Genomic DNA, 144179 nt, shown 5'->3' with positions numbered 1-144179 from the left:
TAATATTAAGAAGGAACTTACCAAAAAAACAATCTCACATAGGATAATTTTGGTAAAATATGCAATACAAATAATCCCTTAGCAAAAGACAAGCAACACCTGGTGTTTATCAGTACTAACATATGAAATTAGACACAATTTCCTGTTGGGATTCCTTGCTTGTAATGAGATTAGATGCTGTCTTTTTAGAGTCTTTGTGTTTTATGTTTAGAGTAAGTGAACCTCCTTATTGAGAGGGAGGGCCTTCTATGGAAATATCCCAACTGTAAAGGGAAAGGGGAAAGAAAACTAGAGAAGAACATAGATCCTTGTGAAGCTATAGATGCATTTCTAATAGGTAGGCAGTCTGAAAAATGAATCTGCCTTCATTTACCTATTGATGTAACCTTTTAAAATTAAGGTATCTGAAAAAGATTTAGGCTTTATGATATAAGAATATAATATTGAATAATTTAACAGGGAAAACTGTGTTTTAGAATAAAATAATAACGATCAAAGATTGCTAATATTTCTACAAACTTTAAATCTTGCTAGAATATGCTTGTTTAGCACAACAATTAAAGGTTAAGTTGAAGCTGGACAAACTTCATGGAACTAAAAATCAATTTGATTTCTATCATCTACTTTCCGCAATGTTGTATAACAGCTACCCCTGTCAGAGCATATTTTGTTGCACGAGGTAGAAGCACGGGCTTTTAGCAATGATCTGGGAAGAAGGGAATTGATAAAGAAAAGCAGTAGAAGCAACCGCTGAATAGGAAATGAAATATAAATAATGGTAGCAAAGCAACAGAGCAACTATGCAGGGTGTCTGTGGACTAGTGCTTTCATAATACACAGTGCAGGGACTCATGAGATTCAGCTTCGCAAGTCATTAGGCTTCATTAAATCTATTTCCTTGATAAAGTGATGCCACAGTGAGGTTTATAAAGCAAGGGCCCTTAAAGGGAAAAAGGAAGAATCTCGTTGGCATAAAAAGCAGGGATCTTCAGGAGAAAAAATAGGAAAGCTGAGGTGGCAAGCCAGTCTTGTCTCTCTCCAATTTTCTAACGAGATAAACACAATCCTGTGATTTTATAACTCCCACCAAAAAGTTTTGATGAAATGTCATCCAGATGGGGATAATTCCCATTCCCAAGAAATATTATCTTACGTGGCTGACTGGCCATTTTTAGTCAGCAGAATGAATGGATCATGAACTAGGAAAATTGAGTTACTTTAGAGGGATACTCAGCTCTCTTTATTGAATGCTTGTATTCAAAAGCTTCTCTGTTATTGAGCTTTAAAGACACACACTATGATATCTGTCAATGCTACTGTGCTAGAACCAAAGCAAGTTAACTGTGCCTGCCCCCAACATATGCCATTTGCTACCCTTGGTGTAGTTTTGCTATATAGATTTGTGAACAAAGTGTTTGACCAACTTGCCTTTTGAAACCCAATCAGTTTGCCTGTAAAGAAGCAGCCAATCTAGTTTTTTCATTTGTTTCTCTATTTTATATGCTGTTTTTAAACATCTCAGTGTGGTTCTAGCCATCAACGAGGTCTGTGATTGGCCCACCTACAATTTTCCTTATTCCATTTATTTATTATGCATTTACTATATGCTGGGGAGTGTTCTATGTATTTTACAAATATTTATTCATTTAATCCTTACAAGGATCTCGAGGTAAGTTCTGTCATTATCCCCATTTTACAGATGGAGAAACTAAAGTACTGAGAGGTTAAGTAACTTACTCAAGGTGATACAACTAGAAAGTGATGAAGTCAGGAGCTGAACTCAGGACATCTAGTTCTAGAATCTAAACCTAACCACCATGTCCAGTGCCCTTTTCTTGTCTTTTCTTTACACTCATTTCTTTACACTCTCTTCCACCATTACACTTGATTGAGATGTTCTGCTTTTTGCTGTCATTAGTTTATTATTCAGCTAGAGCAATTTCATTAGCATATTGGTGCTTGGCTTCTGGTTAGACTGGGCAAGTGGAGGTAAGATGGTGTGAGATTCCAGTGAGACAGGTGCACATTAAACTGTAAGTCCTCTAAGTGCCATGATTATCATGTAGTCATTGCAGCAGGTTTTCTACCATAGATTTTTCTTCAGTGTGGAGTCAGAGACCTGGTGCCATCACTTACTAAATTCTGTGGGCTTGTGCTAATTGCTTACCTCTTCATTTCACAGAATCCTCATCTACAAAATGGAAAGTAATCATGGTACCTACATTATAAGGTTGCCATGGAGATTAAAGGGGGAAATACACATAAACTGCTTAGTATGTCCCTGGCCCATGATGATTGCTAAGTGAACATTAGCTAAGATTGTGATTATTTTGATTGCTATGTCAATTTTAAGCATGGTTTATCATATAAGACCCGAACTTCAGAGAATAGATTGGGTTTATTTTTCAGCTAAGGCCACTCTCAGGCCAAATTCTCTGGGAAAAGTTGGCATCTGATGGTTATTGAGAAGGAAAGTAGAAGTTATATAGTCTTGGGAAAAAGAAAGCTCTGTTTCTATATTCTAATTGTGAAATGTCTCACTCTCCAACATGCTGATTTGGGGGAGTAAGAAATAGTACTTGAAATTGGCATGCCAAATGAGTCTCAAAAGGGCCTGACACATAGTAGGTACTCAACAAATGTTACTTTTTTCTCACCTTATATAACCCACACTCCTTGCTTGTCACTCTTATTTTTCACATGCTCAAATCTTGGATCTAGTCAGGCTACAGTCGTTGTATTACTTTTCTCTGTGCCTTCATTCACCTTATTATTTCTACATTGAATATCCTCAATTGTCTTTCCGTGCTTCCAAGTCCTACACATACTCCAAGCATCAAGTCAAGTATGAAGTGTTTTTGAGTCACAGGAGCTTACTTATAGGTAAAGAGAAACTGAGAGCAGGAACTATGTGTGAAAGAACTGAATGTATGTCCTTCCAGAGACCCCAAGGTCAACTGTCCTTTCGGAAAGAACAATGATAAGATATCAACAGTAAACCCAGAAGAACTTAGGGCAAAATGACTGAAAAGTCAGTTACATCCTCCTCCTGCAGATGCTTGACTGTGGTTTTTTACAATGTTCTTCAGGTTTTGGAATTGGTGCCAGGGAAGATAGGGGAGGGAGCCTGGATGGCAGAGTCACTGGATTAGAAAGCATTTATCTGGCGTCATCCAGAATAAATTCACTGTAAGGGATCAGGCTGCAGGTCCACAGTCAAAAATCCATTCTGGAAATAATACTCTTGCTCATAAGAATTTTGAAGACTGTGAAACTGTGAAATTTCAAGCCTATTACTAATCAAAAATACTCTTTAGATATAAAAATTATCTGCAACCTTGGAAATAAGGCAAAAGGATGACTGTATATTCTTTCAGTGACATATGGGAGCTCTTCCTAACAGGCCCATCCAAGGATTACTCAATTTTAGAGGGAAATGTACCTTCACTTGATTTACTATTTACTCTTTGTTTTTCTTTTCGAGAGACAGGGTCTCACTTTGTTGCCCAGGCTGGAGCGCAGAGATGTGATAATGGCTCACTGCAGCCTTGATCTTCTCTCAAGTGATCCTCCCACCTCAGCCTCCCTAGTAGCTGGGACTACAAGAATGTGCCACCATGCCTAACAATTTTTTAAAATATTCTGTAGACATGAAGTCTTGCTATGTTGCCTAGGCTGGTCTCCAACTCCTGTTCTCAAACGATCCTCCTGCATTGGCCTCCAAAAGTGCTGGGATTACAGACATGAGCCACTGCACCCAGACTAATTTACTATTACTCCTGATTAAGACCCAGACTCTGAGAGGTTATATAACTTGAAACTTTTTAAAATCTGGTTGAGATGTAAATAATTTCTCTCTAGTAAAATTAATAGCCCCAAAAGATATTGTTGTTGCTCTGTAGGATGTTAGCTACTTTTGCATCTAATTAAGTAATCTTTTTTTGTTCTTCCCTGTATTAGGAATTCATAATTAGTAATCTTATTCCTGCATTCCCTCTTTCAGTGCCTGTGTATACTTGGTCTCTCAAATTCTGCTTTGAACCAGATTTACTACCCTGTTATTATCTGATTAGTGAGGTAAATAAATCAAGATGTGCTCACTTTATATTCGCATGAGAGTAATGTCTTCAATGTTTAAAGTATCATGCTTTGATAAACCCTGGTCTGAAGGTTAGACTCTTTTCAGAGAAGTATTAATGCCTCTGAGAAAGAATTTTAAAAATAAAACTCCGTATGAAAGTTTTTCTTCTTCTAGCAAATTTGAAACAGTCAGATGAGAGGTAAACAGCCAGAACACTTAGTTGCTAATGATAGACAGTGAGTCGCAGACAGCACTGTTCTGAATGTCGTGAATGTGATTATCAGAAAAAAGTATTAGGAGTAAGGTAGTGCATAAGAAAGAGCTGAGCTCAATAATTTGCCAGGTGAGTGTTTGGCTTATTTGAAAAAAAAAAACTGGATTCATTTAACTTTAAAGTCTGTGTCAGTTTTGAATTTAAGATAAACTACCTGACAGTTCTTCCTACCTAACAGAAACCCATAAAAATGGATTGGGATGATGAAAATGTTCTAGCTCTTTTATTCTTTAGGTTGAACATGTAATTTTCAACAATTCTCTTGGTTCTTTTCATTGTTTGCTGTGTATCCATGAGTATGTGTAAAGGTTAAAAAACTTACTTGGAGATACTATTAACTTTTGTTCTGAGATACTTGACAGGTTTTGGTTGTGTTTTTCCTCATAAACTTCTGGAAGAGACATTGGTACTCCCATAATGGAGATGTGTTGGGGTTTGGGGACTAGAGGCAGTGTAATGTGGTGGTAAAAAGCTCAGGCTCATCAGGTAAATTGTCTGGTTCAAATATAGGGCCTACTACTTTCTAGATACATGCCAATTATTTAACCTCTCTAAGCTTTAGTTTCTTCTCCTGTTAAATGAAGATAATAATAGAACTTCTCAGAGTCCTTCTGGGGTGCTTAGCCTAGTGACTGGCAAATGGAAAGCATTCAATAAAAGAGTACTATTATTATTTATTGGGTAAGGAAGATGTGAATGTGCAAAATTTTCCCATTTTGTATATGGCTCACTTTTTGGGCGTCTCTTTAACCATTTCTCCTCTTTCTTCCCCTTACCCATTAGGGCCAAACTGAAAAATCAATAGGATTTTAGTATCCATTTATGTTTACCTAATAACATTGTTGCCCTATCTTATTTGAGAGCAAAACAAAACAAATATCAGAAAAATTAAAAATCTCATATTTCTGAAGGAAAGAATATATTGTTACATTCTTTCCCATAAGTCTATCACTAGTTTTTTCTTTGTGGACAACAATGTCCTCTTCCCAAATCCCATATGATTGTTTGACTTTTCCTGAAACTTCTAGCCCAGTTGTAGAGAGTAGATCACTACTCTCTCTTCATTCCTACAGTGGCAGTCTAGGAGTAACTTAATGCTGTAACTTTACATGAGAAGAAAGAAACATCCACATCAGTCACGATTTAAGCTGCGTTCCCAGCCCTGGTTTTATCAAGTATGACAGCCTAATTATAAGGCTTCCTACACAAATTATGTAGGCAACCAAGATCTTCTTGTCCTGATGTGGGTTTCTTGTGTTGTAATGTAGTCCTTTTCTGGCATGTTCATAGAACGTGTTTATTTGAGACTAGTCCTTCAAGAGACTCTGAATAATTTCATCCCCAAATTTCCTAACGTTGTCTGAGATAATCTACTTATATGACAACGCCAGGGGCCACGGATGGCATTTGAAGGAGGAATTCTAAAGGTATCAGAAGAAGTGTTGGTCCTTAATGCAAATATTAATCATTGTAAGGTGCACAACTGGACAGGGGCATTCAGGGTTGACAAGAATTCATAAGAGAAGTCCTAGCTGGTGGAGGTAAGAATTTTTGTTAACTGCCAGCCCATCGTGAGCCAGCAGCATAATTCAGCTGAGGATGTCGGAAGAGACAATAGATGGGGCTATAATTTTATGTTTTCCCTACCATAAAGTGCAAGTTGAAGCTTAGTAGTCATTTACGTGGGCTGTTGTATAAAATTGTCTGGCGTCAAAATGGAGGAGATTAAGGTAAAATGATCCTTGAGGTCCCTTAAAACTGTAAAATTGGATGCTGCTATGTTTCTTTCTCTAATTTTTAAAATAATAAAGTATAATTTATCTTTAATAAAATGTACAGATATTAAATGTAATATTTGATGAGGTCTGACAAAGGTATACACCTGTGTAATCCCTCCTCAGTCAATATATAGAACATTTTCATCACCCCATAAAGTTCCTTGTGACCTTCTACCATCAAGATCCCCTCCCCATAGGTAATCGATTCCTATTAACAGACTTTGTGTAAATGAAACTATAATAGTACAATGATACATTGCTTAACAACGGGGATGCATTGTGAGAAATGCATCATTAGGCAACTTTGTCATTGTGTGAACATCATAGGGTGTACTTACACAAACCTGGGTGGTATATCCTCCTACACATCTAGACTGGATGATATAGCCTATTGCTCCTAGGCTACAAACCTGTATAGCATGTTACTGTACTGACTACTATAGGCAATTGTAGCACAGTGATAAATATGTGTGCATCTAAGCATATCTAAACATTGAAAAGGTGCAGTAACAATAAGGTATTATGATTTTTATTTATTATTTATCATTTAGTTTTATTTTTATTTTTTAAAGACAGGATTTCACCATATTGGTCAGGCTGGTCTCAAACTCCTGACCTCAGGTGATCTGCCCGCCTCCGCCTCCCAAAGTGCTGGGATTACAGGCGTAAGCCACCATGCCAGGCCAAGGTATTATGATTTTATGGGACCACTGTCATATATGCAGTCTGTCATTGACCAAAATGTCATTATGTGGTACATGACTATATGTACTCATTTATATGTGGCTTCTTTCACTTAACATAATGTTTGTGAGATTCATTCATGTTGTTAAATGTACCATGGTTCATTCTGTTTTATTGCTGAGTTGTATTCCATTGTATGGGTATACCAAAATTTGTTTACCCATTCTCCTGTTGATAAACATTTGGGTTTTGGGCTATTGTGAATAAAACAGAATAAATATTCTTGTACAAATCTTTAGGTAGACCTATTTTTTTTTCCTCTTGAATAAATACCTGGGAGTGGAGTTTCTGGGTCATAAGATAGATGGATTTAACTTTATAAGGAACTGCAAAGTTACTGACCAAATTTTTCAAAAGTAATTGTATTATTTTACATTCCACCAGCCGTGTATGAGAGTCCAGGCATCCTATATCCTGGCCACTCTGGTTTCCTTGTCATCATGTGCATCCATTTTCTCTGAGTGTGTTCCTGAAGAAACCAGAGAGATGACCACTGTTACTAGCAAAAGTTCACTTGAAAAGTTACCCTAAACTAGACCAAATTAAAATAAAGAGCTTCTGCTCAGCAAAGGAAACTCAACAGCGTAAACAGACAAACTACAGAATGGAGGAATATTCACAAACTACACATCCAACAAAGATCTAATATCTAGAGTCTATAAGAAACTTAAAACAATTGAGCAAGTGAAATACAAATAACTTCATTTAAAAATGGGCAAGAAGACATGAACAGATACTTCTCAAAAGAAGACATGCAAGCGTCCAACAAATATATGAAAAAATGCTCTGCATCATCAGAGAAATACAAATCAAAACCACCATGAGATACCACCTCACACTAGTCAGAATGGCTATTATAAAAAAGTCAAAAACCAACAGAATGCCTATACACTATTGATGGGAAAGTAAATTAGTTCAGCTACTGTAAAAAGCAGTTTGGAGATTTCTCAAAGAACTTGCAAAATAACTACCATTCATCACAGAAACCCTATTACTGGTACATATAAATGAAAAAAAATTATTCCACCTAAAAGACACATGCACTAGCATCTTCATCACACCACTATTCACAATAGCAAAGCCATGGAATCAAGTAGGTGCCCATCAGTGGTGGATTGGATAAAGAAAATGTGGTTTATTTACACCATAGAATACTACGCAGCCATAAAAAGAATAGGGTCATGTCCTTTGCAGGAACAGGGATGCAACTGGAGGCCATTATCTTAAGTGAATTAACAATAGGTACACATGGACATAAAGACAGGAGCAATAAAAACTGGGGACTACTAGAGAGGAAAGGCAGGGAGAGGAGCAGGGGCTGAAAAACTAACTGGTGGGTATTATGCTCAGTACCTGGGTGACAGGATAATTCATATCCCAAACCTCAGCATCACATAATATACCCAGTAACAAACCTGCACATGTACCCCCAAATCTAAAATAAAAGTTGAAAAAAAGTTACCCTAAGTGATAGGATGACCGGAAAACAGCATGCATCAATCACATTGGAGGTGACTTTTGAGTAAGGTTTAGCTATTAATCATCTTAAGGTAAATTAAAGCTTCAGTGTGATTTATGACTAACCATGTGGGGAGAAACATGTGTATGCTAATTTATCATTTCCTCATAGTGTCTTAGAATGTCCTGAAAGCTGTAGTTGCTAGTGTTTTTATAAGAAGTACTTTGGAAGTTTGTTCTGGCGATGGGAAGATAGGAGGAAAGTGGCAAATTACTTGTTCATCAATTTGAGGTACTTTTGGAAAAAGAATCCCTGGCAAACTGGGAGTCTGTGTTAAGGGCTTCTTGGGGCTCAGGAAATATTCCCTAATAAATGGTACTTTGACATATGGAACTACAAAAGCAGCCTCCAGATCTCTCTGCTCTCTGATACCCACTTCCCCATGCCCCCATCTCAATCCTCTCTCTCAAAGCATAAGATGAAGCTGTTCTCAGAAGTTCTGTTATCTACCTGGACCTGACTGCCAAAGACAAACACAATTACCCCAATGTCCTCCCTGAAATTTCATTAACCAGAGAACTTTAAAGTCAAATCACAGAGGAAGAGATTGAAAATTAAACACCACACCTGAAGGCCAGACAAACTTTGTCTCAAACTATCGACTGTTCTCAGGTCCCATTCAATTTCCAAAGATAATTATTTACTAGCCATTATCTGAGCAATGGATCCATTTATTCTCCCTAATAATTATTTACTACCCCTCAAAATAACCATATTCCCTCCATCTCTCCTTCCCCCATAACAAAGGGTATATAAGCACCTGGACTTCATTGAGTTATTGGGTAGTCATTCTCTTGCAATTGTCTCGTGCTTATACACATTAATACATTTGTATGTCCTTTTCTCCTATTCATCTGTCTATTGTCAGTTCATTTTCAGTGATCCTTTAGAGTTCAGAGGAGAACCTTTCCCTTGGCCTACACAGCTTTAGGAATGAAAAAGCAGGGTTGGACAAAATATCATGGATCTAGCATATATGAAAGAAAATGTTGTGCAAGGTGACTGAAGAGGTATTGTGATTGAAGAGGTATTTTGCATGCTAGATTAATAATTTGCATTATTTATTAAATAATTATTATATGCTAGGCACTGGACTCAGTATTTTCATATATTGATTCATATGATCCTTGCAACAACCCTATAAAATAGGCAATATTAATTTCCCAATATTATGGAAGAGGAAAATGAAGTTAACCCACGGACACAACTATTATACGGTGCAGCTAGGATTTGAACCCAGCAGTCCATGATCAAGCTACACTTTGTTAAGAAAGTTAAGCTAAATGATCATGTGAAAAAAAGCAGTTTTGTGTGTCTTTCTATATGGGTGTTATAGGGTGACCAGCAAGTCTTTAAGCACAAAAAACAATTTCAGTAGGATAAAATTCTGTGGGAGAAGTGGAGTGAAATATGAGATTGATGACGAGAAGAAGCGTAAAATTCCTTTCTATATATTTAAGAAAATGAATGATGATAAGTATCTAAATGGTATTTAGATTCTATTGGACACATTTAAATGAGTGATGTGTCTATTTTATTTGTAAACATCCATATTTATACTGCATTGGTAATTCTATTCTTTATAATTATTAAGTTTATGATGAAAATCTTGAGATGTCGACTTAAAAATGGGTAAAGAGGTTACGTGGGTTTTCTTTTTTCTTTTTCTTTTTTTTGAGACGGAGTTTCACTCTTGTTACCCAGGCTGGAGTGCAATGGCATGATCTCGGCTCACCGCAACCTCCGCCTCCTGGGTTCAAGCAATTCTCCTGCCTCAGCCTCCCAAGTAGCTGGGACTACAGGTGTGCACCACCACGCCCAGCTAATTTTTTTGTATTTTTAGTAGAGATGGGGTTTCACCATGTTGACCAGTATGGTCTCGATCTCTTGACCTCGTGATCCACCCGCCTCGGCCTCCCAAAGTGCTGGGATTATAGGCGTGAGCCACCGTGCCCGGCCTCTACATGGGTTTTCAAACTTCTGTTAAGTGATACAGCAGTTAAATTCTGAAGACTGAGACTTTTGAAGAGCAGAGATCCTGACTTAGTTACCTTTCAATCCTTGCACTTGGCACAGTACCCAGAATCTACAAAGCTCTCAATCCACGTTTGGAGAATGAAGATGCAAAGAAAACAATATATTGTGAAAGGCTATGCACAAAAGTCCCAGAGCCACAGAAAAGACTTCATGCATCATCAGTGTCAATAAGCAGAACCTTCTAGTCTTTCAGCCTTATTTCCTCTGCTCAGAAAATAGAATTCTAAAATAGTTATCTTATACCAACAAGCAAATACTTTTAGCAATGATGACTATTGTGATCATAGTATTTTATAGCTTAGAAACTCTTTTGTGGACATTAGCTCATTATGGTCCTGGGTAGAAAGTGCAGCCGTCCCTTTCTTTCAGTTCCCATTGTCTATAAACTTTCATCAGGTTGATTTGTTTGCCTCAGACAAGCAGGTACATCTTGCAATGCTACATAGCTTGTGCAAGGACTGACAATTTTGTCAAGAAAGTAAAAGCAAGGGAGGGGAGGCGAGAAGGGGACTTCTCAACTTGAGTATTCTTTAGTTTCAAGACTATTATGAGATGCCTGAAGCATGGGATCATCAATTTCTGTCTACACAGGAGATAAGTGAAAATTCCCTGTGGTTCATCCATCCATCCATTCAATAAACATAAACACCCACACACCCACTTTGTGCAAGTTCTTAGGAGGTAAAGAGGTAAATAATGCTCACAAGGACACTTTCTCCTGCCTCAGACGCCCTAGAAGCTGGGATTACAGGTGTGTGCCACCACACCTGGCTAATTTTTTGTGTGTTTTTAGTAGACAAGAGGTTTCGCCATGTTGGCCAGGCTGGTCTCAGAATCCTGATCTCAAGTGATCCCCCTGCCTTAACCTCCCAAAGTGCTGGGATTTCAGGCGTGAGCCACCACACCCAGCCTAAGGCAAATACTTTAATGGGAAAATACTTATTTCAAAAAGCTGTCAAGCAGAATTATTATTTCCCATATAACTTAATATTTTCTGTAGTAGAGGTGAATGCCAACCTTCCCTCTATCCACTGAAGGTTTTCTGGAATAAACTAACAATAGACAGGCTAATAGGAGAAAAAGGCATACAAAATTTAATAATGTGTGGAAGCGTGGATGTCCCACAAATATGAAACTCAAAGAAGGCCCAGATTGTTGAGGCTTAAATACCCTCTTCATAACAGAGAGGGGAAATGAGGGATGTATGTAATTTTGAGGGACAGTAAATGATTTTTAGGGAAATGGAAAGCCATCTGACCATTATAGAAGCCTGGTACATGATAGTGATGCAGAGTTGGCAGTCAGATAAAAGCAATGCTGGGTGCAGATTCTTGACATATTACTGGTAGCCTTATCATGCTCTGAAACTGCAAAGAAAACGAGGATGAACTGTGTAATCAGAATTAGTTCAAGTACCCTAGAACAATAATGGTAATGATGTCAGCTACTGGTTATAAGGCTTCACAGTACATTCCTTTTTTGATTAGTACATTTTAACCTTTTAGTTCATCAGAGTAAGTCACTGAAAGATTGTGGGAAGTAGTGAAGCCTAATGCATAGTTAGTATATAAGTTAGAAATTCAGCTGCAAGTAACAAAACTCAACTTACCTCCTAAATGCTAGGCAAAATATGAAGCTCTCTTTTCAAATATGATTTCTTGTCTTCACAGCAACCTTGCAAGATAGGTTTTTTAAATAAGTCCATTTTTTTTAGGTAATAAAGCTGAAGCCCAGAGTAGTTAAGTAACTTAGCTCAAGGACACAACCTTAAAAGAATAGCCTTTCCTGACATTTTTGAAATCAGTAAACATTATGGCATTACTTGAGATTTATAAAATGTGTAAATCAATTCATAAAACTCAAGATCAATTTTCATGTGACCCGATGAAAAACACAGATAGCCATGTTCCTAAGTGGAAAAGAGGTCCAGGGACAGGGTTACCATTTAGTCAGGGAGTATCCATGGGTTGTACATTTTGTACTTGTTACAAATGGATAGATACTTGGAGGTAAGCATTACTTAGAGGGAGAGGGGATTGGATACAGGGACAAGTGTGTTCCCTGTGGTACATACTGTAGGTTGTCTCAACAGTCCCTTCCAACAGCCTTCAACCCTCCTTTTGCTAAAAAGGCTATAATCATCAAAACCTTATTTTTTCTTTCTTTCTTTCTTTCTCTTTCTTTTTCTTTTTTTTTTTTTTTGAGACAGAGTCTAGCATCTAGCTCTGTCGCCCAGGCTGGAGTGCAGTGGTGTAATTTTGGCTCACGGCAACCTCTGCCTCCTGGGTTCAAGCGATTCTCCTGCCTCTGCCTCCTGAGTAACTGGGATTACAGGCGCCTGCCACCACACCCAGCTAATTTTTTTGTATTTTTAATAGAGATGGGGATTCACTGCGTTAGCCAGGATGGTCTCGAACTCCTGATCTTGTGAGCCACCCACCTTGGCCTCCCAAAGTGCTAGGATTACAAGCATGAGCCACCATGCCTGGCCCAAAACCTTATTTTCTAATGAGATACAAATGGACATCTATTGAGGGTGGTTCTGGGAAAGATTTGCTTTCTGAATACAAGGGGAGACTGTGTCAGCTATCATGGCCCCCTGACCTTTTATTCTATCTTGAATGTAGACTTGACATATGAAGCTCCACTAGCCATCTTACAACCATGAAGACAAAAGCCAGTGCACTAAAAATCATGGATCAAAAGAAGAGAAACAACTGAGTCTTTTGATAATATTACCAGCCCAAAATTGTCTGCCTTTGAATTTCTAATCATGTGAGAAAAATAAATTCCTATTTGTTCCAGCAGCTGTAAGTAGAGTTTCACATTATTTACTGTTGAATACATTCTCAATTGACATCACCTCCATGGTATAAACCTCACCCCACACCCCATAATGTTTTACTATAATAGCCTGATAAGCCCAAGGCAAAAATAGTGTACCTGTCAGAAAAGTGATAGAGAGTAAAGCCTTGTGATGCACGAAATCAACTTTGTAAATAGTGAAACATAAGTCATGCTTGCAAATTGTGAAACACAAGTTTCTATTTTTCTATAGCAGTGTAAAATAATAAATGTATAGGAACAGATGGAGAAAAAAAAGTGAAAAACAACCTGTAGATCAGACTATTGTTCAGCACGTATTCATTCCTTCCTACTCCACCTCCCAAAAACTTCATGGGGGAATATACCTACCTTCCCCACTGATGTTAGGCTTGGCCATATGACTTGCTTTGGACAATGGGATGTGGGCAGAAATGAGAGAGTACCAGTTCTGAGTCTAGGTTTTTAGAGATATAATGTGTTTCTTCCCTATGGCATTTCTGCTAGCACCATGACAAGAGCACACCTAACATAAGCTGCTGGTCTAAGGAGGATGAGAGCTGTGTGGAGCAAAGTTGAACTAAACCCACACATTGGAGCTAGGCCCAGCCAAGATCAGCCAAACTCTAGCTAACCCCAGGATACTACATGAGGGAGAAATACATGTTACTGTACAGCACTAGGTTTTGAAGTGGTATGTTATGCAACGTTAGTGTGTCAAATAGCTAACTGATACAGAGCCCTGACAGCATAATCTCATTGAGAGAGGTACCATAATAGCAGAAAATAGTCCTGTGCAACAACACTATTCACACTAAAACCCTGACCCAAATTAATAAAATTATTCTGTCCTGATTACCAGATTGGTTTTTAATCCCTATAGGCTTTGAAGATGGTTCTTGATATAGGAAAGAGTCAACATAGTTTTTGACTTTTGAGAGAACTTGGAAAAGATGTTGTAAATAGGCATAGGAGGAGGATTGGTGTCCTAACTTTACCAATAAAAACAGAGAAAATCCTAAGGAGTTCTCAGCCACCGTCTCAGAAGAGATTTTGGACAAGAAACACAGAATCATAACAATAAGGACTTAGTATGACCCTGAAATGTCATAACTTTCTCATATTTGCTATTTTCTACCTATTTCTCCATATGAGTAGTAGCAAAATCTTTGAAGCCAGCATAAAAGTGTTTGACCTTATTGTGAGGGGAAAATGAAAAAGAGGTGCAAGAAAGATGGCTCTCACTCCATAGCTAGTCTTGTGGAGAATTACCAAGACATTGTAATAAGAGTAGATGAAGGAAAAGTTAGCTGAGGCCCTGAGAATTGAAGAATGAGGTATTAGGCAAAAGGAAGAAATAAAGGATATACAAGTTGGAAAGGAAGATGTCAAATTGTCCTGGTTGCAGATGACATGATCTTATAGATAGAAAAACCTAAAGACTCCACCAAAAAACTCTTAGAACTGATTTTTTAAAAATCCAGTAAAGTTGAAGGACACAAAATCAGCAAAAATCAGCAGTGTTTCTGTATACTGACAAACTAGTTGAAAAAGAAATCAAGAAAGCAATCTGTGTTTCAAAAGCATTTTTGGTACATAGTATGTGTATATATTTATTGGGTACATGAGATATTTTATATGTAATAATTACATCATGGAAAATGGGGTATCCATCCCCTCAAGTATTTATTCTTTGTGTTACAAACAATCCAGTTATATTTTTAGTTATTTTAAAATGTACAATTAAATTATTATTGATGACAGTCCCCCTGTTGTGCTATCAACTCTAGGTCTTACTCATTCTTTCTATTTTTTTTGTACCCATTAACTAGCCCCACCTCCTTCCCCCTCCCTGGTACCCTTCTCAGCCTCTGGTAACCATCCTTCTATTCTCTATCTCCATGAGGTCAATTGTTTTGATTTTTAGATCCCACAAATAAGTGATAACATGTAATGTTTGTCTTTCTGTGCCTGGCTTATTTCACTGAACATAATAATCTCCAGTTCCATCTATGTTATTGCAAATGACAGAATCTCATTCTTTTCTATGGCTTAATATTATTCCATTGTGTATAAGTACCAAAATTTCTTTATCCATTCATCTGTTGATGGACACTTAGGTTGCTTCCAAATCTTGGCTGTTGTGAACAGTGCTGCAGCAAACGTGGGAGTGTGGCTATCTCTTTAATATGCTGACTTCCTTTCTTTTGGGTATATACCCAGCAGTGGGATTGCTGGGCCATATGGTAGATCTATTTTTAGTTCCTTGAGGAACCTCCAAACTGTTCTTCCTAGTGGTTGTACTAAATTACATTCCCACCAACAGTGTGCAAGTGTTCCCTTTTATCCACAGCCTTGCCAGCATTTGTTATTGACTGTCTTTTAGATATAAGCCATTTTAACTGGGGTGAGATATTGTAGATTTGATTTGTATTTCTTTGATGATCAATGATGTTGAGCACCTTTCCATATACCTGTTTCCCATTTGTCTGTCTTCTTTTGAGAACTGTCTATTCAAATGTTTTGCTCATTTTTGGATGGGATTATTAGATTTTTTCCTATAGAGTTGTTTGAGCTCCTTATTTATTCTAGTTATTAATCCCTTGTCAGATGGGTAGTTTGCAAATATTTTCTCCCATTTTGTGGGTTGTCTCTTGACTTGGTGGGTTCCTTTGCTGTGAAGAAGTTTTCTAATTTGATGCTATCCCATTTGTCCATTTTTGCTTTGATTTCTTGCGCTTGTGGGTTATTACTCAAGAAATTTTTGCCCAGACAAATGTCTTGGAGAGTTTTCCCAATTTTTGTAGTAGTTGCATAGTTTGAGGTCTCAGATTTAACTTTTTAATCCATATTGATTTGATTTTTATATATGGTGAGAGATAAGGATCAAGTTTCATTCTTCTGTATGTAGACATCCAGTTTTCCCAGTACCATTCACTGAAGAAACTTTTTTCCTCAGTGTATGTTCTTGGCATTTTTGTCAAAAATGAGTTCATTGTAGGTGTGTAGATTTGCTTCCAGGTTCTCTATTGTTTCATTGGTCTATGTGTCTCTTTTTTCCAGTACCATGCTATTTTGGTTACTGTAGCTCTGTAGTATAATTTGAGGTCAGATAATGTGATTCCTCCAGTTTTGTTCTTTTCACTTAGGATAGCTTTGGCTATTCTAAAATTATGTGAGTCCACATATATTTTAGGATTTTTAAAAAAATTTCTCTGAAGAATGACATTGGCATTTTGACAGAGAATGCATTGAATCTGGTATATTGTTTTGAATAGTATGGACATTTTGACAATATTGATTATTCCAATCTATGAACATGAAATATCCTTCCATTTTCTGGTTTCCTCTTTAATTTCTTTCATCAGTGTTTTATAGTTTTTATTATAGAGATATTTCACTTCTTTGGTTAAGTTAATTTTTAGGTATTTATTTATTTATTTATTTATTCTATGGCTATTGTCCTTCCCACTCGTTCCTCCCTTTTCCATAGGCAAAAGTCCTCTCTCCATGGCTACCACCAGCAGCCCACAGGGAGTTCTTTCAGGCCACTACTGATGTTCACTTAAGGGCTCTTCAGTCAGCTTGTGGTGAATACGGCCCTGGAAGTTACCCTTCAACGCAGTGGGCTCCCCTCTGGCCCAGGGCATGTCTAGAAATGCTGTCCAAGAGCCTAGGCCTAGACTCAGGGGCCTCAACTGCATTCTTGGTGCTCTACTCCACTGTGGCCAAGCTGGTACCTGAAGCCAACATGTCTCAGGGTCTCTCAGACAAGGCCTATGGCATACTACTTGGGCAGTACTGTTGGTTATTCATGCTCTTTAGTCAGCAGGTCATGAATACTGCCAGGACTGAGTACTTCCTTTCAAGGTAGCATGTTCCCTTTTAGCCCAGGGTATGTGTAGAAATGTCATCCATGAACTAGGACCTGGGATGGGGGCCTCATGAATCTGCCTGGTGCCCTATACTACTGTGACTAAGCTGGTATCCAGGATACAAGACAAAGTCCCCTTTAATCTTCTCTCTCCTCTCCTCAAGAAGAAGAAAGAAGTCACTTTCATTGCTGCAAGCTGTGCTGCCTAGAGTTGGGTGAGGGGTGCACAAGCACTCCTGCAGTGAAAGCAATCTGTCTTGTGTCTGGGAACCCTACAGGCTTCCTTGTTCCCCTGTATCTTTGAATAGAAGCACTGAATTGTAGAACAGCAAACTTAAGCTCACATGGAGTCCAGTATTTTTTGTTTGTTTGGGCAACTGAATCAGATTTTTAGGAATTCAGATGATAGGATAACGACTTTTGTCTATGTTCCATTTCTTTGCTTTTTCGGTATGATTATGCCACCATTCATTTTTTATGATATGGTATGTCATCCATCACTTTTAAAACAGTTTTTCAAGGTAACATTGACATATAATAAACTGTACATATTTAAAGTGCACAAGTTGATAGGTTTTGACATATGTATACATCTATGAAGTCATCACCATAATTAAGATAATGATTAATGAACATATCCATCACCGTCAAAGAGCTTTTCTCATACTTACCTATAATGACTCCCTCCTGCCCCTTTCTACCCCCATTCCTAGGCAACCATTGATTTGCTTTCTGATACTACAGATTGGTTTCCATTTTCTAGAATTTGTGTCCCTCAAATCATAAAGTATGCATGCACTCTTTTTGTCTGGCCTCTTTCACTCAGCATAATTATTTTGATATTCACAGATCTTCTATGTAGCAACAGTTCATTCGTATTTATCGCTGAGTAGTATTTCATCATATGAATATACCATGATTTGTTTATCCATTAATTTGCTCATCATTCTTTAATGGTTTGAGAAAATTGTTTTGTAGGCAAGGAAATTATAGCAGCAAGGAAATTCTATCCCTCAAATTTATTCCTATGTGAGAGGGCCAGTTTCTGCACCATTTTAGGAAGCATCAATGGACAAATAATCTGGCAATTTCCATGGTTATATAAACTATGATTATTTTAAAATTTTAAACAAGGGCTAATGTTGTAATGACCTATAAAAACATTCTAAATGGAACCCAATTTATTAATAAATAAAATCCAACATTTACAAAGATAAAACATGCATTTATCCATTAAATTAAGTGTTTATCACTGCATGTTCTCACTCATAAGTGGGTGTGCAACAATGAGAACACATGGACACAGGGAGGGGAACATTACACACTGAGGCCTGTCGGGGGGGGTGGGGGACTAAGGGAGGGATAGCAGGGAGTGGGGGGATAGGGGAGGGATAGCATTAGGAGAAATACCTAATGTAGATGACGGGGCGATGGATGGATGCAGCAAACCACCATGGCACGTGTATACCTATGTAACAAACCTGCATGTTCTGCATATGTACCCCAGAACTTAAAGTATAATTTAAAAAATAATAACAAAAATAAATTAAGTGTTTATTTGCTTAATTCCATGATTTTAGGAATTAGGGATGCCCCATGCTTAGACAATCAAAGGAAGCTTTCTGTTTCTTCCTAACAAAAACTCTAGCTTTATCTTTTGACCTGCTTCTGTCTTCCTTCTGTTAGCTATGCTATTATCCATAGTATTCTGCCTTTAAGATTTTTTTAATCAGAAAAGTAACAAGGAATGTCTCTCTGATTTAAAAAAATTGGATAGACAAATGTTTTCTTTGCTCAAAATTAGTATTTGTTCTAAGTTATATTAGTTATCTATTGCTATATAACAAATTACCCCAAAACTTAGAGGCTTAAAAATTAATAAACTATAGCAAACAGTAAGCAATTTTGGCACATCAGGAATTCAAGAGTGACTTGATGGGTGATTCTGGCTTTGGGCCTCTGATGAAGTTTTAGTCAAGATGTCATCCAGGGCTATAGTCATCTCATAGCTTGACAGGAGCTGGAAAATCCACATCCAACATGGATCTCATGAGGCTCTTGCCGTGTGAACCTCTCCACAGGGCTTGTGAGTGTCCTCATGATATGGCAGCTAGTTTCCTCTTAGAGCAAGTAATCTAAAAGATCAATGATCTTATTGAAACCCTTATGCAGAATTATACATAATGAGGGAAATCTAACATGGCCGACTCTATCTTGCTTCTAACCTCACAAGCTAAATTGTTTTGCTTATTCTAGCACAGAAACCAAGATAATTATAAGAATAATTTAGTATATAGTTAAACATTGAGGCAAGGGAAATTGACCCCCCTCTTTGTCCAGAGCTTGAAGCCTCATTGATAGAGTTTGGATCTGTGTCCCTGCTCAAATCCATGTTGAATTGTAATCCCCAATGTTGGAGGTAGGACCTTGTGGGAGGTAAGTGGATAATGGGGGTGGATCCCTTATGAATGGTGTAGCACCATCCTCTTGGTGGTGTTCTCATGATAATGAGTGGGTTCTCACAAGATGTTTTTGTTTAAAAGTGTGTGGCAGCTCCTCTCTCTTTCTCTCTTGTTTCTGCTTTCACCATGTGGCATACAAACTCACCCTTGGCCTTGAGCCATGATTGTAAGCTTCCAGAGGCCTCCTCAGAAGCAGATGCTGCTATGCTTCTTGTACAGCCTTTAGAACCATGAGCCAATTAAACCACTTTTTAAAATAAATTGCCCCCCAGTCTCAGGTATTTCTTTTTTTTTTTTTTTGTAGAGATGGGGTTTCACCATGTTGGCCAGCCTGGTCTCGAACTCCTGACCTCAGGTGATCTGCCCTCCTCAACCTCCAAAAGTGCTGGGATGACAGGCGTGAGCCACCATGCCCTGCCTCAGGTATTTCTTTGCAGCAATGCAAGAATGGCCTAACACATGCATTCATAAGGTAAGGTTAAAATAATAGTAGAGGCTTAAACTTTGCTAAAGAATAGAGATAGTTAACAATGACCTGCCATCATTTGGCATGTTTCCCAGAGTTACATAACCAGCAGTTGCAAGATTTGTGACTTACTCAACTACTCCTATAGATAACATCACTATTGTGAAACCTAAAGAACTGGTCTTTGAGGTATTTTTCAGACTTAGCATTTCAGTACACCAAGAGACACCACTTCGTCCTGAACTTTCACTCCTGGGAACTGACTGAGGTTTTTTTTTTGTTTTTTTTTTATACAGTCTAGCACAAGTCCGCAGACCACCCTTGGGAACCACAGGCATAAACTAATTTTTCTTAATTAAATTTTTATTTAGGGCCGATGCTGGGAGAGGGGCGCCATGTCTCTGCCGCTTATCAGCCCTGGTAATTGAGAGCAAAGCTCTTTTCACAGCGGCCAGAGGAACTGACCTCCCATCCTTTGAGTTCCATGAATGCTAATCTGTTTGCTTCTAAATGAGAAAGGTTCCACTGAAGTTCTCCAAGAGGAATGTCCCCTTGGGCAACCAGCCAGACCTTCTGCCCAAGCCTCACCAAACCAGCACAGAGCCTGGCATTTGATAGAGTCTCATTAGTAGTTGCTGAATCCCACTGAAAAGTCATCAGGCAGCCCTCTCCCTCACGGTGGAACTCCTCCCATATTTCCCCAGCCTCCTCCCCTACAGGAATCCCTTCTTTTTTTTTTTTTTTTTTTGAAAGAAAGAAAGAAAAAAAATGAAGAGGAAGAAAAAGGAAGAGAAAGAGAGAGAGAGAATGAATGGGAGTATTGCTTTCTTGCCCAGGCTAGAATGCAGTTTAGTAATGGGTATTGAAAACCTCTTTTATACCAATAATTATACTTGACGTAGACAGGAAGGAATAAGGGAAGAAAATAACAAACAAGCAGCCAACCAATATTTCATTTAAACCTATGAAATGCTATGCGATTACTGAGGAGTGATTTACTTCCAATTATGTAGTCACTTTTGGAATAGGTGTGAGGTGGTAATGTATGTTTTGTGTATTTGAAGTGGAGAGTTCTATTAATGTTTATTAAGTTTACTTGTTCCGGGTCTGAGTTCAAGTCCTGGATGTCCTTGTTAATTTTCTGTCTCGTTGATCTATAAAATCGTTAGCTCTTCTCGTTACATTGATCCTTTTGCCATTATGTAATGTCCTTCTTTGCCTCTTTTGCTCTTTGTTGCTTTAAAGTCTACTTTATCAGAGGCGAGAATTGCAATCTCCTGCTTTTTGTTTATTTGTTTATTTTTACTCTCTGTTTGGATGGTAAATCTTCCTCCTTCTCTTTGTTTTGAGTCTTTGTGTATCGTAGCATGTGAGATGGGTCTGGATGCAGCATACCGATGGGTTTTGGCTTTTTATCCAATTAGAATATATATAAGTTTAATACTGGCATTTGATGCTAGCTGGCTGTTTTGCCCATTAGTTAGTGTAAATTTTTCATTGTGTTAATGCTCTTTTCTTTTTGATATATTTTTGGAAAGGCTGATATTGGTTGTTCCTTTATATGTGTAGTGCTTCTTTCAGAAGCTCTTGTAAAGCAGGCCTGGTGGTGGTGAAGTCTCTAAGTACTTGTTTGTTCGCAAAAGATTTAATTTTTCCTTCAATTATAAAGCTTAGTTTGGCTGGATATGAAATTCTGGGTTGAAAGTTCTTTTCTTTAAGGGTATTAAATATTGGTCCCCACTCTTTTCTGGCTTGTAGGGTTTCTGCTGAGAGATCTGCTGTAAGTCTGATAGGTTTCCCTTTATGGGTAACCTGACCTTTCTCTCTGGCTGCCCTTAGTATTTTCTCCTTCACTTCAACCCTAATAAATCTGGCAATTATGTGCCTTGGGGTTGGTCTTCTTGAAGAATATCTTTGTGGTGTTCTCTGTATTACCTGGAGTTGAATATTACCCTGCCTTGCCAGGTTGGGAAAGTTTTCCTGAATGATACCCTGAAGAGTATTTTCCAACTTGGATTCCTTCTCTTCATCACATTCAGGTACACCTATCAAACGTAAATTAGGTCTTTTCACATAGTCCCATATTTCCTGGAGACTTTGCTCATTCCTTTTCATCCTTTTTTCTCCAATCTTGTCTTCTTGTTTCATTTCACTGAGCTGGTTCTCGACTTCTGATATCCTCTTCTACTTGATCAATTCGACTGTTTAAACTTGTGCATGCTTTGCGAAGTTCTCGTGTTGTGTTTTTCAGCTCCATCAATTCACTTATATTCTTCTCTAAATTGTCCATTCTCGTTAACATTTCGTCAAACCTTTTTTCAAGGTTCTTAGTTTCTTTGCATTGGGTTAGAACAAGTTCTTTTAATTCACAGAAGTTTCTTATCACCCACGTTTTGAAACCTGCTTCTGTTATTGGAACACCCGTGTAATCTATTAAGCCTTGCTCCGTTACTGATGAGGAATTGCGATCCCCTGTGGAGGGAGAGGCATTCTGATTTTGAGTATTCTCTGCCTTTTTACACTGGTTTCTTCCCTTCATTATATATTTATCCGTCTGTCATCTTTGTAATACCGACTTTCTAACTAGATCTCTGAGCAGACGTCCAACTTGTTGATTCCCAGCGCCGAAATCTGAGCAAACCACTGCGCCGGCCAAAACAGCGGTGTTAAGATTGATGGTGCTTTTCTGCCCGGGAATCTCCGGACTCTGCACCAAGAACTGGCACGCTAAGGCGCCAGCAAAACTGCTGCGCCGGCCACAAGAGTCACCCTGGTGACACGTGGGGCTCCTCTGCTGGGAATCTCCTGGTCCGTGAGCAACAAATATTCGTCTGAAAGTGTGGCGTCCTCTCGTTCTCTGCACTTTCACTGGGAACTATGAGCCCGAGCTGCTAGTGATCAGCCATCTTGGATCTCTCTCCCCGACTGAGTTTTATGAAGACAATTTTAGATGCCCCTGTGATTTCATCCCCAACCAATCAATTGTTCTAGTGCCCCAGCCCCCTGCCCACCAAAACACACTTAAAAACCCTGTCTCTGAATTCTCAGGGAGACAAGTTTGAGAAATTTCTCCCTGTTCTCCTTACTTGATCAGTTCTGTGATTATTAAGCTCTTTGCTGCAACACTTGCTATTCATATTGTTTTTGGTGGTGGTGGCATATCAGTCAAGATGACCCCATCAGGTTGTGGCATTATGACCTAGCTTGAAGAAAATTATGCTGTGTCAATTCCACAATATTCTATTGGTTACATAAAGGCATGAATACCAGAGAGCAGGATCATTGAGTGCTATCTTGGAGGATAGCTACCAAATTTTCTATTACGCATTTTCAACACAGTCTCTCTTGGACTGCTCTGAGAATCTTTTAGAATATGAATTAATAATTTAAACTAGTGGTTCTCCACTGCCAAGCCCCTGCCCCAGAAACACTTGGCAATATCTGGAGACATTTATGGCTGTCCCAAACAAGGGGAAGGGGTGCTACTGGTACATTTATGCATCTAATGGGTAGAAGCTAGGAATGATGATAAACATCCTAAAATACACAAGACAGTCCCCCCAACAACAAAGAATATGCAGCCAAAATATCAACAGTGACAAGGCTAAGAAACCCTGCATTAAACTGTTACAATCTACTAGAAGGCTACAGTTTTCCCTTACAAATCCTTCAATATATCATATACATGCTGCTTTTCATTTTTAGTCAAGTGTAATCAGATTAGGCAAAATTGAGTTATTACAGTGCAAGATCAAATTGCAGGTCCACGACCAAAACGGAGTGGGCATGAGAAATGAGTTGGGCCAATAAATACACACACACACACACACACACACACACACACACACACGCGAACACACACAAACCCCTTTCCCCAGAAGAGCTGTATGTGTGTTGGGGGAGGGCTTCCCTTTTGTGTGTTATACTTGCTGAATTTGCAAAAGGAGCATCACATTATGCTGTTTTATTAAGAACTCCTTAGTAAAGTAACTAGAAACAGCATTACCTGGGTGACACTGTGAATTCTACAAAAATCAACCTGGGATTTTAAAGACAAGCAGAAAAATGAGAAAGTGAATTCTATTAAGTTTTTGTTGAAAACGTATAGTTCATAGAGCTTTCCTTTAACCCTTGAAAAGTCTTCTTTGCATCTGTAGTTTATTTGAGCACTCAGAAGGGGTTAATAAATCTGTAACACAGTAGCTGGTTCTGCCAGTGACTGGTCTCCTCCTTCCTCAAAAGTGCTTAGAAGCTGAGGAGGAGTAACCACTTTTAAGCAGGCTACCAGATTTGGGGACAGCCTCAGGCCTCCTTGTGCTCTCTAACAATTAGGTAGATAAAAAAGATCAGCCTGAACTCTAATCATCCTTGAACAAACCATGCAGAACTGAACTGAATTGGCTTCTGGGCAATGTTCAGAGCCACTGGGACAATGGACAAAAGCTGGATTGGACCATACCTCCTGAGTATCTCTAGGCTAGGACATGAGTAATAATTGTTAAAAAAAAGAAAAAATGTAAATGTGTCTTTGCATTGTAAGTTCTGCTAGTTGAAGAATATATATACCTATATTCTTAATCTTGTTTTAGAAAATAAGACTGCAAGGCGTGTTGGCTCACAACTGTAATCCCAACACTTTGGGAGGCTGAGGCAGGTAGATCACTTGAGGTTAGGGATTCGTTACCAGCCTGGACAACATGGCAAAACCCTACCTCTACTGAAAATACAAAAATCAGCCTAACGTGGTGGCACATGCCTGTAATCCCAGCTACTTGGGAGGCTGAGGCATGAGATCTGCTTGAACCTGGGAGGCAGAAGTTGCAGTGAGCTGAGATTGCGCCACTGCACTCCAGCCTGGGTAACAGAGTGAGACTCTGTCTCAAAAAATAAATAAATAAAGACTTAAGAAATAACTATAAAATGTTTTTCTCTCTTCCGAATAGGAAACCATGTGAAGTGCTTGGAGGAGAGGAATAAAATAATTCCTGGAGATTAGCATACCCAAAGGTAGGGGGATCCATTATCTCATCCCCCAGTGTAGCATCTGCTTGGGCAGCAGATAAGAGATACACAAAGAGAAATAAGAGAGAAAGAGGCAGACCAGAGAGGGAGAGAGAGAGAGAAAGAGAGAGAGAAGAGAGAGAGAAATGTTACTTTCTATGGAAACAGGATCTTTGCAGATATGATTGAGTTAAGAATCTTAAAAGTCTCATTGGGCTGAAATCATGGTGTCAGCAGGGCCAGACTCTGTCTGGAGACTCTCTGGGGGCTACCTGCTTCCTTAGCTTGTGGCCTTATCACTCCAATAACTGCCTCAGTGGTCACACTGCCTTCTTTGCTTGTCTGTCAAATCTTCCTCTATCTCTTTCTTATAAGGATACATATGATTGCATTTAGTGCCCACCTTGATAACTCTGGATAATCTCCCCATCTCAAGATCCTTAGCTTAATCACATCTGAAAAGATCCTATTTCCATATAGGGTAACAACATTTTCAGGTTCCAGGGATTAGAACATAATATATTTGGGGTGGGGGAGACATTTTCCAGCCTAATATATCTTGCCCTGCCTCCCTCTAGTCCTTCCAGGGTTTAACCACACACCTTGTTTATTTGCACACACACACACACACACACACACACACACACACACACACACACTCTTTCCCCAGCCCATTTTCTTTCTCAGTAAAGTTTGATGACCCAAAATCTGTAACAACTTAAAACTTACTAGTCTGAAGAGCTAACCTCCAGCAGGAGAGGGCTATGTTTGCATTCCACTAGTGGTGGTGCTAGTGATGAAGTAGAGTTTTGTAGATCTTTCTCATGGAGCAAAGACAAGGAAGAAAAACAAAGGAGAATGTTAATTTTCCATATTGAAAGAAGTTGAATACTGTTATTTTTCTATGTGAAAAAATCATATGATATAGTCAAGAAGCTGTTATAAAAATGAGTATAGAGATATCTTGCCAGAGAGATGGCTAATCATTATTGATTCTCAAAGGTAAACCTTGGTTGGATACTTTTGGCTTGAATTCTATAAGCCTAAAATATAAATGATTCCCAAAAATCTAGAAGATGCTGACCTTCCTTTCCCTCACACCTGACTGTCTAGGAGACCTGCTTGTTTTAATTCAATAAAGACATAAGGGGCTCACTCTGAAGCTTTTACTTTGAAAGATAGAAATTAAATGCATACTGTTTATCCGAGGGTCAACCTCTGCATATTTTATATGGCTCTTCAGCTTTGGTTAAAAGATTTTCTGCTACCTAGTGGGTGTCATTAAATACAGACCTAATGTATCCAGCTAGAGGAACAATACTTCCTAAAATCAGTGTGCTTTAGGGTTATAAAAAAAAGATTTTTTAAAAATTCAACTACTTATACATAAGGAAGAATTTAAGCTAGAAGAGATCTGAAGTTAAATAGTAAACTTGTTCAGTATACAGATAAAGAAACTGAGGTCCAGAAAGATAACAAGATGTATCAGTTAGCTATTGCTGTGTAACAAACAACCAGCAGCTTACAATAAGCATGTATTTAGCTAATGCATCTCTGAACTAGCTGAGTTTTGGCTGATCTAGGCTTCTGTGGATAGAGCAGTTCTGTGGTTTGCTGCCCATGACTCTCATCTTCCTTGAACTAGTGGGCCAACTAGAGTAGATTTTTCTTATGGTGATGATGGAAGCACAAGAGGGCAAGTGGACATGCACAAGGCCTTTTAAAGCCTACACTTGGGACTGAAGTAATTTCTGCTCATATGTCATTGGCTAAGATATATCACATGGCCAAAGCCAAAGTTAAGGGGCAGCAAAATACTCTCTGCCTACAATGAGGCCCTGCCAAGGGTGTTGATTTGGGGTGGGGTGATGAATTAGAGGTAATCAGTCATCCACCCAAAATTTGCCTAAGGTCAAAAAGCCATTGGCCCAATTAGGACACCTGAATTCAGGGCTCCTAACTCCCAAATCCACAGCTTTCCCCATTAACCCCACAGGCACTCAGTTGAGCAAACAATAGATATATTTAAAATTTCTCTTTGGAAAATGTAATTTATCAAGATGACACAACACTGCACAACTGATTGCATTTATATTATCTGGATTTACTATTTTCTGTCCATGTAATTATTAAGAGTCATTCATAGATTTCTATAGTGATCTGCAAAGGGTTATGAAACTTTGATGCATGTCAAACTTGTTACTGTTTTCATTCATTGTCAACCTAAGTTTCTCCAGCCTGTGAGTACTAAAATAGCCATATTAAAAAGAAAAGTCCAGATTTCACTGATTTTGCAAAATCCCTTTCTGGCAGCTTGTAGGAATCCTTCCCATTGTCTTCTTCTTGAATCCCTCAAGGATATTTGCTACTTGGTGCTGCTGATCATAACAGCCGGCACCTCTGGGAGAGTGCTGATGTTCCAGGTACTCTAGAACTGAACCCTCAAGTCACCAAAGTTACATTATGTTCCCTGCAGCCTTCCTTCACTGTCTTTAGCAGAGATTTAGTACAATGCTGCTTGTGACATGTGTATTCAGTATTTCTCACTAAAATGGGTTCCTCAGATTTTCTTTTTTCTTTTCTTTCTTTCTTTTTTTTTTTTTTTTGAGACAGAGTCTCGCTCTGTTGTCCAGGCTGGAGTGCAGTGATAGATATGGAGAGATACAGACAGTAGATGCTTTACTAGTAGAGTAACCTCTGCCTCTCAGGCTCACTGCAATCTCTGCCCCTTGGGTCCAAGCAGTTGTTCTACCTCAGCTTCCTGAGTAGCGGGGATTACAGGCACCCACCACCATGCCTGGCTAGTTTTTGAATTTTTAGTAGAGATGGGGTTTCACCATGTTGGCCAGGCTGGTCTCAAACTCCTGACCTCAGATGATCCACCTGCCTCAGCCTCCCAAAGTGCTGGAATTACAGGCATGAACCACTGCACTGGCCATGGGTTCCTCAGATTTTCTTATTATCCCATCTCTCCAGAAAGTTCAGACATTAAGCCAGAGGCCTATATTCAAAAGACTATTTTTGACTCTTGCCCAGGTGCTAGAGCAAACTTCCTCTTCCTCCAGCCAAGGATGCTTATGCAAATCAGTTTATAGATATAAATTCACTAGAGATATTTGAATCAAAGTTTACACCCAAAATAAGACCTTATCAATATATTTTTTTTGAAGAATGAACTCTTAGATTAACATTAAAAATATTGTTACCCAACACATATACACCATGGAATACTATGCAGCCGTAAAAAACGATGAGTTTGTGTCCTTTGTAGGGACATGGATGAACCTGGAAACCATCATTCTCAGCAAACTGACACAACAACAGAAAATCAAACACCGTATGTTCTCACTCATAGGCGGGTGTTGAACAATGAGAACACATGGACATAGGGAGGGGAGCATCACACACTGGGGTCTGTGTGTGGGGGGAACTAAGGGTGGGTTGGGGGGGTGGGGAATTGGGGAGGCATAACATGGAGAGAAATGCCAGATATAGGTGATGGGGATGGAAGCAGCAAACCACATTGCCATGTACGTACCTATGCAACAATTCTGCATGTTCTTTACATATACCCCAGAACCTAAAATGCAATAAAATATCTATCTATCTATCTATCTATCTATCTATCTATCTATCTATCTATCTAAAAGCAATTTAAAAAAATATTGTTGCCCAAAATGGAATTCAGCAAATAAGTGAGTCAATCATTCCCACAAAGAAAGAAAAATTAATGATGAATAGCTGATTTTCCTGACTTGCGCTGTAGTTCTTTTGGTTTTTCTTTTTTAGAAATTATTACTTGAGGATTTTTTAATGGTTTCTAAAGTGCAAACTTCTCAATTTCATGGGGCATAACCAAGTTGAATTGGAACATGGCAAATCCATTTAATTTTGCTGAGAATGTATTTAGAAACTGAATCTTCCGCTAAATGCTTCTGCCAAAAGCCATTTTTTTCTCTGTGCTGAAATACATTTTCAACATGGCTCTAAAGATGTGGATGAAATGGGGATCCCAATTTCAGCTTTTCTTTTCAGTTTATATATCTATACCTTATTTACTCTTGGATAGAAAAAGAAAATGGAAGAACCACTTTAGTAAATGCTTTCCTCATTAGGTAGCACATCATAATGAGGGATCTAGCTTAGTCCCTCTCAAACATTTTAAGCCAAACAAGCATTTCAAATGACCTTCCTGAAACTCACCTGTCTTAATGCTATAATTTTATGCTGAACTCTTTCGAAACTTACTATCTTCTCTCTATATTTACCAACCAAAGAGATAAAATCCCAAGGTATGGCTATTTTATAAATATAAAATTATGTTACATTAAATAGGGCTTTTAAAACTATACCTGCCTCCCAGATATTCTGATTCACCCTTGTACAAAAGCACTGTCCCTAGTCATTTTTATAAGTGTTTTTCTTCTAGACTCTACTAGTAAAGCATCTACTGTCTGTATCTCCCCATATCTACTTGGGCCTTACCATTTTAGTGGACAGGATTAATTTCTAACTGCCAATATGTCATCTCTTTTCCTGAGGATTTTCTGTGGCCACTGAAGCCCTCTCTATCCAGGGACATGGAAGGCCAAAAGTACCAAGAAATTACCATCTTTCTAGGAACAGTTCTCAACCAGTGTCTGATGAGAGTTGACATATAAACACCCCCACTCCCTTCCCTCTCCAGTACCATAATTCTCAGGCATGTGTTTGTTTTATACTGACTCCAAGAGTTTCCCAGTGTGATTGAATTCTAGTTACTCACAGAGAAAATTTGCTTGATAATATAGCCTTGATTGGCCCCTTCCCTTCCCTAACATACTACCCTACTCACCTACCAGAACTTCCTAAATTATCTACCAAATAAATTATTTGCAGTCAATTCTGTGTCTCATGGTCACCTTCTTTAGAAATGAAACTAATTAACAGTATCAAGAAGACCATCATTCCCTGATACCAAGAAGTGGGCTGCTGCTGTAATAAATACCTAAAAATGTGGAAACAGTGTTAGAACTGGGGAATGGGTAGATGCTGGAAGAGTTTTGAGGTGCATGGTAGAAAGAGCCAACATTGCCATGAATGGATTTTGTGTTAGTCTGTTCTCACACTACTAATAAAGACATACGTGAGACTGGGTAATTTATAGAGAAAAAGAGGTTTAATGGACTCACAGTTCCACATGGCTGGGGAGGCCTCACAATCATGGCAGAAGATGAAGAAGGAGCAAAGGCACATCTTACACAGAGGCAGGCAAGAGAGCATGTGCAGGGGAACTGCCCTTTATAAAACCATCAGATCTCATGAGACTTATTCACTATCACAAGAACAGCACGTGAAAAACCTGCCTTCATGATTCAGTTACCTCCTACTGGGTCCCTCCCATGACATGTGGGAATTATAGGAACTATAATTCAAGATGAGATTTGGGTGGGGACACAGCCAAACCATATCATTGTGCCCCTGGCCCCTCCCAAATCTCATGTCCTCACATTTCAAAACCAATCATGCCTTCCCAACAGTCCCTCAAAGTCTTAACTCATTTCAGCATTAACTCAAAAGTCCACAGACCAAAGAATCATCTGAAACAAGGTAAGTCCCTCCTGCCTATGAGCCTGTAAAATCAAAAGCAAGTTAGTAACTTCCTAGATGCAGTGGGGGTACCGGCATTATTCCAAATGGGAGAAATTGGCCCAAATGAAGGGGCTACAGGCCCCATGCAAGTCTGAAATCCAGCGAGTAGTCAAATCTTAAGCTCGAAAATGATCTCCTTTGACTCCATGTCTCACATCCAGGTCACGTTGATGCAAGAGGTGGGTTCCCATGGTCTTGGGCAGCTCTACCCCTGTGGGTCTCTCCCACAGCAAGTGGAGATTATGGGAACTACAATTCAAGATGAGATCAGTGTTCAGTGGGGACTCTGTGTGGGGGCTCCAGCCTCACACTTCCCTTCCGCACTGCCCTAGCAGAGGATCTCTATGAGGGTTCCGCCCCTGCAGTAAACTTTGCCTGGACATTCAGGTGTTTTCATACATTTTCTGAAATCTAGGTGGAGCTTCCCAAACCTTAGTTCTTGACTTCTGTGCAACCACAGGCTCAACACCACATGGAAGCTGCCAAGGTTTGGGGCTTGTACCCTCTGAAACCACGGCCCAAGCTGTACTTTGACCCGTTTTAGCCATGGCTGGAATGATTGGAATGCAGAGCAAGCACCAAGTCCCTAGGCTGCACACAGCAGGGGGACCCTGGGCCTGGCCCATGAAACCATATTTTTCTCCTAGGCCTCCACCTGTGATGGTGGGGAGAGGAGGCTGAGGTGAAGGTCTCTGACATGCCCTGGAGACATTTTCCCCATTGTCTTGCTGATTAACATTTGGCTCCTCATTTCTTATGCAAATTTCTGCAGCTGACTTGAATTTCTCCCCAGAAAATGGATTTTTCTTTTCTACTGCATCATCAGGTTGCAAATATTTCAAACTTTTATACTCTGCTTCCTCTTGAACACTTTGCTACTTAGAAATTTCTTCTGCCAGATACCCTAAATCATCTCTCTCAAGTTCTAGGTCAGGGGCAAAATGCTGCCAGTCTCTTTGCAAAAGTATAGCAAGAATCACTTTTGCTGCAGTTTCCAAAAATTTCCTCATTTCTATCTGAGACCACCTAAGCCTGGACTTTTTGGTCAAAACTATTCAACAAGTCTTAGGAAGCTCCAAGCTTTCCCACATCTTTTTTTTGTTTTGTTTTGTTTTGTTTTTGAGCCCTCCAAACTGTTCCCACTTCTGCTGCTACCCAGTTCCAAAGTGGCTTCCACATTTTCAGGTTTCTTAATAGCAGTATTCCACTCTAGTAGTACCAATTTACTGTATTAGTTTGTTCTAACATTGCTAATAAAGACATACCTGAGACTGCGTAACTTATAAAGAAAAGGAGCTTTTATAGACTCACAATTCCACATGGCTGGGGAGGTCTCACAATCATGGCAGAAGGTGAAGGAGGAGCAAAGGCACATCTTACATGGTGGCAGGCAAGAATGTGTGTGCAGGGGATCTTCCCTTTATAAAATCATCAAATCTTGTGAGACATATTCACTATCAAGAATAGCAAGGGAAAACCCACCCCCAGGATGAGATTTTGGTGGCAACACAGCCAAACTACATCAAACTTTTAAGGATAATTCTGCTGAGGAATTAGGAAAGAAAAGAGGAGAGCTGTAGAGAGAGACTCAATCTTCTTAGAGAATACCTAAGTGGTTATAAATATAATATTGGTAGAAATATTGACATCAAAGGCTATTTTGATATGGTTTCAGATGGAAATACATACAGAGCATATTACTGGAAACTGCAGGAAAGGCAAACCTTGTTATAAAGTGGCAAACACTTTGGCTGAATTGTTTTCATGTTGTATTGTTTCGTAGAAGGTAGAACTTGTGAGCAATGAAACTGAATATGTGGCTGAGGCAATTTCCAAGCAAAGTGTTGAAGGAGTGGCCTGCCTTCTCTTGACTGCTTATAGTGAAAAATGAAAAGAGAGAAACAACTTAAAGACAGAATTATTAATGAAAAAGGAGGCAGATTTTAAAAATTTGGAAATGTCTCAGCCAATCCATATTAAAAGAAATGAAAAAACTTGTGCAGGAAAGAACATGAAGTGTGTGGCCGGATTTGACAAGAAGATTAGATCAGCTGTCTAAACAGAAGCTAGGAACTATTCATCAAGACAAGGGAACATCAGTCTGCCATCTAAATAGTAGCCATGACCTGTTATCCAAGATAATGGAAGAATAACCCTGAAGGCATTTCGGAGATCACTGGGGCTGTGCCTTCCATCACAGGCCCCGACTGCAAGAATGTGGGGTGGGGCAGAATTATTTCAAAGGTGTAGTTGCCACTGCTCATTGCTCCCTTTCATTGTGGGCTCTGTTCCCTGTGCTTTATTGCCACCTTCCTCAGCTGCCTTAGGTGTGACTTGAGTGGATGCAACATAGGAACAGGGCTTCCTGGAGTCTTGCAAGTCCAACTGATGCCCAGCAAAGCTGCAGAGGCAGGACCTCCAGCCCAGTGGATCTGGAAAGCAAAGCATTGAGGCAAAGAAGATTATTCTTAAGCTTTAAAGTTTTGGACTTGCTCAGGACATGTTATTCCATGCTTTTCGATTCCTCTCTTTTAGAATGGGAATGTCTGTCCTGTGCCTATCTCACCATTGTATTTCAGAAGCACATAACTTGTTTGATAACACAGGCTCACTGTTGAAGAGGAATTTACCTTAAATCTCATCCATATCTAATTTAGATTATATTTATGGTTTTTTGTTTTGTTTTGTTTTGTTTTGTTTTTATTGAGACAGAGTCTCACTCTGTAGCCCAGGCTGGAGTGCAGTGGTGTGATCTTTCACTGCAACCTCCACCTCCTGGGTTCAAGCAATTCTTGTTTCTCAGCCTCCCAAGCAGCTGGGATTAAAGGCGTGTGCCACCATGCCTGGCTAATTTTTGTATTTTTAGTAGAGATGGGGTTTTGCCATATTGGCCAGGCTAGACTCGAACTTCTGGCCACAAGTGATCCACCTGCCTCAGCTTTCCAAAGTGTTGGGATTACAGGCATGACCCACTACACCTAGCCTAGATTATATTTAGATGAGACTTTGGACTTAGGCTTTTGAGTTGATGCTGTAATGAGTTAATACTTTAGGGGCTACTAGAACGGAATGAATGCATTTTTGCATGTGAGAAGGGAATGAATTTTGAGAGGCCAGGAGCAGAATGTTATAGCCCGAATATTTGTGCCCCCAAATTTACATGTTGACATTTTAACCCCTAGCATGATAGTATTAGGAAATGGGGACTTTGTGGAGGTGATTAGGTCATGAGAGCAGAGCCTTTGTGAATGGGATTAGTGTCATTTTAAAAGAGACTCCAGAGAACTTGTTCACCCCTTCCACTACGTGAAATTACAATGAGAAGATGGTTATCTATGAATAAGAAAATGAGCTGTCACAAGATGCCAAATCTGTAGACACCTTGATCTTGAACTTTCCAGCCTCCAAAAGTATGGGACATAAATTTCTGTTGTGTATTTTGTATAGTAGCTAGTTTAAGGTATTTTGTATAGTAGCTTGAATATACTAGGACAGGTATTATAGCAATTCTTCAAGAATCTTCAGTGTCTAAAGTAAATTCTGTCTCTTCCATGCAAGCAGTTTTTCTTTCTCGCCCTTCAGATATAATTTCTCATGCCTGAGAACTCTGTAGATGTATTACACAACTCTTGGGGTGATTTAGCTCATGTCTCCTCTTATTTTCTGTTCTCCTTTAATGCATAGAAAGTTTCCCTATGGTAAAGACCATTTCTTATATATATTTACATGCACTGCACTGTTACTACCTTGAGTGGGTCAGTGGATTAGGTGGGTGAATGGAAGGATGGATTCATGGATGGATGAATAGCTGGATAATAAGTTGATGAATGGGTGGAAAATTGCATGGATGGAGAACAGATGAATAATAGATGAAGTACATGGATGAGTGAGTGGATGTATGAATAAATGTAATAGCAGTTTAAAAAGTCATTTTTCCATGATACTTTAGTTTCTTATAGGCATAAATTACCCAAGGGTCACATTCAATTAATAGTCACTTTACCGTTCCATGCCTTATTAGAACTTTAACATCCCTTCTCATATCATGAATTAGAACAAAATTTCTCCTACTCACTAATAGGATATATTTCTCCCAAATTTATTAATACACATAAACCTCCTTATCAAATAATTTGTTTTGTCTGTCCAAAAATGTATACTAATTATAGCTTTGTATTAGGGCGTTCTTGCATTGCCATAAAGAAATACCCGAGGCTGTGTGATTTATTAAAAAAAAAAAAAAAAAAAAAAAAAAGTTTAATTTGCTCATGGTTCTGCAGGATTTACAAGAAGCATGGTGCCAACATCTGCTCAGCTTCTGGGGAGGCTTCAGCAAGCTTACAATCATGGCAGAAGTCAAAGGCAGAGCAGGCACATCACATGGTGAAAGCAGGAGCAAGAGAGAGAGAGTGAGGTGCTACATTTTTAAAAAGCCAGATCTCATGAGAAGTCACTCACTATCTCAAGGACAGCATGAAGATAATGGTGCTAAACCATTAATGAGAAATCCATCTCCATGATCCAATTGCCTCCTACCAGGCCCCACCTCCAATACTGGGAATTAAAATTCAACATGAGATTTGGGCGGGGACACATATCCAAACTATATAAGGTATATAATTATTATTATATATATTTTATATATTTATTTAATATTTAGTCACATAAATACAGTGTGCTTATAGACAAAAAAAAAAACTTTCCCATAAAAAATGGAAAAAGCAAATTTTATACAAATGTGGCTCAAGAGACCACAATAGAGTTGACTGAATATCAAGTGCAATATTTGACAATGGTCTTGGGAAAAAGAGCTACTGTTTATTGACTATTTCTATGTGCCATTTAATTTTCACAACTACCTTGTGCGTTAGAGATTATTATTTCTACTTTATAAATAATAAGATGATATCATTTATAGATAAAGAAATATAAATACATAGAGATTGTGAATCTTAATCAAGGTCACACATGGGGAAACCAAGATTGACAGTTGCAGTATTGCTATCAATTCAACATAGTTCAGACTTACGCTTTTTCCTCCTTATCTTGGGATGGACACATGACCACCACCCAGGAAGAAGAACTAGGAAGTAATCACATTGTTCTTATACCAAAGCTTTAAACAGAGAAAAATTGGAGTAAGTGTGTCCCCACTTCCCAATCCACAGACTCTAATAATATCAACAGCTTGAAGCCGGGAGTCATAACTATCCCAGCTTTTCACTTTGCAAATCAGGGACTAGAAAGGAGAGGAGACTGAGGAGAGAGGAAAACAAAGGGAATGGAAGAGAAGAGGGCTGTGGGAAATCTCAGGATTAACTTTATTAAAGGTAAAACCAGAGTCTTTCTTTCTCACTCTTTCTCCTGCCAGGCCTGTTGACTATTAATCAGATTTAATTGCAAGTCATTCACTTTTTAAGAAGAAGTGTCTAAGAAAAGAATAGAGCATGGCCTACTGTTTTCAGGCACAGCATATTCCATAGCATTGTGCTTAGGAGATGGGTTGAGTTTGAATCCTAGCCCTATTCCTTTTTAGATATGTGACTTTTAACCTCTCTGAACCTCTAATGCCTCTTCTGTGAAATGGATGCAATTATACTACCTACTTCATTGTGTTGCTGTAAGGATCAAATAAATAATTCACATGTAGCTTTAAGCCAAGACCTGGCATTAATATTCAGTAGATGTCAATAGTGATGGTAATGATCATGACGGTGGTTGTGAGGCGATGGGACAATTTTGTCTGAAGAACTCTAGGAAGGCTTTGTAGAAGAGTGACATTTCAGCTTGGCATAAAACAATGAGAAGCTTGCCAGCTGAAGGAGAGAGTGAAGAATATTTAGGGCATTTCAAGCAGCATGTGAGAAAAAATTATAGGGCAGTAAAAGAGCCTACCTAAAAATAACAAGCACTTCTATGTGGCTGTATTCACTACGTTTTTGATTGTCTTAAGAATTTTCTTTTCTTTCTTTCTTTTTTTTTTTTTTCTTTTAAGACAGGCTCTCACTCTGTTGCCCAGGCTGGAGTACAGTGGCACAATCTCGGCTCACTGCAGCCTCTGCCTCCTGGGTTCAAGTGATTCTCCTGCCTCAGCCCCCTAACTAGCTGGGGCTACAGGCCTATGCCACCACACCCACTACTTTTTGTATTTTTAGTAGAGATGAGGTTTCACTATGTTGACCAGGCTGGTCTGGAACTCCTGACCTCAAGTGATCCGTTCACCTCAGCCTCCCAAGGTGCTGGGATTACAGGCACGAGCCATTAGAAATTCCTAAGACAATTCCTTATTGGTCACATATAATCATTCCTAATTGTCTTAGGAATTTCTTAAAGGAGAATGTTAACTTGAGAATGACCTTCATGAAGGAAGCTATTGAAAACACAAAAGTTTTATCTTAATACAGTTGCTCTTTAACTTACTATGGGTAACTTCCTGATAAACCCATCTTAAGTTGAAAATATCATTAAGTGAAAAATACGTTAAATACACCTAACTTACTGAACATCATAGCTTTAGTCTATCCTATCTTGAACGTGCTCGGAACACTGTCATTAGCCTATAGCTGGGAAAAATCATCTAACACAAAGCCTATTTTATAACAAAGTGTCGAATAGCTCATGTAATTTACTGAATATCATGCTGAAAGTTAAAAAGAGAACGGTTGTATAGGTACTGGAAGTGTGGTTTCTATTGAATGCATATTGCTTTTGCAGCATCGTAAAGTAAAACAGTTGTTAAGTGGAACCATCTTAAGTTGGGGATCGTCTGTACTGAGAGACCTTACATACAAGAAAGACGAGAGACGAGCAAAGACATTGTTCAAATGGTAGGCCTCTAAATTTGATTATTTTCCTCCACCTTCAATGTTAGAAGTACACTGATAATCAAATTTTATTCCTGTGCCAGGTAGGTCTTCCCTGGAAAGCAGAAACTGATTAGAATTAGGTAAGAAAGAAGTGTGTTATACAGGTGATGCTTGTGAAAGATAAAAGGGTTATGGAGCAGATTTGGCTAGGGAGAGCCTTGGACAACGAAGCAGCTCTAACAAAGTCTCCACCAACCCAATGGGAAGCTCTGTGGCAACGATTGCCCATTAGAAGAGTCTCCCATTGGGCAGAAATGACCAGGTCATAGGGCTCCTGCCATGCTGAGTCTTTGGCTAAGGGCTGCCTTGGAAGAGCATGGCTTCAGCTACAAAGTTCAGGTGGATTTTAAAGGCACGGACTATCTGGAGGTTCTTAGCAAACTGTACTCTTTTCTGCTAACATGTTTTCTTTGATGGGAGATCTGAGTGGTACATCTCTCTGTGGATGCCATAGTTCCTCTGATGAAATGGCTCCTGAGAGAGCATTATGGATTTGGGGTGGAAGGAGAGAAATATGTAAACTATCAAGAGACCTGGTTTCTGACCATCACTCAACATTAGTTTACTGTAACAGTCTCTTTCTCTCTGTTTAGTGGCTTGAAACAACAATAATTTATTTAGCTTCCAATTCTGTGAGTCAGAAATTTGAGTTGGACTTAGGTGGTGGTTCTCAGTGAGCCTCAGTTGGACCCATTCATGCATCTATAGTTAGTGATTGGCACAGCTGAGGGATGTTTCGTGTTTATAAACTCAGATGTGATCGTTTGCCATTACTTCTTGTGGCCTCTCATTCTCCAGCAGGCTAGCCTGTGTTCATCCACAAGGTTGTGGCAAAATTAAGCATGCTACGATTCTTGAAACCTAGGTTATAGCTGGCACAAGGCTATTTCTAGCACATTTTGCTGGGGAAAAATGTCATAAAGGGCAGAATACATAGAGAGTCTCTGCATTTTAATGGGAAGAGCTTCAAGGTCTTATTTCAAGGAAATATGGATGCAGTGATGAAGAGTATGTGTACATTTTCACAATTTGTCATACTCTATAAGAGAAGTGTTAAAATTAGGTTTATGTGAAGATAAATAAGGCAAGGTCTTTGCACTCCAGAAGCTCTATAATATGATTGAAAGATGGCGCATGTCGTAGAAACTGGGATGACAAAAATTCAGCAAGAATGTAGATAAAAATATATTGTACTGTGACAGTCTCTTAATCTCTCTGCATCTCCGTTTTCTCAGCTATGAAAGATTGGGGGATCTATTTGAAATCTAAAAAATATCTGATTTCAGATAGCAAAAATTCGGAAATTGCATGGAACTAGAATGGTATTAAGAGCATGAAATCTGTGCCAGATTGTCTGAGTTTGAAACTAGGCTTTAGCATTGACTAATTGTGTCATCTTGGGTGAATTATAAGACCTCACTAGAACTTGGTTTCCTCATTCTTAAAATGGGATTAATAATGATACCTTCCTAATAGGGTTCAAAATCTAAAGAGCTATAAAGCATTTATAATAGTGCCTGGCACATAGTGAATACTCAGCAAATGCTAATTCTAACTCCTGCCCTGCTACAAATACATGTTCTCACGTACAAATACTCTTGAATAGACCTGGATTTTGGAGTGAGAATTTAAGGGGTGAATGTACCCATAGGAGGTTTGGCAGTAGCTATTTCTAAGGAAAAACTTTAGTACTACTTTTCATGTGTCCTAGTTTCTGAGAAAGGATAAAAAGCATTTTTCTTCCAGAGTACAGTTTATGTTGCTTCTGGATTGCCTAGTAACAAAAGCCTCTCCTCATTCTCTTTCTGCTCCGATTGTTTTTACCTCAACACTTTAATTGAAAGTTAAAACAAAAATTGTTGAGTTTTGCCTCCCTGAAGTCACTGAATCTCAATCGAAGTGCTTCAGCAGCCTATAAACATCATAGCCTGCTGTAACCTATTCAGCTATTAACTTTCTATTTTAAAATAAATTTTTTGTGTGCTTGGCAACCAGGCTTTCTTTGCTATAGACATAAGGAAGCCTCACCCTTAAGTCAGCCTTACACCCTGGGGGGTCTGGTCAATCTCTTTTCAAATGCAGCATTTCCACACTTTTAGGCCTTTGATTAAGGAAAGAAAATGTGTGTTGGTAAGTGCTTTCAATGATACAAAACCCAAAGAGGAAGACTATTATCAATCATAATCATCAGAAGGAGAGTTTACAAGTAAAGGAAGAGGAGTGAACATTTTTGGATGACTATAGTGAAGTCTCTAATTCCAACATAACAAATTAGCTCTTCGTTTTGAAAGGTGGCACTTCACTGCTGGTGAAGGGATGTAGAACTGGGGTTAGAACAGGGAGTGGGGTGCACTAGAAGATGAAAAACAATTTATCAAGCTTTGCTGTAATCTTATGAGAAGTCTCTTTGCCATGGGATCAGAAATGGGGGCATTTTCATTATTGCTAAGAGTCACCTTGAAGCTTAGGAGTATTTTCAGTAAACCGTTGCATAATTTGCTTCATGTTTCCATGAGGATGTTTCATCTTGTTTATTGAAAGAGGAAGCACAGTTGAGGACCTGTCATCATTAGGAACCAGTGAGTTTCTGCTTTTCTCTATTCCACATCTTAAATTACTTTGGTATTAAAGAAATGTGACTGTAGACATGAGACAGGAACCGAGCATCCTGTTTATTTCCCTAGAGGCAAAAAAAACCTCCAAAAAACAAAAAACACAAGATACCATTGCCGAGAAAGAGATAGAAACCACAGCTGCTGGGCTCTCCCTACTGGCTTTTTTCCACCAGTCTTTTAGTTCCCTAATTCTTTATCCCTAGTTTCTACTTACTCTTGTTTCAGTGCACCTTTTTCTTCATTTTCCTGTTTGTTCATTTCACCTCCCAGGAGAACTCTGAGTCATAACTATCTCTCTGGTTCTCTCCCTTGTCCCCTGAGAGGTGGTGTGCTCTAGTGGCCAAGCACCCAATTACAGAAACATACTTCTAAATCATGTAACTGCAGGCAGGGTACTTGCCCTTTCTATGCCTCATTTTCTCATCTTTAAAAGGGGTCTAAATGGTCCTATATCATAGAGTGGTTGTAAGGATTCCATGAAAGAACACATGTAAAGCATCTGGAATCAATATTGGCTCTATTATATCCTCTGTCCTCATCCCTTTCCACACATCCTGTAATGCACATTATCTATCTGGGTATATATTTGGCTTCTGTGGGACACTAGCAGAATTTAAAATACACTAATATGCCCATGGGGAGGAATGAGGAAAGATGGGGGTGGTCAGTAAAAACGACAAATCAGTCTACTTCCCTATTGCATCGAAGAGTCATTTTCCTACACTGACAATCCACCAGCTACTCGGAAACCAATTCCATTCCAAGTCATGTGCATTTCATGGCACTTCAATCTTGGACCTCCAGGTTGATTGATGTGGAGGAGAGGAAATGTATATCTGAATGGCTGGAATGATACCACCACCCTTTGGGGAAAGAGCTTCACTTTATACCACCCAGCCAAGACCTCAAAGATATGTGAATAGTTACTTGGTTGGCATTATTAACCATGTTAATAATTAATTGCATTTACTAGACATTGTAAAAACTTTTTATAGTAGAGAATTTAAAACATACAAAAACAGACAGATGCATAACATGAGCACTCACATACTTTTTACCTGTCTTCAGCAAGTATCAGCTCAGGGCCAATCCTGTTTCATTTTTGTCCCTACCTACTTCTTTACTTGCCATATAATTTTGAAGCAAATCCTGGCTATCATGTCATTTTATCCATAAATATTTCAGCAAGTTTTTCTGAAACAGATCAGCAAACTCTGGCCTGTGGGCCAACCTCTTATTTTGCAAATAAAGTTTATTAGAACAAAGTCACACCCATTCATTTACCTACTGTCTATTGGCTGGGACAGGCACCCTATGGTCCACAAAGACTAAAATATTTACTATTTGGCCCCTTAAGAGAAAGCGTGCTCACCCATGCTTTAAAAGTTAGGGACTTTTAAAAACACAGCTACAATACCATTATCACACCTAAAAAAAATTGTGATAATTTACTACCACATCACTTAAAATTGTTTAGGACTTTACATCTTTTTAAATGCCTTCATATTTGTTATCTCATTTGAATCTTGCAACAATCTTTGTGACCTAAGAAGGAGAACCCTAGTGACATTTAAATCCCTTTTATATATGAAAAAATGGAAGCATAGAGTTTAAAAGTAACTTCATCAAAAGCAGGCAGCTAATAAGCAATTTGAATAGAATTCAGCCTCTGATACCTTATGGTGGGTCAAGCAGAAGCTTAAATTCTGCAGTATGTGAATGATAAATTCCCTGTGTATTTCTCAGCTGTTTCATTTCAAGAGTATTTGACTTGAAGAACCTGGTATGGGATATATATTTCAGACATGACTTGGAGTTAATTTAAGGTGAGCCTCCTTCAAGCAGTAAAAATAACAGGGTTTTTATATTGAGTGAGAGTTCCCATGGAACCACTCTGAGTTTGAAGTGCCATAGTGGCGCTTGGAGAAAAATCTACGGATAAGCCTGTTTTCTAGCATCTTCCTTAGAGAAGAACATGGGGTGTGTTATTTTACAGGTCAAAGACAAAAGGTGAAATGTAAGGTTTGGATTCATTTTAGTTACATGAGCACCAAGAGGCTGGGGGTGCATCTCGGCTATTTTATCCCATAAAACTGGCTGGAAACAAAATAAAAGCCAGACTTTCTCATGAAAAGCCTGATGGCATTTTTATTGGTTTGCCCGGGAGGTGATAATACACCTTTGAGAATAGAATCTAAGAGTGCATATAAAAGTGGAAAATAGTCACAGAAAGTCCAATCATACTTCAGAAACTGTAAGAATGTTAGTTTTCCTTTTTGGATGACCTGAAACCTACTATACAATCAAAGGTCTTTGCTGAAGCAGGTTCCAGATTCTATATACAAAAAAATGGAAGCATAGAGTTTAAAAGTAACTTCATCCAAGGCAGGCAGCCAATAAGCAATTTGAATAGAATTCAGCCTCTGATATCTTGTGGTGGGGCAAGCAGAAGCTTAAATTCTGCAGTATGTGAAATTCTGCTGAAGCAAGTTCCATTGTTTAAAAACAATGCTGGTTTCTGTTACAAAATAGCTTTCTTTCCATACATTGAAAACATTGTCCTAGTTAGGCAATTAACTCCTTGAGGGCAGGAACCATTGTTTGCTAATTTTTGTATTTCTGGGACCTAGAGATGGGGCTGGCAGGGAAAGAAACTTATGTAAATGGTGTTGAATGGCTACGAAATGTCAACATTATTACTTATTTAGGTGTGAGTGAAGTCATACTTTTAGCAATGAAAAGGAATCTATCACCCCAAATATAACTTTACAGTGGAGAAATTCTAGCAGATACCACCTTACTCAAGTGGTGAAGGTTAACTTCACCACTGATAAATCATATGGATAATCATTTACCCTGTAGTAGGATAAATAATGGCTCCCAAAGATATTCACCCCCTAGTCCCTGGAACTTGTGAATATGTTCCCTTATATGGCAAAAGGGACTTTGCAGACACAATTAAATTAAGGATCTGGAGATAGGGAGATTGTCCTGATTATCCAGGTGGGCCCATTATACCACAAGGGGCCTTGTAAGTGGGAGGCAGTGGGAGATTTGACTGCAGAAGAGAAGGCAATTTGACAACAGAAGCAGAGATTGGAGTGATGTGGCCACAAGCCAAAGAACGCTGGGAACCACCAGCAGCTGGAAGAAGCAAAGAGCAATTCTCCATAGGGCCTCCAGAAGGAGCCTGCCCTGCCAACACTCGGAATTTAGCCCTGTGAGGCTCATTTCTGACTTCTGGTCTCCAGAGTTGTAAGAGAATACATTTTTCTTGTTTTAAGTCACTAAGTTTCTGGTAATTTGTTACAGTAGCAACTAATACATACTCCCTGATAGGAAGTGATGAGAAGCTTGCCTTACCTCTTATGGTTTTTCTCCCCCAAATTTATATCCCTAGTCAAATCATGAAAATATGCCAGGTAAACCCCAATGGAGGGACAGTCTATAAGATACCTGACGAGTATTCTTCGAAAATGTCAAGGTAAGGAAAAACAGGAAAGCCTGAGAAACTGTCACAGCTAGGAGGAGCTAAGGAATCATGTTTGTTACATGCAATATAGTATCTTGAATTGGACTCTGGAACACAAAATGACAGTAATGGAAAGACTGGTTAAGTTTGAATAAAAGCTGTAGTTTAGATAACAGTATTATACCAATGCTAATTTCTTCATTTTGTAAGATTTTAATAATAGCGGAAGCTAGGTTGAGGGGTATACGGGAACTTTTTGTACCGTCTTTGTGACTTTTCCATAAACTGAAAGACATTTCAAAATCTAACAGTTAAAAAGCAATCCATGCCAGCAACATGTTTTCTTGTCAGACATCTGTTATTGGAGGTAGAAATAATACAGGAATGTATTTCAGGGAGTCTAGGACTGTGCTGATAGACCCCCCTCAGGGGAGAGGAAGAAAAGGCTGGAAATAGATGGACGAGATTAGAGAAACAGTACCACTCTCATTTGCCTTCCATACTCCTGGTCATGCTAATGCATCAAGTTATCCTGGGATATAGGCAAGGGGAAAATATTCCTGTACGTTATGAATGGAGAATTCATAGCACAGAACAGCTCAGTGACAAATAATGTTCATTGAATTTATTTTACTTGTCCAAGTTCACTGAGCAGATGCAGAAATGAAATATAAACTGTCTAATTTCCAGGTATATGGTGGCTGAACAAGAAAGTTCAGCTCATTTACAATATTTTAAAAATATATATTTTGGGCCGGGTGTGGTGGCTCATGCCTGTAATCCCAGCAATTTGGGAGGCTGAGGTGGGCGGATCACAAGTTCAGGAGTTCAAGACCAGACTGGCCAACATGGTGAAACCCCGTCTCTACTAAAAAATACAAAAATTAGCTGGGCATGGTGGCTCGTGACTGTAATCCCAGCTACTTGGGAGGCTGAGGTAGAAGAATTGCTTGAACCAGGACCCGGGAGGCAGAGGTTGCAATGAGCCTAGATCGCACCACTGTACTCCAGCCTGGGCTACAGAGCGAGACTCCATCTCAAAAAAACAAAAACGGAAACAAAAACATATTTTGATCCAGATAAGAAACTTTAGTGTTACTGAATGACAAATGAATTTCAGTCTGTACAACCTTTCTAGATTTGACCATACTTTCCTTCCCTCACACCCTGTATGACCACTCAAGGTTCAACTCAGGTTTATAGCACTTGCTTTTTCTGGTCTTCCTCTTCTGTTTTCTTTTGTCTTTGGGGTGGTTTTCTTTTCTTCCTCTTCTCCATCCATTCTACTTACCAGGTGTTATCTGTGGCTGCATAACAAATTACCATAAAACAATGGGTTAAAACAACAAACATTTTATTAACTCATGGTCTCCGTGGATCAGGAATTTAAGAGTGGCTTGGCTGGGTGATTCTGGCTCAGGGTCTCTCATTAAACTCCAGTCAGAGAGCCAGCTGAGGCTGCTGTTATGTGAAGGCTTGACTGGGGATGGATGATTTACTTCAAAAATGACTGACTCACATAGCTATGGACAGGAGGTTTCATGCAATATACTATATATACTATATAATATATATATACTATAGTATACAGTATATACTATATATAGTATATAATATATATATATATACTATAGTATACAGTATATATACTATATTGCATGAAACCTCCTGTCCATAGCTATAGTATATACTATAGTATATAGTATATAGGATATGTCCATGTGGATCTGTATACTATACTGTATATTATAGTATATAGCATATAGATCCACATGGATCTGTCTGTAGGGCCACTTGAGTATCCTCATGACATGGCTGCTGATTTCCTTTAGAGCAATTGATCCAAGGAGAGAGTGCAAAGAGGAAACTGCAATGCCCCTTATCATCTAGTCTTGGATGTTACACACTGTTCCTGCTGTCTCATTCTATTTGTTAGAAGCAAGTCACTAAGTAAAGCTCGCACTTAAAGGGTGGAGGTGGGGGTTAAATTAATCTACATCTCTTGAAGCAAAGAGTACTGAGAACTGGTGAATATATTTTAATCACCACGCCAGGTGTTCTAGCCTCAGATGTGTCTGAGAATTTTATCTTCCTCTTTAGGCTTTCTCTTGGCATCTACATTTACTTCTGCAGTTTCATGTGGCTCGAAATGAAACCTGATTCTTTTTTTTCTTCCAGAAGACTTCCCTCATCTTTCTTCTAAGTTTTCAAGCCCCATGAAAAGTCACAGAATGTTGAGAATAGAAAAGGGAACTTGAAATGATCCCAGCATTACAGGATCTGGATAGAGTCATCTGCCTCTTTTGTTCCTGCTGCAGTACTAAAATTTGACATCTCTGATTCTTCTCAAGCAAAGGTTGCTGCAGTCTTTTGAGCAGCTTCTCCATGGTGCTGTCACAAATCTAATATTGAAATCACACTTAGTCTTCACTGACTTATACCACATAATCTTCTTCTCAAAGCGTAACTTCACTTGATTCTCTGTGACTCTTTTATTTTACATTCAAACTATTTGGCATTCAGGGTTCTAGTTCTCAGCCAGTCCTTTTAATTATTTACTCCTATGCTTTCAGACTTCACCTCTCATTTTCCATTGGCTTTCTTACATTCCCTTGTGCATCTGGCAAACTCAATATGCCTAATGCCAAATTCAGCCTTTCCCTCCAGAGTGGCTTCCCTTTTGCCCTTGCACATAGCCAGTGGGAAGAGGCTTTGTCTCCACTCTCTGTGGTCCCATTGAATCTACCTGTCTTCCTAAATTCTACCAAGTCACTGTCCACCTCATATTAAAGCCCCACAGAAAATAAAATCTTTTGGAAAGACGAAAAATGTGACTCTATCGAAACAGAAATAGAAGTGACACTCCTGCCACAACACATAAGAAAATATGCTGAGTCATACTCCAATTCTACTCAGAAATCAGACTCCCTGAGGACAGAGCTTTTATATTATATTTGTTCCATGTCATGTTCATATGTCAAAGTGACACCCTGGCCTAACACATAAGATGCTGAGTCATACACCAGTTCTATTCATAAATTGGACTCCCTGAGGACAGAGATTTTATATTTGTTCTGTGTCATGTTCATATCTCAAAGGCATCTCATGCTCACCGGTAAATAAAAAGCTAAGCAAATGTCTGAATATGTTTGGTGCTCTGCCAGAAGGTGACATATAATGGTAGGGATGGAAAGAGTCATTATAGTTAATTAGTTGAAATGACATAGAAATTATCGAATTAGCTTTTTAAAGCATCCTTGATCCCAGAAAATATTACATGTCAAACCTCAACATACCTTTACTCCTAAAATACCATTAGAAGGCTCTGTAGTGCTGTGGAACACATAATGCTAACACCAGCTATGAGAAATCAATACCTATCAGCATCCCCTTAACTTATACTGGAAGAAGCACTAGCCACCCAATTAGATTTAAGGAGTGAGGCTGACTCAGCACACAGGGGTGTCTAAAGAAATAAAGGGAAACAACATCCAGAATCCTCTTTGTGAACCAAAAATACGCCCTCTAGACCAAACTTCTTAGCAAGAATACAAGATCCATCACAATCTCACCCAAACCTGTTTCTAGCTGCATTTCATGTTGTTCTTTTTCCATCCCTGGCTTCCAATGTGGGTGACCCTCTAGATTTACAGATGTCTCTTTGCTCAATGCCATGCTCTTTCCTTTATGCCTTGATCCTAGTCACATACAATTTTCTTCATTCAAAAGACACTGCCAACACTTAATCTTTAAAATCAGATAATATCTTTTCTGGAGAAAAGGTAGTTGCTTCACTCCAGAGAGGGGATGTGGTCTAAAGAGCTGTGAGAGTACATATCTTCACGCTATTTTTCTCTGCCTCTTGCTCAGTGCCTGGCAACTGGTAGATGTTTGATAAATTTCTTTCAAGTGAATAGAGGAGATGCTAATTCACTCGTATGAGTGCTTGCCTGTTGATCTGAGGTCAATCACTCTTCTGACCTTATTGGGCTTTTCCAAAGTAAGCCTTTCCCCCTCAATCTAATAATAATAATAATAGCTAATATTAATTGAGCACTTACTATGTGTCAAATACAATACAGTCTTAACATGAATCATTTCATCTAACTTCACAAGTTATCCTACTTTACAGATGAGGAGCCTGAAGCTTAAGACACTAAGTAACTTGCTGCGGTTATAAATGAGGGAGCCAAGATTGAAGCAGAGCCTGTGTACTGCATCATTAAGCTATACTGCTAGCAACTAATCAACACCACCGGGCTCATGGCTATTGGCTCATGACTGGTGATACTGATCTCCGCTGAGAAGCTCTTCCACCTCTAGCCATGCAGCATCAGTCTCCCTGCTGCTGGCAGAGAGGAGTGCTGAGCCTTTCTTTTTTTGTTTGTTTGTTTGTTTGTTGCAGAAAGGTGATTTTATTTAGGTAGAGAAAAGAGAAGGAAAAGGAGAAAAAGAGAAAGGAGGCTTTCATATTTATAGAGGAAGCATGGCAGCAGCCTTAGTGTTGGAACCTGCCACTGGAAATGTCCATAACAACACACTTGGGGGGCTTTCTTGGTGGGCCCTGGCATGGTAAGTGCAAGTTTTGTTATTCCTTATGGGTTCCGAAAAACAAGACCTTACGTGTTAGTGACTGGCTTCAGGTCATGTACCTGGAAGAGCTGACTTCACATAAGTCATAAAGATGCACTCTAATAACGTATTTAGAAGTCGTTGGCTAAAGTTCTAAGCCTGATTCTAAAAGTACTTCCTCAATGAAGCTTTTTTTTTTTAGCACTCCTTCGACTATAACTTTTTTTTTTTACCACCCACTCAATTCCTCAGTATTGTATCTATCACTCTTTTATAGTTCTTTACTTTCCACACAGGGCTTAAGAGGATATTTGCTATAAAACATGGCAAACATTCAATTTAAAATGCAAATAGCTGCATCAAAATGCCGATTCATAAAATTTTTAGATCAGATAAGAAAAGACCAATTTTTCTGGAAAAGACCATTGATCTTTAAGAGTTAGGAATATAGCTGTTTCCTAATTTAATTTCTCACTGGTAAATGGAATAGGAATAGTTTGGCAAATCTACAGGAAAGAGCATGTGTGCATTGTGCTTCTGCTTTTTCCAGATGTCAGTTGCTGAAGGTTTAAGGTGTGAGTCTGTGCATGTGTTTCTGAGGAGCGGTCCCTGTTCAAAGAGGCAGTGGGAAAAGTGAGTGGGGCAACTCACACATGGATGCCCTGTGCATCAGTGTGAGTTTAATTCAAAGACAGACCTCATTTGATAGCAATCTTAGTATGTCATTCTAATGAATTAGAAAAAAATGAGAAAATGGGATATGAATCCCCATCTGGATTCATGGGGATAGTATCAGAAAGATTTCCAGTGCCTTTGCAGAGTGCTAGCAACATTTACTTAATACCTTCCCTGGGTGCTATGTGCTTACATGAGAAGCCAAAGGTATCTGTTAAGCCACGTAGGAACTGCAATCGGCTGGATGATTCTCATTTGGAGAAAGCAGGCAAGTGGGCAGTGATTGAAGTGTCCAGCAGGGGGCTGGCATTCTCTGTCTATAAGTAACCCTGGTTCCTCTTCAGAGCCGCGGCTCAGTGGAGCTGCTGTTTGCTGGTGAAGCCCGTGACGTGCAAAGCACCCTGCCTATAGGATTTGAGGATTTCTCAGTGCAGTTTTTTCCTACCCACTTTAAACCTTCAGATTCTAAATATCAGGAAAGAAAGCAAATGCTGTGTGAAAATAGCAGGCCAAAAGTTCTTAGTAAAGTGCAGCCAGGGAGACTTAGACTAGAATGGGGGTAGAAAGAGCTGATGCAGAGTGGGTTTAATTCTAAGGTTTTTTTGTTGCTAAGTTTTTGTTGTGGTTAACTTATTGAATTTAGAGTTGTACTGCACTAGTCATGTGAGGGCCAGAGCAGCACCAGTGTCAAAATAGTGACAGACAGTTTTGAATATATAGTTAGCATATATGTACTCAGAGTATTTTTATTAAAGAAGACAAAGAGCCCAGCATAGATCTCATCTCCATCTTCACCTGGTTGCAAAATCAATAGTTAAGAAATAGCATCTAAGGGAACTTTTAGGTGGGGAAAAAAATCTAGAGATGGCTCTAAATGACTGTTTCCTTCTAAACTTGGAAGTGGACCATTTCATGCACTGCAACATCTCCAATCACAGTGCGGATCTCCCCGTGAACGACGACTGGTCCCAGCCGGGGATCCTCTATGTCATCCCTGCAGTTTATGGGGTTATCATTCTGATAGGCCTCGTTGGCAACATCACTTTGATCAAGATCTTCCTTACAGTCAAGTCCATGCGAAATGTTCCAAACCTGTTCATTTCCAGTCTGGCTTTGGGAGACCTGCTCCTCCTGGTAACGTGTGCTCCAGTGGATGCCAGCAGGTACCTGGCTGACAGATGGCTATTTGGCAGGATTGGCTGCAAACTGATCCCCTTTATACAGCTTACCTCTGTTGGGGTGTCTGTCTTCACACTCACAGCGCTCTCGGCAGACAGGTAAGTACCGGCTGAAAGTTACATGCTCTCCAAGGGTGGTAGATGCCTCGGTAAATGAACTACCATGTTGGGATAGGGAGCTGTTTGCACAAGGGGAAGTTTTACTCAAACTCGGATTCCCATCCAGGCAGATTTTGTTCTAGGGATGACTTCTTGAGTATAACATTGGTTTGAGAAAAAGAAGTCAGTGAATAATGGGGACAGAAGGAGACAAATGAGAAAAAAATACCTCTAAGCAGAAAACTGAGGTGGCTTTTCTGGAAACATATCTATTTAGCATTGCCTTTTCCTAACTTCTCCCTTCTTGCAAAATTAATTGACCAGTGAGAAAGACAATCATACCAAATAGAGTTTAAACCTCAGGCAAATATTTTTTAGAAGCAATTCAAAACCTTCAGAGAACAGGAAAGTTCCACCGCATTTCTTCAAAACATTCTTTCAGAAATAACCAAGAGGAGAAAATGAGCCTCATTTCTCTGAAATTCATTTTTCTCAGACAGTTTAACTTTTCCCACAGCTGATTTTGTATTTGACTCTCTGTGACAGAACAATCGTTTGCTGGTTTTTCTAAGTCTCTCTTAAATGAAATCAAGCATTATTTGAGTTTTTAAAATTTTCTGGAGAAAGCTCTATTCAAGGTTGACTTCTAATTTTAATATCTTTATTGACATACTTCCATATACCATGTTTTTGGAACTTATTGTGGGGAGGAAGAGGGAGTTCACTACAGTTTTTTATTCTGTGAAATATACATATTTGCAAACTGCATTTTTTGTGTGAGCACATTGCAAAAAAGCTTACATTTATCAGTCTTAAAACTTCATATTCATTCTTTGAATATTTATCAAGTGTCTAGCATGTAAAAAGCACTTGCCTGAATTGACAAGTCAAGAAATAGCTGCAGGTTGTTCACACAAATTACTGAACATACTTTATGTACTTCTGTTCTCTGGAAATTGGACATAGTAATGAATAGACTTTCAGACACAGCATAGACCATATGGTGAAACAAACAACCCAGAAAAACTGCTGCAATAAACCTGATTATAAGTGATTATATTCACTTATAATCAAGTGTATGTTATGTGTTAAAGATACAGAAGGATTTGAGAGCATTCCGGAAAAGACATAGACGCAGCTCTTGAAAGTTTATACTATGGAGAAAATGTCCCGCATTTTAATACATGTGGTGCTGGATTCTCATTTTATAAAGGAACAAACAGTTCTCAGGTGATCTGGCTTTGTTGAGTAATGGACAAATAAAGATAGTGTTATCGGTATTTGTAGACATGTGTTTATGCTTAGCTACCTGAAGCACACTGCCCAGCACACAACATTTTCAAAGACTGAAAAGTAATGGCCCAGGAGCAAGGTTTGCACATTGTACCGACTCGACAGAGTTTCTCCATTCCCTCCATTCCCCTTTGGCTTGCTCCTACCCTGCACATCTGCCGACCAGATACCAATGACCACAGACAATTTCATGTGTTGATTCAGGGCTGGCAAACTCTGGAGCTGGCAGAAGGGCTGTGGCTTGTTACCAATGGCCGAGGGCACTTCAGGATGAGGGTAATTTTCTTAATGGGAAGGAGAAATTTTGGTTTCCGGGTTCGGGAGTGCAGTGGTACAGATGGTGTTTACTCTCTTCTTGGGGAGAAAAACAGAAAGGAAAGTGAGGGCATGGAACGTAAAGAGGCAGCTGCAGGGAACTCTTCTCTGGAGTTTCAAAGCAGACCAAGTTCACCATCAGCAGAAAGGGAAAACTCTTTCAAAAGCCAGGTTGTACTCCTTCACAGCTCCAGTGTGTTCCCAGTAAGTTTATAGTTACTACCTGTCCTTGCCAAGTTCAGAAATTACTAGAAGCTCCCATATTGCTAACTTTTTGTGTTTTTCTAGGTCTTTAAAAAGCCGATGGATCACCTGAATCACAGATAGTGCATCTAACCAATTCCAGTAGAAAGATTAGGTATTGAGGTAGTTAAATGATTAAGACTGTACTTTTCTATCTATCTCATTTTTTAAAGCAATGGGATTCTTATATCTTATATCTCATGAGGTTGGAAGGGGGAATATAGATTCTATATTTTTTCTTCTCAGCAAGGTGTAATCTATATACACGTAAACTGAACAAGTAACAGCTGAATATATTTTTACACATGTCTGTAGAGCTGGATAACCAGATGGAGATGTAAAAGAGTTCCAGCATCCCCCAGAGTTTCTCTTATGCCCTTTCCTAGTTAATACCCCCATACAGAGGCAATCACTATTCTGATTTCAATCACCGTAGGTTATTTTTGCCAGTTCTTTAATCTCACATAAATGGAATTATATAGTAAGTACTCCTTTGTGTCTATCTTCTTATGCTTATCATTATCTCTGTGATATTCACCCATGTTGATAGGTGTAACAGTGGTTTGTTCTTTTTAATTGTGTGTGGTGTTCCATTGTATGAATATACTTTGGTTTATTTATTCATGCGAACACTGATGGAAACTGGGTTGTTTTGTTTGGGGATGATGATAACCTGCTCTGGACATTCTTATTCATGTCTTTGGGGGAATGTAAGTGTTTATTTCTCTTGGGTATATGTCTGTCAGTAAAATTGCTGGGTCATAGGGATCATATATTTACTAAATATTGTAAGTTTTCAAGGTGGTAGTCTGTATAGAGGTAGATTGGTGAAAGAGTGAATGAACCAGACCTTCCAAACCAGATGATCACCAGAATCACAGGGGAACTTTAAAAACACACAGATTCTTAGGCCCTTTCCTAAATCTACTGAATCCAGGGTCTGAGTCATGAGTGGGGCACCTATTGATAATCATCCATCCCTGCCCCCATACGTTGCCCAGCATTGCAGTCCTCATTCCAGCTTCCCTTCTGTAGTTCTCCCCTTCACTGAATGAACTTGAATCTTTGTCAATATGAAAAGAATATCAAGTTTCTAGAAAAGTTTATACTGGCATCACCAGCTCAAAGGGAGACTTCAAGACAGTTTCAGAAACCAGAATTCTGGGGATTTGCACAGCTGAGCAATTGCAAGTTTGCATTCAAGCACCTTCAATATTGATCCCCATCCTCCCTCTCCTCCCGTACTTTCTCTCCTTACACACACACTGATATCCTCATATACGGTGGTTGCACTGATGTGTTCCTGGCTCTGTTTCCTGTCTTATGCTGTGTCCCACCCACTCTCCAGAATGCTTTCTCCTTTCCTAAGTACAAGACTGTATTTCTCATCCCATGTGGCGTATGGGCTTGGAATGAGCATCAACAAACCTGCGTTTTAGACATTTTCCTGCCATTACTACCCATATAAGAAAGTGGGACTAAGTCACTTAACTTGCCGACCTTACTTTAATCATCTATAAAATGATGGAGTTAAGCTAGGCAATTTCTATGGTCCCTTCAAGTTCTAAAATCCTAGTTTTTTTTTTTTTTTTTTTTCTGTCTTCTTGCCTATCATTCAGAATCTGACTCAAGTCTCCTCCTTAAAACCCTAAGTTGGGCCATTCTAGCCCAAATTTCCTGACCCTCTTGAAATATGAGACTTATTATCTGAGACATGAATTATCTTGTGACACCTTTTATGTTGCTGTTTTGAAGTGTTTTGTTTGTTTCTTTATTTTAGCCTTCATATATTTATTGCTTTACATTTTTAGGTAGATTATTAAGAATGTTGAGGGCAGAGGTTTCTAATATATTCTTAGATCTTCCATAGTGTCCCACAAGTTTTCTTTTGCCAAATGGGTGGTCAATAAATATTGACTAATTAAAATTATGTTTAGTTAATGCATACTATTTTCCTCATTTTTATTCTTTATTCTACTTTTGAGGATTAACCTGAAAGCATACTCTTAAAAATAATGTATCAGCCGGGCACGGTGGCTCATACCTGTAATCCCAGCACTTTGGGAGGCTGAAGCGAGTGGATCATCTGAGGTCAGAAGTTCGAGACCAGCCTGGATAACACGGTGAAACCCCTGTCTCTACTAAAAATACAAAATTAGCCGAACATGGTGGTGCATGCTTGTAATCCCAGCTACTCTGGAGGCTGAGGCAGGAGAATCACTTGAACCTGGGAGGCAAGTGAGCCAAGATTGTGCCACTCCACTCCAGCCTGGGTGACAGAGCAAGACTCCATCTCAAAAAAAAAAATGTATCACATAGTCACCTGCTTATCTGATCTCTATTAAGCTCTCATTATCTGGGTAGATGAGAGAAAAACTTTTTTATGTGAGTCAGTAAATAGATTCAGGGGATAAATAGATGGCTGGATGGATAGATAGATGGCTGACTGGCTGGTTGGGTGGGTTACATGTATGAGTGGAGAGTAGGGTGGCTAGATGGGTGAACAGTTGGATAGATGGAGATTTTTTTACATACTGTTCCTTGCTATTAGATGTCCGCCTTTGTGCTAGATGCCTCATTACTATGTAAATGAAATTCGAGACCTGAAATGGACCCTCAACAGAAAAAGGATGAGGGTGGTTTGTGTTTTCTTTTCCAGTAAGTGTAAGATTTAAAGTTGAACTTAGGCCGGGCGCAGTGGCTCACGCCTATAATCCCAGCCCTTTGGGAGGCCGAGGCAGGTGGATCACGAGGTCAAGAGATCGAGACCATCCTGGTCAACAAGGTGAAACCTTGTCTCTACTAAAAGTATAAAAATTAGCTGGGCATGGTGGTGCGTGCCTGTAGTCCCAGCTACTCGGGAGGCTGAGGTAGGAGAATTGCTTGAACTCAGGAGGCGGAGGTTGCAGTGAGCCGAGATCGCGCCATTGCACTCCAGCCTGGGTAACAAGAGCGAAACTCCATCTCAAAAAAAAAAATAAAAAAAAAAAGTTGAACTTAATGTTGACAACATGTATAATGCCCAAGTTATATTAAACCTGCTTCAGTACTATTATTCGTTGTTATTTCTTACTAGAATGGGGCTGGGAGAATGAATTCTAAGGACAGATGGCTATGGCGGTTCCATTGTAACATGATTCTTCTTTGATTCTGTGGAAAGACTGGTTATAAGTTTCTTTGTCATTTGGAATGTGGAAAGAAACAGGAAGGTGATATATTTCTGCAGACTTCTTGAAGTACAGATTCTTTGAATTTTCCGCAAGGAATGTATGTGGTTGTAGCTTTCCCAACATCTAGAGCTGTATGATTTAACTTGGTAGCCACTAACCACATGTGGCTATTTAAATTTGCATTTAATTTAAGTGAAATGAAAAATTTCATTTCCTCCTCATACCAGCCACACATCAAGTGCTCAGGAGCCACATGTGGCTAGTGGCTACTCTATTGGACAGTGCAGATACAGAACATTTCAGTCATTGCAGAGGGTTCTATTAGACAGTTTAGAAAGAGTTTGCTATATGCTTTGGGGTCCAGATTTCCTCCCCAGGATACACGTTTGCTCCTCTATCTCACAGAGGGTATAAGGAATTGCTCAGATAGGCAAATATCAAATGCCTCTCAGCTGCACAGGCTCTTTCTGTCTGTGAAATATCTTCTATTGGAAGACATACACAAGTGAAGAGGGAAGAACTGAAGCAGCCCAATATCATCTGCAGTCACAGGCTTGGGGAATTTAGGCACCCCATTGATGAGGTTTTGAGACTTACCGAAGTATACACGAGGGGTCAACTTTCCAAGTCTGCACTGTGAACTTGTGTCTGATCCTTCCATTCTTTTTTTGTAGGTCCTCTTCCAGCGGCTCGTCTCTCTTTTATATCCTCCTGTCCCAAGACTTGCCGGAACAAACACTGCTCTAGCAAAACTCTCATTGCCTCCCACATGTGCCATCAGACTTCTCCCCTCTCTAATTTCATTTTCCCTTCTCCGATGGCTGGGCCCTACTCTCTCCATCTACCCAAATCCTGTCAGTCTTTCAAGGGATATTTCAAGTCTTTTCTCTTTTATGAAGGATTCCCTGATCTTTTGCTTTCATTGATTTATTTCCCTTCCCAGGATGTTTCTGCCTGTATTGTTCATTATATGCCAAATCTATCCTGACTTGTACTGCTAGGTCTTTGTTAGAGATGTGTTTTAAACTTCCTTAATAATATGGGGTGATCCATAGGGATCTGTGTCTTCTACAATAGCCAGGCCCACTCTGCATTCAGTAAGAGTACAATAATTACATCTTCCTTGATGTTTGAGCAGTGACAAAAGGATAAAGTCCAGCAGCTAGAAGTAAAAGTCATCTTAAAGTTCACACCTTTGTTTGACACAGAGACCAGAAGAGGTAATGGGATTGAACTTTGTCACAACAAATTCAGAATGGAGTCAGATTAGAAAGAACCCCTTCATCCTCATTCCATGTCTTAATTTCTTCAGGAGAACTGGAAACTTTTCTTAAGAAATCATCAAACACAGAGTCTGATTCCACTTCCCTTTTCTGGACAATGGGAACTACTATGTCAAAACTTACCCTTCTGAAGGAAAATACACTGAGTGAATCCAGGGTAATCCCCTTCTAATGGGGTCACCCCAGTAATTCCAAAGGCTCCTCTACCATTCTAGAGACCCAGCTTCATTAATTGCAAGGAGATTGGCCCCTTTCTCACAAGAGAAGACTTACTTAATTTCATTTCTTGTAAAGCATCCTTCTAGAAATGCTTTACAGGAAAGTCCCTCTGTTGGAACCAGTTTACATGAGCTTTCAGTTCATAACTTCTTTATGCTTTGATTTTCCTGAAACATATGCTGCCCCTCTCTGGAAGGAAACTCAACTCACGTCTTTCCACGGCAGTGGAACTACCACAGCTGCCTGCAGCTTCTGGGAATGATGAGAAGGCAGGTGCTGTGGAAGTGAGGTTTCCCAGCAAGACTCTTTCAACTGGATCTCTGTGGGAGAGGAAAAGGGCAAAAAAGAACTTTGACCTTGTCTCTCACACATTATCTTTTAAAGTGTTAGGGTTTTATGTGGCTAATTATCATTTCTGGCAACTTAATACGCAGAGAGGCAAAATGAAAGCACAAGCGTGAAACATAGAGTATACCCTGAAATGGCCCCCTGCTGAGGTTTTTTGAACTGTGTCTGTCAATAACATCCTTTGAAAATAGGCTAAATTTGCATTTTTGCACTTGTAAGTCCTCCTATGTGTGGGGTTTGCATAATTAAAACACATGTTTTCAGAATAAAGGAAAAAATTTCTCCATTTCTTCTTTTTATCTCCTAGTAATAATAGAACAAGGGATTTTGAAGTTCATTTTACGTATTACACATCATTTCCTGAAGGAGATCTTCCTTGGCCACTCGATCTGAAGAAGTAACCAACACTATCCCATAATCTAATTTCTTTATTTCAGGTCTACTGAGGTGCAGTTTATATACAAGAAATTTTTTACATGTGTATGAATTTTGACAAACATACAGTCACATCACTACCACCACCAGCACAGACAAAACAGAGAACATTTTCGTCACCCCCAAATTATCTCATGCCCCTTTATAATCTCTCTCCTCTCTCCACCTACAGATACTGGCAACCACTGATCTTTTCCAGAATGTCATGTGAATGACATCACATAGTATGTAGCTGTTTTAAGTCTGGCTTCTTTTAACTCGCTTTTTGCATGTATCAGTAATCCATTCCTTATTATTGCTGAGCAGTATTCCATTGCATGGATATACTACATTTTGTTTATCCATTCTCTAGTTAATGAGCATTAGGGTTGTTTTTGGTTTGGGTAATTATGAATAAATCTGCCATAAACATTCTTGTGCAGTTTTTGTATGGATATATGTCTTCATTTGTCTTGGATAAATATCATCCAGTATTATTTTCTTGAGAATTATTTTGTTTATTTGTTTGTTTATTGTCTGCCACCACTAGAATATAAGCTCCAAAGAAGTGGGAGCCCATCTCGTTCTTTGGCATATTCTCTGGCACTAGAACAGTTCCTAACCCATAGTAGTAGGTGCTTGATAAGCATTTGTTGAAGTGCTGAATGAATGGATGCATGAAGAGAGGAATAAAGGAATGAATGAATTCTAGTAGGTCCTACTGAGTAAACCCGGAATACTGGATTATGGTCTGTGAATCATATTGCTCATTTCCTTTCATGATTAACAGAGTGACTGCAGGAGAACTTTGGTTCCAACCCTAGATGACAAGAGTTTACCCAGATGTTATGGGGACTCTTGAGGTGGGGGCATTTTTAAAAAAAATAATAATAAAATTACAACTATAAAATTGGGAAGAAAAGTGGATATTTAAAAACCTTTAGAAATCACGTTAGATTTAGAAATATTAATAAATCACAAGTTTAAATAAGCTGGTAAAATTCACAAACATCATAAAATCCAGAAAAAGAACATACTATCTATTAAATAATTGCCTGACACACCTTTGTTATACTTGTTTTCTTAAATATTTTGGCTTCATCCTCATTTGTCTCCTTTTAAAATGACATTATTTGGTAAAATCCCTTTCTTTTTTTTTTTTTTTTTTTTTTTTTTTGAGACAGAGTTTCGCTCTTGTTACCCCAGGCTGGAGTGCAATGGCGCGATCTCGGCTCACCGCAACCTCCGCCTCCTGGGTTCAGGCAATTCTCCTGCCTCAGCCTCCTGAGTAGCTGGGAGGTAAGATCCCTTTCCATAGAGAAAACAGAAGGAGGAGATCAGTCTTCTAGCATGATTGATTTAAGTTGGCTTTTTATTAATGAGCGATTAGAAAACCTTTCTTTTGTTGTCCTGAACCGAGCATAGAAAGTCAACACGAAGACAAAGATATGCCAAATTGCAGGGTCTTTATTGCCGCGGCCACGGAGGACTCGCTTCTCTCCAACCCGTGGCCCCGAAAGGAGGGTGTCAAGACCTTTCATACCCATACAACCGCCTCGGGAGTGAGGGTGAGGGGCGGGGGTGGGGGTGGGGGGCTTCAGGCATTCCGAGGGCCAAGGGACTTTTGACGTTCTGATTGTTACTTAAGTGGTTCACAAAAGTCAAGATAAGCACTTGTTTACACATTGTCTGGGTAGGGTGGAAATTACAGTCCTTAATTACTTATTACAAGTCGCAGGGGCCAAGGTGGAGTGGGTTTGAACTGCTTGTCTGTCACATTTGGGTTACAGAGAGCGGTTTCAACAGAAAGCCGAGGTATGGTTGAGGTATGCAGTTTTATGGGGCTTTTACCATGTCACACTTTCCGCTTCATATCTAGTTATTGGCAATGTCATGTATATGTTTAGGATTAACATCAAACTTGAAAAAGCCACTATCAAGTTTCTTTCTTCTCTGGACTGTAAAAAACCCAAAGCATTTCAAATTTTCTTGTACCTTGAGTAATCTTAAATACTTATTCAACTGATGACTCCTACTAACCTGTTTATCATGGATGTCTTCACATTATGAGTTTTCTGTTATCTCTATCAATGTCAGTATTCTGTGAGTACACACAACTTCTGTGACTTTACACAAATATATTCGCTATTTGTAATTTGGCTACATGTTTCTGCTCTATAAACACAGACACTCATAAATTCAATTCTACTCATATATTTGGATTTAAATCTACCACCTTATTGTTTGATATTCACTGGTCTCACCTGTTTCATAATATTTTTTTCCTCCCCTTCTTGCTTTCTTTTAAATTAGATATTTTAATTATTCTATTCCCCCCTCTCTGAGTTGGTTAATTATACAAACTCTTTTCAATTTATTTTAGGGGCTACCCTAGAGTTTACAACAGCATGTATCCTTGACCTATTAGAAGCTACTATAAATTGAAACTTTCCTACTTCCTGGACATTGCAAAAATAATAGGACACTTTTAACTTAATTTAAAATTCCCTCTTGCCTTTTTTTTCTTTTTTTTTGGTTATTGTAATTATGTATTTTAATTCTTTCTAGATTTAAAAACCTATATTATTTTTATTGTTTGTACATACTTTACATATACTCAAATATTTACCTTTAGATTTATTTATTTACCTTTTCTGTTGTTCTCCATTCCTTCCTGCATCTCTGTGGCTTCATCTGAGATCACTCTACTTCTCCCCAAAGATCTTCCTTCAGTGTTTCATTTAGTGTACACATTTTTTCCATCTTTGTTTGTCTGAAAGTGTCTTTGATTCATGTACTTTCTGGAGGCTATTTTCAGTGGGCATAGAATCCTACGTTGGCAGTTCTTATCTTTCAGCACATTACAGTTGCCATTCATTGTCCTCTTACTGTATCTGACAGTCAGATGCCAGTTTTATTGTTTCTCCTTTAACAGTATTGATGTTTTTCTCTTGGACTGATTTTAAGATTTTTCTCTTCATTTCTGATTTTCAGCAGTATTGCTATGATGTGCTTAGGCATGCTTTCCTTTGTATTTCTGCTGCTTGGGCTTCATAGCATTTCTTAAATCTGTGGCCTGAAGATTTTAGTCAGTTTTGGAAAATTCTCAACCATTACAACTTCAAATATTGCTTCTATCTCATTATCTCTTTCCTCTCCTTCTTTGTGCTGGCTACACATAAATAGAATAACTATGGGTTAACTTTAAGCTTTTTTTTTTTTAGACTGAGTCTTGCTCTGTGGCCCAGGCTGGAGTGCAGTGGTACGATCTCGGCTCACCACAATCTCACCTCCCGGGTTCAAGTGATTCTCTTGCCTCAACCTCCTGAGTAGCTGAGATTACAGGCATGCGCCACCATGCCCAGCTAATTTTGTATTTCTACTAGAGACAGTGTTTCTCCATGTTGGTCAGGCTGGTCTTGAACTCCTGACCTCAGGTGATTTGCTCACCTCGGCCTCCCAAAGTGCTGGGATTACAGGCGTGAGCCACCATGCCCAGCCAACTTTAAGCTTTTAAGGTGTTTTCCCCTTTGGTTATCTTTGCTTTTACTAAGGCAGGCAATTTCATACTAGAGTCAGACCGCTGTTACCAAGAAGGATTTTAAGCACAATTTCATGTCACCATTTTGCCACGTCCCATAAATTTCCTACTCTCTTTTCTGTATTTGCCATCCTTTTTTGTCTCACTGTACTTCAGTCTGGCCATTTTCAGTTCTCTAATCCTCTCTTCAGCTGTGTCTAGGCAGCTTCTGAAGCTTCCATTTAATTCTTCATTTCAGTTATTATATATTGCATTTTCATTTTGTTCCATCTTGTAGTCAAATTTTTTGAATTAGTCCGAATATATTTTAAAATACCTTTCTGGTAACTTTAACATGTAGAACCTCTGTAAATCTGTTTCTATTTATGTATAAAGAATTGTAGATAATTTGAGGCTCTAGATGGTATAATCTTGTTGAAGAGATTAGCTTTTACTTCTTGAAGGTAATTAGGAAGTGACATTACATCTGATGCAGTCAGGGATTGAACAGATTGGAGGGTGGGCTTTGGTCTTTGTGAGAGTTGGTCTATTTCTGGTTTTCCCCTGTCACTGAGGCTTACCCCTTTGGGCATCTCAACTAGAAGCCTGCGGTGTTAACCTGGGCTTCTCTCTTTGGTGGGCCCTGGACTCTACTTATTTTCCCCCTTCATCCTAAACATGCTGGAAGCTCAGCTCAGCTCTCACTTTCTCTGCTACTGCTTGACATTTGGTTAAGGCCTTAAGGGGGAAATGATGGTGAATAACAACTTCATGTTTTTGCACATCATTTCTCTGCAGGATTTTGGACTCTCAAATCCCTATTACCCTGGTATTTCTCTGATGCTCTCAAATAAATTTTTCTAACTTTTCATCCCAAGACGGTTGATCAGCAACAAACTAGTTTGTCATTATCAAAAAGAGAAAATCCTATACTACTATCTCCCTAAAGACCTGATCTGCTGCCCTTAAAACTACACACATCCCAGCTTCTTTAAGGAGGCATTCAGAGCTACCTATTTAGGCCTGTGGCATCAACACTCACAGCCTCAAATTATCTCAGCAATTTTGAGTGAGAGAAGTGAGTTCTGGCTAACGTCAAAGTGAGTAAGTCAGGAATCTCAACTGATGCCTGCAGCAGTGGACATTGCCAAGCATGTAGGTACATTAAAGCCTCTGGGATCTTTAAACTAAGCCAGGACTCTTAGCCCCAATAAGCAGGAGCTACAGATGACATTTCGCTATTCAGTGATTGCTAACAGCTAAAATTTCATGGGAAGGAAAGAGCCAGAATGTTCCTAAGGTACATATCTTTAAACTTCACATCTTTAAACCTTTTTCTTTCTTTGTCTTCTTTCTCTTTTTTAATATTGTTTTTGTATTGTACTCAGGCCAGCTGGCCGGTGGTGATAGCTAAAGGTTACATGAGAAAGAAATAGGGGGAAAATGCAAATTTTATCACATAAAGAATTTATTTTCCAATGTGAGGAGAATTTACCGTGACAATAATGTGTCTGTGTGACTTACTTCTTTCTTTATGCTGTCTACATATAAATAGAATAACTACAGGTCAACTTTAAGCTTTTCAACGTTTCTTTTTTCCCTTTGGTGATGGCGATTTTTTAATTAAGTTGGGCTACTTCATGCTAGCCACAGACCTCTGTTATGAGAAATACTTTAAGTACAATCTTAAAACAATAGAAAATTATGTAAAAAACAAAATCACAATAGTTACCCCATGAGTATGTATGGGAAGTACTTATTTCTTTTTAAATAAATGGTGATCAAAACAGATTTCTAAGAATTTCATTATTATCTTTTCTTTTCCCTTTACACTTTAGGTGATTGGAAACATCATAGAAAAACAGGAAAATCAGATTTTGGCATTGTTTCTTTTCTAGATTGTGAACAGAAGTGACATTGAAGGTTAAAATGATGATTTAAGGACTACATGTGCTGTGGGATGAAGACAAGTACAGTCAATATTTAATTTTAAGTATTCTTTACTTGTGCTTTAAAAAGACCCGAACATCTAAAGTGCTATGAGTAAACATAAAAATCTCTGCTGACTTGGGGATCAAGAGACCCAGGTCTCGTCTTGGTTCTCAGCTAACTAGCTGTGGGACCTCTCTGGGCCTCAGTCTCTGGTCTCAGTCTCCTCTTCTATGACCTCTATGTTTTATATTCCATAGTTACATATGAAACAGATTTGTAATTAGACATAGACTCATTTGTCTGTACCACGATGCAGCACTTTATATGCTGACCTAGCAACATCTTTCCCAAGAGTTCTTCATAAAGGCAGATGTAAATATTCTTATATGGTTCATTAAGGACTTTTCCTAAATGTATCTTGCTTCCCCGGTTAGATTTCAAATTCTCAATGGCCAGGGACTTTTATATCCATAGTGCCAAGTGGAGCCTGAGATGCCAAATTAGTACTTAAATGTGCTGTTAGAATAAGCTTCCTGAGTGATGAGTGCTTAGTACTGAAAGAGCAAGGACAGGGTTCAGTGGCCTATTGTCTTCATTATCACAAATTAGTAAGTCTAACAGGTGGTGCTGTGTGAGATGGAAAATGAGCTTACCTCTGTTTAAAGTAGGAACCAACAGCCTTGGTGTGGACAGGCAGAGAACAACAGAAATGATAAAACTTTTGGCAAACTTTGCCTGTAACATTTTAGGCTTTGTGGACCATGCAGTCTCCATTGCAATTCTGGAGTCAGAATTCAATCAGTCTCCTCAATTCTACCCTTGTAGGGTGAAATCTGCCACAGACAATGTGTAAGCAAATAGACATGGTGATGATACAATAAAGCATTATTTCTGTACCTTGAAATTTGAATTTTATGAGATTTTTACATCTCAAAATATTCTTCTTCTTTTGATTTTTTTCTCAACCATCTAAAATACAAAAACCATTCTTAGCTCATGGGCCATATAAAAACAGGGAGTGGACCAGACTTGGTCAATGGGTCTTAGTTTACTGTCTGTGATATAGAGTGTGCATGTTTTCTAGGGTGGTTATTTAGCAGTGAGAATTTCCCATTTGATTGGAGTGGGACCTAGGGGAATCCACGACCCCTTTTCAGTTAGCCAGGACAGACTTCCTAAGGAATATTATAAAGAAGAGACATACATCGGTGTGATGTTTCAGGGTTTCGAGGCATTGTCATATCATGCCCAGTAACTTTTTAGATCATTTGGAATCCTTATTATTATCTCTGTTTTTAGATGGTGAAATGAGGGTTCTACATCACATGATTAGAAAACAGTAAAATTGAGAATCAAGCCAAAGTCTTTAAGCCAAGTGTTTTTTCCAGCATGACCTGGGTCCTGTGTGATGCTAATAGTTGTTTAAATGAAATGAATGAGAGAGTTTTAAATGGAGGTTTAGCTGGATTCCAATTTCCGTGGGTGGCAGACATGATGGCAGGGCCTGGTAAATTGTTCACTGGGGAAATAAAGGTGTAAATAGATGCTTTTCACCACTTCCTTTTAATGTTTCTCCCTCATTCAAAGTGCTGCTTTCTCTAAGGTCTTTTCATTATAGGCTCGTGAACTAGTTGCCTCAAAATTGTCAAAAAGAGGAATTGAGTTTAGGAGAATCACTTTGGTGGAGTAGGTCAGGCTAATAAGCTGGTATCCAGAGTGATTTTTGGGTAAGAGGGCTTGAGAGGAGTATGTGTGGCTAGGAGCATGGCAGGGGAGGAGCGGGTTGTCTTGAGCATCTTGAACCCATTTCCTTATCTGAAAGTAAGCCATTACAGGCCAGACAAATTGGATGAATAGTTCTTGATTTTTAGTATTATTATTAATTTATTTCATAAATAAACTAGGCAGAAAATGAACAAGACCTAGACCCTATGCTTAAGAAACTGATACTCCTGTTACTCAGGGTACATCAACCTTCTTAATTTCAAAAATGGAATGAGCAAAAATGTCACTGAGTGTCCAGGGTTTATGCTTTGTTTGAACTCTTATGTACCTAGTACAGGACCATGCAAAAGTAGCTGCCTAAGATATGCTTTGTATTTGTATTTGTGTATGCTAGAGATGTTCCTTTTGGGAAGTAGAGGGTGCTTTGTGTCATTTAATCATGATGTGTTGCACTGAAGCTAATTGTAGGAAGAACCTGTGAAAGCAGGGACGTTGCCCTCTAGCAAGCACCAGGGTTCTTTGAAAAGTCATGGTGCCCAGAAGCATGTGCAAAGCACTGCCTGTTGGCTAGAAGGGTCTTGGGCATCTGTGTGAAACCGGGAGATGTGTATGCTATAGATCATTAAGAAAAGATACAGAATTGTATGCTCTCAATTCTGTACAAAAGACAAAAGGAAAAAATTGGAAGGAAATATATCAAAACATGACATGCAAAACTTACAGATGATTGTTTTTAGAATTCTCTACTGTCTAAGCTTTTACAATAAGCTTTTTGTAGTTTGATAATAACTTTTAAAATGAAAAATGTCCTTCAGAATAGCTAAATGCCTCTTAACAACCTTCTTTATTGATACTTTTGCTGACTCACAGCAACTATTTCAGTTAGTTTTTGTTTGTTTGTTTGTGTTTTGAGATGGAGTGTCAGTCTGTCACCCAGGCTGGAGTGCAGTGGCACAGTCTCAGCTCACTGCAACCTCTGCTTCCCAGGCTCAAGCGAGTCTCCTCCTTCAGCCTCCTGAGTAGCTGGGACCACAGGTGCCCGCCACCATGCCCAGCTAATTTTTTTTGTATTTTTTAGTAGAGACGAGGTTTCACCATGTTGGCCAAGCTGGTCTCAAACTCCTGACCTTGTGATCCCCCGCCTCAGCCTCCCAAAGTGCTGGGATTACAGGCGTGAGCCACTACACCTGGCCTCAAAGCAACTATTTCAGTTATTTATTAAGATACCTCTGAAGTTGCATGATAACAAGCTTCAGAACTGTTTCATCTTTCTTCCCTTTCTTCCTTTCTTGCTGTTTCTTTCTTTTCTTCTTAAAATTGTATTGGGGTAAAATATACATAACAAAATTTGCCATTTTAACCATTTTTAAGTGTTCGGTTCAGTGGCAGTAAATACATTCACAGTGTCATGCAACTGTCACCATTGTCCATCTCCAGAACTTTCTTCATCTTCCGAAACTGAAGCTCTATGCCCATTAAGCAATAACTCCCCTTATTTTTGTCATTTTCTTTGGTTTGCTTTCTTTTGTTTTATTAATTAATTTGGGGGGGATCACATTTAGTACAGCACTATTATTCATAGTGGGGAGAAATTCAAAAGCATTAAGTTTGAAGAGATGTCTGAGTTTGAGCTATGTGACTTGGGGCAAATCACTTTATAAGCTTCAGTTTTCTGATCTTTAAAATGCGGAGAGGAGCATCTACTTTTAATTATCACAGGACTGTTGTAATTTTTGTAATGATGTAATTAAGTAATATGTGTTGACGTCTTTATGACATCTTAGAATTCCTAGTCAAAAGAGTGAGTGCACCATTAGCATGACCGCTATTTATGTTCATAAGGGAATCAAGAGGTTGTTGCAGAAACCTTGACCAGTTGACATTCTGGCGGACTGTCTTTCCTTTTCGGGAAATACAGTAATAACCTTTTTTTTTTTTTAAATCAAGCTTGTCCAACCTGCAGCCTATGGACCACATGTGGCTCAGGATGGCTTTGAATGTGGCCCAACACAAATCCATAAAGTTTCTGAAAACATTATGTGATTTTTTTGCTATTTTTCTTTTTTAGCTCATCCATTATAGTTAGTGTATTTTATATGTGGCCCAAGACAATTCTTCTTCCAGTGTGGCCCAGGGAAACTACAAGATTGGGCACCCCTGATTTAAATAATGCTGTTTTTCAAAGTGGGTTTGAAAAATTTAGCTCATTTAACTCCTCATCATAGTAAGTAAGGTTGGTATCTTTAGTTCTGTTTCGCAGATGAAGAAAATGGAGGCATGAACATCTTGCACTTTAAGGTATGGACTCAGGAGCTAGATGCTTTCTGTTTAAACACTAGCTCTTCCAGTTGCTAGCTGTGTGACCATGTTACTTAACCTCTCAGTGCCTTCATTTCTTCATGTGTTAAAAAAAAAGATGACAATAGTAATACCTATCTTCTAGTATTGTTCTGTAGAAGCAGAGGGAAAGTTTCCTCTAATTCTTACAAAGTGTTGAGAACTTTGTGCTAGGCACACAGTGAGTACTATATAGGTTTTTGCTAAATAACAAAACATAAAAAGAAACTGAGACAACATGTTTTCACAAAAATCGGTAATCATAGAAGTGGGACTGGAGTGCAGGGCTCCCGATCTTCATCTGTTCCCTCTCTCCTTGTCTTGGGCTCCTGCGCCATACGGTGATGCCTCCCCAGCACTGCCAGGATCAACCTCCTGGGCCAGTGGTCCCAGTAAGCTGTAAAGTTGGGTCACCATTTCGCCATTTATAAAACCTCTCCCAAACATTTATTTAAATCTAGTGCTGCTAAATTTTTATAATTAGACACAGTGACTCATATGCCATGATGGTATTTTTGAGCTGTAATGATTCTTATTTTGGAAAAAAATGATAGTGCATTTTATTATGATAATTTAGAAATTCCATTTTTATCCTTAATGATTTGAAATATATTTAAAAACTGAAAATTATCTTGGATATTTCATTTTCTATATATATGTTTGATAAACTGACCAGATCAGGAGAAAAAATGTACATAATAGTGGTGTCCATATCCCCTGGCACACCTCTGAGGTCACTTACAGACCTGGGCTTCCTGTGTTTCTCTGATCAAGGGCAATCTCTGTCCAAGGAAAGGTTTGGGGCAGGCTCAAGTGCCCTGGAATTACCACCACCAGACAATTCTCAACCAGAGATGAGAGTTGGTGACTAAACACCCCACTCTCCTCATCCTTTGGGGGCACAGTTCTGAAACAGTGTTCACTGTGTTCTCTCAGGGCATTCACAGTAAGAATGTGCTCCAGTTGTGCACTGTAGTGTCCTTTATTGGCTTTTCCTACCTCCCTGTGCTTCCTGGCATCCCATTCCAAATAAATTTCTTGCACCTAAATCCTTGCTTCGGGGTCTGTTTGGGGGTGAATGACAATTTGAAAAGGAAATTTATGATCCTGAGTCTATTATATCTTCCATGTAGAGCATGGTTGATTTTTCTTTGTCATTGTGATTTTTTTCCCTGTTCTATGTGTATCTTCTTTGCTACACAGTAGAGTAATTGCAGGCTGTGTCTAACTACAATTTGCAAATGGGATTTTGAAATGTTTTTCAAACATTTTGGCTCATAAAATTTTAACAAGTTATAAATATATGTTCTTCTCTCCATAACATTTTTGAGGAATGAACAATGTGTGCCAGGATGTTTGCACACCTACTGAAATTAACTGGATTACTACTTTCCTTTGTCATTTTAAACATATCCATTGGCAACTGTAATATTTCATCCTGCATATGCCCATGGGCTCCCTTACAGGATTGGCATTGAGCTTTTAAATTGGATCACCCTGCTGAAACTTGTTTTTAGCCCAAGGGTCAATAGTTGCCCAACTCTTTATGCGAAAGTGCCATAAGATGTCCAACAACTAGTTGCATCTCTCTTTCCATTTTATCCCTAAGCCTCTACATTCCTCATATCCCAGGATCAGTACCTTCCCAATGTCAGTAGCTCTTTCTCTATCCTTATTCCAGCCTGTGGTTTCTAGTCCTTCACTGGTGCCATTTTTCACCTTAGCTCTAAGGTCAAGGTCTCACTCAGATGACCCCTGCTGGCCCTGAGGCCTCTGAATGTTTTAAAGAGCCCAGACACTACTCTAGGCCTCAGGCCATAGGGAACTGCAAGGCATGTATATGGGGGGTGAAGAAAACCCTTGAAACCTTAGCTAAATTCTCTGGAAAGTGTCTTCTGGGACAATGAATCCCCAAAGTGAAGTTCACATGCTCCTGGAGAGGCGTGGCCTGATCTAACAGGTAAGGGAGGAAAGTACCAAAACCTTTATTTATATTGATTTTTGTTAAAATATAAGGATGAACTAAACATGAGTAATATGTAGAATCCAAATTGAGGCTCAACCCCTCAATGAGTTCATGTCATATGATTCCTTATCATGTGTGGCTCAGGCAGCAGGAGTGGGTGGCCCACTGTCTAGAAGGCTCAAATAGGACACCATTACTCTTCTTTGAACTTTTAGCTTAAGGGAAGGCATTGCCGACTGTTGTGTATTATGTGTAATCTAGTTTTAATTAAAATAACCTCCTCAAATGGGCAAGTGGCTTAAAAATATTCCTGCTGAAACAAAATAGAACAAAACAAAACCCCGCAGATTGTAGATGATATTAAAATTGCAAACTCAAGAGACTAATATGAATATAACAGAGAAGACACTTCCCTCATTCCTGGTATAGGCTCTAATCAGATATGACACATTAAATCACACCATAGTTATAATAAAGCTTTAATGATGGCAAAAGGTTCACTGTCAATAAACTAGGATAAAATATTTAACCAAAAATATTTAAAATAGTTTTTAAAATTTTATTTTTGTTAGCTTATCTTTTACAAATTCTACATTTTAGCATATATTTACTCCCTGACTTGTTTATGAACTCTTGTGTAAACCTAACCACATTCAGCAATGACCATTTCCTAGATTTTTTTTCTCTTTCTTTCTGTGTGTATGTTGTCGTGTTTTGTTTTGCTGAGCTTTGGAAAGTAAGGTACAAACACCCTCACATTTCACCCCTAAGTATTTCAGTGTATATTTCCTGAGAACAAGCGTAGTCTTCTATACAATCCAATGCCACCATCACATTGAATGAAATTAACAATAATTCCTGGCAACATAGAATGAAATTATACATAATGTATTAGTACAGTAGTACATATAGGTAATTTATGTATTAACATACATACAATGTAGGTATATGTTCAATTTGTTATTACTTTAGTTAAAGCTCTATTCTTAAAGAATTTTTAAAAATAAGAGTTAGTATACTTTTCTAAGTGCCCCCACTCCCCCTCCAACCTCCCATCACCCTTACTCCAGCTTTCTCTTTGGCATCAGAGTAAACTGACAAGGTCCAGATCAATGTGTCTGCAGGGAACCTGGCCCAACTTGTGTTGCTAGATGGAACATAATTTTTGGTCTTTTCTTCTCTTCCCCATCTCTTCTGTCTTCTCCCCTTTCCTCTCCTCTCCTCCTCTCCCTTGCCTCCTTCTCTCCTATCCTCCAATTTCCTTTCTTTTTCTCTTGCTTCTTTTTGTTTCTCTTCCCCTCCTTCAATCTCTCTATCTCCCCAGTAATTCTGCTGTTTTCCTTTTAGTCTCTCAGGCTTTCCTGCCCATGTGTGACAGCAGGAAAATTGGGGAATTATTTATTTAATTGCCCTTTTGCTGGAGCTCTTCACTCCTCCATGCCCTGCTGATCACACACTCAGACCTGTGAGCTATAAAGCTGAAAGCTTGTTCCCGCCATGCAGGGACAGAAATTCTCTCCTGCCCCATATTACTGCTCTCTTTTTTTCCCCATCCTGGTGGGAAAAACTAGAGTTTCACCCCTGTCCGACCCTTTACCTCTCCATGTTGAGCCAAAAGCAAATCCCAAGACATTTCTTTTCCCCAGCTTAGCTTCTGCAGTCTTTCTGAATCGTAGAGATTTTCCAAGAAGTTGGTGCTCACGCACAAATTAAAGCAATGAAGAAAATGAGCCAAAAGATGGAGGAACGCCAGAGTAAACAATCAACCTGAAGACCCCCAAACATTAATACTCCCTAAACACAACAAGCCACCAAAGTTGTAGAACATCCCTGCTCTCCTTCCTTTGTTCATTCCTACAGGAGAGTCCCTTTTGACTCTTCCTTAGCTGCTCTAACAGCATGTGGCTTTACTCCATTTCTCCCCATTCTTCCCTCATTGATGTTGTCAATATTACTTGAAATGACCACAAGGACTCCTTATTCCTTTCTTTATAGGTTCCTCAAAAGCTTGAGGCTAAGAATTGCAAGTCCCCTGTGGAGAGTAGAATAGCAAAGTGGGATGTGAGTTCTGTGTGTTCACTCAGTGTAGCACCTCAGCTCTTAAAGTAATGGACAATGTAATACCAAATACTTTCTAGCTATTTTGTTAACATATCCCCACGAGCTCCTTGCCAGTAAAGAATTGTCTCTTGTTCAAGGATGAGAATACTGAAGTGCAGAGTCCACGGTTCATCCAAGACCATACAACTAGTTGGTAGAATCACCATTAGGAACCATGTCTCTCGATCCTAGGTCTGCATTGGAGCCCAGAGGAAACTAGAGTATATTAAGAAGGGGTGAAAAGGAGCATTGGAGATATTTATCCTGGAGAAAACATAAAAGCATAACTGCAATCTGTTACATACTTAAAGATAACAGTTGGATGGGCACCAAAGACCAGTAAGTTCTCCGTTTGCGGAGTAATAGCTCTGAGAGATAAGATTCCATTGCTCTGGGTTATAATCATCGTACAAGTCAGCTAATAATTTCCTCACTTCTTCAGAAAAATTCTTGGTGTTATTCTCAGGAGAAAATAAAGCTGCTGTTTAATAGTTTTGTCAAATCCCATTAGGTACAATTCTAATTTTAAGGCAGGCAATGTGTCAGTTACCCTAGAGACCATTTAGTTCATTTAGTTATCTTCTTTACCTCAGTATTCTCCGCATAGTATACATTTGGATTGCAATTGAGATTTTAAAGTATTGTAGTGCAACAATTCCTACAGACTTCAGTAGGTAATTATGGACAAATAAGGGCTGAAATGCTGGATTCTTAAAAATAAACAAACTGCCCATATTTGAATAAAAGACATACCTTTCTGTGGGCAAAGGTTTCCAACCCTGATTGTGGGAGCCAGCTACTTCTACTTGCCAAGAATCTCTTTGACACATTAATCTTGCCACAGGGAACATTTTTTGACCTTTCCAATGTTTGCATAAGAAAAATGAAGCACAGATGTTTTCAGAAGTGGGAAAAAATTGTTTGAGCCCCATATTGTCAGAGGATTTAATTTGTCTGTCTATTGAAGAATGATTTTTACTGACTTAGTGTGTAAAAGGGAAATTTCTCTCTCTCCCTTGTGAGAAGTTGGAAATAAGAGACACATCGGCAAGTCACATATAAATCATCAATTAATTAGCAAGTATTTGCTGAGTCCCTACTTTGAAATAAATGATTTGCAGAGCAAGGAACCTGGGGCATTTTTAGTGAGACAGGAAAAAGAGAAGAGGAGAGGATGTAAGCTTCTGACCTCAGGAAACTTAAGAAAAAGTCAGGTAGAAAAGACATACCTATAGAATGTAAATTAGTATAAACACTATGAAGAACAGTTTGGAGGTTCCTCAAAAGCCTAAAAATAGAGCTAACATATGATCCAGCAATCCTGCTGGGTATATACCCAAAAGAAAGGAAATTAGTATATCTAAGAGATATCTACACTCCCATGTTTGTTGCAGCACTGTTCACAATAACCAAGATTTGGAAGCAACCTAACTGTCCATCAACAGATGATTGGATAAAGAAAATATGGTACACATACACAGTGGAGTACTATTCAGCCATAAAAAAGAATAAGGTCCTGTACAACAACATGGATGGAACTGAAGATCATTATGTTAAGTGAAATAAGTCAGACACAGAAAGATAAACATTGCATGCTCTCATTCGTTTGGGTGATCTAAAAATCAAAACAATTGAATTCATGGACAGAGAGAGGAGAAGGATGGTTATCAGAGGCTGGGAAGGGTAGTGGGTTGGGGAGAGGTAGTGGTGGTTAATGGGCACAAAAAGTAGTTAGAATAAATGAATAAAACCTACTATTTGTCAGCACAACAGGGTGACTATAGTCAATAGTAACTTAATTATACATTTTAAGATAACTAAAAGAGTATAACTGGATGGGATGGGATGGATAACCCATTCTACATGATGTGATTATTATGCATTGCATGCTTGTACCAAAACATCTCATGTACCCCATAAATATATATACCTACCATGTACCTACAAAAATTTAAAAAAGAAAGAAAAGACATACTCATAAAAAACTAGCAAACAATTCAAGATAGTGTATAATAAGCAGAAAATGAGAGGAGTTGATAATCTTGTCATAAAAGTCACACAGGTTGGGAGAAAGAATGGGAACCATTAAGGCCTGGATTGTTCAGCAAAAGCTTCATCAAGATGATACTTAAACTGAAATTTGGAAGGATTTGATTTAGATGAATCAAGAATCTGGGATTGGGCATGATGAAAGGGGGGAAACAGAAAAGTAATGGAAAATTTAGGAATGAGGCATAAACTAGCCTATCTCTTGAGTACAATGGAAAGTTGACAGCCAGTTCATTCTTTCAGAGGGTAGCAACTGGGGGATGATCTATGCAAAATGATCTTGGAAATAAATCTGGTGATAACTTTAAAGGGTTACCACATATAATTGTTTTAGATGAGGTTCTTTTGTTGGCAAAGAACAGAAGCCACTCAAACTAACTCAAGTAAAAACGAGATGGTAGTATTGTAAAATTATAAAAGGAGATCTCTGGTACATTCAAAATTAGTACATAAGCCAGAAACCATACCCTCTGTATGACTTAGAGCCACATTATGTCAACTTCTCCTCTTATGTCTGCCTCATTCTTTTTCTCTTGATCCGTTTACTCTACTTATTCATCTTCTACATGTTTAAATATGGCTGCCCTGATCTTTTCCTTGACATCAAAATCTTGTATTTCCAGCATCCATTACTAGCTAACTATATTCTCTCTATTTTTCTGGTTAAATGCTTAAGAGAAAGAGAAACTCTTTAGTAGCTAGCCAGGCAGTTCATTGGCTGGTTTAGATCTGGTATCCACTCCAGTCCAACCAGCCATCGCTCCTAAACAGGAACTACCCAGTGGTGTCTCCCTGTATTGGGAGCTCTGGGCAGAGCAATCTAGGCCAGAAGAGGAAATAGACTGATATGCTCCATGCTATTCAGAACCATTAGACTTGCAGGGAACATTTTGTATGTTCTATATACATTTGAGAAACATCTGGTCTATGTCTCTGCCTCTAGGAAGAATTTACCTAAAGCTCTCTTCTGAGGGAACTATGGTGTTCTGAAAAACATTGGTTCTAGATTGAATGTGGACTCTACCACTTCTTAAACTGAGCTTCAATTTCCCATCTGCAGAATGGAGATAATAGTGTCTACCTATTGGAGTTGTCTGGAATACTAATGAGATAATATAGATTCTATTCCCTGCTTGGAAAAGAGCTTAGTAAATGGGATTTCTTTCATTTATTTGATATGTTATGAACATACCATAACAGAAAATTGTTTGCAATGCATTTCAACTTATTTATAATTGCACAAGTGATATATGAATATGTCAATACTTTAAAGCAAATACTAGACATTATATTATTTCACTGGTAAATAATTTAGTGTGTGTCTTTTATAAACAAGGTCTTTTAAGAAACAGCCACAATACCATTATCACGCTCAATACATTAAAAATAATTCCTTGATATCACCAATAGTACATTTATATTTGATTTTCTTCAATATTTGTTTCACAAATATCTTTTTATCATTGGTTGGTTTGATTCAAAATCCAAAAGGAGTCTACATATTGCATTTGGTTGACACGTCTTATACATTTCAGTCTGTAACATTCTCCCTCCTTTTCTATGCCATATATTTGTTGAAAAAAATGAGGTAATTATTCCTGTAGAATTTTCCAATTCAGAATTTGGCTGATTGTATCCTCGTAGCATCATTTAGCAGGTTATTCTATTACCATTTTCCTGAAGACTGGCACATAAATCTAGGGGCTTAATTAGATTTAGATTCAAATTATTTTTCTAGTAAAACTATAAATATTTTATACTATATATTTTTTAAGTTGTGAAATTAAAAGAGCAACTCAATAGTTCCTATGGTATTTTGCACCTAGAAAGACAAGATTCCGAACAGAGAAGGAAGTAAGCCATTTACTCTGGTTTCTGACTGAGTTAATCACCTTTACTCAGAGAGTTAGTGGTAATTATGACTGCTCTCTGCCAGAAAATGCAGATAGAAGTCATAGTTATCATTTTAATCTCTAAAAAACTTATTAGAGATATCTCTAGTCATATGCATCTTAGGCTGAAGATGTTCACATATCTTTAATTAAAGATACCAATTTCTTGCCTACATTCCATGCTAGGAAAATGTTTAAAATGGCTGATGAATAAAGAAGATACTAGAGGAAAATAGAACTTTCTTTTAAATTTTTATTTGTATTCGTTTAAAATTAAAGCAAACACAGATCCATTGAAGTAGGACTGTAGTGTTGTTCTGGAATGTTGAGGCTTGGAGGTGTCTTATAAATAATAGCCTTCTCTTCCCTACCTAATTTGAGAACAGAGAGAGAAAAATCAGAGAGACATAAATATAAAAATAGTTGCATCTACATCTGCTAAAGCTGTTTCGGGAATGTAACTCAAGTCTATAGCAATAACGGACTTGCAGACACTCTCTTATCTTCTATATTAGACTTGCCATTCTTCTAGACAGGGTCAGTTAAACAACCATAGGCCTCCCTGAGCCCAATGTACAAGCCAGGTTCTTTTTCCCAAACTTGCCACTGAACAATTCATTCCTCCTTCCCTGGTAGGAGGAGGAAAGTGAGGGAGGAGTCAGGGTGCAGCCAAGAGTGGTAAACCAATGGAGGTCTAATCAACATGAAAACAAGTGGAAATAAGTATTCCTCTTCCCTGAAATCCATGATATAAAACAGTATCATAGGTAGAACCCAGTTTAAACACAGTATTGTCAGCAATAAAGACCTTCACATGTAGTTGGTCTCAGCTCATACCAACTTCCACACTATAGTAGCTTATGTTCAATTGAACAAACTTTTGTGGAGTATGTGCAAATCACAGTGCTGGTAGATTCCAAGATGGAAAAAGACATACCCTTTGCCCACCAAAGGCTCATCCTCCAGTGGGTTCCCAGACAGGTGTACACAAAATAATTGTGCCCTTATCTTGTGGCCCACTGTGCTAGAAACTGTATGGGGAGTGTGCAGACACGGAGATGTGCTGCCCAGACCTCCCTTGAAGAAGAGACTTGCCCAGCTGCAGGAGGTGTGGTTAGCTGAAGCCTCCAACTACGAGCTCTTTTAGGGTCCACTTCAGCTTTCAAGCTGTGATCATATTCTCTTGGGTGGTTCCTGCCCAGTGACTGAGCCAGGTAGTAACTGAGATCACATTCTTCTTAGGGTGACCCCATGCAATTACTAAGCAAGGTGATAATACATGGGCCTGGAAATTTCCACCCAAAGCAGGACTTCCCCATTGGGTAATCTTTGCTCCTAAGCTTCCTATTGGGCTGGTGCAGAATGAGCAGCTGTCCCAGTTTGCCTGGACTGAGATATTTCCCGGGATGTAGGACTTACCATGCTAAAACTGGAAAATTTCCAGGCAAACCAAGATGTTTAGTCACCCTCACTGGTGTAGGTCTACCTTAAGGACTGACAGCTCCCTCTTCCTATCCTACTTCCTCCCCTTTTTCCTTTCACAGGTATTGCTCCTCAATAAAACTTATACTTCTTACTTCATCTCAGTGTCTGCTTCCCAGAGCACTCAACCGAGGACATGGGCACAAATAGCTCACAAACCAGGAAGAACCTAAATACTTCAAGAGAAGATAAGGCTGAGATTAGGAAGGCAAGGGAAAAATCAATTTGAAAATTACAGGGATTCTTCTGAGTATGACTTTTTCAGGGTATCATTTATTATGCATCCTTTGAAAAAGAAAAGAGGTGGCTGGGTGCAGTAGCTCACGCCTGTAATTTCAGCACTTTGGGAGGCCAAGGCGGGTGGATCACCTGAGGTCGGGAGTTCGAGACCAGCCTGACCAACATGGGGAAACCCTATCTCTACTAAAAATACCAAAAAATTAGCAGGGCATGGTGGCGCATACCTGTAATCCCAGCTACTTGGGAGGCTGAGACAGGAGAATCGCTTGAACCTGGGAGGCGGAGGTTGCGGTGAGCCAAGATCGCGCCATTGCACTCCAGCCTGGGCAACAAGAGCTGGGCAACAAACTCCGTTAAAAAAAAAAGAAAAGAAAAGAAGCCTATTTAAAATACTCAATAACTTAAGGTTCCCTGAAGTGGATCTGAATATTCAAAATGAAGGTTTTGCCAAAAAAAAGCCAGCCTCCTTGTCTCTGTGCCCTTTAAGCAGCAACATGCTTTGTTATTAATTTCTATGATTTAACAAGAAAAACAAAAGGAACTTCAGAGCTTTCCTAAGAGGTATTAAAATCAAGAGAGTGTGAATTGTACAACATGGTGACTATAGTCAATAATCATGTATTGCACACTCAAAAATTGCTAAGAGTCAATTTTAAGTGTTCTCATTTAAAAAAGATAAGTATGTGAGGTAATGAAGATGTGAATTAGCTCAATCTAGTCATTCCACAATGTATACGTATTTTAAAACACCATGTTGTATACAGTAAATATATACCATTTTTATGTTAAATCATTTTAAAAATTAGCTTTAAACTAAGAAAAAAAGAGAATATGAGTGGAATGGTACTTCTGGAGAAAGGAGAAGGCATCCTTCAGGGCTAGGTTAGAGTGAGACAATTGGGGTATTTGTAGTACAAAATTTAAGGAGGCACTCACTCTCAGGGTCGTAGAGCTCAAAGTTGGCACCCTCATGGACTTGAAAGTTAGTACCTCCTTAAATATTGTACCCTAGGTGTCTCGCTTGCCTCAACTTAGTCCTGACCCTGGTATTCAGAATAATATTATGCGACTGATGGGGCTCCTTCTTTCCTGCCCTAGATACAAAGCCATTGTCCGGCCAATGGATATCCAGGCCTCTCATGCCCTGATGAAGATCTGCCTCAAAGCCGCCTTTATCTGGATCATCTCCATGCTGCTGGCCATTCCAGAGGCCGTGTTTTCTGACCTCCATCCCTTCCACGAGGAAAGCACCAACCAGACCTTCATTAGTTGTGCCCCGTACCCACACTCTAATGAGCTGCACCCCAAAATCCACTCCATGGCTTCCTTTCTGGTCTTCTACATCATCCCACTGTCAATCATCTCTGTTTACTACTACTTCATTGCTAAAAATCTGATCCAGAGTGCTTACAATCTTCCCGTGGAAGGGAATATACATGTCAAGAAGCAGGTGGGTGCTTAAGATTGATTCATTTCCTCCTTGGGGATATAATCCCTTGCATCTCTTTTGGACCCCACTGAAAAGCCAGGACACTTGATTCTGCAGTTAGATGAGGTGGGTGATCTGTGGCCAGATGCGAAATGGAAATACCTAGCCATGGAAACCCAAGGTGTTTTTTATAATCTTATTCTTCTATTAAAGACCTAAGCTAGGGAGGTGTTGTGAACCTGAAAGATTTCAAGTGTGGGTTTCTTTTTGAGGAATAATCTGAAAAAGAGTTGTATTTTAAAAATAAATAAAACTTTGAGGCTTATGGGGATGTGACTTTTTTAAACTCCAGTCACACTGTTTGCCTAGAAAGAGGGTTACCACATGGAAAAAAAGAGGAGGCTGGAAAATGAGGCCAGTTGAAGAAAAAGAAGTAGTTTGACTAGGATAGGCTCACACTGATTTGGGCTCAAATCCAAGCTTCATAATGTACTCAGCCTCTCTGAGCCTAAGTTTTCTTACCTATCAGATAGGCTAATAATCCCTACATTGTAAAGCTATTGGAAGATTACAAGAGAGAGTATATGTAAGGCCTACAGTGCCCAGCATGCAAAATGCCCTCCACATGATTAGATGCCCTCTCTTGTCCCCCATAACACCCCGTAATTTCATCCTTGAGGTACAAACAAATGGTAGAAAGCAAGAGCTCTGGCTTCCTCCTCTTCCTCAGTTCTTGCCTTCTATCCTAGATGTAGATCATGTAGCATCTATGATGGAAAAGCAGAAACACTCCCCAGTCCAATTCAGTGAATTGTTGACTCACTTGGAGACCTTACCCTTTCAAGTTTATTATTTATTTGTCTCAATTGTGGGGGAAGAGTGGCAGAGTTCCCAGTGAAACTACCTTCCTACTTGAAAAACCTCTCGTTAGCCAACATCCATTATACCCCAAACTCTTTAGGGAGAAACATGTTTCCCCTTGAGGCAGTAGATGGAGTTGGGGGCAAAAGGAGATGCTCGTCCCTCTTTGTCTCAGTCCCTTCCTACCATAGTCCAGAAATAACTCAAGATTTTAAAATAATAATACTAGAGAGTTATCTTCATTTACCCAGTGAAGAAGAACAAAGCTGGCTGGTCTTTTTGAGCATCAGAGAGAATAAGAAATTATTAGCCGTGGAGCAAAGAAAGCCATGAAGTCCTGTGGCTGATAGACTGCACCAATGGTCTCCTGAGGAAAAAGGGGGCACTTATTAGAATTGCATTTTGCAATCCATTCAAACGTGTCATCAACTTTGTTTTAAGATCTGTTCTCAGTGGTGTGTTCTAACTCTATTCTTCCTTGTGGGTTTCTGCTTCCTGGCTGATCTATTTGTGTGTTTCTGACTCTTTTTTCTTCCTTTTCTGTTTCTGTTGCCTTTCTCTCATTTTATTGGATTCTATCTTACCTTCTTTTTTGTGAACTCTTTTTCTGTGGCTTTGTGAACTCATCTATTGCCCTAATTGTTTTTCCCTGTCTCTTTCTCTGACTGAATCTTGGTCTCTCTGCATTTTTCTGACACTGTCCCTTTGTTCCTCTATCTCTCTCCATGTGACTCTCTCCTTAGATCGAATCCCGGAAGCGACTTGCCAAGACAGTGCTGGTGTTTGTGGCCCTGTTCGCCTTCTGCTGGCTCCCCAATCATGTCATCTACCTGTACCGCTCCTACCACTACTCTGAAGTGGACACCTCCATGCTCCACTTTGTCACCAGCATCTGTGCCCGCCTCCTGGCCTTCACCAACTCCTGCGTGAACCCCTTTGCCCTCTATCTGCTGAGCAAGAGTTTCAGGAAACAGTTCAACACTCAGCTCCTCTGTTGCCGGCCTGGCCTGATCATCCGGTCTCACAGCACTGGAAGGAGTACCACCTGCATGACCTCCCTCAAGAGTACCAACCCCTCTGTGGCCACCTTTAGCCTCATCAATGGAAACATCTGTCATGAGCGGTATGTCTAGATTGACCCTTGACTTTGCCCCTTGAGGGACTCTCCATTTTGCTTTATGGCTAGATAGGAACTCTTGCATCTATTGTTGTGTTTTTGCCCTCCAAAGACCCTTCAGAATGCTTGTGAGTGGTGTAGGTGGGGGCAGGGGTGGGGGCCAAAATGGTAGATCACTCTTATATTTTGAAAGAAGCCATCAAGTCAGGCTTTTCATTTCAACTTGCAAATGTTTCTTCTAATGTGAAGCAAACCTTCCCTTTTTAGAAAAGTGAACAAGTAGAAAATTATTTTTTGAGCATCAAGCCCTGTTAAAAAGTTGTGGCCAATTATGTCATAGAAACTGTATGAACAACTAGATTTATATAGCAGAGAAATCATATATTGAATGCTTACTTTGTGAAAGACTTCACCTTGTCATTTCTTTAAGCAGATGCTAGTGCTTTAGAAATATGACTTGACTTTTTTTTTTTTAGGAATATCTGTAATATACAAACCAAGGAACAACTTTTATTTGCACTCCTAATATGAAAAGTCAACCCTGTGAAAGAGCTCCATGTATGAGGGACATTCTCCAAGTTGATAACAATGGAAGCTATTTTAATATAAAACAATTCCCTAAGCATTTATTTTTTAAAAAAAGATGTTACTGAGGACCTAGGAGAAATGCTCTATACATACTTTTAAAGCAAAAATACAACCAAACACATTGGCACATATATAAAGATTCATGTGTGGCTGTGCAGTGATATCTCACACTCTGAATTCTTACTTGACGGAGGTCTTGTTTGCTGCTACACAGTTTTAATCATCCAGGGTGCTGTTCCACCATAGAGGAGAAATCCATTTAGGAAAAAATTGATCATGCTATTAATTCATCAAATATCTATAAATGCATAAGGTACAGTATTTATTCTTGATACATAGGTTTTGAGCCAAGTGTATTTACTTAGATTTGTCTGACTGCTACACTGAATCAGTAGTTTCACTATAAGAAAGAAGTGATTGTATTTGAGTAGAAATAGGAACATGTTTATATTTAATGTATGCTTCTCCTAACGTTTGTGGGAGGAAGTGAATAAAATTTCAGTAACACGTATTTTTGTCTGAATATGCATAAGAAAGTCACAGGGGTCTTAACTTTGGGAACTGATTAAAAAACAGCTACAGACTTGTTTCTACTTAAGAAGAGTATTTATGAAAGAGCCCATGTACAGAAAAAGACTTGGCTGAAACATTTTTCTTTTTCTGAGTTTAATTGGGTCTAAAAAGATTTGATTACCTTACTTTAGAAACCCTGAATTGAGTTTTTCTTCACTCAAAGGCAGGGAAATTTTGACAGGTTGCAAACATGTTAACCCACTTTCAAATGAATTCAAATTTTGCAAATGTGCCTTTACACATTAAAATCCCGATAATTTTAGTTCAGGTTTTCTCTATCCAGATGAGATACAAACAGTTGGCTCTCATTTTCACATGGCACATATGAAAAGATTCTTGTCTCTTGATACGAAGAAGTACCCAATGTCTATGGAGCTTTAGGAGTTAGGACCAAAACAGAGTGAAATTTCTTCAATTCTGCTTGCTACGTGCTCTTCTGTACTGTACACACCTGCTTTCCTGTTAGTCCATAATTACATTGAACAGTCTGAAAAGCAAGACAGATAGTATCACTTAAAGAACCAAAATTTCCAGCTTGAGAGTCCAGCTCTGCCTCTAGCTATGTCACTCTGGCTGTCAATTTCGCTTCTCTAGACTCATGTTTTCATCTCTAGACTGAGAAGACAGTGCTAAGGTCTTGTCTATCACTAAACTTCTGAGTCTCTTCATTGTCTCTAGTTTGTCTCTGCAGCATTTCTGTAGCCCATTTGGTCACAGCAGCCCCACTTCTGCTACCCTTGCAACAACTCTTTGGAAATCCTTCAACCACTATTATATGCTCGTGTTCACATTAGTGGTATGAAAAGAGTCAGACTATTCTATTGCTTCCAGGGGCTCCTTGGATGAATAGATGTTCCACGACCTTGCTGTGTTTTGGAGTTAGAGCTGCAAGAGACATAAGAAAACATATTGCTGAATCTTCTTATTATACAAAGGGTACTCTTCCTATTCACCCTTCTTCAACTTCCATGCACCTGTTATCTTGCACTAGTGGTTCACAATTTTGCCCTTGGCTTTCTTCAAAATGCTTGAATATAAATGACTCTATGCTTAGTTAGTTGCTAACATGTATAGCCTTCTGAATACCTAGCATAACTTGTTCAAGCATCTGTGATCTACCTGCTTCCAGAGACATTTTGGAAGTAGAGCTCATCTTCATATCTCCTTCAGTTAACATCATGGTATAGAGCTTCTGGACAAAGAGTGAGGAAATGGAGGTCTAGGTGTAGCTGTGTGTCCTTAGGCGAATCTTATTACTTCTTTGAGACTCTTGAATGAAAGGATCGAAGGAGGCGGACTGGTAAAACTATTTTGTGAATCAACTAATGGATTGACTTAGACCTTCTTACTGGAAAGGACATAGCTGGGCCCTTCTCTGGGGAAGTCAAAATTTTATTATTTTATTTCACCTCAAGAACCTAAAATTATGTGAGAGAGACCCAGGTCCCCACGTATATCACTTCTCTGCCAAAGCAGAGTGTGACGGGCTGGAGCTGAGACATTTCACGCCTGGCTTCCAAAGATAATCACGTTTAGCACTTATGTCTTTGGCAAGGAAAAAAAATCAATTTTTGCTGTGGGAAACCATCTGTGTTTATTCAATTGACAGACACTACCTTTCAATCTATCTTAAATTGAGCCTCCCTGAGGCAGGCAGCTCAACAGTGATAGATTAAGCAATAAACAAAGCAGTCTTCCCACCAACGGCTGCTGCTGGCAGGGAAGGTGCAGCTGCTATTGGGAGTGATATTCTTTAGCAAGATGATCCTCCCTGCTTAGTGCAGACAGGGCCCCTCCCCATTGTTGATTTGATGATTCTCATAAATGTGGATGGCTAAGCCCTGTTCTTCTGACTGCCTTCACTCTCGCACTGAACCTAGCTTCTGCCTCATTAACAAGCTCTGGATTTCCCTCTTTGTCCACAAACAATTTCGTTTCATCTGGGAGGATGGAGAACCCTTAGGTAAATAAACTGTTTAGGGGCTGCTGCAGATGAACCAGGCTCATCTTGTTATGAAAATGCACTGACCAGGAGTAAATGAACTTGACGATAGCACATGAGCATCCTTGCATTGTAAAGTCTTCATTTATGTCAAAAGTAGCAGTTGGTTATTGGTTTCAGAGTGTTTTCATGCATCAAATAGCTTCTGGTAATAGAGATTAACTTTGTTTGGGAAGTACACAATGAATGGCATCATCTGTGGGTGAAAAGGTGGCTAAGTCACTTTTCCTGGAAGCCAGCTAGAAACCATCACCCTGGGAAGCTGACTGTATGGGAGTTGAATGAATAGCCATCCACTTGTATCGTGGTGAGATGCGAAGCACGCAAACTTTCCTGCCATTTGTGCTCTTCACATCCACAACAGAAGGTAGCTGTTGTTAGAGAGTAGCTTAGAATTATCCCTGGGTTTCTGGGGAATGAAGCACATTTTGTGCATTTGTCTAATTTTTGGCTGCATTTTCATGAAATGGATTAACAGCTGAAAACAAACGGATTCTTCTACTTTCATGGGACTCGGCTTTGTGCACACTGTTGGATGAAACCAAGGCTTCATGAGCTCTACTTTGTTCTGTATCTGGACTGTCATTTCTCCCAGCCCACACCCAAACATACACTCCCCAAACACAAACACACAACAATTTCAATGTCTCATAATCTCTTACTGTAACTTTGGCCTTCAGAGACACCCTTTGTTAGGTTGCAGGGGACCAAGCATTAAGTCCAGCTGAATATATTCAGAGCAATCAACAAATAACACACTGAGAACAGACTTTTCTCTTATGAGACTTCACATTAAAAATTCATTCCGCAGAATTTATCTAAATTTTTAAAAAGCTTCAACGTTGCACATATGTTAAATTTCAGAACCCCTGGGTCAGAATATTACTGTGGAATCATGTCCATGACTAATTTTTAAAAAACTTTGCATTTACATAGTGTTCATGGTCTATAAAGTACTTTTATATTTATTACCTTATTTCATCCAAGCCTTCCCTGCTGGCCAAAGAACCGCTTTACATCCTTTACTATGGAAATGTAACTGTCTACCATTACATTAAAAGGCCCATGGAACTATGAGGCTGAAACTTGAAACTGTTGAGACTGGACCATTTTTGAAATACAAAAAGGCAATTTCATCTGGTTCAGCTTAATCTGATTCCATATTGTTTTGAGGTGAACTAACTGTACTTCATTCCCATGCGCTATTCGGTGATACTGAAGAACAGTGCTCATCATCACTTCTCCAGTTTACAGGATAGTCTCTTGTCCCCAAAGTGAATCTGTTTAACTTGGCACAAGGGAGTGGACAGGGTCATTGTTGGCTGCCCCAGGAGAGACATATTGGTGGGCACAACATTAAATGTCACAATGAAATGGAAGGCTAAGGCAAAGGAGGGTAGGATCCTTGGTAGCAAAAACATTGGCCATGAAATACATCAAATTTAACCAAAACCTGAATGGAGTGCTGTGGCTCTGGAAGTGCTAGAAAGGAAGGGCTCAACTTCACCAAACACTGACAATATGCCAAGTCCAGTGCTGGGCACATGAAGGTGTGGCAGGGAGATTACTTACTGATCCTCAAGTCACATGGGGACGTTGAGTGGCAGAGTTTAAGTGTGGACCTGATCTCTCTATGTCTGTGTCCATTCCACTGCTTAGCATTGCTTCCAAAATTCAACCTGTGTGAAAAATTAAGTTCACAGTACTTAGTAGAAAACTCTCTAGATTTTGTCCAGAGGCCTGAACTAGTGATAGAGTCAAAAAAATGTATGCAAAGAGCATTGAGGCACATAGTTTAAGGAATTGCTGAGGGCAGAAGCTGAAATGCAGCACAAAGTGAGTGAGTAGGAAAGTCCCTTAGGTCAGTTGTTTGCACCTCCTTCTCCCCTACTCAGAGACACAATTCAGCTGCAACTGGAAGCTCTGGGAAGAATCTCCTCTGTGTCTGAGGAGAGAAAAAACTTGCCAAGGACCAACTTAGAAGATCCAAAATGAGAATAGCGAATCTAGCCATCTTTCTTTGAATCAGAATTAGTTGGAGAAAAAGTGTCAGGTAGAGGTAGAACCACTTAAGCCCCCATTTTCCCCAAAATAGAGTAAGATATGACAATGGTTGATTTCCTAGTCTGGGGACCTAGGCCACATAAATAGCCTCTAACAGAAAAATATCTCCTGGACTAAGGGGCCAGATAAGAAACTCAGATATGGACTTGTATCTGAGTGCCTAGCTCTAGGTCCCCTGTTCTAAACACAGACACACTGTCTCTCTGCACTCTCTGAACTCACATTTCTAGAAGATAAGATTATTTTCCTTTTTCCCCTAAATTGAAAATTCACTCGCAGAGTCATATAATGACATGAAAGGACTCACATAATTTTATGATCTTTTAAAAGAATCATTTTAATGGTCAGTAAAACCTCATACATTCAAGGCATCATTAACTCCCAGACAAGCTTAAAAATGTTGGTATAACTCAGAAATTCAATGTTGAAGGTACGTTATATAATTTGAACCTGTTGTGAATCCAGATTTTCATCACTTTGCTTCCATTTTAGCTAATGACATTAATAATACATGTACAACATTAAGGAAGTAACACTGATTATCTTCTAAAAAGTTTTTTTTTCTGCAATTTGGATTTTACTGATTCGAACATGAACTTTTTTGCATTCAAGTCAGCAGGGTTTGAGGTAATAAAATTCATAAAACAGTCAATTCGGTGAGTTGTAAAAATAAATAGCACAAACTTCTTTAATGTCATTTTATGTTTTGTTTTAAATATTAGACTCATATTTCATAAATTATAATTGTACTTGCTACTATTAACTGTAAATATTTATTGCATTGAAAAATGTACTCTGTGTTAAATAACTCAGAACAAGTTCCAGGTGTGGTACTCAGTGTAAGTAATGTCATGGCTTGGCTTTGCCTGGACTCCTTGAACAAATGAATTATTTATAAGAAATTCACAATATTAATATGAATGGTTCAGATCCCTTTAAATGTGCAAACTTAACTGTGTGACCATGTAAAACTCTATCTATAAAGTGTGCTTTGAGTAAAATTGTTATTTTTCAAGAAATGCTTCCAATGCTTCTATCACATTGTAAGTGGTCTGTATGACATTAAGTCAAATCCCATACATAGTAAGCTGAATGTTCAAGTTGTAGAAGAAATGAGGTTTATTCTTTAATATAATAAAGTATAATTTGTGAAATGGACAGAAACATGTATCCAATGCTCAATAAAAAATAGTTGTTGCATGAATGTAGTCTGTGGCTATGTGCCCCACAGTTATGTGCCCCATAGTTCCTTGGTTCCCTGGACAATCTACATTAGAATCACCCAGGCTGCTCTTTGCAAAATGCAGATTCCCCAGCCCTCTACTGACCTGGAACAACGTTAATGTTTAGGCTGGAGGTGTGGCCTAAAAGTCTGCGTTTTAAAAGACACATACCACGTGATTTCTCAGAACTAGAGTTTTGTTTCATTAAATTTTTAAAATATGTATTTAGCTTTTGAATATGTAAGCCATTCTCATGGTTCAAAACCAAGAGCCTAGAAAGGAATCCAGTGAAAAGTTACTCAGCTACCATTGTGCCCTTTGTACAGTTTTTGTACCCATTACCAAACCCTTCTAAGGAGTGACCATTGTTATGTTATTAGTTTCTTACTTGTATATGCTACTGGCTACTTTTTACACATATGCAAATAAATACACATCTGTGCTTTCCTGAAGCCCACCACCATTTTACAGAAATGGTGGCATAGACATTGTTTTGCCCCTTGTTTACTTCACTAAATACCATATCTTAGAGATCTTTCCGTATCAGTAAGCAGTAGTCTCCCCTTATCCACAGGGGATAGGAATTTAAAATCCCCTTATTTCACTTTCTGCCATGTCAGCTACCCATAGACATCTGCAGTCTGAAACAAGGTAAGTACAGTACAATAAGATATTTTGAGAGAAAGAGACCACATTCACATAACTTTTATTACAGTACATTATTATAATTGTTTGATTTTCTTGTTAGTTTTTGTTGTTATTTTGCTACCTTGCCTAATTTGTAAATTAAAGATGATCATCTATATATATGTATAGGAAACAAAGATAGTATCTATAGGGCTTCGTACTATTTGTGGTTTCAGGCACCCACTGGGAGTCTTGGAACATATCCTCCACAGATAAGGGGGGACTACTGTATAAAGCACTTCCTCATTCTTTCTTACACCTGCATAGTAGGCCCTAATTTATTTATCCAGTCCCCCATTGATGAACATTCAGGTTGTTTCCAGTATTTGGCTATTATCAACCATGTTGCAATGAATAACATACATAATTTCATGCATGAGCAAGTGTTGCTGTAGGAAAAATTCTTAAATGTAGAATTGCAGAAACAGAGAATATGCTTTTATAATATTGACGGTTATTCTAAATTGCTCTCTTTAGGACTTGAACACTAAAGTTTGAAAGTGTCTGTTTCCTGGGATAATCATAGGCGTTAGAGAACAGGAAAGCTCATACAAATTATAAATCAAAGTGAGGAAGTCTAGCTGAAAGTTCCAAGTGTTTAGCCTACTGCCTACCTGAAGTCTACTTTTCTTTCTTTCCATCTTGGATACTGCTTATTGTGAAGGAAGAGTAATTGATTCTAAGGTTAGCTTTCCAGAGACAGTGAGGAGAGTTGGCATTTAGTTCATTTATCCATTCCTACAGGATCAATTATCAGGAAGCAAATTCTTTCTCTCTTTGTTACCAATTCCACTTATTTGAAGTCTGCCCAATGACTAAGCCAGTGATCAAGTCTCTGGGAATATTTAAAATACTCAACAGCAAACATAAGGTAGCATGAGCAATACCATAATCGAAAAGCTGTGAACAAAAGAAGCTGACAACGAAGAAATGACACAGCTACAGTGGGTGCAAATTAGGGCTATCCAAGCTCCTTGTGCTCCAGGTGAGAAGAGGTAATACCAGAGATGTCTATTAGATGCAGTCACAAAACTCCTTGAGAGGCATATTGACAGCCAGGCCAAAGGAACCCCTGTGCGTGCAGTCACCACCATGAAATCATCTTGGGGGAAGGCCCTCTGCTTCCCAGATATCTTACCACTTCTGCCATGTACCCCACCCTCTTGAAAGTGTGGCATATCCAGCCCATGATTAAATTGTAAAGAGTCAACTTTTTAAATAGATAAAGGAGATCACTCATAATTGTTTCTGAAGTAGACCCTGTATCTCTAGTTTTCCTGGATTGGATGGGAAGATAAGTAAACAAAAATCTTTGAGATATTCAAGCCATAAAAGGCCAAATTGATATTTCAAGTTGGTCAAGGTTAATTGCTCAGAGCTCTGCCCAAAGTCCAGGTGGCATTTTCCTATTAGAAAGCCTGTATTCTCTCTCTGTAAGCGTGCTGCCTACCATGTCAGAAAAGAAAGCTTTATTAATGCAAAGACTGTAATATGGAGAATTTAATATTCTCTTAAAAGCATGAATTATTGGAATTAGAAGACACTGCAGAGAATGCCCAGGCACACCCCCTCATTTCACAAATGAGGAAGTTAAAGGAAAGTGTCATGATTTGTATCTCCAAAAAGTAACAAGAGTTTAAAGAAATGAAAACTTAGTGACTTGGAGAAGATGTGGATAAAGTAAGCAGATTCATCAGTCCTTTCCACTAGAGGGAAGGCAAATCTATGCAGGACTATGTTGTAACACAACAAACAGGGACCATTCCTTTTCTTTGGGCTCAACATTGATAAGTAATGAGTCTAATACAAAAGAGATAAGCTAACATCTTGTCAAGAAAATGACATAAAAGCAGGACTCCTGTCCCTTGAATATGGACTAAATCATGTTCAACATTAAAACAAATGAATTTCATTTTTTTCTTCAACGTTTAAGTTCCAGGGTACGTGTGCAGGATGTGCAGGTTTGTTACATAGGTAAATATGTGCCATGGTAGTTTGCTGCACATATCATCCCATCACCTAGGTATTAAGCCCAAAATTCATTGGCTATTCTTTCTGATGCTCTCCCTCCCCACATCCCCGCAACAGGCCCCAGTGTGTGTTGTTCCCCATAATGTGCCCATACGTTCTCATCATTTAGCTCCCACTTATAAGTGAGAACATGTGGTGCTTGGTTTTCTGTTCCTGCATTAGTTTGCTGAGGATAACTGCTTCCAACTCCATCCATGCCCCTGCAAAGGACATGATCTCATTCCTTTTTATGGTTGCATAGTATTCCATGGTGTATATGTGCCACATTTTCTTTAACCAATTTATTATTCATAGGCTTTTGGGTTGATTCCATGTCTTTGCTATTGTGAACAGTGCTGCAATGAACTTATGAGTGCATGTGTCTTTATAATAGAGTGATTTATATTCCTTCGGGCATATACCCACTAATGGGATTGCTGGGTCAAATGGTATTTCTGTCTCTAGATCTTTGAGGAATCATCACACTGTCTTCCACAATGGTTGAACTAATTTACATTCCCACCAAAAGTGTAAAAGTGTTCCTATTTCTCCACAGCCTCACCAGCATCTGTTGTTTCCTGACTTTTTAATGATTGCCATTCTAACTGGCATGAAATGGTATCTCATTGTGGTTTTGATTTACATTTCTCTAATGATTAGTGATGCTGAGCTTTTTTTCATGTAAAATAAATGAATTTCTAAAAACACACCCCCTTTCCCGGAGCAGAAGTCATTTCCTGAAGAGGGAGTGCTGTCTCAGGAAGGTGGATTCCTTGTACTAATGAGTGAGGCCTCATTCATCAGAGAGAGGACATCAATTCTTTCCCCAAGATCTTTTACCTCTTTTTCTGTCCCTCTTGCCGTCTAATGAGTGTCAAAATTCCCTCAATTGTCTAAATTCAAAACCTTACCATCATCTCTGTCTCCTTCCACTCAGCTCACTCAACTCAGCTCACTCACTTCCAACTAGACTCCAAAATGTCTTAGGTGTAAGAGACCATCTCCCATTGGCTGTATGGAGGAAAATAGCTGCCAATGCAAGTGGCCAAGTGCCTCCCTATAACCTCAACTTCTCCTCCAGGACTCCATATTTCTCCGTGATTCAGAAACAAAAGGGTAATGCCTCCAGAGCAGGGGCTTCCAGGACTGCACAGTGGGGGCCATTCTCATGGATTGGTGCCCATACCATGCCCAAATTGTTGAAATTTTAACCCTCACTCCTGAATCTGCTGAGTCACATGTTGTATAGTCCATTACTATGCTGCTAAGAAAGACATGCCTGAAACTGGGTAATTTACAAAGGAAAGAGGTTTAATTGACTCACAGTTCAGCACAGCTGGGGAGGCCTCAGGAAACTTACATCATGGTGGAGGGAGAAGCAAACACGTCCTTTTTCATATGGCGACAGCAAAGAGAAGTGCAGAACGAAGCAGCGAAAAGCTCCTTATAAAACCACCAGATCTCACGAGAACTCACTATCACAAAAACAGTATGGAGGTAGCCAACCCCATGATTCAATTACCTCCCACCAGGTCCCTCCCACAACACTTGGGGATTATGGGAGCTACAATTCAAGATGAGATTTGGGTGAGGACACAGCCAAACCATATCATTCCACCCCTGGACCCTCCCAAATCTCATGTCCTCACATTTGAAAACACAATAATGCCTTCTCAATAGTCTCCCAAAGTCTTAACTCATTCTAACATTAACCCAAAAGTTCAATTTCAAAGTTTCCTTTGAGACAAGGCAAGTCCCTTCTGTCTATGAGCCTGTAAAATCAAAAGTAAGTTAGTTACTTTTTTTTCTTTTGAGATGGAGTCTCACTCTGTCACCAGGCTAGCATGAAGTGGTGTGATCTCAGCTCACTGCAACCTCCGCCTCTGGGGTTCAAGCAATTCTCCTGCTTCAGCCTCCCAAGTAGCTAGGACTACAGGCATGCGCCACCACAGCCAGCTAATTTTTGTATTTTTAGTAGAGATGGGATTTCACCATGTTGACCAGGATGGTCTTGATCTCTTGACCTTGTGATCTGTCCACCTCAGCCTCCTGAAGTGCTGGAATTATAGACGTGAGCCACCACTCCCAGCAAAGTTAGTTATTTCTTAGCTACACTGGGGGTACAGGCACTGAGTAAATACACATGTTCCAAATGGGAGAAATTTGCTAAAAAAAAAAAAGGGGGGCTCCAGGCTCCAGGCAAGTCTGAAATCCTATAGAGTAGTTATTAAATCTTAAAGTTCCAAAATGATCTCCTCTGACTTCATGTCTTACATCCAGTAACACTGATGAAAGGGGTTGGCTTTCACAGGCTGGCATTGAGGGGCTCTGGCTTTTCCAGGTGCATGGTGCATGCTGTTGGTGGATCTACCATTCTGGGTTCTGAAGAGCTGTGGCCCTTTTCTCATAGCTCCTCTAGGCAGTGCCCCAGTGGAGACTCTGTGTGGGGAATCTAACCCCACATTTCCCTTCTGCACTGCCCTAGTGATACAGGAGATGGTCAGGGAAGTACTGGGTAGAGAAGGCCATGGCATGGTCCCTGGTAAGGGCTCCACCCTTGGGCCTGTGCCCACAGACCTAAGTGAGGATGGGCATTCCTGTTTTTACACTCAAATATTGCATTTTCTAAGATCACTCTAGCCCACCATGCCCCTATCCTGTGCCCATGTAAGCCCAAGAGACCATAGTAGACATAAAGTAGCTGGACGTCGACAGGAACACATTAGCAGGAGAACACACCAACACACACCAGCAGATGCCGGCAGGCCATCAATGGTGATACAATGTGGACACCAAGGGGAATTCGGCCAGGACAGTCAGAGGAGGATCTGACTATTGGGTGGCCTGACTCCAGGGGAAGACCACCTTCCCACTCCATCCCCCTTCTGGCTCCCTATCCATCTGCTGAGAGCTACTTCTGCCACTCAATAAAACCTTGCCCACATTCTCCAAGCCCACATGTGATCTGATTTTTCTGGTACAGTAGGGCAAGAACCCAGGATACAGAAAGCCCTCTGTCCTTGTGATAAGGCAGAGGGTCTAATTGAGTTGATTAACACACGACTGAAAGAATACACTGTAACACACACCTCAACTGGGGTTTGGGAGCTGTAAACAACCCTAGATGCTGCCATGGGGTTGGAGCCCAAAAAGGCTCCCCATGACCTGCCCATCTGCATGCTCCCTCTAGGAATTTGAGTAGCAGGGCTCCAAAGAAGTGAGCCAGATCCCTATTGCATGCCCACTGTGGGGGATAAGGGAATATTCCTCCCTTTTCAATAGCAGATGTTCTCCATGAGGCCCCTGCCCCTGCAGCAAACTTCTGTCTAGACATCCAGTGGTTTACATACATCCTCTGAAATCTAGGCAGAGGTTCTCAAACTTTAATTCTTGATTTCTGTGCACCCACAGGCTTAATACCATGTAGAAGCTGCCGAGGCTTGGGGCTTGTACCCTCTGAAGTCAGGGCCTGCACTGTACCTTGGCCCCTTTTAGCCATGGCTGGAGTGGCTGGGACACAAGGCACCAAGTCCCCAGGCTGCATACAGCAGGGGGGCCCTGAACCTGGCCCAGGAAACCATTTTTTCCTCGTAGGCCTCTAGGCCTGTGATGGGAGGGGCTGCCGCAAAGGTCTCTGACATGCCCTGGAGACATTTTCTCTATTGCCTTAATGATTATCATTTGGCTCTTTGTTGTTTATGCAAATTTCTACATCAGGCTTCAATTTCTTCCCAGAAAATGGGGTTTTGTTTTCTATTGTATGGTCGAGCTGCAAAGTTTCCAAATTTTTATGCTCTGCTTCCTCTTGAATACTTTGCTGTTTAGAAATTTATTCTGCCAGATACCCCAAATCATCTCTTTCAGGTTTAAAGTTACACAGATCTCTAGGGCAGGGGAAAAATGCCACCAGTCTCTTTGCATAACAAGAGTCACTTTTACTCCAGTTCCCAACAAGTTCCTTATCTCTATCTGAGACCACCTCAGCCTGGACTTCATTGTCCATATCACTGTCAGCATTTTGGTCAAAGCCATTCAGGAAGTCCCTAGGAATTTCCAAACTTTCCCACATCTTCCTGTCTTCTGAGCCCTCAAAACTGTTCCAACCTCTGCCTGTTACCCAGTTCCAAATTCGCTTCCAGATTTTCAAGTATCCTTATAGCAGCACCAGCACTCTCTGTGGGTACCAATTTACTGTATTAGTCTGTTCTCATGCTGCTAATAAAGACATGCCCAAGACTGGGTAATTTATAAAGGAAAGAGGTTTAATTGACTCACAATTCCTCAGGGCTGGGAAGGCCTCTGGAAACTCACAATTATGGTGAAAGGGGAAGCAAACATGTCTTCCACATGATGACAGGAAGGAGAAGTCCTGAGCAAAAGTGGGGAAAGCCCCTTATAAAACCATCAGATCTCATGAGAACTCACTATCATGAGAGCAGCATGAGGGTAACTGCCCTCATGATTCAATTACCTTCAACTTGTCCCTCCCATGACACATGGGGATTATGGGAACCACAATTCAAGATGAGATTTGGGCAGGGACACAGCCAAACCATATCACATGTCACTGCACTAAACAAGATATACTTCTTGTTTTGCTTAAACTCTTGCAAATAATCTCTAACAGGCTCTTATTTTTATTCTTCACATTTTTTTCTAGATTATGTTTCCTTATACATGCCTCTGATCACGTTGCTCTCATGCTCACATTTCCCAGAACAAAATCTAATTCCTTTGACCTTGATTTGACTCCCTGCTTCCCAGGCTTATCTCCCACTGCACTATCCCTTCCCTCTGTACCCAGAGACTCCCTCCATTCACACCTTGCTCCTAATTGTTCCCTGATACTTCCTTGGCCTAGTGTTTCTCAACCTGGACTGCCCTTAGAATAAGCTGTGGAGTTTTAAAAAATCCTGATGCCTGTCAGGTGCAATGGCTCACACCTATAATCCCAGCACTTTGGGAGACCGAGGCAGGAAGATCACTTGACCCTAGGAGTTTGAGACCAGCCTGAACAGCATGGTGAAACCTTGTCTCTACAAAAAAAAATACAAAAATTAGGCATGGTGGTGTGCACCTGTAGTCCCAGTTACTCTGGGGACTGAGGTGGGAGGATTGCTTGAACCTGGGAGGCAGAAGCTGCAGTGAGCCAAGATTGGGCCACTGCATTCCAGAGCAAGACTCTATCTAAAAAAAAAAAAAAGAAAAAATCCTGATGCCCAGGCCCTACTCCTGAACAGATGAGTCAGAATCTCAAGGAGGGGGAACCCAGACAACTATTTCAAAGCTCTTCAAGCGATTTCAATAAGCAGACAAGGTTGAGGACCACTTCACCTAAAATGTCCTCTTGTCTCTCAGCTGGCCTGAATCCAACCCATTCCCCAAAGCCCAGCTGCAGTATTCTCTCTCTCTCCATGAAGCCCTCCCATGCTCCGGTACTCACACAGTACCTTCTACATGGGTCTTATTTTTTTTTATCATATCCTGCTTTGAGTTATATTTATTTATGTAACTGCTGGTCTCTCCTACTAAATCAGGAATTGGCAAACATTTTCTGCAAAGAGCTAGAGAGTAAATATTTTAGGCATTGCATGGCATACAGTCTTTGTCATGATTACTAGATTCTGCCTTTGTAGTGTGAAAAGTCATAGATAACATGTAAATGAGTGAGTGTGGCTGTGTTCTAATAAATCTCCATTTACAAAAACAAGTGGTGAGCTAGATTTGGCCTGAAAGTTGCCATTTGCTGACTCCTGCATGAGATTAATAAAGCTTCTTGGGCACGGGGACCTTTTCTTCTCTATAAAGCTTTCTTTCCTTCCTTCCTCCCTCCTTCCATCCCTTCCTTCCTTCTTTTTTTCATTTCTTCCTTTTCTTTTCCATCCCTCTTTATCTCTCTCTTCCTTCCTTCCCTTCCCTCCCCCTCCCTCCTTCTCTTTTCTTTCTTCCTTTCTTCTTTCCTTCCTTTCTTTTTCTTTCTCTTTCTTTCCTTTCTTTCTTTTTTCTATCTCTCTCTTCTTCCTCTTTTTTCTTTTCTTTCCTCTTCCCCCAACCCACTGTCTCCTTTCTCTCTTTTCTTTCTCTTTCTTTTCTTTCTTCTTTCCCTCTTTCTTTCTTTCTCTCTCCCTCCGTCTCCCTCTCTTCCTCTTTTTTTCTTTCTTTCTCTCTCTGTCTTGCCATCCCTCATGTCTATTGCAGTGTTTGAACCAGAGGAAACCACAAAATTCCCTTTGTAGAGCTCTATGTGATCAGTTTCTCACAACCAGAGCCCTAGAGCATGAATAGCCAAAGTGAAGCAGGAAGTGTCAGGGTTAATTCTGCCTTTTAGGCAACTATTAGTATTTACCTTACTTGTCATGCCCAATAGGACCATCAAATAAACAATTGCCATTTGTGGTGCACCGATTAGCAACAGCAACTAATGTTGACTTAATTCACCATTATTAAAAATGATGCCCACTCCAGACAAGAAGTAAAGGAATCATGACTCTCTGGCCTGTAGTCAAAGGCAGAGTAACATTCTGAGAGCTCCTTAATGTACATCACTGTGAGTACTCAAACTTGTCATAGGGGGTCATATTAATTAGGAAACATGTTGGGAAATACCATGGAAAGAAAAAAATAAACTGTCTTGCTAACCATCTCCAAATATTGCTTATTTAAAATGAAACTATTCTTATACTGTCACACTCATCTCAGCCTGAGATGGACCTTGTGTATCTTAATTCACTTTTCTTCTTCCTACTCCAAAATGTATATCATTAATAATAAGAAAAATGCTGTGTACAAACTACTGGTTTGGAATACATAGCCAGAGCAATAATAATACAAAATTAAATGAGAGCTATGAATAAGGAAAAAAAAGAGACAATACTTAGTGACCATATGATCATCTGTATATGTGATGTCAGAACACCTGAAAAGATTGGAGACTCACAAAATCATGTGGCCCTGCTCCTTCTTTGGAGAAAGTCAATCTATTAGAACCTAAGTTACAGCAGAGGCTAAGTCTGGCTTGTGAAAAAATGGAATAGACCAGCTGGCTTTATCTTTGACCACCAACCACTTGTCCTGGGCCCCTGCCTTGAGCTACAGCTTCCTGATTTCTCATCACTTCAGGGCAAGGAGCCATTCTCTGCAAAGTTTGCAAAAGAAAAACTGTTTGAGATTGCAGGGATTTGGCATTTCCCAGGAAGCCTTAAATTAATAAGACAGGAACCAAGTTGTGAAACCCCATGTACAAGACTGAGGATACCACCATCCCAGAATATTGAAGGCCCAACAGAGACCAGCCTGTGGCTGCTCTTAGACTTAGAGGGCCAAAGGCAGGTCTGAGGCTGAGCATCTCCACAATTATCCTTCAGGGTTCTCAGGAGCATGAGAGTCTTAAGGAAGACAAACTCAGGTCAGTAGAGGAAGGACTGTGAGCTTCCCACAGATACCAAGGTGATGACCCTGAATAAAGAATAAAGGAAGGAACAAGCCAGAACAGTGTGGTCCCATAGGGTCCTGCCCTGGCTGACAGGTCTTGTCATTCTGGAATAGTCCTGGTTGGATTTGGCTCGTCCTGATCACAAACTCTGTAGTCCCAGGAAGGTGAGGGTCTTGATCAGAAGGGAGCAGTCTCAGGTCCCAGGAGGATTGAGTTCTAGGACTAGTCAGGTGTCAAGGTGAGGAATTTCAGGGAGGAATTAGAAAACCACACACCCACACTAGACTAGAGAAAGATACAAAAGCTCTTACCTCTGCCAACCCACATAACCCCTTCCCCACACTGCCACTACCACACTCTCCCGTCCCCACTCCTGCCACCCTATCCTCACCCCTCCTGTGACTTGGGAAGCCCAGGAAGAGCTGTCGGGTTGAGGTGACTGTCATTTTGGCCTGGAGGGTCTCATGGAAAGGAGAGTGTTGGTCTAGTGGGGGCAGCCCCAGCTGTGCATAGCAGAGCCCCAGAAACTGACTTGAATCAAAGTGAGGACCCTGAGTGACATAAGGGAATGGCTATGAGCAAAAAATAAAAGGAAAAATAAAAAAATGATTAATCCTATCAGGAATAGCAAACACCTCAGCTTAAGATTGCCTTATTCCTGCTTAGATGCTCTAAGGAGGGTAGTGACTCTGTCTAAAGGCAGAAGCACAGTTCAGCTGAGGGAGAAGAACTGAACACTAACTGGAGTCCCGGAAAGGATACTGAGTACAGTGGAAAGGACTTCTATGCAGAAAGGGTCCCCAAACAGACCCCGCAGGGCCTCGGCCGGATGTGACTCACTCCAACTTCCGCCCGCCGGGGAAGCTGCCGGAAGGTGACGATCATCGTCTGAGGGACGCCAACTCAGGCTACTGGAACCCCAGGACTGGCTGGGTATTAAGGTGAGCACCCTGATCTCGGACTGAAGGGCCCACCCGCATGCAGCCAAGGCGACCCCACTGTGTCCCCCAACTCCCACCTCTGGGCACGTACCTCCCTCAGCCACGGGAAGCTCCAGTCAAGCTGTGGCACTGACTTCTGAGAGGGCATGGGGGGAGGGAGGGCTTGGTGTGAGGGTGAGGCCCCGATTCTGCAGAGGGACGGACACCTAGACCCTAATCATAAGGAGGTCCCTGATGCTGATAAGGGGACCTCTCCCGAACACGGGAGGCACATAAGGCAGCGTAGTGGCTGACATCTGTGGTCCCAGCGCTTTGGGAGGCTGAGGCGGGAGGACTGCTTGAGCCTAGCAGTTTCAGACCAGCCTGAGCTACAAAGCGGGACTCGCTCTCTCCAAGAAAGAAAAGAACAAAAACTAGCAGGGCATGGTGGCCAGCGCCTGGTGGTCCCAGCAACTTGGGAGGCTGAGGCGGAAGGATCACCTGAGCCCAGCAGGTCGAAGCTGCAGTGAGCGATGGTCACGCCATAAGTGTGGTGACAGAGTGAAACCCCGTGTCTATCACAAAGAAAAAAAAAGTAAGGGAGCCAGAGAGCCAGGTTTCTGCTGCCCTGTCTTCAGCTCTAGGAGACCCCGTGCAGGCATAGCCAGACAGGGCATGCCCTGACTTTTCCCTTTAGCAACTTTAATACGTGACAGCTTGGGCCTGGACCTGGCTGATTGAGGTCTGTAGAGTGACCTGAGTCACGTGTCCCAAAGAGTTGGAAGTCCCACCCTGAGCCAAGTTCAAAACCCTGAGGTAGAACAGGGGGGTCCCCTACATTCCCACCCCTGCTGTCACACCCTGAAAGCCCTAAACAGCCTTGAGAGGATGCGGCTTACCTTGAAAGTCTCATTGAAGACAAATCTGAGGTCTCATTGAAGCAAGGACCTTGCTATGAAGGATGTGGCCTGTGGCGAGGTGAGGATGGAGTCCCAGGACTGGTCAAGTAGCAAGGCGCGTGGTAGCTCACCTGTAGTCCCAGCTACTTGGGAGGCTGAGGCAGGGGAACCTCTTGAACCTGGCAGGTGGAGGTTGCAGTGAGCCGAGATTGCACCGCTGCACTCCAGCCTGGTGACAGAGCAAGACTCCGTCTCAAATAAATACATTTTTTTAAAAAAGTTCTGCCTGAGGAGGAAGGAAAACAACCACTCCAAAACACAGGAGACCACATAAAGTCCAAGCTCTGCTGTGTGCCCTGGGAAACCATGGGCAGAGCCATTAGCATCTGGTGACCCCTTGTGTCCTGAAGGGGTGAGGTGGTGACTCAGAGAAGTGGCTCTTTTGCACCAATGGGCAAGGCCCCATTCATGGTGGGGTGGGGAGGAGAAATTAGTACCTGCTGGGAGTCAAGGGTAGAACACTGAATAAGAGGGAGCCCCTCCCAGGGAGAAGTAGGCCACACAGAGCACCACCCCTACCTTGACCCCTGGGAGACCCAGGCACATTGGCATGGTGAGTGGCATTTCTCCCCAGGGCCTCTTGGGAAGGTGAAGAGCTTGGGTAAAAGGGACAGCCTCAAGACACCTGCTGGAGGTTGTTAAGCTCTTGCCAGGAGTCAAGGTAAGGACCCTGAGGACTGAGGGGACCACGCATGTGTAACTGTGGGGCCAACACAGAAAATCTCCACTGTTTCCAGTCTTGGGAAATGATGAGCATTTGTGGCCAGCTGAGGTGACCGTCACTACTTCCTAGAGGTATTACAGAATGGAGGGGCTGGTATGAGGGACTAAGTCTCAGCTTAAGACAGGGGTGTTTTCCAGGTAGTGACGGGAGTCAGGATTAAGATTCTGAGTGAGGGCTGAGGAGAGCACTCACTGGGATCCAGGGACACCACAAAGTCTGGCTTCCCTCTCAGGCCTGGGAAACCCCAGGAAAGGGAATCGGATAGACGGCCCCCACTTCTAGCCCCTGGGTTTGCAGGGTGGACACGGCCTGGAACTGAGGCTGGAGGAATCTGGTGGGCTGAGGGAAGTGTCCCATATCCTGCCTAAGTGAAGACTAACAGGGCCACCGAACTGAGAATATCAGAGGCTCTGAGAGTCCGGACTTGGCTACCAGTCCAGAAAGACAATGAACAGGAGCAGCTGGAGGGGACTCATGCTTTCTTTCCCCTTGGGGTGGGGGCAGGGTCTCAGCAAGGTGAGGGCCTTGACCTGCAGGGAGAGGCCTCAGACGGTGAAGACCCTGAGGAGTGTGGAGCCACCTGCCCCAAACTAGCAAGAGCACCTCAGGATCCCTTCCTGTGGCAGCAGTTTGAGACCCCAGACAGGGACGTCAAGTCCAGGTGGCCTCAGTTTCCCCTCAGAGGAAACAGAGAAGTGAGGATTTTGGTCCCAGGCAGGGCTGGCAGGCTGTGGGACAAGGAACACTGTGACTTCCTCCCCAGGGTCCCCAGGGGATAGGCTGACCGGGAGAGCAGGAGCCAGCTGGGACTGTGGAGCAGGGTCCTCAAGGACACCTGCATAGGGGCCTCGTTATAGCCAAGGTGGTACCTCCCTGCTGAGGGGCTCACATCTTTTGGTCCTCCTGCTCCAGGTGCCCGCCTTCCGGTCCCTCTTGCCTGCTGCCCCTGAGCACAGTCATGCCTCGCGGTCAGGAGAGTAAGCGTCGTGCCCGTGAGAAACGCCGCCAGGCTCGAGGTAAAGACCAATGTCTCAGGGGTGCTCAAGCCACCGCAGCAGAGGAGGAAAGGCTGCCATCCTCCTCCTTTCCTGCATGCCAGAGTTCTTCCCAGAGCTCCCCCGCTGCGGGCATTCCTCAGGAGTCCCAGAAAGCTACATACCCCAGCTCTCCAGCTGCAGCTGTTTCACTCATAAGTTCTGATGAAGGTGCCAAGGGCCAAAAGGGGGAAAGTCCCAACTCCTCCCAAGGCCTGTCCTTCTCTGAGAGCTCAGGAGAAGAACTTCTGGATGTGAAGACGGGCCAACTGGTGCAGTTCCTGCTCAACAAATACATAAGGAAAGAGCCCATTACGAGGGAAGCCATGCTGAAGGTTATCAACAGAAAGTACAAGCCGCAGCTCCCTGAGATCATCCGGAGAAGTGCCGAGAACCTCGAGATAGTCGTTGACCTTGAATTGAAGGAAATGGACCCCAGACGTCAGTTCTATATGCTTGTCAGCAAGCTGGGCTTTCCCAATCAAGAGAGTGTGAGCGATGGCAGGGACATTCTCAAGAGCGGGCTCTTGATGGTTCTCCTGAGCACGATCTTCATGTGTGGCAACCGTGCCACTGAGGAAGAGATGTGGGAATGCCTGGGTGCATTGGGGATGCAGAAAGGTAGGGAGCACTTCATCTTTGGGGAGCCCCAGGAGCTTGTCACCAAAGATTTGGTGCGAGAGGGGTACCTCGAGTACCGGCAGGTGCCCGGCAGTGACCCTCCACGCTGAGAGTTCCTGTGGGGTCCCAGGGCCCACGCTGAAACCAGCAAAATGAAAGTTCTGGAGTTTGCGGCCAAGCTCAATGATACCGTTGCCAGTACCTACCAGTCCCAGTATGAGGAGGCTCTGAGAGATGACAAAGAGCGAGCCAGAGCCAGAGCGGCAGCCAGAGCGGCAGCCAGGGCCAGATCTAACAGGTCCTCCCAGCCCCAGGGAAGTCTCAGGCAGTCCTCACTAGAGACTGCAAAGGGCTGTCCACCATCTCAGTATTTGGGGGCGAGATGGGGCTAGAGAGAGCCCAAGGCATGTGTCTTTCTTGTGTTACGGTTATTTGCAAGCTACTTGTAGATTCCTCTTTCTCTTCTGTGTCTACCGTATGTTCCTTTGAAAGAGATTGACTTTGATTCAAAAGCTAAGTTCATGAATTAGGTGCCTCACACAATGGTTGCTGTTTATCACATTAAAGAGTGATGTTCTTACATTTTGTAAAACAAATTGGAAATTTTTACTTATTAGATTGTGATCTAGTGCCAGAAGAAATAGCATTGGAATAAGGATTGGCTTTAAACTGTGAAAAAACTGAACACTGAATCAGTTGGGATCACGAGATGGTGGGAAAAAAATGTCAATTGATTGGCAACCTTTGACATTTTAAAATCTTATTTCTTTAAGTCTTTTGTTGTGATCAAATGAAAAGCTATATACTCACAGTTGCTATGTGTATTTAAGAATATTGGAGAAATTAAATCCTCATAAAGGAGAACACTTGTTCACTGGCTCTTTTGTTCCTTATACTAGGCTGCTCTTGTGTTGCTCTAAAGGCACACCTGAGATGGGGTAATTTCTAAAGAAAAGAAGTTGACTTGGCTCACGGTTCACCAGGCTGTACAAGCATGGCACCAGCAACTGCTTCTGGAGATGCCTTGGGGAGCTTTTCCTCATGCCAGGAGGGGAAGAGGGTGCAGGCATGTCACGTGGCAGCAGTAGGAGGAAGACAGCTAAGAAGAGCGGGGGTGGGAGGCTCCACATGCTTTCAAATGACCAGATCTTGTGAGAAGTCACTCACTATGGCCAGGGCAACATGATGCCATGAGGGACCCTCCTTGATGGTCCAAATACCTCCCACCAGGCCTCACCTCCAACACTGGGCATCACATCTCAACATGACATTTGGAGGGGACAAACATCCAAGTTATGTCATTCACCAAACATGAATTGAACGTCTGCTCTTTGACAGTCTTCATGCTAGTTCTGGGAAAGCCCCAGCCCCTGCCAATGATATTTCAGAATCCAAGAGCCGCTCTCCTATTAGGAACACAGTGGAGTGGAGGGTGAGGCAGGGGAGAAACACTGGAATACCTAAGGGGCAATCAAGGGACTGGAGAGGAGGGAGGAGATTCAAGATAGGATCCTCCCCCCATCACCTCCTCCCCCACTGTAAATGCCCTGGGACAGGGCAGGCTGGGAACTTGGGACACTGCCAGTTCCTCAGTAGGCAGGCATTTCAAGTTAGCCTGCATTGTGGGCTAGATGAGGCTACTGCTGAAATGGCAAGCAGAGGCCAGACCCTCAGGTGGTGGGTTTCAGAGTGGACACACTAGGACTGCAAGGAAAAAGTGGTCCTATCAGTTCCTTAGGGATGAGGTAGACCAGAGGTGCATCCCCACCTGGGACAGGATTAGAAGGACTCCTGTGCTGTGTCCCCATGCCAGTGAGCACAGCATACTATACAGGTGGTTTGCCCTCTGTGTCAGGTTGTTTCTGAGAATGAGGGTGATGCCCCCTTCAGGTAGGATGTCCAGCAGCCACTGACCTGGTCTGTTTGTCCCTGGCCTGGGGGAGCTGGACTGCTCCATTAAAAGGGAGTGGAAATGAGGTGAACTACATAGGATGGCCAGTTCTTAGCATGGTCCAGAGTTTTGGTGGTGGTGAATGAAACCAGGGATAGTTTCAATGCAAGGGTAGCTGGGAGGGAGGAAAGATGTCTGTCCTCTGCACACCTTTTAGCATCTTTGTGGTGCATCTGACTGGGGAAGTCTTCACACCCAGTTGAAATGACTGATCCTCTCATGGGAATGATTACTCAGTTGGATTTAGCACGCAGCATTTTGGCTGATTTGGTTTTCTTTGTCATAGAAGACTGCATACTCTTTGACATCTCCTAGGTTAGAAAAAAAGAAGAAGAGGAAGAAAGAGAAAAAGAAAAAAGAAAATATCAATGTGGTGCATGGTATTTTCTGGGGTCCAAATAGTCAAGGTAAGTAACTACCATTTAGAAACTCTCCATACTTTCCGGACACTGTCCTGGGTTCTCAGTATCCATTTTATAGACTCCCTCAGTCCAAGAGCATAGGCCTTATCAAACCTGCTTCACAGAGAAAGAACCTGAGGCTCCTAAAAGCTGCCAATATGCTTGAGTCCACAGTGCTGGTAACTGGCAGGGAAGTGGCGGTGCCAGGATCTGAATCTGTCTAAAACCCACACGACCCCACTCCTGCCATCCTGAGGCAGGTCTCGTGTGTTATAACTCACATTTCCTTTGGCTACTCCAACATATATCTTGGGCTATCAGAAGAGGACTTTTCACAAAGCACTGATTGGGAATACATGACCAGAGCAATTCAAGTATCAAACAAAAAAGTGGAGTGGGATGGAGTAAGAAAAAAGAAAATAGTCGGTGACAATGATTACCTCCATTTTACGCAATGTCAGATGACCTCAAAAGATCAGGGGCGCGCAGGAAGATCTTGCTCTGCCCCTTGCCTGTAGAAAGTCAATGAACTAGAAATAATGTTCCATCAGAAGCTGTGTCTGACTGCTGAAGGGAAGGAAAAGAGTAGATGGCGCCATCTCTGACAGCCTACCCCCTGTCCTGGGTCCCCTGCCCAAATGGCAAACAGTCTCACCCTTGCTGATAGCCTCAGAGGCCCCATACAGCCTTAGCTGGACGTTGCTCACCCTGAGATTTCAGGAAGGTAATGACCTTGGTGGAAGGGCCGTGGAATCAGGAAAATGAAGGATGGAGAACCAGAACTTGTCGGGTATCCAGATGAAGACCCTGAATGTGGACTGAAGGGACCACTCCGCCCATTATCCAAAAGATCTCTGTCCCCCAGTGCTCCGCCCCTGTACTCAGCCCTGGGAGGATGGACTAGCTGCAGGCCGCCTTCTGCCTGGCAGATCTCAGGGAGGGGAGGACCTTGGTCTAAGGAATGCTACAGAGAGAAGAGACCTGGATCCTACTTGGAGTCCAGGTGAGGAAGCCAAGTGTACCATTTGGACCCCTGTTCAAATGGTGAAGGCTGGCAGGGCTCCAACCCTGTTATCAGGACTTGGAGCTCTAGATGGGGGTAGCCAGGGTATCATAAGCCTCCAATTCCCCTTCCAAGGGGGTAAGGATGTGATGGCCTTGTGGGGAGGCTTTTAGATTCAGGTCAGTAAGGAGACCTCTGACAAGCCCAGTATAGAGCATGTCAGCTCCAGGGCTGTCAGCACTGAATGCCCCCTGGCAGGGCTGGTGGCTGAGATGCCCCTTCTCTTTCTTGCAGAGGATTCCAGGAATGTGAGGGCCAACTTTGAGATGTCAACTTCAGCACAGTGGAGGGAAGAGTCTCAGGCCCTGTCGCCAGCTGATATGATGGCACTGAATGTGAACTAAGAGGTCCACCACCCCGGAAGAGCAAGTCCACACTACCAGCTCTTTCCATCACTCCAGGAAATCCCTGGAGTGGTTTTCCTGGGATTTCCTGGGAAATCCCAGAAAATCCCAGCAGGGCTGGCAGGCTGCAGGACAAAGTACACTCTAACTTCCTCCATGGGGTCCTCAGGGAACAGACTAACTGAGAGAATAGGAATCCCACAGGGTCCTAGAGCAGCACCCACAAAGATACCTGCACAGGGGCCTTCTGAAAGCCAGGGTGGCACCTCCCTGCCGAGGAGCTCACAGACCTTCTATTCCTCCTCCTCCACATGGCTGCATCACATGCCCTCCTGTGGTTGACCAGCCTGCTGTCCCTGAGCACAGTATATCAAGACTGCTGTTCAGAAGAGTCGATTGGAGCCCTAAGTGGAGTCTGGATGAAGACACTGAGTGCTTTGGAGAGGACTTCTCCCCAGAAGAGTTCACTGAGCCAACCCCTGCCCTGCTCTCAGCCCTGGGAGACCCCTAATGGCCTCAGCTGGATTTGGCTCACTCTGATTCCCACCTTGGAAGCTTCCGGGACCAGAGGATCTGGGTCTAAGGGTTGCTGCCTCAGGCTACCAGAATCCCAATGAGACAGGAGAATAAGGTCTGGAGGCAGGGAACCTAAGGCCGATTCACACTGACTTTCTAAAACTAAATCAAAAGGGAAACCCCAACTTTCCACTTTAGTCCTAAGTAACGAAAAGACCAGAGGTTACTCCCTTTGCAAACCACCCTCCCTTTTCTGCTTTCCCTAACTTTGTTTGCAACTCCCATACAAAATTGCATAGGAGTGCAACTTTGTAACTTTAGCCTCTGATTGCTTGCTTCCTGCAACCAATCAGACATTTGCATAGGAATGTAAACTTTGTAACTTCACTTCAGCCTCTGATTGCTTGCTTTCTGCAACCTCATTTGCATGGGGTGAACACCAAGAAACCAATGGGAAACCTTTAGGTTAGGGAAACCTTTAGAGGGTATTTGAACCCCAGAAGATTCTGTAACAGGGCCTCAAGCCGCTGCTTGGGTCACTCCCACCCTGTGGAGTGTACTTTCAATTTCAATAAATCTCTGCTTTCATTGCCTCATTCTCTCCTTGTTTTGCTGTGGGTTTTATCCAATTCTTTGTTCAAAAGGCCAAGAACCTGGACAGCTTGCATTCAAGACCCTCTACCTGTAACACCAGGGCTGGTTGGCTATCAAGGTCAAGACCCTGATTGTGGACTGAAGGACCCACCTGCAGACAGCCAAGGCAGTTGCATGAGCTGCCCACCCCAGCCCCTCTGCCCCTGCCCCTTGCCGCCTCAGCCCTGTCCCAGCTGTGGCTTTGACTTCCGCCTGGAGTTTTCCAGGGAGAGCAGGGCTTGGTTTTAGAGTGAGGACCTGATTCTGCAGAGAGACAGACGCCTATGTCCTAATCGAAGCAAGGACCCTGTTGCTGATGAGGGGACCTCTCCCAAACACAGGGGGCCCACAAAGTGGGGTGCAGTGGCTCACAACTGTGATCCCAGTGCTTTGGAAGGCTGAGGGAAGAAGTTTGCTTGAGTCCAGCAGTTGGAAAGCAGCCTGGGCAACAAGGCGAGACCCCATCTCTCCAAGAAAGAAAAGAACAAAAATTAGCCAGGTTAATTAGCAGAAAGCAAATGGCTCAGCGGTTCTCAATCAGGGGAAATTTTTTTCCTTCTCTTCTCCCAAGGCCTCACTTAACAATGTCAGGAGACACTTTTGGTTGTTACACTAGGAGTAACTGTGCGTAAATGGGATCTAGTGGGTAGACGCCTAGACTGCTGCTAAACAGTGTCCCACAACAAAGACTTCTCCAGCCCTGAATGTCCTTAGTGCTGAGATTGAGAGATGCTGGGAAGTGATAATGCACGAGGGTTTTGCCCATGAAAGAATGACTTTCTCAAAGAGTGTAGGTGGCAAGAAATATGGGCTAAATTATCAACCAAATGAAATTCTGTTACCTCGTGGAAGGAAGGTCAAATTGTTAGGTCCCTCTCCAATATAAAAACATCAGTACATCAAACTGGCATCGTCTCTAGGCTGAGAGAAACCTTTCACAGGAATATTTAAGCAGTGCATGTTTTATTGATTGTGATACATACAAACTGTCTTTCCAGTCCCAATTGTTTCCCACAAGAGTGGAAAAATCCTTAATTGCGTAGTGAGTGTTAAGACGAATTAGGGTAAATTGGGGCAATTTCAACTCCCACAAGAGGGAATCCGACCAAAGGTCTCTCTGGACAGCCATTTAGTAATTTAACTGAAATCTGATTATTAGAGTTACTGGATCGATATACATCACCAACAATTTCAGTGGCTTCCATTCAGGAGACCACTTTCCCTCAGAAAAAATAATGCACTGCCATTGAGAAACAAAGAAAATCTCAAGATGATTCAATCACATTTTAGTTTTGATGTTTAACTTAGGGCAAAAAATATAAACTTTTGATGATTCTGTAACAAATATTGTATCAGCAGACTTCTTCGGGTCATTAATAAGAAGAAGTAAAATAATCTTTAGGAGAGAATCTGAATCAGTCAAGATTCTGTCAGAGAACAGAAATACAATGTAGAGTGTGGGATTTATTACTGGGATTTGCCCTTATGCAATTGTGGAGGTTAGGGTCAGTTGTTTCTGCATCTAGAGTTATGCTATAAGTAATTACAGGTTACTCAGACCAGAATTTGGAGGTGAGCTAGGTATGGATGCAAGCAAAGACAAACTAGAGCCTGCATTTCTCAATACTTCCCGCCTCAATGCCATGGATGACCTTCAGAAGCTGGCTTTGCCATGGCACTGCACATGCACTTGCCTCCAAGAACTCTAAGAAGGGAAGCTGTCAGGAGCTGGATGAGCTGGTTGTTCAGGTACTGCCCAGTGTTGACAAGGTGAGCCAGCAAATTGGTGACAACGTGCCTGGCACTCTATAGCAGAGTGTGAACACAGCTGCTGCTTCACTTCTCCCTTCTAAATCTCACGCAACTTTCTTTTGTGGCCAATCCTAACCTGGAACCACAAAGGGAAGGGAAATATGGAAAGCACAGTACAAAGCCACCACAAATATCCTGCTTTCCAAAGGAAGGGCAAAAACTCACAGATAAGTATTTCCCACCATGAAATTAGTGGATGATTGTATGAGAGGTTGGCAGCAGCCTTGGGATTGTGGATGTCAGGGAATACAATTCCAGTGGATGATAAAGATAAAATGACACAGGGAGTCTTAAGGGAATTCTCTATCCAAGAGGACGCGAACTGTGAAACAGACCATGAATATGTTTAAGCTGGCAGGTAAAACTGTGATTAGAACTGGGCAGGGCAACAGTGGAGGCTAGAAGGTAGTTTCTTAGAGGCTATGATGTTTTATTCTATTTTATGAATGTGGGACTGTAAAAATTTGTTTGGAAGACTAAGTAAGCTAGAGGATGGAAGATTAACAAACCAAAAGAATAGGACATATGATACTTTCTGTAGAATCTGAGATGGCATTTGGAAAAATTTAATATCCATTTGTGATTTTAAATGAACTATTAATAAAATGGGAATTGGCTGGGTGCAGTGGCTTACACCTGTAATCCCAGCACTTTGGGAGGCCAAGGCAGAAGGATCATTTGAGGCCAGGAGTGCAATACCAGCCTGGCCAACATGGTGAAACCCCATCTCTACTAAAAATATTAAATACAAAAATCAGCCAGGCATAGTGGTGCATGCCTGTAATCCCAGCTACTCAGGTGTCTGAGGCAGGAGAATCACTTGAATTGGGGAAGCAGAACCTGCAGTGAGCTGAGATCATGCCATTGCACTCCAGCTTGGGCAACAGAACGAGACTCTGTTTCAATAAATAAATAAATAAAATAAGAATTGATGAATTTACTTTCTTATCATGATAAAATATATCCAAAGAGTCAGCATTGTGATTTATGAGAAAATGCTAGCAACATCCCTATTAAAATGAGCGTAAGACAAAGATAGTTTTTATTACCATTGGTATTTAACTTTTAGAACAGATTTTAGCCAAAACAATTAGACAGGAAAATAAATCAAAAGTCATAAAAACTGGAAAAGAGTGGGTCAAATTGTCATTATTTATGGATAAAATGATTTTATTTTGCTAGAAAACCTAATAGAATGAACTAAAAAACTATTACAAATAATAGGAAATTTGAGTACATTTCTAGGTATAAAGTTAATATACAGAAAACAATAGCTTTCACACAAATAAACAACAACTAATCACAGGATGTACTGGAGAAGTCAGGCACAGTGGCACACATGGTAGTCCCAGCTACACCAGAGGCTGAGGCAGGAGGACTGCTTGAGCCCACAAGTTTGAGTCCAGCCTGGACAATGTAGTAGGACTCCATCTCTAAATATATATACTGAAGAAGACCCTACTTACAATAGCCACAATTGCCAAAAAAAAAAAAAAAAAAAAAGAGAGAGAGAAAAGAAAAGAAATGCCTGGAAATAAACAATAAGAAATGTACAAAATTTATATAAAGAAAATGTTTAAGGGATCTTGAGGGATAAAAGAAATATATACTATACCCTTGGATAGAATGACTCAATATCATAAAAATGTTGGTTCTCCCTAAATTAATCTATAAATTTAGCAGAATCCCCCCAAAAAATTCCATGGACTTTTGGGGAAAATATATAAGCCAAATCTAAGGTTCTTCTAAAAAAATTAACAAGCAAGAAAACCCAGTAAACCCTTACCAGTTATTAGGTTTTCAATCTTACAAGACCTGGAACAGCAACTTCTCCAAGACTGTATATTCCATACCATACGTAGCAAAGAAATGAGGTGGTTAATATAACAGAATTGGTGGGGGGACTTTGCTTACACTGGATATGAATCCTTGATCTATCACTTACTAGCTGGATGACCTTGGATATGTTACTTAATCTCTCTGTGTCATATTTTCTGTATCTATCACATCGTGATGATAATCCCTAACTTACAAGATTGTTGTAAGAATTGCAAAAGGCATGAAGAGATGCACAACTTAACTAATAATTAAGAAATTTAAAGCCAGACTGCAAGGAAATACCATTCTACACCCATACAATTGGGAAAATAGGAACCCTGGCAGTATCAAGTATTGAAAAGGAGATGAAACAATACGTCTCTTATGTAATGCATCTCTCATACATTGTATATTGGTCCAAATGATTTGGAAACATTATATCATAACGTTATATCATAAAGTTGAACATTTTTTAAACTCTGTGAAACAGCAATTCTACTCCCAAGTATATACCCAAAGGAAACTCTTGCACATGGTTATTCAAAAATATATACAAAAATGTTTATGTTAGCACCTTTCAAAATAACAAGAATTTTTGAAACAACCCAAATGCCCATTGACAGGAGAATCGGCAAACTAATTATAATACATTCACACAATGGAATATTAAACAGCAGTGAAAATGATTGAACCACAACTATTTGCAGCAATAGGTTGAGTGAAAACCAAGCACAAAACCCTTTCACAAAGTTCACTGCAAGTCAAAACATATATTTATGTTAAAGCATATGACATATATCAAAAGAAAACAAAAAGGCAATGGGACAATAAACACAAAATTAATATAGTGGCTATATCTGAGGAAGAGGCAGGATGGGAAAGGGGCAGAGAACAGAGTTAAAGTCAGTTTTTGTATGTTCAAATTCCTGCTTTAAGTAGCAGGTTCATGGATGGTCATGGAATAATCATTAACAGATATGATTAACATTATAAGGACCGAAGGAAGGACCAGAGCAGAGGAAGGTAAGCAGGAAAAGAGAGAAACTGGAAGGAAAGAGAGAAGAGGACAGAAAAACGAGGTAGGGAGAGAGGAGGGGAAAAGAGACAGAAGCAGAGACAGAGAGACAGATCAGGGGCAGAAAGAGCCAATGGGAGAGATATAGACAGTGTGAGAGAGCGCCAAAGGCAGGGATAAAAAGAAAAAGCTTGCAAAAAGTAATGTCACTACATTGAAGGGATTTAATTTTCTGGCTTTTATAAAAGAAAATATGGCCATAGCCCTATGAGTAGATGCACCCTACTTGCTGAGTCTGTTGAGAGGATAACCCAGAAGGGGGGAAGTGGTAAAAATGACTAATCTGGTAAAAATGACTAATCCTCCTGTCAGTTGACTGACCCCTTCCAAGCCTGAGACAGAAGGCTGCTCTACACTAGCTGTTGCCCAGCACAGACAAGGAGCCTTCCCACTGCCTCTGGCCACCTCTAACAGCCAGGCTGATTCAATAGTCTCTTCAATAACCCATTCATCCACAGCCTTATATTCCTTTTCATCCTGAGTAACACTAATTGCCGTTCTGCCGAGAGCATGTGGAAGGCATTGATTGGTGACACTGCAGTATTTTCCACCTCAGCAGCAGCAGTCATGTGTGTCTTGGCTGATGCAGACTTTTCTCCCCACATGGCAGGTGAGCGTTTTCCAGGATCAGTGAATGTAGGAAAAGTGAGCCCTCTTCAGCAAACTAGTAGTTGGGTTAATAAAATAAACCACAAAAGATTAACCCCAACTTAATGACTGATCCTTCCCTTTGAAACATCACAGTAAACTCTCATAATGAGGCCAAATACTCACTCTTCTTAAGACTGCCTCCATTTATCCAAAGCTGTCTTTGCTTGGGTTTCCCCAAATCAGAATCTGAGAGGAGTGCAGGTAGTTTATTTGGGAGGTGCAGATAACACTGGTAGGAGAGTGGGGAAATGTGACAAAACAGAGAAGGCAGCCAATAAAGGATGCATTCTCAAGCCAGCTTCCACTGTGGGCAACTAGAGCTTAATTCTACAGGGAAACTCTGAGAAGTGGTGTGAAACCTATGCCTTGAGGGTTTTTAACCTAAGGAGAAAGGGAGCTGGGGTATTTATATACCAACTTCTGTCAGGCATTAGCCTCTCTTGGGAGAAATTGTTTCCTGGAAGTTCCAGCCCGCCTTACATATAAGCAGAGTGGCCTCCCACTTAAACAAGAAAGGCAGACATTTGCAGTTGAAAGTTGGATGGGGTAGACTAAAGTGTTAAGGCCTGAGGAATATGTGTCACTTCTGCAAAGCTTGCCCAAAAGCCTTAGTGGAAACACTGAAATTTGCATCCTTTACTGAGCTCCTGTGAAAACAGCTTTCCATTTCTAAAGGTTCACAGCATGAGCTCATTTATAAGTAGTTTAGCAACCTGCATTTGTGGTACACCTGAATTGGTCCCAGCATTTAGGTTCAACATCAACTCTTGATATACAACTAACCAGGCAAAGACATTTAACCTGAGTCTCAATTTTTTTCATCTGTCGGGATGAGATACTAAGTTCTGACCTCCCTCACACGCATGAAATGAAGTTCAAAATATGATAATATGCATGAGGTGTCAATAAACTTTACTAAAGATCCAGATAGTAAACATACCAGCCTTTGCAGGCCATGTGCTATCAGTGGCTACTCACCTCTGCTATTTCAGCAGGAAAACAGTTTAGACAATAGGTAAACAAATGAGTGTGGCTGTATTCCAATAAACTTGATTTACAAAATAAGGCAGCAGACTAGATTTGACCTACCAATCCATGAGCTGTGGCTTGCCAACGTCTTATATACACGAAAGACTTTTGTAAACTCTAATGCTATGCACATTCTCTGTATCATTTATCCCTCACCCAATAAATCATTGGAATTCACTATCCCTGTCATCCTGGGGGTGGAATTCTTAGTTTCTTCCTTCATACACCACATGTTTACTGAGCTCCTCTTCTGTGGAAGGCATTATGCTGACCCTGGGATTCAGTGCTAATAAGACAGACACAGTCCATGCTCAACACCTAGGAAGGGAATCCTAAATCTGTTCTCCCATCAGTCTGTACAAAATAGCTATTCCTTTGGATGAACAAGTGACAACTGCAACTGAAACTCTATCCGAGCCTGGGAGAGCTGGAGGCACTGGCAGCATTACTAAAACAGCTTAACCTCAGGGCCCCACACTTGTGTTGAATCCTTCCAAGGCCCTGGAAGGGGCCCTAGCAGTGATTCATATGGTCATGTATTTTTGTCAAATTCACAAATACAAGCTATTTTTTTTTCCACTCTGACTTATTCTCCATTACACTTCCCCTATGTTAGATGGTTTCCCCGATTCTTCCCTTTGAAACAGCATTGTAAGCTATGAGTGGTCATTCCAAACTATTTTTAATGAAAAACGTTATCACTGTGTGGACTTTGGAGTTTTGGTCTATTGGAACTTCTTTCAGATAGGCCCCCTTTTGAGAGACAAGAATGAACAATAGTTAAATAATGATTCACCATGGCTCTTTGGTGCCTCTGTAGCCAAAGCACTGTTGGAGACAGCTGGTATTAACAGTCATGATAACTTCTGGGATAAGAACTAGTGGGAAGATGTAAAATGACAACATCACTAAGATTTGGACATTGACAAAGTCACTGTTAGCCTTTTACAGGTTTGTATTCATTCCTGAGCTAACCTGAGCCCAATACATTGACAACATTTACCCACCTAAGGACCAGCCCAGTATTCATGAAAAACCCATGAATGCAAGTGTTCTTCTGTGTATGGATATGTATACATATGTATTGGAGTGTATATGTACACATGTAACTACGTAATTATGTTTGACATCTATGTAAACTCTCTTAAAACAAATATTCAAGTACTAGGAAAAGGTAACATCATTATACTTCCAAATATAGACCAATTATATGAACAATAGCTATCATTCATTGAAAGCTTACCATGTGCCAAATAATATGCAACCATTTACACAAAACCCTACAAAGTAGGTACAGTTGGTACAGTTATTATTGTCTCTGTTATTTGGATAAAAAAATTGGAGCACTAAGGGGTTAGGAACTTTCCTAAGATCAATAACTTATAAGTGATGCAGCTATGGTTTAAACTCAGGTATTTTTGACTCCAGAACCTGATTTTTAACTACCACATAGTCACGTTAAGTGTAAATGTCCTGTCAAAAGGACAATGTCTTCACAAAACAACCTAGAGCCTTGGGAATGAATTTGTTCACCAAGCGTCATTGTAGGAAAGTAGCATTTGTATGTCTGGGCGGGGGCCAGGGTTGGGGCACAGAGAACATTTTCTCCTGATGTAAATGTTATGGAAAGGACTCCAGGACTCAGTCTCACTCTCTCTTAATGCTTTTCCATTATGTCAGTCACCCCAGGGATGATTCCACCTGTCTTTCTCCAGATTCCATGTGGCCCATTTTCTGACAAAGATGTCTATCATCTCTGACCCACTAAATGTTGACACCATATACCTCTCCCCTGGGCAGCTTTATCTAAATAAGGCACATATTCAATACAAGGTTTCCATATGTGGCATACAAGTATTGTTTCTTTCTGCTTATAGTAGCCAAGAGATCAGGCTAAAAATGATTGATGTACAAGAAGTCTCTCAAGTGGGACATAATTGAGTTTTGGTACTGACCTAGATGCAGATGGTCCACAAGGTGTGATTTTTCTTGGTATTCACATTGTCTTGGAAATTCCACTCAATTTCTTAATACTTCTGTTAATGTCCTTCTGCTAAAGACCACCAGGAGCACACCTATAGTCAGTCAAATTCGGCTTTATTGACTTAATACAATGAGAGTGAATGAACATTATGGGGAGCCATAGGGCATTTCAATAGAGGGTGTTAGGATTTATCATAATATTTGAACTTGTAGTGGGTGATTTGAGGAAGGTTCAGGAAGCAGGACTTGATCCCAGATTACATGCTGTTAGGAAATGATAATCCTATTATTGAGTATCATAATAAATCTTATCTAAAGGAAGGAAGACTAATATGAGGCTAACACTGTCCTTGATAAGGCAGCATCAGTTACATTAGCCAAGATAGAAAGCCATTTGATCATTTTTGTGGTTTCAAAAATGTCCATGCTTTTGTTTGTGTTCAGACATGGCTAAAAGGTGGTCTTATTTTCTCTTGATTCATCGTGGTCACAGTGTGGGCTTATCTGAACCTGATGTTCTGTGAGATTGTTTACGCTTAACAGAACACCATGGTTTAGCTGTAAGTGCCAAGCTAGCTCTTAGCAACACCGAGGATTAACTAATAGGACCAGGCCAACTCTTGAGCTTAGAGATGCTTTAAATTTGCTGTTTTCTTATATTTTCTAGATATTGTAGTTAAAAAAAAAATTGATCCATAATTGATGTACATATTTATGGGATACATATAATATTATGATATATGTATGCAATGTGTAATGATCAAATCAGGGTAATTGGGATATCCATCATCTCAAACATTTTTTATTTCTTTGTATTGGGAACATTTTATGTCTTCTCTTCTAATTATTTCAAATATACAACAAATTATTAACTATAGTCACCTTACTATGCTATTGAACGTATTCCTTCTATCTGACTGTAGTCTTGGATCAGGCACACTGGCTCACTCCTATAATCCCAGTGCTTTGGGGCTGATGCAGGAGGATAACTTCAGGCCAGAAGTTTGAGACCAGTCTAGGGAACAGAGCAAGACCCCATCCCTGCAAAAAATTTAAAAAGTAGACAGGCGTGGTAGGCCTAGTTATGTATCTTCAGTCCTAGCTACTCAAGAGGCTGAGGTGGGAGGATCACTTTAGTTCAGGATTCTGAGGATGCAGTGAGCTATGATCATGCCACTGCTCTCCAGACTGGACAACAGAGTGCTGTCTTTAAAAGAATAAAATAATTTTTTTTTTTGAGATGGAGTCTTGTTCTGTTACCAGGTGGGAGTGCAGTGGCACAATCTCGGCTCACTGCAACCTCTACTTCCCAGTTTCAAGTTATTTGCTTCAGCCTCTCATGTAGCTGGGATTACAGGTGCATGCCACCACGCCCAGCTAATTTTTGTATTTTTCTTTTTTTAGTAGAGATGGGGTTTCACCATGTTGGCCAGGATGGTCTTGATCACTTGACTTCATGGTCTGCCTGCCTTGGCCTCCCAAAGTGTTGGGATTACAGGCGTGATCCACCACGCCCGGCCATAAAATAATTTTTTAAAAAATAAATTTAAAATAAAATAAAATCATTTAACTGTATTTCTGTAACAATTGGCCAACCTTTCTTCATGCTTCCCTTCCCCCTACCCTTCTCAGCCTTGTCACCACCATTCCATTCACCAACTCCAATCAATTTTTTAAGTTCCCACATATTGTCGAGACCATGGAATATTTATCTTTCTGTGCCTGGCTTATTTCACTTAACATAATGTTTTCCAGTTCCATCCATGTTGCCACAAATGACTGGATTTCATTCTTTTAATGGCTGAATAGTATTGTATTGTGTATACATACCATATTTTCTTTCTGCATTCATCGTCGATAGGCAGTTAGGTTGATTCAATATCTAGGCTACTGTGAATAGGGATACAATAAACACGGAAGTGCAGACATTTCTTTGATATGCTGATTTCCTTTCTTTTGGGTATATACCTAGCAGTGGGGTTGCTGGATCTTATCGTAGTTCTATAAGTCTTTGAGGAATCTACATACTGTTTTCCAGAGTGGCTATACTAATGTACATTCCTACCAAGAGTATATGTACTTACTCAGTTTTCTTATCCTTCAGTGGATGTTTCTGAGTCTCACCTCTTGAATGAATACGTTTCATCATGGCCACCCCTCCTACATATAGAACTCATAGAAAAAGACAAAGTATCTCAAAGATGCTAACAGTGAGCCTTAGGCCTTCCAAAAGATCTTCCATATTGGAGCAGAAAACACAGACACTATGTTTTCCCTGTCTTAGTTCTCATTTCCTCATAACATGGAAATAATTCTGTCTGTAGCTGTACCTAGTATAGACCAAATTATGGTGCCTCATTGCTTGTGGCCTAATTAAAGTAGACTAAGAAAAGAGAAGTAAGCATCAATGCAAGCTGAAACCTGAAATTCAACAGTCCAAAGGTCATACAATGGCACATACTAACAATAAGCAACACAGTGCATGTATAATCTGTGTCATAGTAGTGATTATAACTAGGTGGTGAGAGAGAATGAAAAAAAAACTCTGCTTAGGACAAGTCTCAGAATTGCCACTCTGGCTTTGGAAGCTCTTTAATAACAGACCTCTCTCTCGGGTAGCACAGGGGACCTTCCTCTTTCCTTTTGTCTTGGGCTCTGCCTCTCCTCCAGTCCTTTCATCCTCTTGACTATCACCTCCCTAATGGCCACAATGACCGGTTTCCTATGAACCAAAGCTTCCAAATGTCCTTCAGTACCAGAGAATAAAGCATTTAACACAGACACGCATTGTTTACATTTCCTGGGCTGCTAATAATAAATGTTGCCATCTTGATGTCCTCAAATAGAAACTGAAACTATCTGCTAGTAGGATTTGCATTTGTCTTTCAGACAGTACAATTTTTCTCCCTGCATTGTTCATCAACTCTTTAGTGTGTTTTCTCTGCAAGAAAAATATTTTCTAGAACTGAAAGTTGTCAGCTTGTTCTGATTTCTATCACTACATATTAATTTGCAAGTTCTACAACTTTAGATAAATGAAATTATGCAATATGTATTATCTGTGTCTGGTATCTTTCCCTTAGCATGTTTCTGAGACTTATTCATGTTATTGTTTGTATCAGTAATTCTTTATTTATTGCTAAGTATTATGCTATTGTATGAATAAACCACAATTTGCTTATCTGATCTATAGGTGGATATTTCATTTATTTCCAATTTGGGGCTATTAAAGATGAAACTGTTGTTAATATTCTTATACATGGCTTTTTGTGGACATATGTTTTCATTTCTCTTAAGTAAATACCTAGAAGTAGAAATTTTGGGTCATAGAGTGGTGTACATTTAATTTTATAGGAAACTAACAAATGGATTTCCAAAGTGAGTATATTATTTTACACTACCACCAGCAATGGGACTTCTGGTTGCTCCACATCCTCACCAACATTTTTTTTTTCTGAAAGTCTTTAAAATTCTAGCTATTCTAGTGGAGTTTTATAGCATTTTAGTTTTCTGGTTGTCCACATCAATAAGAATGCTAGATTCAATTATTATATTTTTTTGTTGACCAGTAAGCAAAACTAGAAAACATACAAACTTTTCTTTAAAATTGTACCAAAAAGACTAACCATAAAAAAGATTGATAAACTGAACTTAACTAAAATTAAGAACTTCTGTTCATCAAAAGATACTTTTAAGAAAGTAAAAAGGCAAGCCACAAATGGAGAAACATTTTTAGATCTACAAAAAATGACTCATATCTGGAATACATAAAGAACTCCTATAAATAAATATTCAAAAAAAGACAAATAGCCAAATTTAGAAACAGGCAATAGACTTGAACCGGCACTTTACAAAGAGAATATCCATATGGTTAATTGGTTCATAAAAAGATATACAACTTTTTTAATTCTCAGGAGAAGTCAAACTTAAATCACAATAAGATATTACTGCACACTGAATAGAAGTTCCAAAATTAATAAGGTTGATAATACCAAGTGATGACAAGGATGTGGGAATGTGAAGCAATTGGAATTTTCATATAGATTATTAGTAGGAATGTAAATTGGTAAAGCCACTTTAAAACACTGATGGTAACTACTTACTCTAAACAAGCATCTACTTAGAATAAATATGACCTAGCAATTAACTCCTAGGAAATAACCAAGAAAAATTAGTTCATATGTGTTCCAAAGACATATACAAACTTGCCCATAGTAGCCTTATTCATAATAACCCAAACTGGAAACAACCTAAATGCCTATCAATAGGAGAAAGAGATATCAATTGTAGTATATTCATATAATAGAATAATATACAACAATAAAAATGAACTGCAAAAACATGCAGTGACGTGGATAGCTCTCATAGACTTGAAGAGTGAAAGAAGCCAGACCAAAAATGACATATACTGTATAATTTCCTTTGTATTAAATTCATTCACAAGCAAAGTTAATTAATATTGTTTAGCTGTCAGAATACATTTTATCTCTAAAAAGGGGGTATTGGGCCTGGCATGGTAGTCACACCTGTAATTCCAGCACTCTGGGAGGCCGAGGCAGGTGGATCACCTGAGATCAGGAGTTCGAGACCAGCCTGGCCAACATGGTGAAACCCCATCTCTACTAAAAATACAAAAAAATTAGCCAGGCATGGTGGTGAGTGCCTGTAATCCCAGCTACTCTGGATGCTGAGGTAGGAGAATCACTTGAACCCAGGAGGCAGAGGTTGCAGTGAGCCAAGATCATGCCACTGCACTCCAGCCTAGGCAACAAAGTGAAACTCCATCTCAAAAATAAATAAATAAATAAATAAGGTATTGATTGAAAAGGGACATGAGGTAGCCGAGTACTGGAAATGTTCTATATTTTCATCTGAATCATAAAAATTCATCAAGTTATACATGTATAATTAGTGCACTTTATTGAATACTTAATTTTTTTTTAAACTAGCAAAGATTACATTAGACATATGGAGAATTACAAATCAGACAGTAAGGAATTTGTCCCTTAAAATATGTAACCCTAAGAATGCTTAAGTGTTATAATTCTCCCCTCAAAATAGTAATTATTTATTTGCTTCCTAAATGGGGATGGAAAATATTCTGAATGGAGGATGTCTAGTTTGTAAACCATTGCCCAGAGACCTGGTTCTTAGGATCTTTTCAAGATGGCTTATTATCTCTGATATGTCAAGACCTCATTTGGAAGGATTAGAGGCTCTTCAATGCCATTAACATTTTAATATTGGATTATGGCCTTCAAATTAACTCATATTTTTCTGGTCACTTGGTTTCACCAATATAAATTTGAAGAAAATTACATTATAAACCATGTTTATGAGCTATAACCACAATATTGAGATGCCAAGCCTGCAAGAAAATGGTAACCTACTCAAGCATCCTGGCCAGAAAATATGGTTTGCAACACCACGGTACGATGGTCATCCAGGTTTACGGGTGTGTGTGTTTGTGTGAGAGTGTATGTGTGTGTGTGTGTGTGTGTGTGTTTCTAAAGTCTGGCTTGCTTTCCTTTTATAACCAATGTTTTGCAATTAAAAAAATATTTTTGTCCTGTTGTCTTAGGTCCAAATAGGAGGAAAAACAATCTTTAAAACTTTACTCGGTTTTTTTAGATATCATTTTCTACACTTTTCCTTATATTACATTAATGCCAATGCAAAAGAAACACACAGGGTGGAGCAGTAGGGGGAAGAGGTAAGAACAAAATCTTACTGGAGTAGCAAGAAGCCCTTTTGAGGGACTAAAATGGCAACCAAGAGATTATGATTTATAAATTATAATAATACTCATATTTAGCAACTCAACCATAGTATCAATATGAAACTGAGTAAGTTTCATTTTTCCATAGAGGAAAGGCTAAGGGCAAAACAAACTCTACATGCATAATGAAATTTCAAAATGCCTTTATAAGAATGTAAATTTTCCTTCTTTTGTCATTATGATGGCCAATTCTGCTTATATTACAGTGTTCACTCAAGTTTACCATGTAAATCCTTCCTTTGGAGTACACATGATAGTAAGCAAAGCAGTTTCTGAACATACTTGATAAATTCTTACTGTATTGAATAAGGTAAGGTCTGGTGATAAAATATTTATTTGGTAGGAACAAATCTTCCTCCGTTTGATAAATATCGTCTCCTTTGACTTCTGAGAGTGAACCTATAATACTTTTTTCCTGGAGATTCCTGAGTGGAGAAGACAGTATTGATATGACTGGCTGGGATACAAATTTAAAAAGGCAAATTTTATTCCACAGGAATCACCTCCATGTCCCAGGCTTTCCAGATGGAATAGCCAGCCACGCACAATAGGTCCCAATTTTTGTTACTCTGCTATGAACATGCTGAATGAACCCTCACATATCTGGTGTAACGCACAAAAGTGAGGCCACCACTCAGCAGGAGAGAAAAATTCACTTGTCCAATCACTGATTTTAAATAGCTGGGTTAAATATTTATTTGCAAAAATGTCCAAAAGTGGGCTAATTATAGGGAACAAAAAACCTTGTATCACACTATCCTCAAAAAAAAAAAAAAAAATTCCTGTATCACAGAACATCCCTCAAAGCCACAAAAAGATTGTGACAACGAATTGAGGAAAGGTTTCTTCTTAGTCAGGCCATCACCACTTATTGTGAAATGAGTAAGTTTGATTTTAGAACACGTTTTGCTTTTAGCAGATTTTTACATTGCTTTAATTCTTTGCCTTGATTGTTTTGGTGACAGATTCTCAAGTAATACTTGAACAAAGGTTCGTTGAGTACATTGTGGAACGTTGGAGTACAGTGACATGTTACATATTGTCCAACAACGAGTGGTTTTAAAAATTTTTAATAATATTTTTTATACTACACATTGTTCAGCTTACAAATGAAGAAAATTTGTATTAATTATTTGGGATGCCTAAAGGGAACATTTTGTTAGATGATGCTGTGATTTGGATATGGTTTGTTTGTTCCCACTAAATCTCATGTTGAAATTTAGCTCCCAGTTTGGTGGTGTTGGGAGGTAGTACCTAGTGGGAGGCATTTGGGTCACGAGGGTAGATCCCTCATGCATAGAATAATGCCCTCCCTTGGGACAGAGTGATTTCTCACTCCATTAGTTCCTGAGAGACCTGGTTGTTACAAGAGCCTGGCATGTTTCCCTTCTCTCTTTCTTCCTCTGTCACCATGTGGTCTCTGCACATGTTGGCTCTCCTTTGCCTTTTGCCATGAATGGAAGCTTCCTGAAGCCCTCAACAGATGGAGATGCTCAATCATGAACTTCCCAACCAGCAGAATTGTGAGCCAGTAAACCTTTTTTCTTTCTAAATTGCCCAGCCTCAGGTATTCCTTGATAGTAATGCAAAATGAACTAAGGCAGATGGGAATGTTACACTAAAGTACAAAGCAGAAATACGCCATTTACAGTTTCATGGGTACACAGACTATCGCTGTTATATTTTTTTGTACTTTAACTTAACTTCTGACTCCGAATACCCATTCCAACAGGCTAATGGATTACCAAGTCCTCTGTGCTTCCTGTAGTGCCCCACTTTCTCCTCAATGTTGTATCAGGCTTCTTATGTCTTGGGACATAAATGTTGACTGGAGGCAGGGATGAGGAGGGCTTAGAATGATCATTTGATTTTCAATCATGGCCCATGAAGGCTTCTGCTGAGTCATCTCCTATCTCTAACAACATCTCCATTCAGACAAGGACATAGTTTGCTACTTTCAACTGTAAAATGCACCATTGAGCCAATCAGCTTTGGGGGCTCGCCAGCAGAACATCCAGGAAGCTATGTGAAGATCCTTAGTTTCTCCTTCTTCTTCCATTTCCCAGGGGAAATTAATTTCTAGTCTGGGAGAGAAGAAAACCTCTCTTCCCTCTGCTTTTTCAAAACTCTGAAAATGGCTGAAAACACACAATAACTACTCTTTACCTTCCTTGATAACCCACTAGGATATCCTCAGAATATCATGGAGACCCTAAAAACTTAGCCTTTTGGATAAAGTCAGAAAAGTGTGGACGACTTCTGGTTTTCAACCCTTTCATATACATCACCCCAAAAATGAACACACTGCTATCTGAGTGAGTAAGCAGAACAAAAGGGAATTTAAAAAGAAAACTTTTATAAGTTAATCTGTAGAAATGTTCTCTCTCCAAAATTATGCGGCTTTATTTTTCCTGGTGCAATTTTAAACATCGAGAGGGTAAAAACCATGTTGTCAAGTCTTTGATGCCCTTTATCCACATAGTTAGACCAGTACCTAGAATAGAATACAGTATCAATGAATAAGTGAAAGGAATAATAAATGAATGTTCCACCTGTTGTGGGAGCTCCAAGCAAAGGGAAAGCCCAGTAGAGGACAACAGATGAAAGATGCTGCAAGGAAACAAAGAATCCTGATATAGACCACAAATGTCTTTGGCAGGAGGAAAGGAGAGAGAAAAAATGACACGAGTTAAGGTGCAAAGGAGATAGGACACATTGTATTCAGGAGTAAGGAGTTCAGGCTGTCTTGAGAAGATGGGACGGAAGCAATAGGATATGGTAAACTAGCTTAAGTAGTGTAAGGAAGTTGAAACTTTCCCTCTGAAGGTCTGAACAAACCAACAATACGCAGAATAATAAAAGAAAAAGCATGCTGTAAACCAAAAAATAAAATTCTAAACCCCCCAACTGACTGAACTAGCCCCCTCTTGGCCAAGGAGACCCCAGAGAAACCTGAAAAACTGAATTCCCAGCCACGACAGGAGGGAGTTAACTCCCTTTTGCAGTTTAGGCATGATTGACAAGCATTAGAATTGAAATAGAGACCACAGGACTGAAAAACCAGACTCTTTGTGGCAATAAGATACTCAATTGTAAACAAGACGTAAAGTCGTGCAAAGCAAAGGTTAAGTAACTCTACAAACCATAAAACCTTGTTAGGTTTTTTATTTACCAGGTATAATGTGGCTTCATTTCCAAACCGACTCCGGTATAGCATCACATGACAGATAGCACACCCTGAGGGAAATAAAAATATTTTACACCCCCCAATATATATATAGTCATCAGTTATTTAATTAGGTTTTCCTTAAGAAATTTAGGATACTAGGCAGCCACGGTGGCTTATGCCTATAATACTAGCACTTTGGGAGGCTGAGGTGGGTGGATTATGAGGTCAGGAGTTCAAGACCAGCCTGACTAAGATGGTGAAACCCCATCTCTACTAAATATACAAAAAATTAGCCAGGCATCATGGTGGGCTACTGTAATCCCAGCTACTCGGGAGGCTGAGGCGGAGAATTGCTTGAAACTGGGAGGTGGAGGTTGCAGTGAGCCGAGATTATGACACTGCACTCCAGCCTGGCAACAGAGACTCTATCTAAAAAGAAAAAAAAAGAAATTTGGAATACCAATTTGTGAGGATAAATTCCATTTATCAGGGCAAACACAGGTAGCCCTGGAGTTGAGGAAGTGCTTTGAATTTTGGTAAAATTTGTGAGTCTACAGCTTTCTGATCAACCTTACGCTGCTCTGTAATCTCGTATTTCTCTTTTTCTGTGTCGAAGATCTCACCCTCCTGGTGTCTGGGCTTCCACAGCTGCTTCTTCCTGAAGTAAATGTCAGTAAGATGTTTTGGGATTTTTTACATTGCTCATACCAATTTTGGTTGAGGTGGCAATGACAAATTTCTGGTGTGTTCTTGGTAGAGGAACTCGATTGAAAACCAGAGGTCCAGTCACAAGTAACCACTAGCCAGCTGCTTCAGGAAAACTACTCCCTTGCCTCTGTGGTGTCCAGTGAGGATGATTAGAATGGTCCCAGGGACAATGCTGGCTCACAGTTTTCTCCCGTGCTGACTGAAGGGTTTATTGCCATGGCTCAACAGCTTTGGAAGCACATATTGAGTAGGATAATATCTAGTCATTTTGAGAAGTTTAAACACCCAGGTACCATCACTCTTGTCACTACCAACTGATTTTGTAACATTTGCAAGAAGCTTCTTTTTCTTTTCAACCTTGGATTTAGCCGCTGAATACTTCTGCTTGTACATGGCCTTTCTGGAATACATAACAGATTGGGAGTATCTGCCAATTCCTCTGTCAAGGACGGGATTGTGGCTGCAATGGCTATTTTCCTTCTTGGGCTTTTTAGCCTTGAGGTAATTATCCTTTTCACCTTGCCACTGGCATCAGCCTTCTTAGCTTTGGGTTTCTTGTCTTTAGTATCTGGCTTCTCAACTTTTTCACCTGCCATCTTGCAAGATGGCAAAGAGCCAGAATATATCTTTTTGACATATTTCGAAATGTCCCTGCAAATCTGTCTTTTGTGGGAGAAATTTGCATCCGTAGAGAATCTCCATAAATGCAGCCAGGTCTTTCCTGGATCTAGGAGAGATGAACTGAGAGTCTGATGCCTTTAAGGACTAGAAAGAAACATTTGCCATCTATTCTCTCTAAGGGCTGCTACCTATGAGGCTTCATCTACATAACAAGGGCCTTGCATCCCCCAGCTCCCTCATCTTAACTCAAGCATTCCTTTCTACTGACTTCTAATCTTTAGACAATAGCTTAACTTTCTCACCCAGCTGTCAACTAAAGAATCCCAAAATCCCACCTATGACTTGTAAGCCCGCATGTCGCGATGTCCTGCCTTTTTAGGCCAAATTGATATATACCTTCCATGTACTGATTTATATATTTGCCTGTAACTTCTGCCTCCCTAAAATGTGCAAAACTAAACTGTAACCTCACTGCTGTAGATCTACTTTCTCAGGGCCTCTTGAGATGGTGTTCCCTGGGCCATGGTCACTCCATATTGGCTCAGAAGAAACCTGTTTAAAATATTTTACAGACTTTGTTTTTCTGTTAACAATACAAATTTATTAACATACACATGGGCACAGGAGTCCAGCAAATATGAGACAAAAAGGACCAGATGGTTGAGGCTTAATCATTCTCTTCTGATTAAGGGGAGAGTGAAGTAGGGTGCTGCAGGCAATTTTAGAGAGGTAGTTAATAATTTTTAGGGAAAATAAATGGACCTGGATACAGACATTATCTTTTAAATTATTTTTTTAGAAAACCAAATGGTAAGTTATGGGAAGGTGATAGGTAGAACAGTAGTGTGAACAAAGATTGTCTTCTTATGTAGATAAAGTCTCCCAGGTATTCTCTCAAAACTACCCTCAGAAGCATAGATGAAAAGTCTATCCAGGTGTGTTGATGACTTTTAGTCTCTTCTCTTCTCCAGTGATTAATCATTCCTGTTTATCTGACAAGATTCCCAAGGAAGCGTTCATAAGACAATTGCATTTCTTTTAAAAATAATCCGTCTGTCCGGGCGCAGTGGCTCACGCCTGTAATCCTAGCACTTTGGGAGGCCAAGGTGGGTAGATCACGATGTCAGGAGTTCGAGACCAGCCTGGCCAAAATAGGAAACAGCATCCCTATTAAAAATACAAAAATTAGCCAGGCGCAGTGGCGGGCACCTGTAATCCCAGTTACTTGGAAGACTGAGGCAGGAGAATCACTTGAACCCGGGAGGCGGAGGTTGCAGTGAGCCAAGACTGCACCACTGCACTCTAGCCTGGGTGACAGAGCAAGACTCCATCTCAAAAATAAAATAAAGTAAAATAAAAAATTCTCCTTAGTCAGATAAAGAAATTCCAGAGTTTCTCCCTGCATTCGGGAGAGGGAGGAGAGCCTTCCAATTTCTTTTAATTCAAAGTGCTCAGCATGCCAAACCACCATACTTTGGGGGTATTCTTTGTGCCCCAATAGTAGTTACAGGATATATTTGAATGTGGTTGAAGAACCATAGTAGAACTTTGGACATTTGATCAATAGATACCCATGACTACCACAGTGGGAGATCTTGCTGTGAAATGTAAACCCACGTATTTGAGGGCTACATTTTGGTGAGAAATGATTATTTCTAATTTCTCTTGATATATCCTAGCTCCATAACAGGTTCTAACTTATAATTGAGAAGAGATACTGAATAATACTTTGTTAGTTGACTAATTACGGTGTAAAGGTCTTTAAATCTTGTATAAAAACATGGACTCCAGTCTTAGCTCTGCCGCTTAGTTGTACTTGGCCTCAGTTTTCTCAACTGTAAAATAAAGAGACTGGATTTAAAAATACTCAACTCTCAGGCCGGGCGCAGTGGCTCATGCCTGTAATCCCAGCACTTTGGGAGGCTGAGACAGGCAAATCACCTGAAGTCAGGAGTTGGAGACCAGCCTGAGCAACACGGAGAAACCCCATCTCTACTAAAAATACAAAATTAGCCGGGCACGGTGGTGCATGCCTGTAATCCCAGCTACTCGGGAGGCTGAGGTAGGAGAATTGCTTGAACCCGGGAGGCGGATGTTGCAGTGAGCTGAGATCGCGCCATTGCCCTCCAGCCTGGGCAACAAATGTGAAACTCCGTCTCAAAAAACAATAAAAAATAAAAATAAATACTCAACTCTCTTTGGGCTCCCAAAGCATATAATTGATTAAAGCCCAACTAAGGAATCAAGTTGCAAAAGATTTTCTGGAAGAAATGAATCCTCAAGAGATTTTTAAAAGAAAATATATATCGACAAGCAAGGATAACAAATGAATCATCGAATCTTCATTTAATTACAACGGTAGTACATCAGTGAAATCACATTGTAGGCTAGAAATTCTATTTTCAACAAAAGTAGGGAAATATAAAGCCAGATTGATTCCTAATTGGAGAGAAGACCTGTGTGTGTTTGTGCACGTGCGCGCGTGCGCGTGTGTGAGTGTGTGTGTGTGTGTGTGTCTAAAGGCATTCTCCATTCTCACTTCAGACCAAAGTAAATATGTCCTCAATGACCTGAATTTTCTACTGTGACCTCTACTCTAAACTGGAAAGTCAACAGGAAGTTAGCAAAAGCTTTCATTTAGCTGAAATCATTCAGAATATTTAAAATCAATTGAAACCTTTTCCCTGGATGTAATTCAGATAATTCTCTGCCCACCATACTTCAGGGTAAGGTAAAGGTGAGGGGAGGTCAGAAAGTCATAGATAGAACAAATCACTCAAGACATTTGAGTTAATTTTTCCTGTTGTTTAGATTCCTGTCTTTAATAGAGTCTAGAACACAGACCATAGACTTATACCCAACCCTAGATTTTTATCTCGTTGTACACTATTTTTTATCAATAATAAAGAAAAAAAGGCTATAAATGGAAGTGGAAGAATTTTGAGCTCCTCAGAAGTGGTCCTTGGATTTATTCCTTCATGTGTAAGGTATTCAAAACACTAGAGAATGATGAGTGTACAATAACTTACAGTGAGCCTGTGTTGACCTTCCATACCTCCCCAAAAGCCTGACATGAAAAGATTACCTAGAACATTAAGATTGTCTTTCTCAGGAATTTACGCTGGGACGTATGTAATACATTAGTCATTGAAAGGATGCATATAGCAAATGTCATATGTAGGATCCAGATCATGATAGACCATGGCAAGTTAATATAGTGAGAAAGCAGAAACCGAGTAAATAAAAGGTGTTAAGGAAAAGCCGGACAGAAGGCAGAAAAGAATGGAGTAGATTTTCAGAGCAATGCAAAAATGCCATAACAAAGGCCCTCTCGGATATATTGAAAGAAGTGAATTCCTAGAATCACCTTTTACCTCCCATTTCGGTTCAGACTACCTAGATCCTAACTATGGATGAGCACTTTCCTTGTGGTAACTTGAGAAAGACCCTACTCTTTGAGGCCAAAAGGCTTAGCTAACATAATGAAGAATATTTAATGCTGTGTGGTATTTATGCCCAACAATTCAATCCCAGAGGTAGGATAAACTTATTAACATCTTGTAAACACCAATGGCAATTCAGTCCAACCCCCCCATTTTGCAAATGGGAGAACTGAGGGTGAACAGCAAAATAATATAACCAGTATCATGCTGGTATACTGTCACTTGACTGAAATATAAGTCTTCTTTTGTGACTGTTTCTAAAATGGTTCCTAGTGATCTCTTCTTCCTACTATTCATGTCGTCATGTAATCCCCTATCCTTAAGTGTGGGCTGGACCTAGTAACTTGCTCCTAATTAGTAGAACATAGCAAAAGTGATACAATGTCACTTCAGTGATTAGGTTGCAAAAGACTGTGACTTCCATCTTGCTTGCACTCTCTCTTTGGCCCTTCTTGCTTGCTCACTTTGATGAAGCCAGCTGCCATGCTGTGAGCTGCCCTATGGAAAAGCTCATGTGGCAAGAAAGTGAGGGCTGCCTCTGGTCAACAGCCAGAGAGAAACTGAAGCCCTCAGTCCAACAACCCATGAAGAACTGAACCCTGTCAACAACCATGTGAGTGAAATTATAAGCCATCAAGCCTTGAGACTACAGTCCCTGTCAGTACCTTGTTTGTGACCCACTGAGAAACCCTGAGTCAGAAGACTCAACTAATCCTTGCCCATGTTTCTGATTCACAGAGATTGTGAGATAGTTAATATTTCTGCAAAAAGCTGCTAAGATTTTGGGATAATTTGTTAGGCAGCAAAAGACAAATAATATACACCCAATGCCTAGAACAGTGCTTTTTGCACAGCAGATTCCTGCAGAGACAATAGTAGCCATGCTCCCCTCTACTTAGATGGAAGCTGTGCCTGTGATTAACCTGTGATCCCAACACCAGGTGTTTTTCACTGCTGACCTTGGCAAGGGAACAATATTAAAATGACATTGGAGCAAGTAAAGCTTGGGTGTGAGATTAAAACAAATGGAAACAAACAGTTGCTATCTCTAAAGTGAACGCCGATTTCTGTGATCTGGAAGCACAGACTCAAATTATCTACAGCTGCCCCTTAAACATTTCATCAGTAAATGCGCAGCAACAATCTTTTTCCTAGTGATGTTCACAGTGAAAACAAACACTCTTGATCAATTTTTTTTCCCTTTAATAGAATGAGTTACCCATGTTCTTTGTCAGTGTGGGCAAACATGCATGCGTATGTATATGGGGAAAGTGCACACCTTTCTCCCTTGTTCAGTATAAAGAGTTATGGAAATCTAAGATTTGCATTCAGTTTTTAAACACTTTGATAGCTAGTTACACAGTATAAATAAAGATCATGAAAATTTCTCATGGAGAATAATTTTATCATTTTTTATTCATCCATTTACTCATTCATTCATTCACTTACTTATTCAACAAATACTTATGATGTATCTATTATGTATTAGGCAATGCTTAAGGTCCAGGAGACCAAACAATGAATAAGAGAAATTCCCTGACATCAAGGATTTTGTGGTCTAGAGGGGAAAATAGACAAGAAACAGGCTCTTTCTGTTACAAACCTGTAAATGACCAAAGTAACCACTGAGTCTTTAGATTTCTATAACTTTCCTAAATTTAAACAATCTTAGTGAAATTTTACAGACCATTAGTTTTTATCTTTCTAGATGAAATTTTGGATCATACCACATAAGTTATTTTTGTAACCATGTAGCCATTCTGTCAAAACTAGCCTGAGAGGCCCATGTTTGTGGCAGTACTGTTCACAATAGCTAAGATTCAGAAGCAACCTTGTGTCCATCAACAGATGAGCAGATAAAGAAAATGTGGTATATATACACAGTGGAGTACTATTCAGCCATTAAAAAAGAATGAGATCCTGTCATTTGCAACAACATGGATGGAACTGGAGATCATCATGTTAAGTGAAACAAGTCAGGCACAGAAAGACAAACATCACGTTATCACTTATTTGTGAGATCTAAAAATTAAAACAATTGAACCCACGGAGATAGAGAGTACAAAGTGGGTTACCAGAAGCTGGGCAGGGTAGTGGGGGACTGGTGGGGGGAGGTGGGGACAGTTAATGAGTACAAAAAAAATAGAAAGAATGAATATGACCTAATATTTGATAGCACAACAGGGTGATTATAGTCAATAGTAATTTAATTGTACATTTAAAATAACTAAAAGAGTTATTTTTAACTGGGTTGTTTATAACACAAAGGATAAATGCTTGAGAAGATGGATACCCCATTCTCCATGATGTGACTATGTCACATTGCATGCCTGTATCAAAACATCTCATGTGTCCCATAAATATATACACCTACTATGTATCCACAAAAATTAAAAATTAAAAAAAAAATACTAGACTGAAGGGTATGTGGTGCCACCCACTTGAATCTTATCAGTTCTCTTGCTCCATTTCTGGATATTCTTAACAGAGGGCTGCTCTCTAGGCTCCTACCCTCAGACCCTAGATAAAAGAGACCTTTTTGGCCCCCCAAATGACTGTGCCATCTACTCACATGTTGTCTCTGCTTCAGTAAAAAGCAAATTTGTTTTATCTGACTCTGTTTATTCCAAAAGATCTTTTGAAGTCATGAGTTCTGGCACAAATTCAACCAAGGCCTATTCAGATCAAGAGCAATACTTTTCTTCATCTTCCATGCTCTTAGCATCTGACCTAGTGGAGAAACAAGGAGGAAAGCCTATATGACAGCAATTATAAGATGTAGGTTTCCACCTTATACTGAAGTACTGGTCCACACATAAGTAATTATAAAGTTCCTTTTAGTTCCAGAGAAATGTCATAAAAAGTAGCATTTAAATAGGTGCAGTGAAAAACAAAAGTACTAATGAGCAAGGCCATTCAAGTGAGCTCCTGGAAGGTTTAAACTCCTCATCAGCAACAGAATTATCTATTGTGTCATAGAACTGCTCTTGGGTTTTTCTGTGTCTTTCCTTTATCATAATTGGTTTCCACAGTATGTAAACTTACTATTGAATGTTAATATCCAACACTCCACAGGACACTGCTATTTTATTGTGGACCTTCAATTTCTGTGGGTATACTAAGTCCAGGTACCTTCTGGAGAGCCAACTTCTAGGTCACTGAGGACATCTGGGGTCTCATTGTTCTCCCCTTGATGAGTGTCATTGGTGGCACTGATATCAATGCATGAAAAAGGTAGAGAAGAGATCAAATCCTCTCCAATTCTGAGGCCACACTCTGGTTCCAGCATCAGGTGAGGGCTGGTATGAAAGGGTTTCTGAAAAGAAAATAATCCATTACAAATACAAAATTATTTGATCTACTTTGTTTTATCCCAAAATTTCATTGAAATTTTGCATTCTGCTCAATAACACTCATACCAGAAACTGCCAAAATCTTAAGTCTACAACACAATAAATTGTCACAAACTGGAATCAAGCACACAATCAGCTCCCAGAACATTACCAGCAGGCCCAAAAGCCCCATCGTGTCCTCTTCCAGTCACTATCTAGTATTTCATCCCCACCTCAAGGGTAATCATTATCTTGACTTCTAAGAGCATGGATTTGTTTTGCCTGTTTTTGAACCAAATGGAATCATACTCAACAAACTCTTGTATCTGGCTTCTGTCATTCTACATCATGTCTATGAGTTTCATCCATGTTGTAGTATATAACAGTAATAATAGTGTTCTGATGAGTAAACATGTACCAATTTATTCTTTTCTCTGTTAATGAACATTTGGATTGCATTCACTTTGTGCTTATTACTAATATTGCAACTATGAACATTCTTCTGTTCCTTTTGCTGGGCACATTTCCATTGGAAATATATCAAGGATTGAAATTTCATAAGACAGGCAAATCATCAGCTTTTATAATACTGCCAAACCATTTTCCAAAGTGTTTTTGTCAATTTGCACTCCCACCAGCAGCATATGAGAGTCCCAGTTGCACTAAATCCTTGCCAACATTTATTATGTTCTGTCCTTTAAAATTTTTAGCCAATGCGATGTGCATATAGTAGTCTATGATTATTTTAATATGAAAGTCATGACTCTCCCCCAATCTTTGAATGAAATTGAACTCTCCATCAACATGCCACATTTATAGTCTTCATTTCTGTATTTCCTGACGTGACATCCTATATGTGTCTTTCTCCATGTGTGAGACTAAAGCATGTTGAGTGGCAAGCATACGTTTTGAGGTCCAGCAGAGTTTTCAAACTCTGTCACTCATGCTGTGATACCAAGGTCAACTTACTCAATCTGTTTTAGCCTGAATTCCTGTCATCTAAAAATGTAGCAAAAATACATTGTTTGCAAGATTGTTAAAGGAGTTCAAATGAGATGATGTAGATAAAACACCTGGTCTGTAGTAGTTACACAATCAATGTCTTTTTTTTTTTTTTTTCATTTGGAGAGAATGAGAACCTCACTGGACTTCAGATAAATCCCCAACTGTTCTCTGGAGCACCTTGATTCTAAGGAAATAGTACAATTTTTTGTTTCCAACACACCTTCTGCAGGAATGAGCTCCTGGCTTCTGCCTCTCCATTTTGGCACTTGTTATCACAAAACACTCCGAAACAATTGGCCCTTGAACAACATGGAGGTTAGGGATCCCAACCCCCCATGCAGCTGAAGACCTGCATATATAACTTTTGATTCCCAAAACTTAACTGCTAATGAACAATTTGCAATTGCAAAATCCTGGAACCAACCCAAATGCCCATCAATCAACAAGTGGATAAAGAAACCTTGGTATATTTATATGATGGAATACTACTCAGCCATAAAAAAAGAATGACATAACGGTATTTGTAGCGACCTGAATGAGATTGGAGACTATTATTCTAAGTGAAGTAACTCAGGAATGGAAAACCTAACATCATATATTCTCATTGATATGTGGGAGCTAAGGTATGAGAACACAAATATGTAAGACTAATACAATAGGCTGGGTGTGGTGGCTCATGCCTGTAATCCCAGCACTTTTGGAGGCCCAGGCAGGTGGATCACGAGGTCAGGAGTTTGAGACCAGCCTGGTCAATATGGTGAAAGCCCATCTCTGCTAAAAATACAAAAACTAGCTGGGCTAAAAATACAAAAACTAGCACCTTTAGTCCCAGCTGCTCAGGAGGCTGAGGCAGAACAATCGCTTGAACCTGGGAAGCAGAAGTTGCAGTGAGCCGAGATCATGCCACTGCACTCCAGCCTGCATGACAGAGCAAGACTCAGTCTCAAAAAAAAAAAGAAAAAAAAAAAGACTGATACAATGGACTTTGGGTACTTGGGAGGAAGGGTGGGAAGGGGACAAGGGATGAAAGACTACAAATATGGTGCAGTATATACTGCTCGGGTGGTGGGTGCACCAAAATCTCACAAATCACCACTGAAGAACTTACTCATGTAACTACCACTTGTACCCCAAAAACTTATGGGAGCATTTTAAAAAGTAAAAAAAAAAACCCAAAACCGCTATGTCCTACCGTTGACTGGAAGCCTTACTGATAACATAAACAGTATTACTACGTATTTTGTATGTTATACGTATTATATGCTGTATTCTTACAATAAAGTAAGCTAGAGAAAAGAAAATGTTATTAAGAAAATCATAAGAGAAAATATGCAGTATTTACTATTTATTAAGTGGAAGTGGAGCATCATAAAGGTCTTTGTCCTCATGTTAAAATGTCTTCATTTAAGTAGGCTGAGGAGGAGGAGGAAAAAGAGGGATTGGTCTTGCTGTCTTAGGAGCGGCAGAGGTAGAAGAGGTGGAGAAGGTGACAGGGGAGGTAGGAGAGGCAGGGTACAATGGTAATTTTTATTGAAAAGAATCTTCTTATAAGTGGATTCATGCAGTTCAAACCTGTGTTGTTCAAGGATCAACTGTATTCGAACATCACAGCACCAATGATGCTTCACAGTGCATTTGTGCATGATCCAAAGTGCAGACAGAACTGGAGAAGTGCCAGCAAGCTGTGCCTTATAGCCTCTGATGGCCTTGTAGCTTCTATCTGGCTTCTTATCCTCTAAGACCTTGCCCTCCACACTTTATCTGATTTGCTGCTGCTTGACAACAACCAAACTAAAAGGTTAACTCCATAACTGTACTTGGCCTCCCGAGTCTTCACAGGTTTTTTTAAAAAAATCATTAGATAATTATCCATCCTCTAAATAGAAAATCAAGGTAATTCATGTTCATGCCTCTGATCATCTTTCAGCAGACGTTCAGATACCAGGTGAAAGTGGTCAATTTTGAGTTGTAAGTGTCAAAGTAACTTGACAATCTACTTAAGGGCTGGTTATTCTCTGCTACTGAGAATTCACCCCAGGTAGATTTTGTAATCATTATTGTTCCTTTTCTTCTTTTTTCTTCAGCAATTCTTCTATTCACTGAGTACATTCTATGTAATGGACATTGTGTAAGGTATTTGACAGTCAGAAGATCTGGGTTTTTCCAGGCTTTGCCACTAATTAACACTGAATCTAAGATGTCATCAGTTATAAGATGTGCCATTACTTATGTAACCCTAAGAAAGAAAAAGTACTTGAATTATAATACTTCCAAAATACTTATAAATTTTATGTATAGTTTTTGAAAGAACTCTCTTAGACTTAAACACAGATTTTAACCATATTTCACTATTATGCATATACCTAAAAGGGAAATATGAATGGAATAAACTGATTTAATTTCTAAGGATTTTTCAAATTTATTGTCTAACTCTTTTGAATCATTTTTCATTACAGAATTTCCATGCCTATGTTTTGGTTTTACATCTGTGTCATACCATAGAGTACATATGATCTTGTCCTCTATGTTACCGAGAGCTCTGGTAATACAGCATGTCTTAAGATGGTGCTCCACTATTGTTCCTGCAATGTCCTTGCAAGCTGCTGACACTCATTCTGCAAGTGCTGGTGTTGGCATATTCTTGCCTGATAAGGTATAGGTAAAGTTTTTGCCTGATCACAAATGGCAAAATCCAGCAGAGTTTCATCTACCCATGGATATCTTCCTTTCCTAGATATCATAAAGCACTTGGTTGTTGCATTGAAAGAAAATGTAAAATTGTCATCACTCCTTCAATGACAGATATTTGTTTCACTAATACCAAATTTACACCCTGCTGCTCTGTTTCTCTGCTTCTCTGCATTCACATTATGTTAATGTTTTAATACCAAATCACGGAACAATCCATTAAAGATACTTCAAATGCTAGTTAAATTTAAATTTAAATACCAGTTATATTTATTACTACATTGCTATATGAACAAATAACAGTATATATAAGTCTATTGAAATGGTAATATGAACACTGTGTATGATCAAGCTGGTGCCCATCCATGCGATAACTACGTGATAATGACCACCCGGCTGCCAATGATTGTAAGACACCACCAGCCATTAGAAACATCTTGATTTCAGAATGTTAATATAGAGAAGTGGGTATATCTTGAAATTGATGAAATATGTAGATTTTAAATAAAATCAAGAATGTGTTTAGATTTGTTCACTTAAGCATCAGTTCCAATGTTTCTCCTTTTCTCTATGTGGGATCATTAGTAGTTGCAAAGTGAGCTTGAGAAGGAAATCCAGAGATTCTACCCACACTTTTGCATAATTTAAATAAAAGTACTCAGTGTTATTGTGTTTCTTTCCGACGATGTTAAGAACTCAGGCTATGTACAGCAGCAAGGTTTTATGTCTAGCTCAGTCCCAGGCATGGTTTAGGGAGCTTGATTTGAAGAGAGACATCTCATTTCAGGACTCCTTTTTTCCTGGTTCCCTTCCTCTATTACAAAAGCATATCAAGGTAGCCTTTCTCTCAGAGAAAACCTGAATATTCACTAATAACATCTGAAATGACTCAAAATGATCCTCTTTCTAGGATTATGTGCATTTTAATTGGGAAGTTTGAAACACAGAAAGAAGCCATCAGAACCCAGAAGAGTTAGTCTCCCAAAGAGGATATGTGTGGGGTGATATTTTGGTTGAAAGAGATTTCCTAGCACACCTCCTTCTTCTGCCTACTCATGAGGATGGCTCAGCTTCCTAACAGACACGTGGGAGTAAGCCACAGATTTCCTTAGTGAGTTGTCTCACCAGGGCCAGTCCCTGGGACTGGAGATTTACTGAAAGCTTCTTACTTTGAGATTAAAAAGAATGAAAGAAGTTTTTTGGAAGGTCAAGAATATCATGATCATGCCAGATATCCAAATTTTCCTAGCATTAGTTCCTTATCTTTCAAACAATATGGTTAGATAGAGTAATCGCTAACATCCCTTCCTGCTCTCCCATTTTATCATTCTGTGCCATGATCCAGTGAAAAGAAAACTGAGCGAAGAAGAGAGGGTGACCGATTCCCGGTCTCAAGTATGCCGTAACTTAGCTATATAACCTAGTACAAGTCACTTAGCTTCTCTAAACCTCAATGGCAAAAGGAGAAAGTTGAAGAAAACTTTGTCTAAAATTCTGTCAAGGTCTACATTCTGTTCATAGCTTCTATTTGTAAGTGATCAAATAATTTCCACTCTTTGGAAACCCTCATTCAGAGATACATATCAAAAGTTATTTTAGCTCAGAAAAAGAGAACTTAGAGTAAACAAAATTAAATGGAAACCAATTTTGGATTCTTTAGATGAGTATTAGAGTAAAGAAAGGGGAAACTTGGCTGGGCGCGGTGGCTCACGCCTGTAATCCCAGCACTTTGGGAGGCCAAGGCGGGCTGATCACGAGGTCAAGAGATCAAGATTATCCTGGCCAACATGGTGAAACCCCATCTCTACTAAAAACGCAAAAATTAGCCAGGCGTGGTGGTGCACGCCTGTAGTCCCAGCTACTTGGGAGGCTGAGGCAGGAGAATGACTTGAACCCGGGAGGCGGAGGTTGCAGTGAGCTGAGATCACACTACTGCACTCCAGCCTAGGTGACAGAGTGAGACTCTGTCCAGAAAAGAAAGAAAGAAAGAGAGAGAGAGAGAAAGAGAAAGAAACAGAAAGAGAGAAAAGGAAAGGAAGAAAGAAAGAAAAAGAAAGAAAGAGAAAGAAAGAAAAAAGAAAGAAAGAAAGAAAAAAGAAAGAAAGAAAGAAAAAAGAAAGAAAGAAAGAAAGAGGAATCTTTAAAAGTATAAAATATAGAGAGGTTGTGGGCCTAAAAGAATACCAACATAATGTACTATTTTATTTTGAAAGCCTTTTAATGAACATCCTTGGAAGGAAAATAAATAACTATGCCACTAAGAAAGGTAGAGTTTATAGTATGTTTAATCAGAAAAGCCTGCTATGAAGAGCTAAATCAAAACCCTTGCATGACACAATGTAGATGACTTGAAAGTATTGGCTACTGTAGTAGCAGCAGCAGCAGCAGCATGGAGCCCAAAGTGACACAGATAAAGAGTAGTTCATTTGGAATGTGAGGTTTTGGGACAGAACATAGAGGTGATAAGCTCTATAAACACAGCTCTGGTCATAAATTAGGGGGAAACTCTACTATATGCATCATGAAAACCAGTGAAAAGCCCTTGAGTATATGATAGCGATGGCCAACATTTGTAGCTAAACCAACAATTATATTTAGGATACGATGCCAGGATTTCTACTAGGCATCTTTGAAAGGGAGCATCTTTTTAAATAAAATAATTTCAATTGACTGAAGAATGTGTTAATTCCTGCTGATGGTTCTTTGTGGTATAATGAAAGTAATATCAGCATAATAATTAATGTAAGAAAGGACAGACTTCTTCACTGTTAGTCAGTTATACGTGAGGGTGTGATGCTGTGCTGTGACCTCAAACAGGGGAAAAAGATTGGAACATAAAATTAACGTATGATAGTTGCAGCCCTACAAGTAGAGGCCATGTTTTGATTATCTGTTTTCTCTCTTCATCCATAAATTCACCCTTTGAGCAATAAATAGCCAGCTCACATACAAGGCAATCTTCTGATTAGTTTTCACCTTGTTCCCCCAAAGCCACATAAAAAAGGTACCAATTTAGATGATGAAGCCAGACCTAATGGCCTAGCTGCATCATATAAAGGCTCCACACTGAATGAGCTGTGTGGATTCAGAAAGCTTAAAAAGCAATTCCTGGGTCTGAGTTTTCCATTAAAAGAGTTTTTTTTCTTTTTTTCTTTAAAACAGCGAATTTGAAATCTAATAAGATTCTTCATGATATTATTCCTGTTCTGCTGTGTACTTGAAATGGTGACTCAATTTGTAGCCCATTAGACAACATATGGGCTAAACCTTCAGATAAATCAGAAAATGGACCCACAGTTTGTATAAAAATTCAATTAAAACTATATATTAATCTCATCTTGTACTCTAGGCACTGGCACAAGGGATATGGAGGAAAGCCAGATATATTAGTCATCTTTTTTGTATGACAAATAGCTTCAACTATCTCGAGAACTTGCTACAATATTTGTTTGATATTAATGAGTCATAAGTTGGCTGTTATTTCAACGATCTCAACCAGCCTGGGCCTAACACTACCTATGGTTCATGTCTGCTCCACATTGTAGGACTCAGTCTGAAGAAGCAATCACTCTTGGGGCCATGCTGTTCTCATAGACGGTAGCAGCTCAGAAGAGCTGGTGGAAACTTGCAATACATGCCAGTCATGAATTTATTGCCTCTCAACTCCAAATTCACTCTTCAGTACCTGCTCTGCAACAATAGCCTAGACTCTTTAATCATTTGTCCTTTATAGTAAACATGTCCTTTAAGTCAGTTTTGTCAGTGGAGGTACATTACAGGAGGAAGGGGCCTTCTTTTCCTGGTTCCATTTTGCTGATTTTTGCTTTTCCTTGCTTCTGCTGCATGGTGCATGTGTATAGGGACATCTAGTGGTGCAATGTCCCAGCTATGTGCTGAGAGTGTACCGTAAGTCAGTGATCCCACAACCTGGCCCAGATCCAGTGATCTCTATGACATGGTCCTCCTAATGTGGACACTGGTGAATTCCAGTCCTCATGCTGGCAGTGATACCCCAGCTCTCTCTGCATACCCACCCAAGAGCCTTGGCTCACTGGTGCCCCAGTGATTAGTGTCTACAGCCCTCCCTCAAAGGCACCATGTATCACAGGCTGTGTACCACCTTGCCAGTGAGTGGGCTGCAGATACCCTGACTCCCTCTATGCCCCTTCCTATCAGCCTTTGTCTGTGACGGTAACCCAGCAAACTTCTTCATTATCCAGTAGGCTGTGGCCACACCCTCTCCAATGAGGTCTAAACTCATCCCTGGGAAACAGAGCCTCTTCCATGTTTTTTCTCCTTGATTCCTCTCTCTTCCTCCCCAGTCCCCTCTGTCTCTATCTCTCTCTAAGTTATCCCTCAGAGTTTCTTTTATGTCTTTGTATTAAACTGCTACACTACAAACCTTACCCTCTCTGCCATGCTTTTCCTGTCCACCTCCTCATTACTGGCCCCCCAGCACCCTTCTTTCTTGGTTTCAGTTAAAGGTGATATTTAAGCCTGAAATCAAAGCCATCTCTTAAAGAGTTATTCATTTCCCGTGGGCATCTCCCATGTGTACATGAGGTATACATGCTTTTAAACTTCTGTCTGATTTTCTCTTGTTAATCTGTCTTTTGTTAAAGACATCCATCTCAATTAGGAACTCAGAAGGACAGAGGAGAAAATTATTTTTTCCTCCCCTCCGCCAACATATGGGAAGTGAACCTCCAGCATCAGATTTTCAAAAATGAGTAAGAAACTGTTATATGCCTCAAAGAGCTTCAAGTCTTATAGAGAAAACCTGCATATAAATGCATAATTTATACACCTGAGATTATAAAGTGAAACACTGGACATATACATATAGAGTTAACAATAACAAAAAAATATCAAGAAAGTTTCGGAGGGAGGAACGTCTGATCTGATCAGGAGTCAAGATGACCCATGGTGAATAGCAAGGTTGTGCACAGAGTTAGACTGAAGGGGAAAGGGATGAAAGAGGCAGAAGGAATACAAACCATGGAAAGTCAAGAAAGAGTCATATCATGACCTGACATTTGTATAGCATTTCAGACATTTCAAATTACAACCATATCCACTATACCATTTGATTTTTAATGAACTCATTGAAGTTAAACTATAGTGCCAATGCACAGAAATGTTTCCTATTTTCTTGAAATGAATCCAAGCTTAGATTATTTCTGCTCAATGTAGAGCAAGAGTTGAAAACTGTTTTTATGTGAGAAAAAGACTATATATTAGCCGTAAGTGGGAATTGAGAAGAAAAATGTTCTATCCATTCAAATTGTTTCTAAACATAAGTCAAATGTGACATTGGCCCCTGAGATATTATGAGCAGCATGGTATCATCCTTGTTTCTAACCAGAGAAATGTTATTGTTTTAAAATTCTGCCAAAATTCCCCAGGGAGCAATATTTCCTTCATTTTGCGCGTTTATTTCTCCCTGTCTGGAAGAAGCTACAATAACATTGTCTTACAGTCTTCTTTCCACATACAGACATGCATATATTCTCCTCATTCTCCAGAAACTGAACCCACGTTTCAAGGGTCAGTTCGAGGCCCACTCCTCTGCTTCATTTCATCCTTTTTCAGAGCTCCCACTTCTCATATCCTGCTCCCATAGCTGACTGTGAACAATAAAAAATTTTTTTCTGGGTCCCACTTGAAATTCACAATCTCTGGGGCTTGGTCTGCATGTTAGTTTCCCACATGATTTTAATGTGGCCCAACATCTATCAGCTGGGAACCATCAATTAATAAACATCACGTGATTAATACTGTACTTGTTGTCTGATTTATATGTTACTGTATGTTCTATATCAGTGCTTCTCAACATTTAAAGTACATATGAATCACGTAAACATCTTGTTAAAATGCATATTCTGGGTCAGTAGATCTGGGATGGGACCTTAGATTTTGCATTTCTTTTCCTTTGTGTGTGTGTGTGTGTGTGTGAGAGAGAGAGAGAGAGAGAGAAAGAGAGAGAAAGAGAGGCGGTCTCACTGAAGTGCAGTGATGCGATCTCGACTCACTGAAAGCTCCACCTCCCAGGCTCAAGCCATTCTCCTGCCTCAGACTCCTGAGTAGCTGGGATTACAGGCATGCACCACCACGCCCAGCTAATTTTTGTATTTTTAGTAGAGACAGGGTTTCACCATGTTGGCCAGTCTGGTCTCAAACTCCTGACCTCAAATGATCCACCTGCCTCAGCCTCCCAAAGTGCTGGGATTACAGCTGTCAGTCACTGCACCTGGCCAGATTTTGCATTTCTAACAGGCTTCCAGGTGATGCTGATTTTGGTGATCATTTGCACCACACTTTGAGTAGCCAGTTTGATTACCTTGGTAACAGGGTAACTACTTTACGGTTTCTTTCCTATTTCAAATGATATGACCAATAAATATTATTCAATTCAAAGCCATCATCTAAAATTTTGTGTATTTAAACCAGTGCCATGTTCAATTCCTCCCCTTGATATAACTTTATAACATGGCCCACTCATTTTTTTTGCTAAGATTTTCTACTCTTTCCCTCAGGATTTCAAAAATGAAGATTCTATTATCATTTGAGGAAGTTGGGCACTTTATATGCTATTCCTACTGAGAATTTTAGGTGGAAGGAAAATACAGAGATGCTTATACTTGAAGACAATTTTTAAATCATTTAACACACTCCTCCTTAAAGCACAATGTGCAAGGACTATCTGAAGTACCTGTTAAGGCAGATATCTGTATCCCATTTAGACCTCCAAAATGAGAATGCTTGGGATAGGGGCTTAGGAATGCATGTTAAGCAAGCTTCCCAAGGTCAAGCACATTAAAGTTTGAGTAACATTGATCTAGCTAGTTTCCTTCTTCTGACAAGTTAAGAAACTGGAGTCCAGAGAGGAAGAAAGAAGGAGAAGGAGGAGAAGGAGGAGGAGGAGAAAGAGAAGGAGGAGGAGGAGGAGGAAGAGAAGGAGAAGGAGAAGGAAAAGAAATAAGAAAGAAGAAGAAGAAAAAAAAGGAGAAGTAGAGCAGTAGGAGGAGGAAGAGGAGGAAGGAGGAAAGTAAATACCACCAGCAATAATTGACATTTATTTAGTACGTACTGTCAGGGCTAAGGAAACAATACCCTAAAGTATGGAACTTTGGCGTATTGAGTGCTTTGAACTGAAGGAGATTGAGAGGGCCTCAGAAGCAAGGTCTCTTTGACCTTCTCTTGCCCTCTTTTCTTTTGTTTCCTGTTCTCATCCAAGGTAGGTTAAAGAAATCAGAACTTTCTCCCTCCCAAGGCGGGTCATAGGAACTAGAACTCCTCTCCCTGAAAGCAAGCCATAAAACCTAGAAAAGTCACTCTCTGACATACTTTTCCCAAAAGTAAGTCGTAAGACCCTCATTCCAGAAGAGTCCTGCTCTAAACCCAGAAGGAAGGAATGCTACACAGAGAGGCCAAGAATAATCTGGATAGGACTTGCTGGGTACCCCTCCAATTATTGTCATTAAATTATACTCTTTTTCTCCAATCGTGTTTCTCCACAACTATCCTCTTCTCTCATCATACTGAGTATAAAAACAGCTTTCCCTGGGTCTTTGAGTGTTCACTTTTGAAGGTTCATTTCATGTAAAACTTTGTTAAATGAATTTGTTATGCTGTTCTCTTGCTGACTTGTCTTTTGTTGGAGGAGTGTCAATGACCCTTCTGATGGAAGAGGAAAGGTATTACCTTTTCATCCCTACAACCTGTTAGTCTGATTATTTTACATGAGAGTTTGATTTAATTTTAATTCTTATAACAACCTTAGGATATAGTCAGTATTATTTGAGGAAACTAGACAGGTGAGAGAAGTTATACAAGGTCATACAGCTAATAGCTGGCAGAATTGGGTCTAGAACCCAGATCCAGGAGGAAGAAGGAGGAGAGTAAATACATTCTCCTAGCACTATTTCTATTGATCTACCTTCTAGTTCTCTTATCCTACCATAAATCATTTCACCAAAGAGCTCTTTCTCCCTTTCATGTATTTCCTGCCCCTATCCCATTCTTACATATACTTAAAAGAGTGTTGAGAGTCACCAACATTGAAAATCACCTTAGCTCATCTCATGCTCTACCCTTATTTTTTATCTTTTAGTGCAACCAGCCCCACCCTGCAGCTTAGGCTCCTCTCATAGAGGTGGCATAAGGATCATTTTGATTTGATAAGACAGATTAAAGAATAATGTTCAAAAAAAGTAAAATCATCACTCTGATGCAAGTGTAAAATGATTATATCATATATTTTTATTTAACCCATCAATTAACAGGGACCTGGAAAAGATGTTACAACCAGTTCATAGAAGAAGGCAAAGAACCATAAATTTATGTACAGTTGTTGAAATAAGCTTACAAAAAAATAGTCTAACCATTGGACAATAATGAATTACATTCCACTGGACACAGCTAATTTGCATTTCTTATGTAATGTCATAAGTATTTACATTGCCATCAGTTTTCTACCAGTTAACATGTATCTCTTCGGAGTCATATAATGGCCTAGTCAAAGGCAAAGGAACACACTCCTGCAGTATGAAATAATCCCCAGAGGCTCCAGCATTTCACTAAAAAAAAATATTCAGTAATTTCTTTTGTCCTATAGGAACCAAGAAAGGAAACATCCTCTTTGCCCTCTAAAGATTCAACTGAATAGCAACTGAAAAAAGGCAGATTAATAGGAGAAAAGGCATGCAAATGTATTAACCTGTATGGGAGAGAATCACAGAGTGATTACTCCACCCCTAATGGGATATAGAACTTTATATACCCTTTTTCCGTACAGGAGAGATGAGATGGGAAATGTAGACAATATTTTGAGGGGCACCAAGAGATTATTAGAAAGAATAAATGAACCAGAGATAAATTAACTTATACGTGAATTTCTTTGGAATTTTAATGAACCCAAGAGGCAGGCATTATCTCATGGAAAAGTTCATCCAGGTGTGCTTGCATTCTTCCGTCTTCTTTCCTGCAATAGATAATGAGGTAACTGGGAGGGGATAGAAGACAGTTGTGTTTCTTTTGATAATAAACTTTCTTCATCAGATAAGGAACTTCCAGAGAGAATTCTTCCCTACACTGGGTGGGAGAGGAACAAGGTTATTCCTCTGCCACCCAGTGTAGGGAAGAATTATTGATTCTGAGGCTTATTTCTGAGGCCTTTCAACTTTCAAAAGCATTTAGCATGCCCAAGTCCCATGTCTT

The 144179-nt window shown here is 40.0% G+C and overlaps 2 protein-coding genes across 3 annotated transcripts; both read left to right on the top strand.

Moving 5' to 3' along the window:
• Nucleotides 1–49357: 49357 nt before the first annotated feature.
• GRPR (gastrin releasing peptide receptor) lies at nucleotides 49358–86529 on the top strand. 2 transcript variants are annotated; one of them, XM_012434491.3, is made up of 4 exons: nucleotides 49358–50167; nucleotides 77794–78145; nucleotides 79729–80108; nucleotides 80579–86529. In XM_012434491.3, the coding sequence occupies exons 1-4, from the start codon at nucleotides 49755–49757 to the stop codon at nucleotides 80631–80633; spliced, it is 1200 nt and encodes a 399-aa protein (XP_012289914.1). In that variant the 5' UTR covers nucleotides 49358–49754; the 3' UTR covers nucleotides 80634–86529. The 2 variants fall into 2 exon arrangements, with proteins under 2 accessions (XP_012289914.1, XP_012289922.1); XM_012434499.2 differs by lacking the exon at nucleotides 80579–86529 and having other exon boundaries at nucleotides 79729–80118.
• Nucleotides 86530–90647: 4118 nt separating this feature from the next.
• MAGEB17 (MAGE family member B17) lies at nucleotides 90648–103515 on the top strand. Its single transcript, XM_064364573.1, is given in 7 exon segments — nucleotides 90648–90738; nucleotides 96369–96411; nucleotides 96413–96486; nucleotides 96489–96654; nucleotides 100197–101306; nucleotides 102278–102371; nucleotides 103357–103515. Coding segments are annotated over 7 exon segments (1737 nt in total).
• Nucleotides 103516–144179: the final 40664 nt, after the last annotated feature.

This window comes from Aotus nancymaae, unplaced genomic scaffold (genome assembly GCF_030222135.1).
Source record: "Aotus nancymaae isolate 86718 unplaced genomic scaffold, 86718_ANA_hifiasm-v0.15.2.pri h1tg000058l, whole genome shotgun sequence".
NCBI classification, from domain to species: Eukaryota; Metazoa; Chordata; class Mammalia; order Primates; family Aotidae; genus Aotus; species Aotus nancymaae.
Note: the sequence above shows the minus strand (reverse complement) of the source record. Positions and strands in the feature narration are given on the sequence as shown.

Coding starts and splice junctions, on each gene's coding strand:
- GRPR (XM_012434491.3), top strand. CDS start 49,755: ATGGCTCTAAATGACTGTTTCCTTCTAAACTTGGAAGTGGACCATTTC. Junction 78,146..79,728: donor ATATACATGTCAAGAAGCAG/GTGGGTGCTTAA, acceptor CTCTCTCCTTAG/ATCGAATCCCGGAAGCGACT. Junction 80,109..80,578: donor GGAAACATCTGTCATGAGCG/GTATGTCTAGAT, acceptor TTTTTTTTTTAG/GAATATCTGTAATATACAAA.